Here is a 121896-nt window from a genome sequence, read left to right as displayed (position 1 = left end):
TTGTATTTTTAGCTACCCATCGGTACAGTGACATCAGTTTCGGGTGAGATTTCCATTAGTCGTAACCGCAACGGATGCGATCCTGGAATGCTATGCCTATGCGGCCGGTTAGCATAAGTGGTTTGTCATGTTTGACGGTTGGACAGGGAGTTGACAGGTCGGGCCGTACACAAATATATTTGCACAATGATTAAGTACATTAATCGATTTGTGGCCTCACTTGAAAATAGAAATATTCAAAAATTAATGTAAGAAAATGGAATATTACCTTAACTATTTTAATACATATTAAAATAAAAATCCAATTATTTGTTTTACGTTCAGGAAGTTGCATTTATTTCTCTTCATGGTGCTAAACATATACATCGATATCGAAAAACTGGGATGATGGTTTGATTTTTTTCGCTTCTCACATAACTAACACCCGTCCGCGGAACCGGGGGAAAAATCCTTCACCTCGACTCGGTACGTCCCGGCCGGATTGCGGCGTGGTTTCTTAACAATGTAAAAAAAAACAAAACTAGTAACAAAGACGGCCAGCGGACGAAAAATACGTTGCTTATTACGCGCGTCTACCTCACCTATAAAATATCGCTCAGGCGGAAAGAATTAATGACTTTCTACACTAACTGTTCTCACTGTCCTAAAGTCGCGATCTCTGTTCCATTATTTTCTTTAATTGGAGAGAGGAAAAACTCGTTTTTTGATTTCCGTTTCATTGAGCACTGTCTGCTGTTTTGTTTTTTTTTGTTTTATTTTTGTTATATTTTTGCACACTCAGGTTTTTTAAACTTATCCTTTTGTTTACCTCTAACATTCCGTCCAGTTAGTGGTGGTAATAGTGGTATTTGGGTTTGCTGTAGCATTAATCGTCGTAAAAGCGAGAAGAGTATATGTATATGAATCCTTCTAGGATAGTAACGTGTTTAGTTTCAATATGTGAATCTTTCTTAACCACTATACACTAACAAAGTAGTGACACAATACCGGGTCGGACAACATCATCTTAATGGGGTAATGGTGTCAGCGCGTCTTGACTTAACTCGCAGTATGTTTCTAACCTAGCGAATGGTGCAATATAAGAACCGATCAGCTACAGCCATGTTTACACTGTTTCCTCAGGAAGATCAACGATTTATGTACACAAGTAAACGACAAAAAAAACATTCTTCGGCTGGCATCCACGAAAGGACGAACAATAGCAGCCAAAACAAAAAGAACTGGAATAAGCTCCAACAGGTATTGCGGCAAACAGCCACCTTAGGGATCAACAGCTGGGTATGAGTATCGATCTACGAACGATAAGATATATAGTTGTACAAACGCTTGTCTATTAATCTCTGTAAATAAAAACCACAAACATTTCTGGATACGTCGAACAGTAACGTACGATGTCCTGTGATAGGATCTTTCAAACTCACTAATTCAATTCCATATACGCAACGATTGACATCCATTTTTCTTTTCTTCTTTTACCGTCTTTAATTAACATACACTTGTATTCTATCACAATTTCGAACCATCTGCAATTAGCCTTGTCCGAACTCCAATTCCCTCAATACGCGCGTTCTACTTTAATCACTAGCGGAAATTGGAACTGTGGTCTTCAACTCTTTTCCTGCGAATCCTCACAAATTCAACGGCATCACATAAACATAATGTCCAAACAAATTCAACAGAATAAGGCGTCCTATGTAATATGCGTGTTTTGTCACAATGACTCAGGTCCTAACGATGTGTACGGTGGTGGTGTTTTATTTTTGTTACGTTGGTTATGCAAAGTGAAGTATGCGAAGCGAAATTGTAATCACTGGACAAGCAGATCCCGCACATTCCGAATATCCGGGCGTCCCTATCCTATACAGCAGAGCTAGGTAATCTGAGCGGCCTCTATCTATTGGCTAGAAGCTTTGGTCCTAAACACACACACACAGTTCTTACATTGCTTGTTTTTACTTTTTTGTTCTAGTTTGCTATGGAACCGTTCCTTCCGTTGGGGTTTTTGGCTCGGTGGGGTGGAGAGGATACACAAGAGACCAGGTAAATGTGTGCAATACCTACAAACCTTTACTTGAATCCTTCCTTCGCTCGCTTTTCCCACTCCGCCCGACGCTGCAGTATGCCCTTGAACTCGTTCATCTCACCATTGCCACCGTCCGTCTCGATGATGGTGGCGTTTGGTGCATTGTTGTTGATCGCACCCCCAACACCGTTCGTACTGTTGAGCTGATTTAACGACGCGATCGTATGGCGGTTGGTGTTGATGGTGTTGTTATTGCTAACGGTGGACTGGTTTTCGCAAGCTTCCGGCCCTGCTGGGGTCGTTGTGGCTGATTTGACAAAATTGTTGTTCACCGGTGATACGGTGACCGTTGCACTGGGCAGAAGCGTTTTGCGCACCTCCACAAAGGAGGTTGCATTGCGTGGTTGTCCACCATTGGTACCATTGGTGAAACGGTTCGGCACACCGAACGGTTTGCTGGTGACGCTTTTCCGTAGGATCGGTTCCCCGGATGTGGGTGGCTGTCCATTCTCATTGGTGCCATTCTTTAGCGCAGTTCCATCCGTACCGGTACATCCATTCTTGAGCGATCCATTTGTGACGGGAGCTTGCAGAGGAGTTACCGATACCGACTGCACAAGGGTGGTAGAGATGAGTTCCGGTTGCTGCAGCTGCTGCTGTTGCTGTTGCTGATGAGATTGCTTTGACTGCTGCAAGCCCACCTTATCTAACTTTTCCTCGCTCGATTGGTTCTCCTTGTCACTGTCGATGCTGGACAGTGGTTTGCCACTATCCGTCACCTTGTAGTCATCGTCCGAGCGCAACTTTAGTGACCGCCGAGCAAACACCTTCATCAACTCCGGTGTGCCATCCTTATCTTTGCCCTCCTTCTCACCTACGACGAACTTCTTGCGTAGTACTACCAGCTCGTCGCCACTGCTCGAGCCACTGTTGTAGTTGGAATTACCATTACCACTTCCAGTGCTGCCACGCTTCTCCAGCAACTCCTCCGAGGTGGATTTTTTCTTCTCGAACTTGATGTCCTCCGAGGAGGATGATATCCGCCGTTCGTACTTGATCTTTTCCTCCGTTACCGAGGTACGGCGCTGCAGGATCACCTTCCGATCGTCGCTCAGGTCTTGTGAGAGATTCATCGAGTTGCGCTTTGTTCCGGCCAGGTCTCCCGTTCCACCGACACTGCCCTGCTTTCGGAAGGCTGGTGGGCTTTTGGGAATACCTGCCTCCAGTACCATACTGGAGCGTACCACCACCGATGGTGGAAGCGGTGGTTTCGACTCGGTGATTTCAATGTTCTCGTTGCTGAACCGTCGCTGCAGCTTTATGGCATCCTCTGGCGGTTGGTACTGCCCAGCACTGGCAGTGGGACTAGCAATGGCGGGGGAAGTTGGCGGAGCTGGTGTGGGCGAAGTTGTCAGCACAATGCTGCTCGTCTTGGCTGGTCGACCCGTACCCTCGACACGATTCAACTGGATCTTCATGAACTCCGGTACGTTCGCACTGACTTGGCCGGAGATATCATCTAACCGTTCATTGCTACTACCCTCATCCGAGCTCTTGATAATGCTGACAAACTGCGACGATACAAGCTTGTCAATGTTTTCCTCAATCTGTGAAATGTTCTGATTCGATTTGTTCAAGATGCTGGTCGGTTCGGGTGGTGTCAAGGTGTTTGTCGTCAGTACAATACTCTTCGGCTGATGATCCACATACTCTTCGCGCGGGTTCAACAGATTGTTATCGTTTATCTCAAACTTCTGCAACGAAGCACTCGACGTGAGTAGTCGGGAATCTGCATCATCATCAGCATTGCTGATGTAGTCCTTAAACACCCGCTGCTTCCCAGTGTTCATATTCTCCGTCATGCTGAAGAATTTGTGCTCGGTTTCGAGGAAATTGTTGCTGAAGTTACCCACCGATAGCGATGCGCTCAGGTTTGGTAAACTCGGCACCTGATGACCACCCGCCTGCAGCTGGTTCGACACACTGTCCGTGTACGTGCGGAAGCTTTTCGACTTCTCAACCGATTTCGCTCGTTTGCTGGGACTTTCCTTGCTTGTTTCGGTGGCTGGTTGCGTTGAGATAGAAATTTTCGCCAGTTTCTGCTGATACGAACTCAACCCGTACACCTTCGGGCTTTTGAGCCGTTCCCCGTGACTAACGTACTTACGGCCATCACTTTCTTCGTCGTCACCTTCGCCACCGTCCACACTGCGCTCGGAGAACTTGCGTGTCTTGGAAACAAGATACTCCTCGCTCTTGTGCAACGGCACCTTTCCTTCACCAATTGTAAGCGAATGGCCACTGCCGGACGATGCGACAGACTGTCGATTAACTTCCACGTTTGAAGAGTATCGTTGTGTGTGCTGTTGCTGCTGCTCCCTAGCATTCGCTTCACGCTCTTCAGCTGAGAAGATGTCCTTCGGAAAGACACGTTGTCGTGCCGCTGGACCGGATTTGATTTTTTTGTATCCACTCAGCTCACCCAGTTCCGGCTCACCGACTACCAGCGACAGTTTCATTATCTGCTCCGTAGGCATGCAGTCGGTGATGGCTGGATCACCCGAGCTAATGTATACACTGCTCGTGTTATCTTCCTTCCGAGGAGAAGCGGTTACCGACGGTGGCTCCTCCTTACCCGATTCGTGCTTCTTCTTCTTGAAGCTGTAGTTCAGAATACGCTTGAAGAATCCATCGTCTTCCTTTCGCGAGGTGACGGTTCCCGTTCCCTCCACCGTAAGGTGATGCTCGGACGTACGCTCAAACTCGTGGCTCTTGGAAATGTTCCTGTTGACGTATATTGAGGAACTCGTTGGTGCGTCACCGACCGATAGTTTCGATGTGCTGATTTCTTTGGAGGGCGATCTTGGCATCGGGTGTGATGATAGCGGTGTTGATGTGCTGGGTGGCATAATTCCGTACGGCAGCGAATGGGCCTTCTCGCTTGCTTCTTTTGCTGGTGAAAAGTTGGAAGCAATATTTGTGGAGGATAGTTTCAACGATTCCTCGTTCACTTCAGGCGTCGCTGGCAACAGGGTTGACTATAACGGTAGGAAAGCAGTAAAACGGAACAGTTAATGTTGTTATCAGTTAACACAACCCAGCATGACATACCTCTCTTGGGCGAGTTCGAGCTCTGGTCGGGCCCTTTTTCTTTGGTCGTACGGCAAGCTTATGTTTTGCAGCGGAATGGCTCAGTTTCGATGAATCACCTAATGAGAAATTGATAATGTAAGCGCTAGATCTCTTACTTCCGTTCCGTTGCAATGCTTACCACTTTCATCCATATTGTCCGATCGATTCATACTGATCGAACCGGAGGTGGACGAATCTAGATGCAACAGGTTGTGTCCGCTTGCGTTCGATGCGGATCGATCATCATCCATGTCCGAGCTCGTCATGCTCAGAATGCTAAGCGATCCTTCACTTTTGTTCATACCGCGATCTTTGCGCTGCGGTGTGATGGGACTCATAGGCAGTCCGAGATCTTCGTCCGACACTTCTCCCTGTCGATCTTTCCTTCGCTTGCGCAACACGTCTGCTAGTTCGTTCTGTAATGAAACGTACAGAGGTGCATTGAATATCTCGCGTTGTCGAATGCCGAGACACTAGCTAATATTTACCTTTAGCGTAATCGATAGACTGCTAGCTGTGCCGGCAGATTCGGAGAAAACACTATCGTGTGATTGTGAAAGTCCATCACGGCTGATGTCACTGCAAATGGAAACAGCAAGAATTGATTACTAACTGAGATTAGAGGAACTGCGGCAAGTACATTTAATCTACTCAAGCGCAAAACACGACATCCAACTGTATGAACTAGCTGTTGACATCCATCTTCACTAGGAAACACTACATCGAAAACTCACTTTATTACACCACTTATCAGTGTCCGATACCGTAGTGCTACGGTTGGTGCTCTATCGATTTGGATCATAATTTCGTTCGATTGCCGATACAAATAAATCTCCTCGTAGTTTTGATTGTTTTGCGATAAGAACTGCTAGCGGAACCGTCAAATGGTGCTATCAACTAAATGTCTCTATAGACTAAAACACACTAGCTTAGCCGAGGCGCAACATTCGGGAATGGAGTCCTCTTGAACATCAATTGCCATTCAACTGAGCGACCGATAAGATATAGATATGCCACCCCGGCATGATAGCGTACAGGGTACGTCAGCGCATTTTTTGGATCACCTTGAGTCCCTTATTCCGAGGGTAAACCCCACCATTCTTATCGCAGGAAGGAATCCACCCACTGAACTTACCTATCCACCAGTCGACCTTCGCTTAGACTGCGCTGGTAATCGGACATCTCCTTGTCTAGATCATCGGAGTTCCGTAGCCGGTAGGTTTCGCGCTTGAAATACGCACCCGTCCCGGCCTGGGAAGTGCCCGGTGCCGTACTGGAGACGGACTCGTTGCGAATAGTGATCGGGACGCCGAAACCGGTCCGCGGCAGCGTTGCATCGGTCGTCGAACAGCCGGGCGTGGCAAAGTGTATGTGGGTGGGCCCTTTCGCACCGAGCTGGCCCGGAGCACGGTCGGCTGACGATACGGTACGGCGACGAAAGATCCGGCGTAGGTTACGTAGCGGATGGAACCGTTTCCGTTTGGTAGTATCGCTGGCGTTGGTTGGTGCTGGAGTGGAGAAAGAAACGCAAAAACAAATCAAACACAATCAGTTGATGGACTGGAAGACTAGAACAGGGATACAGGGTTAGGTAGAGTAAACATAGCGCAACCAAGTGTGAGATAAGACTCGTCATTTCTATAAGTACTTCGGCTGTTGCCTTTTAAGGCAATTGTTTCGCTCTTCGATTCGGTCGCGATTGGTTGGCGTTAACCGTTCGCTAAATTCAATACATCATTTATCGATGTCGACTGCTTGCGACCTCTCAACGCCACGGGCACGTGTGTTACAACGCAAAGCATTGTAAATGTGCGGCTCGTGTGAGATTTCGCTTTTGCTGTTCAACATGAGTCTGTGGCGTAGATAATGCATCTTCTCCCTATTGTTCCCTTATCATCGCGATGCATTAATATCTGACAACTGTTGGTTGCGTTCTTGGAGATAATTTAATCTTTACAAACGGCTTCTCTATCGCTAATACCATTTTATCTCTATGGTGGCGAGAGTATTGGACGTTTGTACTGCAAAGGTTACAAAGGTCCAATTACATGCAACCATGCCGACCCAACACATTGCTGTGGATTCGTGAGTGTGTGTACATAGCAAATGACGCCAAGCAGCTTGTGAGACTTTGCTGATATTTACTGACAATGTTTGCTGCGGCTTCCGTCGACTAACACACTATGTAGCCATGACTAAATATGAATTTAATCGCTCATAATGTTTGTTAAGAAAGTATATACGCTTCGTACTACATTATTGGTGCAAGCAGAGTTTTATGTATAAAAATAAATTAAATCGTCTAGGTAAATATTATTTCTTTGTAGTGACTCAAAGTGATATTGTTGTCAGCACAAGAAGACGACACTCTACTGCTAGACATAAACATTCCGAGGTAGTAAAGACATGAGTAATTACTTTAATGGTACCCCTTACGCAATGCTATAAATATTTATCCGTAAATACAAAACATACTCTCGCGGTAAAAATAAACCCCTTTCATTGGTAGGGCTCTTCTGCAAAAGCTATTCCATCAACAATATTGCCGTACATCTCGCACGCTAATGTGTTGGTGTTTGGTTTGGTAGCAGCCCGTTCAAACAATCGCATCATCAGCACGTTCCTTCCATCGGGCAACGGTTGTAATATGGTTGTTCTACTACACCGCAATAACCTCTACACAAAAAGCCCTCACACTACCTTTCACGATTGGTGACATCAGCTGTCAAACCGTGCATGTCATCGGTGGTGATCGCGGGCGGTAAACTTGAGACACACCGCACCGATGGAATCGAAACCGGATACTGCAATAATAAACATTCCTATTACTACTGACCACCGTCAGGTGTAGGTGTCAAAACTATGGTCAATATAAATCAACCCCCCACTCTTTGGATCGGTGGGTCATAATGCACACGAAACAAGGCGCATTAAGTCGCTTTGTCGGCGTTACAGTGATCTACTCGGTGGCCGTCACACGTCAGTGGATCGGCTTAGACGTACTGACACTTCCTCCAGTTCGGGAGTACCACGCGGCAAATTGATCGTCAAGTGAGAAGTTCATTCATATTTCACATTTTACGATGGAAGGTGATGGAGGAGACCGGCCAACTTTGTAACGCCTTACTGTAAGACCTTACTGAAGTATGGAGCTATCTCTTTTTCCAATCAAAAAATGAAAAAACGGCTCATTATTGTGTCGTACATCTGGGTAAGTACTTCTCTAAAGCTATCTCTATGCACACATCGTTGAAGTAGAGGATGTAAAAAAAAAACTTTGTAATTATGCAAAGGCAACCCACTGTGAGCTGTGCTCACCGCCTGTACCACGGTAATGTCGTTACCATTACTGTAAGCTTTTCGATTTAATGTACGAATCTTCAAAAGCCACACAAAACCATCATGGCGAAACTACCCCTCAAACTTGGAACTTGAAGTTCCCCTCCTGGAGCTACCAACAAAAGACTGAGCGAGAAAGAGCTACAGCAAACGAAAAGGTTATGATGGCGGAAGTTAATTATTTACATTATTGTGATTAAGATTATTACCTTCGCTGAAGCAATGACCGATAACTCTACCCGGCCGAGCGTCTTTTATGTATGGCTTTTTATATGAGTGTTTCCTTTTTTTTACCTTTTACAACTACTGTAGTACTTGTGTGATATGCTGCTGCCTCCCAAAAAGGCAGCACGAGCCAACCAGATGGATAATGATGCTTGATTCGGGAAAAACAAAATTAATTCACCATTTGTTGCCCTGCCCTGCCGGTGAAATTATGCCTTCGTACAAAATTGTCCAATTTTCCAACGACGTGCGTTTTGTTTTCTCTGTTTTTTTGGTTGTTTTTTTTTCTTGCCTTCTCTCAACAAAAAAATATTACCCATTATCCAGTGCCTAGCCGCAGATTCAAATGATTTCGGTTTTTATAAGAGAGGGTGCATAAAAAAACGATCACTTTGTGCCCTAGACCGGTAAATAAAATTGAAGCAAAATTCATCATAAAAGGATTCACTCGCGTACTCGCGGTTTTTGATTGCAGCCGCACGATTAAGCAGGAATCGCTTTTGCGAAACGGTTTCGCAATCGGGGCGAAATTATATAAAAGCACAATTAACGTATTTAAGAAAGGTAAACTTATCATAGATCACATTTTGGCGGAATGCAAGTGTTATATGAACTTTGTTTTTTTTGGCGAGCTTATCATTATTATCTTATAGTCGATCAAAAACATCTATTCATGAGATGTCATCTTTTGTTAAAAAAAGAGCACAAAATGTTGGAGACAAAATGTTGATATTAAATTTTTGATATAATAAAATACAACGGTCACGGATGACAGTTGACACCTTTCAGCGGTTGGCTTTTTGTAAGTTAAAAAAAAATACACTCATATGAAATCACAGCTTCGACCGCTTCACAATCACACATATTGTTGATAAACGTTTGCTCAGGTGTGCGGAAATGTTTTATTCAAAAATTGTCATTTGCCAATTTCGTAAAATACTTTTATCGCTTTACTTTCTCTGAAAAACAAAATCGTAAATGTCAGCTTTTTCAAATGATTAAAAAATGTTGCAGCATGAAAATGCATTTGATACCTATCACAAAAAAAATATTGCATTTTATGGATGACAGTTAATACCCTTCAAAAAGAAAAAAGCCAAACCTCCATAACGTCATGCGTTGATACTTAAGCTCGCGAATTGCGTCAACAATCAGAAGAATGAAACTCAGATTAGATGTCGTTATCTGATCCAGGATCAACCATCACGTGCACGTGCCAATCGTGAAGGGCACGAGGCCACCAGTCAGTGGGAGCAAATGGTCCCTCCTTCCACCATTCATTTCGTGGTCAATTCATCTTCGCCCATGCCCTTGTCACATGGCGCCTCTTTCATTGACCATGAGGCCCGAGAGTTATAAATTCGAAAGTATTACCTTCCAACTTACGCAGGGCTTTAAAGGTTTCTTTTGTTTTAACGTTTGCCGAGTGCTTACAAGTGCAATCGACACCTGGAAGGATGTGGGTTGGTGTGTATTTTCATTTTAATCGTTATTGGTTTGAAGTCTGAATATGGTGAGAAGGTAACTTTCATGTTTTTGAAGATTGAATTGTTTTGAAATTGAATGGTAAATTTCTTTAAATAATTAAAAACAATAAGAATAACAAAAGAGTAAATGTTTGGCTACTAATGTCACCTGTCAAATATGGCATGCAGCTGTCAAAAAATACCAAGCTCTGGAAAAGCTCTTAAAAGCTTCAATTTTGATTTTAGCGCGACCATTTTAAAACTGTCGCCATTATTAAATTATTTAACTTTGAATAAACATTTTCTTCCCTCCAGCGTGTTATTTTAATCTTATCACTCAAGGGAAAAAAAAACAAAGCCCTTCAATTTAAAAGTACTTAATTTTCCAATCAAAATTTCTCAAACGCACTCATCCGTCAATTCATCAATCAACCGAATTTCGGTAGTACCACCGTTGAAATCCATTCGACCTTGACTTGCTGTTACACATCGCGATCACCATTATCGCCATACCAAAAAAAACCGGCCGCCGAAAAAGCAGTGAGAATGTTGATACAAAAAATAACAAATAATGCACAAAAGGCGCCATTATCAACACGCCGCCACAGGAAAGTGGGCTATTGATTTTTTTAAACTTTTTTTTCCATTTAGTTCCATCCTGCTTCTACTACCATATGGCAAAGAAAAAAACATAGAAGATAGGGAAAAGGAAACGGTGTAACAAAACCAAACGTCCCGGTACCGAGATCGACCAGACCGAAACAGACAGGTGATCGTGTTCCGATCGTTGGATGTGCACTTCACATTGTTTATGTGTTTATATGTTGCTTCTTTACACTGATGGGAATGATGTGTGCTCTGCTTTTGCCCGGAAAAAAAGAAGATAAATCAACCCGCAGAGGCTGTTCCACGCCCAAACGAAAAATTCAAAGAAAATGAAGCAAAAGTTCATCTTCATAAAGCAAAAATTAATAATAAAAAAAGCTCCAATTTGGTACGGTGTATGTGTGTGCGAAAAGTTGTGCAAATACAGCAACAACTACACCACGGAGAGGAAATTAAACGAGACGCAAGAAGGAAACCTTAACCTTACAAATCTTTGAGAGGAAGCAGCAGTAGTTCACCGTCCGGGGCATTCGGGGTACGCTACCGTACACTCTTATTTGAAATTATCTTTTCCACCACCGCCTCTGGGCAGATGCCTGGAAAAAGGGGGATTAACCATCTCTTAACTATTTCACCCAAATCTGCTTGCATCCAAATGTCTGTGTGTTTTTTTTTGGTTGTGTTCCTTCTTTTTGTTCGCGGTTAAATATGCGGGAAAAAAGCGAGCAGTAGAAGTAGGTGCATTAATCATTTTGCTAAATCGTTCCGGGGCGGTTTTTCTCGCTGCCTACTTCCAGTTAAGCTTTTTTTTTGGTCTCCCCCGTGTATTCCTCCCCTTTACCATTCGGGGAGGAATTTGGGTGCAAATAAGGGGTGAAGGTGGCTTAAAGGTGTGCTATTTTTTTAGGCTATCGTTATCTGTTTGCTTTGTAACTATTTTTCGAGTACGATTGGAGCACCTTTCCTTCGCGCGGGTTGCTTGCAGCATCCCCCAGCATCATCGAGAAAAGAAAAACCTTGTGCCGAAAACATAAAGATTTGATACATTTTTCGTTTCTATTTTTACTGTTCTCCTCCTTTGTGTTTAACTACCCTCTTGTGTTCGCTTTCCAGATTGAGGAATGATAATAGCGAGGCAGGCGACTTTCTTATCAGCTTCTTTATGTCTGTTTGTCTACTGCGCGAGCAGCAGCACTAAGTAGCCCTCGACGACCTCTCGGCGTATCATAATCTACACAATTTTAATTTAATTTCCTTCCAAAGCTTAAGCTTACGGGACACAGCTGTGGGTAATTAGCGTCGGGTGTAATGTTCCCGCCAGCCACCCACCACCCTATTCGAACACACGCACACAAATTCACTCACACACACACGCACACACTGTAGGCCCTTTGCAAATCAGATTCTGCTCACTCGCACTTTTCTTTCCGCATACCGTCGTCGAACGTTCCGCAACGTGAGAAAGGAAGGCACCGATCGACCGACAGACGGCAGACGGGTTTGAAGCATTTTGGGAACTTTTCACATCATTATCATTAAATGATGGCCGGATGGCACACTTTCCCACACCCCGCTTTAGTACAACGCAAGCCTAGGAGTCAGGGAAGTTTTGTTCATTTTCTTCGCACATTTCACGCTGCTTTGTATGGAAGGGTGTTTTCTTCTATTCCGGGGGCATTTTTTTTGTTACACACTGGAAAAAAAGGAATGACGGAATTTATTTCCCTAAAGGAAAGGTCACAAACACTCACGGCTTCCTAACAAAAGGTAGTTCTGTTGAAATGAAGGAAAAACTCATTTTTGTACTAAAAGTTTAACCGCTAATGAACGCTATAAATGCTATAAATGAACACGTTGATGAACAGTACTAAGTACTTCTAAAAGCAACTGCTTTTTGCCATAAAAATTGCATTCATTTTTTTAACTCATTTGTGCAAAGGTAAATCAATATTTGATAGAACTTCCATGCGTTTTAACATCAAGGACACATTCAAAATAGAAACTTCGCGCACACACACACACGCACACTTCGGTTTCGAGCTTATTTTTTTCTACCTTTCCCTATATGTCTCACACTCTATTTGAGGGCTTGGGAAAATCACCTTGACACGAAACCACCCGCGTTACCCACAGACACCAAAACACACTGACGTTGAAGAAAACCCCAGTGCTGGAAAAGGGAAGTTGTTATGCTCTTCAGCGATGGGGAAAAAACACGCGACCAGCTTTAAAACCGCATAAAGCTAATAAGAAAAGCCACACACTAACCACGAATTGAATTCCGTCAACCAAAACTAATCGGGAAAATTTCCTTCGTAACAAAACACTAACCCATCTATCACTACAATTTGACAGCTGTCAAATAAGGAATGAGATGTACTATCGCAGTCTTGTGGAGATTTCTTTACACTAAAAACCAAGCTTTCGCATCACTTTAATAATGGTAGATAAAAAAAGACAACAATCACACACCTTTTAACAAACCATATATACCGATACCGAACGATCGATAGATACCTTCACTAGGACACACCGTGGATGGAGCTTTCGAGGTTAGATTTACCCTTGATCGCGATCACGATCACTTTTTTTGGAGCACAAAAAACCCACGCGCCTTACACGGCGGGTGAACGGGCAGCAACACACGTCCGCTGTAAGCAACCGGTCGTACACCAATGAATCGGTTGTCTGCGAACGGCCAAACACGCGCACCGCGAACCGTAACACGGAGATACACAGTGACGCGCACCGTGAAACCTTCGCCGCGAGTTCACTCCATTCCCAAAGCCGCTACCAGTGTGGTTGTGCTGCTTTGGGTAAAGATCGGCCCGGCCACGCGCACATTCCACCACTATCGTACGCCGTGTACCGTCGAAGTTCGTAGGTGGAAGTTCGTTAGTGGCTTTTTTTGCGTTTCGTGAGCTTCCCATACACATCACGAGGCACCCACACCGCGTGTGAGATCATCTTCGCCTTTAAAGGCGGCATGTATGCTTAGTATTTACAAGTGCGCACAGGGTGGCTTTTAGTTGTTGCCGTTTGTTTTCCCCGTTTTTTGCTTTATTACGAGCACTTTCGGATGCAAATCGCTAATGCAAACAAATTGATTTGCGCAAGCTCATGCACGCATATCAAGGTTCGTATCTAAAAAAAAAGCGTTCTTGATATTTGTTGCCGAACTGGTTTTATTTTTTGTTGGAGTAGTTATGAATCGTTGAACGGGTGGTTTGTTCGCATATTATGGAGTTCAGAAGGATTAATCCAAAATTACTCATGCATTAACGTTAAGGTGCAGGTGACATATTTCTACTAATGGAAAGTATTGATTCATTTATAGTACATTTATAACAGTTTATTCATGTATAGTGTTCATTGCTAGTTCATTTGCTATAACTAAAATCAAAGTAATTTATAGCACAAATTAAGTTTTCAATGTTGTCAAATATCACTATAAAGCTAAGCTATAATTTGCTATAATTCAAAATAGTGTCTAATACTAAGTATTTTATAAAACAATCATTCTTACTCGATTCTGATATTTTCAACAAATATAATTTTGTTGTTTTTTTATTGTACTAAATTCAATAGAAAATAGTAGTGAAAGCTGAAGCTTTAAGTAGAACATATTTATTATGCTTTGTTATTTACTACGTTTTTAGTACAACTAGTTTTGCGCTAAATTATACTAATTAAAACAATTATAGGAAAAATAAAAAAACCACATACATGAAAAATTCTAAATTGAACAACCTCGTCAGTATAAAGTCTTTTTGCATATTTCAGTTGTTCCGTTCAGCAAGTCAAAACATAGCATTAACCTTCGCTTCGGAAGCTTAAAATACGCATGTCAATTTCTACAACCCTATCAACACATCCAAATACACTTTCACCCTCATCATAGAAATAAAAGCCACACACAAATAAACAAATGTACGTTCGAAAGTGCATCCTCGCGTACGTCAATTGCGTTTGCGAATTAAAACCCAATCTATTGCCAATTGCACACGCTAGTACGTTCAATTGGAAACGAGAGCCTTCACCTCAATTGACCTTTTCCGGAGCGAAATGCGAGATTGGTAAAAATGCATTGCACACACATCTTTGGTGTGCATTTCTTCTTTCGCATCACAAATTTTTGACGTCCATCACAAACAAACAAAAAAATGCTACATAGTCGATTTGTGGAAAATTCGAAGCCGAAAATTGGACAACCGTACCGCAGCTTGGCATGCAAAAAAATGAAGGCTTTCACGGGCCTTTGTTTGGGTGCGATAGGGTTTGATTGGGTGCTGCCTGTTTGATAGGATCTCACAATAAGGTTGATAACAAAGTTAGAAAACGAAAGAGGGCAAATATGGCTGCCTGTACAATGAGCTTTAGACGAAGGTGAACTGTTTAGACGTCAAAACAAATTTAATCAAAAGAAAGAAAAAAGCTGCAGCTACGTTTTCAATAGTTACATCGGTGCGAAGAAGAAAGCTAGACACATATGGCCCATTAAGATCAAAATAATTGCACCTCATTTAAGGAGGCCATCTTAAGGCACCCCGGAACGTGATCGTATGGCGAAGAGGATTTTTCACACATAATAAAAACTCTTATTTTTCATCATCTCTTCCTGGACAACCTTCTCTCATTGCGCGCCAAGATGTGTGAGCCGCTTCTCACTTTTCTTTTTGGACGGACGTTCACAGCGAAGTTGTGATTCTTGGCTATCGTTTGGGAGGGAGGTTTCTTCAAAATTGAAGCGCAGGGAAAGCGTTGACCGTGTGGGTTACTGGCTGGGAAAGTCTTATCATACGCACGCACACGCATCGCAGGTTCGTTTCCGTGTTCGGCTGAGGCGCTTACGGTGCGCGATTATGCTCTTTGTACTGACGTAACAACCGTTGAGATCAAATGCGTGCATGACATGAGTGATCATTATGTTGTGATTGTATGCATCCCGCCCGAAACCGGATGTTGCCGTGTTGGAAGAGCTATAAACCTCTTGGTTTTCTACCATGTTCGACTGACCAACTGTCAACTGAGACTGCGAACTTGTCAAGCGACTTAACCATCTTGGTTAGCACCTTTTGCCCCACATTTGCTAAATAGCTCTTGAATGATTTACGTTTAAAGTCCAATGTTTTTTGTTTGTTTCCTTTTCCTTATCTATCCCTGAGAGTATTCAATAAAAGAAGGAAGCTTTGGTCTAGTTTTATATTTTTGTTTTGTGTTTTGGTTTCCTGCTTTTCACCCATCGCTTAATTTTTTTTCGTGTTGCCGGTTTTGTGATTTAACACATCTCGTTCTTTCGCTGTGCTTGAAATTCCTTTCGACCGGAGACTTGAACGACTCCCAAAACACGAACTCGTCCCGAAGCTATACATAACCTAACCCAGATGTAAAAAGGCAAAAGAAACGAACAAAAAACAACATCAAAAACATTGCTCAGTTTTAAAACTATCGTAAAGCTTCTTCGTAAACGTAGCAGAACCGTTAGACGAATTGCGTCGGTTTTTTGTGCGGCAGGCGCGCGTCAGTGCTCAAAATCGGCCGTTTAACATCGATGCGTACTCCACCATCACACGTTGTGTACTCCTTCTTCCCCCCAAGAAAAGGCGTCTTTTTGTGGCTCATTTTGGTAGGCTGTGTTTTACCATCCCTATGCTCCTGCCCCATCCAGCACTTTGAAAATCTGCTTAGGTCGTTCGAGTTTTACCTAGGACGGAGCTTTTTTTTTGTTTAGGATTTGTTCAATTGAAAACTGCTCCACTTGGTACGTACGCTTGTGTGCACGCGCTGATTAATTTAACTGCACGTTTTTTTTGACTTCTTCTTACTGCACCCCCCCAAAACACCCCTATTTTGTTTTTGTTTAGTGCGCTTTGGCTCTTTGTATGCTTCATGTTCGGGGCGCCATAAAGGTGTACTTAAAGGTTACTGTAAAGTTGCCGTTTTCGATCGAAACGCGCGTTGCAGCACGGCTCCGGCACTGTTTACGTATGACGAAAGCAACACATCCATGTAAAACCAGTGTGCGAAATAGAAGACAAACCAACGTTAGTACGGCTTCGTGCAATGGGATGTTTTGAAGGCCGTAAGGACATGATAGAGCAAATTTGATAAATCGCTTGTGAAGTTGGAACGCGAAGCAAGTGTGGCCGGCCGGTGCACTTAAAAACCCAGAGGTGTTGAAAATATGTTACGGTTGAGTGACGCAAATATGTGATTTGTAACGCAGCACAGTTAGGATTAGTGAAAAACTCAATTTATGGGATTGCATTGGAATGTTGACCACAACTAACTCTGATTCATGATCACTAATTTTTAGTAATTTTAAGTTTTTTTTGTGTACGATAATAATAAAATAAACGCATTGAAAATGGTTTTCATTAAAGGCGGTCCAGTGGATTATCTAATAGCCATAATCTAACAGGATCGGCACAAATTCCCATCCGGATCGTTCCCCCGCATCAAGGACTATCCGGTTCTATTCCAAAAATAAGTGCTATAAATAGCAGTTATTATTTATAATATAATAAATAAGTAAATAAATAAATACTACCCTTAACTGTCTCTCATTTAATCAATTTCATTAGGAAAACCTCAATGTTACGCTACCAGTTGTTCAACATCTATCAACCAATGCTCGAAAACATCACAAATTCGAGCAGCAGCTTATACCCCGCAAGGTATGCATTCCGCAATACACCACTGCAAATGCAGCTTTACTTTCCAAAAGCATCAAAACGTGATGCATTGCACACGCTGGGACAAGCTTTTCAACCGATAAGATATTTTTTTGTACATTTTAATTTTTCTACATTAAATTCATACTAATGAATGATTGTTTATAAATCTTAAATTCCTTACAAAATGAAAATGAATTTAAAAAATAAATACATAAATTAATTAGGCAGTTTAATATCATGATAAACCTTTAAGCATAAAAAAGGGTTTACTAAACCATCAAATAAACAACTTTGCACATAATTATTAGAATAAATTTTGGTGAGAATATACTAACAAAAAAAAAATCTCTTTTTTATTTTCTATATTAAAAATATATAACCATAAATAAAACTTACCCGCTGTTTCCGGTGTTGTGATCGTGATCGGTATGTCTTGCACTTGGGCGGGAACGTTATCCAATGGTGGCGAGTTTTCGCGCACACACGACATCAAACCCGCTGACATCTGCGAAAGAAAGTTGGCGAATATGAGTCGCTAAAAATATTCTCTGAAAAGTGGCGACTTTTGGCCTTCAACGGAACAAAAGTAAGAAACAAATGTGTGCTGTCTGGTGGAATCATGCATAATAAAGCGGCAAGTTAAAGGAAGTGCAACGCCATGCAGTCGGGCTGATTGATAAGGTCAACTTAGAACAAGAATCCGTTTAGGGTGATGCATCGACCGCAGTCTGATTTGCAACGCAAGGGTTCTTAACCGAGCAGTGGGTAAAACAATTCCAAGTCAGCCACATCCAGGACGCAATGCACTGTTGATTGATATGAGTGAATGCTTCTGGGAGCTGTGGTGGTCACATTATTGTCACGAGCAGCAACGCACGCGAAAGGAAACCTAGAAGCGGAAAAAAAACCTTGCGTTGCATTGAAGCGCGTATCATGACGGCACGGGGATGTAATGCGCAGTGTCACTAAAACGGAACAAGGAAATGCAAACTGTGATAGCGCTTGTGCGTGTGTGAGATGTATTCCTTTGTTTGTTGTACACATAAGCCAATCATATCTGACAGCATTAGCGAAGCAAAACAAAAAACGAAACGTAAAACATACAGATAAGTAATGGCATAATGGACTATGAGCTGATAAAATAGCTTGTAAAGATATTTAACCAGCTGCTGGTATTTAGTCCCATAATAAGTAAAATTATTTTTAATAAGTTATTCCCCAAAAGTTTGGTTGGGAAGAAAAAAAAACGGAAATATAAACATGAAAGTCATAAACCAACATTAAGAAGCCAATAGTAAAGCGTTTACAATAAATTAGAAAAAATGTTTGAAACAAATTTAAGTAACAAAATTTAGAGAATATAAAACAGTTTTAACAAAACAATCCAATTTGACTAAAACGTTTGATTGTTAAAGTACTCACGCATCGAGTTTAGAACACAGAAGCATGTAAAGAGAGTGTTAGAGAAAGAGAAATAGAAAATACACAACACACAATATTCAGGTTTTCTCGATCATACGCGCCAGAAAAGGTGCGAAAAGTGGGGGGAAAAAAGGTGGGAAGGAAAGAAAATGTTAACAAAACAAACATGTGAAAATTGGGAAAATTGTGATTAAATGTTTGTTCTCTGTTTGCAACCATTTTGTCCAGACTCTTTGTATTTGGTTGATTGTTTACGTTCCTCTTAAGTACACAATTTTGCTGATGGCGCTGAATGTTACCTATAAAGAAAAAAGAAAACAAAACAATATTAATCAATATGCAATCTTGAAATGTTTGTATTAATAAATGTAAAACACGTGATAAGCTTGTACCAGTTTTATCTAATAGTTTCGCGATCGGGTTTTTGATATGAAAAATGAGATAATACATGCAATCCCGTGCAGCGACAGCGTGCGGAAACAATGGAGATCAGGTGAGAAAGCAGCACAATTGACAGTGAAATGAGCCACCAATCAGACCAAGGTGGTAGATCAGTAGGTAACGATGGTTTTCCGCTCCAGTTTGCACCTTCCTCCACCATAACATCGAGTGGGTGGAGAGTGGAAACCAAAAAGGGGTGCTTAACGCATATCTTTTTTTTTGCACTAAACTCACTTCCACTAGCAACACACGATGCGTTTTGATGGCTGTGGAGTAGATCATCTTTTTTTTGTGTGTGTGCCGCTAAAAGAGTGAAACCGACACCATTTGCCAGCTCGTTGGACTGTTTTCCAAGGCTAACAAGGCTGGTGGCATGGTGTGGAATCAGGCGAGAGGATGGTAGTGAGAAAGGGTGGCCAAATGCTCGCATCAGTTTTCATTTCCAAGCGCGATTCGCGTGTACCGATCGTGATGTGCCAATCTGGTGTGATGATTTAAATTAATCCGATTGTTAACTGAGCCTTAACAACGCTATCGCCATTACATTTAATTGTTAGAAAATGGCAATGCCCGATCGATTTGATGCGCGGATGCCGATTGCAGTGATGATTCGATAAAAAAAAGCATTATCGAAATGCAGCGTTGAGCAGAAACATGTTTGGAAGTATAAAACAGCAATGGTATTGTAAGTGGAGGAAGGAGCAATGGGTACATTAAAATTCATAACATATTTAAAAGACCTTCGAAACAATGCAAAATGTATGTTATTATTATGTGCTGTTGAATGCGGTTCGGTGTAATTTGCAAAACAAAATTAAATTAAAAGAGCACATGTTTGAGTGTGTAATTATAAATAGCAATTTTATTTGAAATTTACTTGTGGAGCGTCGATTATCCGTGCTCATCGACTGTCAATCCTAGCCGAATACGTGAATAACACGGATAATAGGCTCATTTAATTTTATTTATAAGTATTCGTATATAACGTTTTTTAAGTACACGTTGTGTCATTTTAAAAGAAATCTGTAGATTTTCCTCGCATTTGAGCGATTTTTTCATTTATAATTGAGGCCTTTATTAATCGCCGGAATCAATTTTATAGTTAATATGACAAATCGCTTTTGGAACTGTTATTTTCTAGCTGTACGGAAAATTGAATACCCCGTTAAATGTCATCCGGATAATCGGTTTTTCACTATTCTTGTTCATATCATTCATTCCTTGAAAATCGATTAACTGGCATGTGTATTTAATTATCTGATAATCGAAATTTTGCAACTAAGTTTTATTGAGTGATAGAATGAGTGTGTTTGTTTTTTCCAAGAAAATACTCGGGTTTATTGAACTTTTATATTATTAACTCATTGCTTGAAACTTTTAATTCGTATTTTTAAAGGATTTTTTTAAATTTTTGCTTGAATTTAAGCATTCTTTATTTTTCCTTATTGAAGCTTTTATTGACTTCTGTCATTTGCTTTTGAAATTACTATGCCAATATCATCCTTAGATCTGTCATTTATGAATAGCACGGATAATCCGATTGCCAGTTAAAAAACACACGGATAAATGGCGGAAGTAAGCGCTTTGCTTAAAAGTAAGCAATCGTAGTGTAAATTGAACAGGAATGTCTACTTTCTTTAACTGAAATGATATCTATTAACACAACAAAAATATCAAAAAATATTCCTGGAATACCAGCTTCGTTCGATTGCTTTCAGCAAAAGAAAACAATTCCGTTACTCTATCCTTAGCCCGATTAGCAGCGCCCATTTACGCCGATGCGGAATTAGCTGCAAATCAATTTGCGAAAGACAACTATTACATCTCCACGATGGCTGACCTTTCACCAATATGGCGCCAGCTGTTAGCTGGAGCCTCGCGTAATAGGAATTGAAGTCCTCGCCCAACGCTCGGTACTATTTCTACTCCAGGCTTGCTTACCGGTTATGCGCTCTATTGCACTATCCCCCTTTGCAGGCAAGCAATAGGAAATATTACCAAGCCGCCATTTCGCTTTGGCCATGCACTACTTAGTGCAAGGGTAATTTATCATTCCACGCGAAGCGAAGAAGCAACGGGGGATCGAAGGAAGGGAAGAGTAGCGCACAACCGAGTACCAAGACTGTGGTGGTTCGAGAAATCTTTCCAATACCGTACAGCGCCGGGTTTCATTCGAGTAATGAAATTAACCTTTACATCCACGATGCCGATAGAAGCAAAACACACACCTTCGATCGCTCGATCTCGACGAATCTCCAACCACCTGGCGTAGGGTAGGTTGCGGTAATGCAACTACTCCATTTCGCGGATCCCATCTACAAGGGCTGCTCGGGCACCGGTAGTGTATTGTGTAATGCACATCACTGACGGTCCCGCCGCACCAATGCAGTTTTCTCTTTCGTTTAACCTTTTTTTTGTCTCTTTATTTTCGCGTTCAAAAATAGATAAACAAACCTTTCTGCACCCTGGGTGGAACATCGAAATGGTTGGTGGATGGAGTTCCATACTGCTACAGGCGCCATTTGACGCTCTCGGTAAGGAGACAAAACACCATTTACTGTCTCGTGCGAAGGTGTGGGAACGAACGGGAATGATATTTCAAATAAGGAAGCACCATTTTATTGATCTTTCGTGCTTTTGTTGAATGTTGAATAATAACGCTTGTTTCTGATGTTTGGGAAGGAACGTGTTTTCTTTTCTCTGTTGTTTGTTATTTCCAATCGGATAAACACTGTTTTTTAACATCTTTTCTTTACACATGTTTATTATTGATTAGTTTTCAAAAATTTATAAATTATTTTAGGCCATTGTTAGCATGTCTTATAAAAATAACTAAAATTGTGAAGTAGAAAGATAACACTAAAAATAAAACAAGAAAGGAAGCAGACAACTATAAAACTATATTACTAATATAGGAATTTATCTTGTATTACACAAGAGGAACAAAATTTGAAGAAAAAACAAACAAACTAAACTAAACTAAAGAAAAACTTACCCATAACATAAGAGAAGAAAGTAGGATAGAGTTACCAAAGACATAAATCAACCATGTATCTTTATAATACTTCACAATAAACACTAATAAGCACAGTCAACGTGATAATAAATCATTAAACTAAAAAAAAGGGTTTTCTCTATCGCCATTTTAAAAAAAAAACCTTTCGTCGAACAAACGGTTATTTTTATCGCTCACAAATATTAAAATCGAAAGTGCACTGGAAACTAGTTTCCATCCCCACTCACGCCCATCGAAACAGGAAGATGTAATAAAAACATGCTAATCCCGTTCCAATATTTTTGCCCCGTTCCTTTGGGCTACACCAGGTTGCGGACGGATGATGAACGGGTCTCCCGTTATCTTGTGCACCATGCAGAGCAGATTTAAGCAAAAAAAACCGCTCCAGGGAAATATGCACCGAGGTACGTGTACCCAACATACGGAAGAACGGTGATTCGGGAGATGTAAATGCAATATCCAAAGTAACCTGCCAGTGAGCATAGATAGTTGTTACGCAAAAGTACTGCAAAGACCCACCTCTAAACATGTCCCACGAGACGGGAAGTTGCAAAAAAAAAATGTGAAAATCGCGTAGCGATGAGGACTTTAGTGCTATTACCCGAAGTCACCAACGACGGTTGGAGCGAATTGCACCGTACACCGCTTGTGAGGTGTGTTATACCCTGGCCAGATGATTCACAATTCTTTACTTCTACGATCAGGTTGTAGAAGCGAGTGAGCTCCTCAAGTTTGGAGAGTGCCGTTTCACCTTATTTATTGCTGACGCCCCGCAGACATGTGTGGCCGGGTGTGGATGGAAGGGTACGACACAGGGAGGAGAACAGCTTGATCTAACCGGGAAGCCGAACAAACTACCCTTGGGGGAGGGATTGACGTTTGGCTTAGCGCAGTAAATGCTAAACTACCGTCAACTGTACGCGATGTGGAGTTGGGCCTAATAACATGTCAACTTCGCGAAGTGGTTTCATAAACCACTTCATATAAATCATATAATCCATAAATCATATAATCATATAAACCATAAACCACTTCATATAAATCATATAAAAATCATTTAAAGTACGAATGAACACTCCTTCTCTATGGAGCAAGAAGCATTCACAAATTATCTTCTCAACAAGGAAATCTCGAACTCGCTCCATTACTCACCCCCTTTTTCAAACCCTTAAATTCCAAACGAAACATAAACACTTAACATGCTCACAATCCACAGCTGTTTAATTAAAGACAACGAGCCCGTTAACGATCAAAAACCGTCCGATTCCTAAATTGAAATTTGACCACCACCGTGTAGATTGCTCTCCCGGTTTTCGCGGGGTCTCTAGTGTAAAACCCATTCGAAAAGTGAACTGATTGCGATCCGTTTGTTTAGCTGATTGCACTCAACCGTGCGCTGTGTGCGATTATGAATTCCATCGCCCTCGACCAGGGCCCATTAGTAACCGGGCGAACGTTTTGTCGTTACGCCGAATGTGTGCCAAATGATGAACGAATGGGAGAGTTTTGATTTCAATTTTCATTTGAGCACAAAATGCACGAAATCGAAATCGGTTGTGCAGCAGCTTGCACCGTTGTTAGATGGATGGAATTCGTAGCGATGTCGATGAATTTTACACCCTCTCACAGACTCTTAAAGATCGTGCAATGTTGTGTGAACGTGTGCGAAATCTCCACACGCAAAGAGGCACCGCGTTTTGATGCAACGTTTGATGGGTGCAACCTCACATTACTAGCCTCACTGAGTGGGAGTTTAAAGAGGAAAAACAAAAGCTATGGGGCAAATTATTTTACAAAACGTTAAGAAATATTGATTGGGACACATGGTGGTTTTACCAATCAAAACGTATGCTAATTAATAAATGCTTTTGAATCATTATGTTTGCAAATGAGTTTAAGATAAAACAGGGTTGTCAAGTTTGTTTCGTTTAAACTTTGTTAAAACATTGAAGATTGCAAAATGAAACAAAGTGATCTAAATAAATAAAATCATCACTCAGAAAAAAATGTAAATAAAAGTCGCACAAAAAATATTAATTCCTTTAGAGATAGAGAGAGAAAGAAAATCCCTAACTATTATGCAGCAGCGTAATTTATATAAAATCGCTAACTCATTCACTTCCCTTAAAAGGCTTCAAGCTAACCCGCTTTCCGCTAGTTGCAAAATGATGTCATACAGCATTTATTTATTTTTGTTATTCCTCTTCCTACCAACCAAATGACCCACAAAACTGATCTGTAAGCGACATCCAAATTACACTCACTTTAGTGACCACTCCAAAGAAGCAGCATAAAAAACCAAGTCCAGGACGAACCGGTTCTCAAAGTAGAAATAAAAACATTCACTCCACTTCCATCCCCGTTTGCCGGATGGCTGTTCCCATGCACGCCCGGTGCGTATTAATGTTCGATTCATTTCACTCAATAGAGTTCTTTCGTCCAATTTACGCCGTCCAGATACACCACATCATCCAGTTCGCCAACAATGATCAACCTCCCGCCTGTGGTGGTGAAGTTTTTTGATTAAATTAGGTCAATTAATAAAGCTCGCAAATAGAAGAGCTCGCTAAGTAACACGAGTTTTGTGGTCAGTTCCGTGGCCTCCAGGCCACCGAGTGCCTTGGGTTGTGTGTTGTGCCGTGGTGCCTTTCTTCTTCGACAGTTGCACGATCAATCGATTCGTTTGTGTTCGCCTTCCAAAGCAACCAGCAGTTCGAACGGAGTTCGTACGGGGTGAAGCAGCAGTACATCCCTGGCGGGCGGCTTTCACTTTGGAGCCTGCTTCTCCTTCGTCAGACCGTACCAAGCAGCTGAACTTTGATACAGATCATACACCATCAACGGCTAGTGCTTTCCCCCAAAAAAAAAGACCCCATCAGCTGTCCAAGGAACTCATCAGACCCTAGGCAAAGTTGAACTAGATACGAGGGTCGTCGGTCGGATTATGAACGTGACTGATTCGCATTTTGATGAACCTCCTTTATGCCTTTGTGTGCCGATTTTTTGTCTTATGCCTGCACGAACTTCTCTAACCTAAACCAAGTTTCTTCCTTTTCCCTTTTCAATGCAGCTCCATTCGTGTCCGGCTTTGGAAAACGCGTTCCAACGCAGCACAACACACGCCAGTCTAGCCGGCAGATGGCGCCAATTAAGCGGTCTAGACCTTACCGAGCACGGCACACAACGTCCACTCCTCTTTAGGTCCCTCTTAAAACTCCACACACGGCGGGATCTCCGTAACGAAGGGAAAACTACTATAAGGCTATCGAACGAATGCATCTTGTGCACGCACTGCAGGCCACGACAGGGTGAGGGCTTTTCCTTCCGAAGCCTACCAATCAGCTGCTGCACCGGCAAACCACATCGCTTGACCTACGGCTGGCTCGGATGCGTTACGGCTCGGTTCGTCCATTTTGTGCCACAAACGGTGAAAGCGGCGATTAACGGTGATGTACACCACCGCGAGGAAAGAAATTGTAACCGGTTTTGCGACATGGAATAGAATATGTTTCTAGTTGGACAATTGCTATTCTTGCATTAGCTTTAGTATTTATCAAAAATTATTTTATTAATTTTTCGTTCTTCGTTCTCAAGTGAAACGATTGAGATCAATTCTGCATTCTGTGCAAATTGAACTAGAATGTGTTGAAGAAGATCTGGAATTCTTCCAAACTTTCTGGAACTCCACATGCATGTGGCTATATTCAAAGATTTCTCCAAATACATGATGAGAGCATTTTGCGAATTCTCAATTCTTTGAGTAGAATCTATTCAGTAGCCTAACAAAAATTCTTGGAAATTGCGCGGGATTTCAGATCTATCGGGACTCTTTCCAGTTCAACTTGAACAGTGTCCAGAAAATGATTTCAATTTTGTCACTAGAACTCCGAAATACCTGTATGAACCTGAATCTGGTCCAGTCTATGTTAAATTTTAGCCAAGACCGTCGGTGTATTAGATAGGAACTTAGACGCAAGACCAATCTGTCCCTTACATAGGAAGAGATATAGGAGACCCTTACATAGGAATCAAAAATTTGGCAAAATGATACTCAGAATTGTCACATTGCAGCGAAACATTTTCTTTTTTATAATTCAAAATAAACCATCACAATTTTATCTGGTATCGAAAATGTAAAAAAGGAGTGTCTAATTAGTGCTCTAGACTCTAGAGTATCGTTTTTATCTCAATACCCCAGGGAAACTTTCATCGCTGCTTGTTCACTTTGCATTCGTATCAATTTTATATGCCCAACGTACATAAAACGTTAAGGTAGATGTTTCTTATCTTGATGATTTCACATAACAAATCGTAACAAAATTATGATGAAGAAAAGAAAACATAAAAGGTACAAAGCCCACCGGAACATCTATGGAGCTTTGATTTGATTTGATTAGCCGGTGGCCCCAAAAAGGCGGAAACCTCCAAAGCGGCACGCTCCATCACTTTCATTCACTACAACATAATTTTACTCCCGTAATTGCGAAATGAGTAATTTTATTGATGTCCGCGTATGCGTTTCCTTTCCTAGTGTGGCGCGTAGTGTATGTTTTAAATAATCAACACCGCACCGATAAAGCTAACGAAATTGAAGAAAGTAAAACATGTCTTAGGAGGTTTTTCGCACCAGAGAAACACATTTCAAGCAGCATTGTATATTTGTACTCTAAACCATTCGGTGAAACACATACTGGACAATGGAAAATGCACAAAAAAAGGTGAGTTCGTAACTTCAAGCCTCGCAAAACAGTTTTGCTGTGCGTTGATTAGCGAAGCTCGAGGGAGAAAGGTTCGTCGGACAATCGAAACCGGGCTTCGGGTAGAAAGCCGCGAAATTTCGTTTAACCGCCCAAAAGCCTTCCAAAAACTGGCAGAAGAAACCAACGCGAGACGAGGAAAGAAAAACACACACTCAACACCCATCCATAATGATCATCTTCATCATGCACACCGAAGTGCTCAGCTATCGCCGATCTTGGATTAAGATAGTTACAACAAATGAGGCTCGCACGTCATTGCAAAACTCGAACGGTACCGGTGTACCCCCTACTAGGGGGGCAGTAATGTTCGGGTGGTGCGGAAAATGTGATGATAGTTTCGTGACGAAAAACGGCAGACCCGGACCCGGACAGAACAGTATGCGTAAAAGGGTGATGAGGATCGATTTAAGTTGATTGAGTGTTTGACTGCCGAAATTCGTCACAGGCTACTGGTTCAGCGAGGTGTGAAGAGTGTGTCCAGCTTTATTGGCATCAATCTCTGGTTTTTGTATTTTTTTATGATTATTTTGGCACGAAATAGAGCGTAAAGCGACACATTTGGCGATGAGTAAGGAAGATGGATAGAGTTGATGAATTACGTGCAATTGGAAAATGTAACATCATGCGTATCAAAACAAAATTGTTTTCAGTCAGTTTTTTTTATTTCAATATTTGTTTTTAGTATTAGGTCATTTCTACAAAAGCACAAAGAATCCCCTAAATACCTCCAAAACCGTAAAAAAAACTGAAATACATGACGAACAGAGAAGAAAGTTGATAACTGTCAATTTGAAACGAAATTCCTTCGAGATTCGACACACAGGTACACAGATACACAGATTCGATACACAGAAATTCAAGATGCGGATATTTGAGAATTTCCGCGGTCTGCTATAATAGTGTATCTATCTATATTAAGTGTTAAGCGTATTTAGCCCTTTTTTGTAAAGGCTTTAAGAAATCCTGTTTATTAAAATAAATATTTTAGTCTGTAGCCTCCATTATCAAACATTATGAGCACTATGTATTTAACTTAAATGCTATTCATAATTACAAAATAAAATAATGGATGATCCACTGCTATAATAAGTAACAACTTAAAACAAATGAATCATCAAAACCCTTAAACGGCCATAAAACAAAGCCGCCTTTTCTGTCTATGCTGGTACCTGTTGCCTTTTTCTTGGGCGAAACCAAATTTTCCTGTAACACACGAAATCGAAAGTCATTGCTATTTCTGCTGTGCTTTGATCTCGCATCTTCCATTTTTGACAATTTCATTTCGTTCCTGTCATGTACCATTCAGATACGTTTCAAATAGCTGAATGAGCACTTCTAGCTCCACACGAAACACATCCGGCTATGTTGTACAGTACTCCTTCCACGTCTCGAAAAATTCTCGCGACTCACTTCCGTTCACGAGAGCCACCATTTAACCAACCACCAGGGAACAAGATTCGGTAGGAAATCTCTAAAATCGAAAAATTATATTCTACCTATTGGCCGCTTCCTAACCGTTGCTGAACGATTTTCCATAGCTTTTTTTTGCTTCTTTTCATTTAATCGCACCACAGAGCAATTGCACAGATTGCTGTTTGGTTTGAATGGAGGAAGCAAAATAAAAAAGAAACACATCAGCCCAGAACGCCATGTATGCTGCGAAGCCGAACAATGCTCCAGCACGAAACAGCGGGAAACAGAATCAGTTCCAACCGTACAAACCCGACACAATAAAACTGAAGCGGAAAAACATTTCAACTCACCAGATTAGAGCGCGTTTTGAGTGAGTTGATTTCAGTTTTTCCTCCCAACCTTTTTTTTTTGTTGGTTTGGTGCTATTAGTTGGGATGGAATTTGGGATTTTTTTTCCTGTGCACGTGTATCTGTTTCTTGTTTTAATGGTTGGTTGTTCTTTTCCGCACACATACCCGTGCATTCTTGTACGTGTGGCTTTATAGCGTCGAGTACAACGTACCCATTTCCCGCACACGGCCAAAAACGAACCCCATCAAGGCGGAACGACCTTGAAGTTTTCTGCCCTTCTGCCTTTTTGGAGACGGAACGACGAACCACACTCGAATGGGAATGGAAAAGAGGTTTCCAGTTCTCTTTCGAAAAAGGCATACACAGACATCCACACCTTGTGCGTAAGAACACGAACACACGTATGTTCGACCATGACGAAATAAATCGACCACTGACCGCATAGCATAAGCGCCCAGTCCAGTCCTCCACGTTTGCGCTAAATTGCCAACCCAGGAAATAATGATCGAATAATTGCTCTGTCACTACGCCATTCGTTTCAAGGTACCATTTCGAGACAGTTGTGTTGTTCTTTCTCACCCGTCGAACCCAACCCCCAAGACACTCTATTGCACAACCGAGCATGGAACCCCTGGGGCAGGGCTCTGTAGATATGCTTTGGATGCTTTTGTCTTGGAAAGCTCACATTCCACATTGACCAACAATAGTACGTATCCCACACGCATACGCACAACGGGAGCCGATACTATGTGCCTTGCCTTACCAATTCTATGAGATGTCGTGTGTGAGGGCGTTCGCTGCTGCGATAATCGACAAAGAAAATGTGTTCCGTGAGAAAATGCAAAGAAGGTCCCCAGACGCACCGTTCGGTATGCTGAAGCCTGAGAGGTTAACTGGCCCACTGTGCTACAATTTATCAAGCTAGAACTGTGTGTTTTTTTTTATTCCTTTAGAGCCTCCTCTGAGTCTCGGACGGTGATCGTGTAATCTATTGTTGATTGCTATTGACTTCTCGATGTAGTGGGTTCGGACGAGGTGGAGGCTGTGAAGCAAAGTAAACGTCAAGTGATTGCGTTCATTACGCACATAGTAATTTGCATCTCATGAGCCATGTGCTGCATCTCTAATGTGGTGTTCTGCTTTGCAAACGATTCAATCAATTGTATGGCTTCATAAGCTTAACGTTTCGATTGCTCTAACGGAGTTTTTCTCTTCTTTGTGATTATAACTTTATGTCTTCATAATGCATTTACTCTTTATTCTTTATTTACCTAAGATATTGAGATTTATTTAGCTATTAAAAAAGATCTATTTTGTAATACAGGTAGTCCCCAAGATACACGAAACCTCTTACGAATACGCTTGTATTAAAATTTGAGAGCTCAATGATTTTATAGCACAATACTAATGTGCTATAAAATTTTAATTACTTTGATGTCTTTTATGTCTTATAATTCAATCCAATATATTTTTAAATTAATGTTTATGCGTTCCTTCTAGAGATGTGCAAAGTGAGTAAGAGTGAGCTAGTGAGTTGAAACGTTGTATTGAACGAGTTTCATTCACTCACAACGAGGAGTTTTAGCGACTCTTTTTTCACTTACTCACTCATGAGTGTAAGCATGTAGCCGTGGTAAGTCGAGTTGCAAAAATAATAAAAACGTGAGTTGAAACGAAAATGTGCAGAAAATATGCTATGGATATAGCCTTAGGAAATTTTCAAATTTAGAGAATTTTTTTTATTTTTTTTTATTATTTTTATATGTTTCTTTTAATTTAAAGTATTATTTGAGTGAAAATAACTTATCGTAACAATTTCGCATTATAATACAACACATTTTTAAATTTTGCTAAATTGCTCAAAAAATGATAAGGGGTAAGCCTTACGAAATTTTCGAGTTGAAATTTTTTTTTTAATTTTTTTATTATTTTTTATTCTTTTCTTCTTTTAAAGCATTATTTGAGTGAAAAGAAACTCATTGCAATCAATTGGCATTAAAATATATCACATTTATAAATTTGGCTAAATTGTTCAAAAATGAGGAAAATTTTACATTTTCTCAAACAGGGTATGGAACTTGGTTCCTCGAATAATTTCTGGCACAGACATCTGAGAGCATGGCCGTCCAAGAAGAAAATGTAGCCATTGGTGCCATCTATCGACCACAGGTTAAAGATTGGCGATCTGTTGGATACCGACCGAGTTATAGGCAAAAATTGGTGCAAAAATGAGGAAAATTTTACATTTTCACAAACAAGGTGTGAAACTTGCTTCCTCGAATAACTTCTGGCAGAGACATCTGAGGGCATGGCCGTCCAACAAGAAAATGTAGCCATTGTTGCCATCTATCGACCACAGGTTAAAGATTGGTGATCCGTTGGATACCGACCGAGTTATAGGCAAAACTTGGTGAAAAAATGAGCCTTATGAAATTTTTAAATTTTTATATTTTTTTATTTTTTCTAATTTTTTATTCTTTTTTTAATTTAAAACATTATTTGAGTAAAAAGAAACTTATTGTGACAATTTTGCATTAAAATAATACAATTTTTTAAATTTTGATAAGATGCTCAAAAAATCATAAGGGGTAAGCCTTATGAAATTTGCGAGTTTTTTTTTAATTTTTTTGTTATTTTTATGTTTTTTTAAATTTAAAGCATTATTTGAGTGAAAAGAAACTTATTGTAACAAATTCGCATTAAAATAAATCAATTTTTAAATTTTTGCTAAATTACTCAAAAAATATAAGTAAGGCTATAGCCTTAGGAGATTTATGCCTGGTTTTTTTATTACTCCGAAATGAGTCGTTAAACGAACTGACTCCTAATAACGACTCATTCACTCTGAGTTGACTCACTAGAAAGATTTGTTAATCTCATCGCTAGTATCCGCTTTGCACCACCTGTACAATATCTCATTATGGCAGGAGAATTATAGCATAGTTCATTATTTTTTTAAAATTGATATAAAACATTATTAAATACTTTTATAGCCTATAATTATGCATTTATTACAGATTTGGCGATATCATCTGCCACAGTCACTGTGTTATCTGTGTATTTTGTCCATAATGAATTTGCTTTATCATGAGACAATCTATATTTATATAGGCTAAACATAACTACCATCAACTTACTTTCTTTACCCTAAGTCTAAGACTTCCAACTTGCATTCCAGCACATTAGTAACATTTTCGCTATCTAAAATCATCAGGTTGTTCTACATTAGACATGCAACGCGGACTGTGGAGATAATTTGAACCCTTGCTCATTGCGAGAACTACTTCTGCCATCCTTAATGAGCATCCGTCACGTTATTTCACAATTGCAAACAAAAACACAAAACACCGAGGGAAGAACACAGTGCTTCCACAACTTGACCTACTGGCTACAGCTATCCCAGGGTGTAATCGTGAAATTAACAAACTCCACCCTATATCACACTCCTACGTGCATTTAGAATAAAAAGGGCAAACTGTTCATTCAAGCCGGCACAGGACTTTCGTGCAATAACGTGTAATGGGATGCAGATTTTGTATGGCAGTCGAGCGTCCCGGCTGCACCGTTTTGCACCCACTCGCTACAAAACCGACGTGCAGAGTGCTCAAAATTCAAGGCAAGTGAGAAACATTTTAATGATCACCCCTGCTTGACCCAACGACATGGGGAGCAAGCGTACAATTGCAATTTGCATCTGCGGAGATTAGTTTGGTGAACTTCTGTTCGTAATATTCTGTTCATTACGCTGAATTTTCTTTTGCTAGTTTTCTTTATTTACGAGATTTTATATTAAAAAATATTATGTTTAACTGTAAATTAATTAATTTTTAATTCCATAAAGCTTGTAAACCAATTGCCACGTTTTCGTTGGGATTTGTTCAATTGTTTACCTCACCTTCAAGTTGCTCACACCATATTACGCAAATAATTACAGCCAAAAGCGGGTCTCACCGGCACCACCCGCAAGCAGACCGCATTTGACGAAAGCGGAGAAAAATTATGCACCGAACAAGCCGGAAAGTGAACCGGTTGAAGCGGAAAGTGGCTAAAAACAGAACCCCAAAAAAACTCACCACCTTCGAATGGAAACGATGCGAAGTGACCGAACGGTGACCGGTCGGTTTGACCTCGAGCCAATTCGAGTACCGTACCTGGGTGTCGAAAGCCAGACCAATTCCAAATGCAGACAAACCAAGATGATCGCCAATTTGTGGCTTTCGTAAGCATCTCTGTGGCCGGTTCGCATCCATGGTTGCGCACATCTTCGGGCGGTACTGGCACATCATTGTGGACGGGCCGGATGGCCCTGAAGGTGCAAACAAGACCGTTCGGTGGTTGGTTTTCCAACCGAGTGCTTCGGTCCGTTGGCGATGCATTTGGCGATGGTTGGTACCAGTGTCACCGGGGCGAGCAAGTGGCTGCATGGTTCTCACACTTGTTTGGGGATGACCTTCACGGAGCCCTACCCATCCGGCTGACACAATGCAGCATAGACTGCAGGATGCAATTTGCATAAGCATGCAGTTTCTTGTTTCACGCTCTATAAAATGTTTTTCATACCTTCACACTATAGAGGGTTTTGCTTTAAAGATTCGGAACATTGGAAAAAAAACCATTCGGAGTGTTCATTTATTGCTTTTATCTGTAATCTAACATAAATAAATGATTCTTGTTTTAAAATAGTTGTGTAAAGATGATGGATTGTGAAAGTAGAAGGAAATCTCTTGTATAAGAACACTTTTTGAAAATGCTTGTTTCTAGTTAAACTTTCTGTTTGCCATGGTTAAGTCGTTCTATTTTATGCCTAAGTTCATCTGCTATAATTCCGATTTAATCAACCAAATTTTTACTTATTTCCTTGAATTTCGTGCTATAAAATCACTAAGCTCTCAAACGTCAAAATCCGCGTACCAGTGAATCCATATTTCGGGGAGTTGAACTAATTGTGTGCTATAAACTTACTGAGCTGTCAAATTTCTAACTTCTCGTATGTCAGGTAGCGCTTTTCACGGGGACTAAATATAATTCTATTATTTTTTTTATTTCCACAATGAATCTCACACAGGAAATTACTTATTGCACATTACTTAAGAAAACCATTTGTAATTAAATAATTTTAATAAAGCAAAGTTGTGTAACATTTCCGTAAAATAATCTAAATTATAAAAAACAGGTCATGCAAGTAGCTTAAATGACTATCGTTTCTTTTCTAAAAAGCAATAGCGAATCACGATAGTACGATCTACTACAATGATTGATATCACCACATGTAGCCAAACACCAGTCAACTACCACTTGTGTCATATTGACCGACTCCGACCTTCAGACCACGATGTTGACCAGATACACAGCATACCGGCAAATTGATGCTGATCAACTTCAATCACTACTTCTACCTCACCGTCATCTCCTTCACCAGTGTTACCTCATGATTATTGTTATCATGCCCGATGCAACCGTCATTCTTTTGCCGCGAATTCCACCCGGCGGCCATGTCTGAGAGTTCACTTTAATTTGGTGTATCAAGTATATACACCATCTCCCTTCGCCGTACAATCAATCAGCGTTCAGAACATTGTGCCGCACCTCAATGAAACCGTCCCTTCCCCGGGCGAACTGTCTGCAGCAAGAGTACGTTCCGGGACAGTTGTTTTGGGTTGCATTTTCGCAACAGGGTGATGTTATGCATCCCTCGTGACATGAGACTCTCCCAGCCATGTTCGATGGGAGGAAATTATCGGTACACAATGCCGAACAACTAGCGTTTAACCGCACACACACACGCACACGCACGTACACCATTCAAACACAACTGTCAATTGTCAACCTGGGTACTGGGACCAACATGTTACAACGACAGGGGAACAACTTGATGGGCTTGTTAGGCATCGTACAAAGAATGTGCGATTGCTCATCGAACCTTCTAACTTCGGAGAGCCACTCCCTTACCAAAAAGCCATTCACAACGGCTAAACAAGGGAACAATAAAAACTTTTTCATTGCATTCAGTTTTGGGGTTAGGTCTGAAAGGCCAGAACATGGCGCAGCTAAAATTCCAATCGCAAGAAGTCCAAACATTATTATACAATAAAACAATTTTAATTATTATCTATGTGCAAGCAAATATCTCAAAATCTTCGGAATTACCCACAAATCTAATGAGGTAAAAAAAAAGATTAATTAAACTAATTGCATAAGTTCTTCTGCATTTAAAAAGCGAACATAGCTAACCGAAAAATTTTCCTTCTCCTTTTGTTCGATTGATGTAACTAATGAAAAGTTTTAATCATTTTCCCTACCATGATATGAGGTAACATGGGGCGGACAAAGTTTTTTTTCATCTTCTGTTTTTTTTTCTCCATCTGCTCGTTCGATAACCATCAAAGCAAATCGAACAGTTAATTATGAAAAGTAAAAAAAACATAAAAATATATACGTGCAGTCGTTACGGTGCGTTACGTTGTTTTATAAACCCATCCTAATGCGCCCACCTTAATGGTTCATTAGTACGAAGAAATTATATGCGTTTTAGTTTGTTGGGATTAAAATATTTCCTATGAACATTACCTTCCCATTTAAAAAAAATCAATTTATCAACAATATTAAATAAGCCCGAAGGGTGTTTTTTTATCTTCCATTCTTACCTTGGCGGTTTGATGATGTTTCCGTTCCGCTTGAAAATGTTGCAGCTGCACCAGGTTTGGGGCTACACAGAATAGCTTCACTGTTCTTAACCCGTTGTAACACCACCTCGTATGGGGTGGTAAATTTGTAGAAAATTATACCAAATAGTAAACAAAAAAAACTTGTTTCTCACTTCAACAATCTAACACATAAAGAACAGATCGAGAAATAAAAATTACACACAACCGAACATGAAAAAAAAAATCAAACACACGCTCGCGCTGATTAACACTATTCTGGGCGGCTTTTCATTTGGTGTTTTTCCACCACGCCTAGAACCGAGGAGGGAAATACGGCGTACGGCGACGGAACCTGCGCCACTGCTTGAGCCTACATTTATCAATTACACTTTGTATTTTCCACAACACACAATCACCATATACGTACACTTCTTTTCTTCGCCAAACCACACCTAGCACCCTCAAACCCCGCACACGTTTATGGATGGAAAAACCTCGGGAAAAGCGCACGTAACACTCTCTTATGCACACAAACACTCACACACACACGGACAGGCAAGTACGCGGGTGCACGGAGGCTCTTAAAACTCCCGTTGGCCTCGATAGGAGCACTGGTTGGCACCACCGTCCACCTGAGCTGTTGGTGGTGCGTTTTCCATTCGTTGGGAGGGGAAGGTTTCCGATATTTCACACTTCACCGCTATTGATCGGCCCACGGTACGATCGTCTATATATTTTTTTCTCTCGTCTTGCTGCCAGGTGGCGCATACACTACTCTTTGCACTGATAGTTTTTTTTTCTGTTTTACTATTTTGTCTCTCTCACTTGCTATAATAAAAGACCCCCCAAAAAAACGCGAACAAGGGGTAGAATAAAAAAAACGGAAAAGATGTAGCGTTAAGTGTGAACGAAGAAAAAAAACCGCAAACCGCAGCACCGTAAAGATGCTACACGGAATTCTACGAGAATGAAACGCACGTTGCTCGAGCGCAGCTAAAGAGAATCAATTCGTGTTTTCCTTCCAATAAAAAACGGTAAGTGCAGAAGGGTTACACCTTTGGGGGGAGGATGTATCTCCGTGAGTACCTAAATGAAGACGTCACCGGCGAACCGGAACCGGCCGGCTTCAATGGTGGTGCTGGAAATCGTATCTTAGAAGAAGAACGACCGAACTGCTACTGAGAAGGATGAAAAAGGAAAAACCGAAACACCGAACAACAAACACACACATAAGTAGGGGGAGAATTATCTAGGTTAAGCCCTCCTCGGAATGGCAAACTGATTCACTTTTCAAAATAACAGTGATTTTGACGAATTAAATGTTACCCCCTCACGACCGAGGCACAACCAACGCCACCCGCCCAGGTGTTGTTTGAAGTGGGCGAGGGGAACTTTTGATTAGTGTGCACCCTCGCACCCTAAAATGAGGGGATGATATTTATTTTCCTGCAGCTTTGTGTTTTTTTTTTGTTTAGCGCACCACAATCTTCGTAGAAATGTTCACCCACACTCACGTCACTCGTCACTTCTTGGAGAAAAAGGTTTGCAGATGGACAAATAGGCACAGTGTGTAGCAGTAGTAGCAGCAGCAGTAAACAGCCCAGTACCATCATCGACGCACCACCAAGTTTCCTTTATTATTATTTTGATTTCGCTTGTGCGAACAGAAAGCCGTGTATCGCAAAAAAAATGATGCGAATTGAAATTTAATTACCAAAACATATAACGCGCGATACGTAGCGGTTACGCTCAGGCCCGATAATGTGAATGATGGGATTGGCTGCTTCGGTATAAATGAAAATATCTATTTTTTTTTTGCCTATCAGTATGCAAATTTAGAGGGGTGTGTTTTTCATGCTAAGTGTATTATCGATGGATAAGCTGATGAAATTAAACAAGGCGCGTTGCGGAGCTGTTTTGCTTTCTATTTGTGTTGTTCTAATCGGATGTGATTATTTGATCATCTGGTCGAAGTAGAATCTGGAAAGAGATATAATAAAAAAAGTTAGTATTGCTGCCTAGAAAAATTACGTGTTTCTATTATTTATAAATTAAAAATTTAATTATTAATAATTTAATTTTTGCAACCCCTGTAGAGCTTATTTTAATCGTACCGTTAAAATAAGAGAATGAACTAAAATGAACTCATGAATGAATTTGTAAGCTTATCCTACTCGTTACTCGTTACCTATTCTCCTTCGATAAGCTTATCACGTAAAGAGAATGATACCGGACAACATTACGAAGATGGAAACAACCAAGATTGATGTGCTATAATGAATCGTTTGCTATAATAACTCTTTAATAACAATTTTGTACGTACTCTTATCCTCCATGGATACATAATTTTAATATTCCCAACTATATTAACTCACTAATGTACGATTAATTAATCATCTTCACGGTTTGCCCCACGAGTGTGTGTGTGTGCCTTTAGCAGGTAATTTAATTTTTTGTAATTATGAACATCCATCTGCCCGTTTTTGGATCGAAAAACCGTGTTATGCAAGCATCCAGTTTTGCCACTGGCTACCGGATTTTAACACTCGAAATACCACATTTCCACACAAGTATCATCCCATGCGCGTACATTAGAAAGCCCGAGCGTTCCGGGACGAACCCCGATAATAACGCTACCGGGCGTTCCATCGTGGACTGAAAACTCATTGCCCAAAAAAAAAGCCCCCCGTTCGTGCTCATCTAAAACCGATTTCAGTTCGGTTCGCATACTTAATAATGCTCAAACACAACTTACCAGACGTAAACTTTTCGTTCCGTCAGGCAAACCGAAAATGTTTAACATTTTATTATGTTTTTCCTGCCACCGGTTTCCCCCCTTCCGATGCTTCTTTCGGCACCATCGTTGGCACACAAAAAAGCACAATCGAAGCGGGTTTGAAGCAGGTTGAAGCTAAGTTTTTAAACATACACCTTCAGTTTGTTGCTTTGCTTCCATTTTTATTTTTTTTTGCTTTTGTTACTAAAAATGAAACACCCTACAACCAAAAGGCAATGATCACGATGAAAACAAGCTACGTCAGGAGAAATTTTCCAGCTGACTTTTTTTAGTCAGCGTCGCTGGTCCACGTGCGTCCGTCCCACTGCTGTGGGCTGGTAATAACTGCTCGTTTTAACTCATTGACCTACCGAACACACACACCTCTTACCTCCCTCCCATTTCCATCCCTTAATCGCGATCGCCAACCCTCGATCGGCTATGAAACCGCGCAAATAAACACAACATACACCGGCCGGTTGGTTAGAGTAAAGAGCGAAAAAAAGGCAACAGCAACATCATAAACACAATTGTCCCTTCGCAGTGTTCGCTTTTTTCCGCGCTTCGGTTGTGGTCGCATCGGTGTTCCGAACAGTGTTCAAGTGGTTTTTTTTTAGTGCCAGGATAGCTTACTGTGCCACTGAACGCAGCACGCTCCAAACACGATTCCGACAACCATTTTTGCTTCGTCGCGACCGCGAACGAAATATCCACGACCATGAAAATGTATGTGCGTTGATTCATATTTCACCTCGCCTCGAACTGTCGTTGTAGGCATTCCATCATAATAGCGATGTAGCTTTTATTTGTAGCACCGAAAAATCCCCAGCAAAAAAAAGCCGGCTTTACTCATCAGCAATGTTGTGAGCATGGGCGGAAGAGAAAAGTGGTGCAGAAAAAAAAAATTCAAACCGATACACTTTTCGCCATAAACCAACAAACCGTTCGTTTATATAAGTAAACGCAAAAGCTGTTGCTTGAAGTGTCTATAAAACCCAATAAACAAGGTTCGTTTTACTGCTACCAATACAGAAAGATGAGTGACAATTTACATCTATCTGCAGCATAAATCAGCGTCCCGCAAGTATCATGCCCGCAAACGATTTGTTATCCACTTTTGATAAAAACAAAACCGAAAAATAGATAGGCCTCTAATCTTAAACACTACACACCCGATGCGACACAAAGTCTCGTCTTGATGGTAGTACTTTGCGTGACGGTGAACCACCGTCGTTTGATCGATAGACGACCGAGGGTGAGGCATTCCGTCGCTGTTTTCGTGGTACGTTTTTATTTATTTAGTGCGCATTCTCGCGATTAGCAGTTTATATTAGGCGAAAATTAGAAGTCCTCTGCTAAAAAGGCACACGACGAGACGGAAAGAAACGATTGTACTAGGTTAAGTTGTGTATAGGCATCAGCATTAACAAATGGATCGATTCTGCATCTGTGTAAATAAAATGCGATAGGAAGAATGTTACATGAAAACATTTGATTGTTTCTCAATTGTGTTGCTTCAATGTGGCTTGTAGTGTAGTAGAGTTGTTTACAATGTTATCCATGTTATGTTATGTGTCTTGCCTTTCAGTGTAATACATTCAAGGTCGAGAAACGATTCTTATTTCGTGATTAAAAGAAACTCGTTATGCGACAAAGAGGAAGAAAACTATACACTGACATTTGTTTGACAGCTGTGACATACCACTGACAGATTAATATTAGTTTGTTTACTAATGTCATCAGTCATCAGTAAACCCATACACAAAAATCGATAATTCCCAAAAAATATACTTTAAAGTTCCTTTAAACACTTCATCATCTTTTCCATCATGATTGTAATTTTCCTCCACAAATGTAACTCCATTGATGACAAAGTATCGTTCAAAAACCCAAAGTCCGAAGACGTACGCTCATCAACACGACTTTCATGAGATCAGCTCATGCAATCCTCTCATTTTACGATCCAATGCACCGTGACCATCCATGATTATGTGTCTTTTCTTTATTCTGTTCACGATCACGATCAAGCTGAATGGTTTTAAAATGGTTGCCAAACAGCAATCCGTTCCCATTTCGTGTCTACTCCGAATGATAGGCTTTATTACGAGCAAAACAGAGATCGTGTGCGATCGTGAACCTACGATCACTAATCAGCTTTCAGGTTTCACTAGAACAGCAAAGAACCAAATCTTGACTCATTACTGCGGTTGGATGTTTGAGACCGTACCAACCAAATCGAAACAGAGCTTTAACGAAAAGCTTGAGAAATGTGATTAAAATCTTCATTCTTCCGTTCGCTCGCACGCAAGAACGTTGCCAACAAAATGGCGATCGTAATGGGAGCATGCGGGAAGAGAAAAGGTCTGTCTTAGCTCATTTCCCTTCCAGACAGGTTTCTGCTCAAACAACCACAAAGGCTTACAACAACAACAAAAAACCCGAGTACTTGAAGTACGATTGCTAAGCAAAAGAAAACACAAAAAATAACAACATCACTGACATCTCTTTGTAGAGACTTCTTATTTCTGTGGAGGTGCTGCTCTTCTTGAACGCCTCATCAAAGCCATTCTTTTCGGTGGTTTCGCTCGAACAGCGTTTCAGTGCGGTGCATCTTCACGGTTTGCGGACCCACAAGTGCTCCCCTTTTAGTAATGTGCTTTGATCTTGGAGGTACCTTTTGCTGGTGTACATAGTAACGATATCTTTGCTGCAAGCATTCACCAGTCAGGCAGTCTGCTGGAAACGATATCACTTTGTTAATGACCGCAAATACTTGTTTGAGTTGATGAGTCAAATCAAAGACCTTGGTCTCGCTGTAGGTTTACAAGCAGTTAGTCATGGGCGACTCATGGACTTTGCGAACTAAAGCTTTTGAAACCAATCATTTCATTCATGTTTGTTTAAAAGGGTTGTTACAGATTTGCATTGTTTATCGATTTTGGTGACAGCCGCTTAGAAATGTAACCGAACAATATATGAACACGATAACTGGGAAAGTAACTCCACTAACCCCAAGGAGATGTAAATAAACAATGAAAATGGATACAATCTAATCAAATGAGGTTATGTAAACAGATAAATACGTTCAATAACACCAACGACTTTATTTCAAGACTTCCTCCAGCAAAGCCTCATTCAGGTACCGCTAGTTAACATCCTACTTCTGGCAGTATCTTCGTGACATTTACGATGACAGCACATTAACACGTCGTAGTGGTCCTTTCCTGTCATCTCTTCGCAGAGACCACCGAGTTATCGATGCCGCGAAGCATTCCCTACAACCTCCTTCCATTCTCAATCGTACAAATCGACAGCAAACGTTTCGAATTGAATGTACTCCATTCACCGGAGAAACTTCTGAGCGCGAAAGTGGGTCACCGACCAGAACGTGGGCGTTGTGGTACCAGTCCAACAACACTCCGAAAGTGTGTGCGTGTTGCTTGGTGTGATTCCGACTCCATCGTGGCAGAAGTTCCCGGCGGCAGAATAACACTAACTGTAGTTCTCCCTTCAAAAGTAATCCCTGCTCCGGTGAGCATTCCCAAAGCACAGGTCAACCGTAATGGCAGTAAAGCGGCATCAAAACGTAAGCAAGACCTCCAGAACCCTCGTCTCTTGTGGCTGGTGGGTTCCCTTTAGACCCCGTAGCCAAGGTTCGCATTCGCGTTGCAAATGGAACAGTAAACCTGGAGGCGACTTCTTGCCACAACCGGTTTTTGGTGTGCTGCTCTGGACGCAAGTTTTCACCGGCGAGACCCCAAGAAAGTCTCCCGCATATTATATATTTTCTTTTTCATCCCTTTTAGTTGTTGTTCACGAGACCACCACCGATCGGAGGCCCGGTGCAGGTTATTGAACTGGATTTATAAGCGTATTAAAAGCACTAAAGTTGATATGCTGCAGAGCATCTGCCGCTTTGCACACCCGGTTTCGCACACCGGGCCCGTCATCACCGTGGGCTTAGTGTCAAAGAGTGCCAAACAAGTTCCTGCCAGCCTGAAGCAAACCGGAGACAGTTTCAAGCCTTTAACCCAGGAAACCGTACGTCTATAGGCATTTTCTCTAATGCTTTTTCGCTTCACCTGAACGGATTAGCTACCTTCCATTGAAAAAAAAAATGGTTCATTAGAATAGTGGCTACAATGTTCTGCACCATCCAACCCGCTTTCCGTTCGAGCACTAGAAAGCCTAGCAGAAATTCCTCGTTGGGCTTGAGTTACGATACATATAGCTCACTGAGCAATGCGGCGTTGCCTAGGTGAAGGGCAAAGTGTAAACAAACCCAAGCCCGAAACACAGGAAGCACAAGGTAGGAACCAAAAAGGGGTCCGATGGATAGGTTTGGAAATGAAGCGGGACCATGGTCACTACCTGCCGATGGAATTATGCTGGGAAACATGAATGAGAACGACAGGCTGGTTCCGAGAGTTTGAAAAGAGCCATGGTACCGAGGAATATCGATAAATGCCGGCACAGCAGGTTGAGGGTGCGATGGAGTTTTGGCCCAAGCATTTATGGCGAACGGCAAGAGCTAGAACAGAGCAGTGAGCGAAGTTCCGTTTGCTGCCTGATTTATGAGATTAATAATGTTGAACCCCTTTCCGACAGGTGCTTGTACCAATATCATTAAAAGCTTGTTTCATGCAGGCACAATGTCACCGGGAAACATCAATGTAGAATGTTTTAAGAACGAGAATGTCATGATTTCTGATTTTTATCATATAGCTGAATGAACACTTTCAAAACTTAACGACTTAACTATTTACTTCAGAACCAATGCCTAAGAGTGACGTTAAACCAACTTGATTGCAATATAACACGGATTCACCAATGTTTCTTAAAATGCTTCAAACCAATGTTCATTGTATTTACTTTTTTAACAATGTACTAGAATGTTGCATTTGTTTACTCAATGAGAATCTAAGGAAAAGGAAACACAGCAGAATTCTTTATAAGCCAAATATTTTTCTTACTCCACCGTAAACTAAAAAAAATACTTCCATTCGTTGATTCAGCCAATTTAACGTTCAATGACTCTCGACTGCAACTGCTCGAGTTGCAAAATGCTCTCATGCCCGTACTCCTCCAAGGCAAATATCGATAAGTGTGATCGGGAATGTAAATTTTCTTACCGAGCAACAAAGTCTCGAACGAAAAGAGTTCTTCGACCGTGTTCGCGTCTACGATGCCAATTAACATGACAATCACTTCCGCCATAGGGTCTTCTTCAGGCGAGTGCCAAGCCTTTAGTGTGTTCAACGCAAATGGCCCCTTTTCGGTAGTGAAGCACCAAGCCAGCATCTCTCAATGCTCTCTTCCCACCGTGTGTGATGGACGTTTCCAAAAGAAGCATCTTCCATGATGCGCTAAAGCCCATAGAGAAAAGGAAGTTTTATATTTATACAGTTGAGGTAACATAACAGACCTTTCATTGTCCGTAAAAGTTAAAAATTATGATGAAATTTGGTGCTCTTGTTGATAAAGAATAGACATATATTAACAGATAGCGTTTGCACACATGATTAGCTATTTTCATTTCATTTTTACTTATCCCGTTACCGAAACGTTAAATAAAACGAATCAGGAAAGGAAATTGCTAATTGCAGATACGTGTACAGGAGCTGCCAATCTTGCCAATTTGATAGGGCAATCGGCTGAAATGGGAATGACGCACATTTGGACACAGATAAGACATACACCGTTTGAAACTTGTATCGATTAATATCTTGCAGCTAGAAAACGAAACATTTCCTCGCGAATAAGTGGTCAAACTTGTTTTGGACACTAAGAGTGTTGATAGACGCTAATAGCAACACTCTTTCAAATATCATAAGACGTATGGTATTTATAGTTTGCGTCGTAATATCAAGTATAAACGAAAAGCCAACAAAGCTAAACAAAATAAATGCATCGATTGGTGTTATTTTGATAGTAAATACCGTGTTGTGGCTTATCAAACCAAACATCTGATCTGTCAACATCTTAGTATATGTTTACACATGCGAGTTCAACACTCACTGGTAGAAAAATTTAAGCCATAAACTTTCTGTCAGATCTGTCATCTGTTATGTTTGTATCAAATACTGATTATATTGTCAAGATATAATTATATATCCTGAATCTTATACTAATACTGGAAATACTTAAAAACTTGTCGTTTACCGAAAGTGTGAATGAATGTTGAGGATTGCTAATAAAATAGTCGTTCTCACTGCTGGGGTCGTCTTTAGTTGAGTTATTCTTTAGTTGGAACCGCAATAGTTTGCCGTATACCAGCTAACGAGAATGATATTTTTATTAACATATTGAAACACACTTGTTGATAGGCTATATCCTATCCCTACTGTATAGGATATATGTATGTCTAAAGAAACTCATCAATTTATCAACTTCGTCCTTCGAAGAACGGCACCGTGCCTTATTCAGAATGGAAGCAATAACACACTCTTGGAAAACAATAACGTGCTTCGAGTGGTTACTTAAAACGAAGAGATCTTCAGGCAAACCAAAACACTTCATCACACATAATGCACGGTAAAAAGAGCTGTTACTCTTCCCAGAAATATAAGCATAAAAGCTTCCACACTTTTGGGCGAGGAAAATATGGGCCTCCCATCAGCCATGCAATCTTAGCACATAATGAACTGACTCTACCCTCCCAACCATGGCGCACTATCGCACAGCAAAAATCGCACACACGAGAGAGAAAGAGGCAAAAAAAATCCAACACCCGAAGATAGCACATGTTGCACATTAACCGTTCGATAATGTTCAAGTGAGCTGTACCGGGTAAGGATGAGTGTGCAGGAAAGGTGGCAAATCCATCCAACGGATCCGGACAGTATGCATTCAACCGGATGGCAATCCCCCCCCCCCCCCCCCATTTTCCCGACTCCTTTCCATTGCGTTCTTTCCACACGCTATCACAAACGCACCGAGGTGGAAATGGTTCGTACCACGGATCCGCGTGTGTATACCCGCCGATAGACGGACTAGTGCCCGGGAGTGAAATCATAAACGTTTCCATTTGCCTGCACCATACGATAGGCACACAACAGTGGCGAACATGCAGCTGTTGCAGTTGTTGTAACTCACTCCTCCATTTTCAGGCAAGAGAAGGCCTACGTGATAAGACCGCGATGGCCGCTGAAACAATGCAATTCATTAAACAGTAAACGATTTAGTGGCTGGGCGCAAAGGTGTGGATCCATATTGGAAAAGATTATTTACACCACACTTGAGCCGACTCGCACGAGATGTTACTAAGCGAGATGAGGAAAACCCATATTCACGTACAAACACACAACGTTTCCATTCGCGAAAATGCAACAATCAGCTTCTCTTTAAGGCATGAAGAATGAACTGGATAGGGAAGGCAGGTGTGGTGTGGTGGAAAATTTTCACAAAAAAACCTCTCTTACCCGTTCGCCTACATCGACGGTGTGGCTTCTTGGCATCGCGTAAAAAATGTAACAGCTTGTACAAAACCTACACGATGAAACGGCGAAAAATGGACCCCAAACCGTATGTGTGTGTGTGGATCAATTTCACTTTAAAGATCCAACAGCACATCTTAACCAGCCGCCCCCGGGGGCCTGATCGGTGTCTAAGTGGAAACGGTTTAACAGTGCGATAATTGAAAGTTTGGCCATGGATTTCTGCACCGAACATGCGAAATGATGTTGCATAAACGCGAAACAAGCCGTGCGAGGTATGTGTGTTGGATTTTCGTTGTTGTTCTTTTTTTTCTGTTTGCAATTCCAGCCGGAAAAGTCCGATGTCCGAGCGAAACGACGCTTTCGCGCCAGAGTTGTGAAAATGGTGTTCAAGTGGAGCACCTTGAGTTTGGAATGGGTTGGAATCGATTTGATCATCTCTACGAAACTAATGCATCTAATGCAATGATCATCGATCTGCTTTTAAGTAAGATGTGCAAGATATGGAAGAAATAGCTGGTAGATGAGTGGAATGAGTCCGGCATGAGAAGTCACTCGCTAATAGCATTTTCATGGTGGCAAATATTGGAGAAAATGGTCACAATTATTGCATCATTTTTTCATGCTCTAGCCAAAACTCGACAGCTTTTTAAGAATTGCTATGAATAAATCGTAACATTAAATGTAAAGTTCGCCCCAGAACTCTAGTAACACTTCGCTTCAACCAAGAATGACCACCCAGACACAGAAGGATCTTCTGATATTCTGAGTATTTCATCAAATTAAAAAAAATCTTGAGAATACACATTTCAAATATCTACTCCCCAATTAAAGAATATTTCTAGATCTTTCAAACAGTATCCACAAAACAATAATCCCTTGGAGCGTAACATAGACGTGTTGGTTAATCACGCCATGTGAATGACACCGCACGACTCAACTCATAAAGCTGCTAGAAGTCTTTCAGGCTGTTCACCATGTAATGCAAGCAGATGATGGAGCTCATTGCTCAGACACCAAAGAAACCATTTTGCAAGTTTATCGGAACTCAAGTAATTACTTCTTATAAAGACACCTTCAACAAAGTTTTTTTTGTCTGAAGACATAAAAAATACACTTCCATTATCGTGTGAAGTGTAAAATCAACATTTAGAAATGAAGAACTCCTCTACGAGTTTCTCGTGAGTTCTTTCTTCCTCTGGATAATAGTACCACTGCTAATTGCTATTCTTTCACAGGCCCCGTTTAGGACAAACTGCAGGTACGTGACAAAATGGTTAAACAGTAGCAAAGTGCTCTAACTACATGCTCCGTTGTTCGTCTGTCCACAAATAGATTCTACTCTGGACATTTGACAAGACAAAAAAAACGTAACAAAACAATACATTTGAGAAAAAAAATGTACCACCGGTTTTGCACTATCTTGCCTACAAACTCGTATCTCCGTGGAGGAGATCTCGTGCAGTTCATCCCTCCACACGTTATCTTTGCATATTATCATGCATATGAACACAGCACCATGCCACCATTTCCAGGGCTCTACTATATTTCGGTCCATCCACCATCACCATCATATATCAACGCTATCGTATCTACTATCACCGTACAGTTTGTGCAGGCGTACTCTGCTCGGTGCGATAAAATGCAGGCCTTGCTGCCGTTTTTCGTAGCTACATGTGAGTATGTTTGCGCTACTCATCTCGTGTGCACAATTTCCTTCCTCGACCTCCCGCCAATTGCTTTCCTCTATCCTCAGGTAAATAAGTGACTACAATATGCCCGTTTAGCACACTAAACCCGGTCAACTGTCTAACCTAGAAAAAAAATGGCGCCCGTAGCACACTCTTCCCACACTCACGATACAATTGGGCACCGAAAGCTTCAATACCTTCAACGTCACACTGTCCAGTAGTAGCACGCTATCACACTTCCATTCCAGAGCGACGGAAGCGCATGAAAAATGCATATCGTTTACTTCCAGGTTCTTTCGTTTGCTTCACTGTTATTCGCTCTTCTCTTATCATTTGCTTTTATTTGCGTCCTCGCTACAAAAAAACGAGGTGCTTTTGCTCTAATGGTTTCACGTTCCCTTATCACGCCGAGTGTATGCAATGTTGGGCACAGCATAAGTTACCATGCACAGGGCATTGTGCTCCAAAACGAGGATGAATCTCGTTACGATCCAAACGGACCCTTCCGGGCAATATAGAACCTTGCACACCCTCCGATAGATCTATCTTCCTTCAGTCAGTCAGGCAGAATAACTACCTCAGTTCGCTTTTCTTCGGCTAATTCCTTCGTATCACTTCAGTTAATCGTTGGCAGACGAAGCAACGTACGGAAAGCATATGAATGGAGGTAAATTTATGAAGAGTGCACACGGGAAAAGGCAACACGGCTAACGCTCGAGTTGATTGTTTATGTTTTGCTTTAGCCATTGCTGTTTGCTTTGCAAAGCACTCGATAATGTTATTACGAACGATTCATGCTCTATAAAGAGGTATGGCCAAAAGGGTTCATTGCACGGTAAGTTTGTTTCATTGTAGCAGCGAATTGGAATCCAATTATTTATGGAATTCTTGGTAAAAGTACAGTAATCTTCGTTTGAGAAGAGCCATTCATATGAATCTTCAGTGAAGTGTCTTTCGAGTCATGAGTCCTCTTTGAAAAGATTTGTACAATTCTGATGATAACAGAAGTTTTGTTTCAGCTTCTGCTATAAATTTTTATATTCATATGAAATATTTCAAGTTCAATAGTAGTTTTCAATTGCAAAGTCTCTTTTATAGAAAAATGTCATTTTTTGACAAATATTTTCATTTATATCACGCAGATATTGCTATAAAAATTTGACGAGTTGCTCTGGAGTCTAGACAAGAACAATTTTATATGCTTTAATTTTCTAAATCAAACACTAGTTGAAAATCTTGTTTTCGGCTTAATACGACTATAAATTCGCTAAACTTTAGCTAACCTTATCTGGTTGTCCTATTATTGGCCAAAAAATGACCCCTAATACGATACATAATATTCATTTAAGCACTATAAAATCAATTTAACGATCGTTTTGCATTGAAACGCATCTGAAATATTCCCAATTACAATTATACTAACTAACCAGACCTCTTATGAGTAATCGGAATGCTGCACACATCATTTTATGTGTTAGTTTTTGCTTATGCTACCACTTTTCGGGGAAAGTTTACATTAACAACATAAAGATCGACTTAATTAAACTCCAACTGGACGGAACAGGCCTGAAGTAGTAATTGTTTTTTATTCATTTGGTTGCTAAAATTAATTTATTGCGGAATCGAGAGAAACGTACTTTACTTGAAAAGTGAAACAAAAAAACAGCTTTTATTACAACACAACAGTTTGCGCAACTCTGCAACCCTTTGCCAGCGGAACCTCAATCTTACCGAATTTTGTGTGCGAATATGTGTTTCGGTGTGTGGGAAATTATGGTACGCGTCACAGACACTCAGAAAAACCCCGTCCAACGCTGGCGCAAAACCAATTCGATCTTGATCGATCTTGAAGCGATTGACGTTGGAAAATGTATGATCGCCCCTTAAAACTGGAAAGCAAACAAGCGAATCAATCTCACCCAGTGGACGAGCCACTTCCAGACGATTAATTTTCGCACCATTCAGCTAGCGTTACAGTTGGTTCATTATTAGTTTTCGCTTTTTTTTCCAACACACGCGCACTCATCCTTCTCGTAACCTCGTCACACACCATTTTCCGTGTTTCCCTATCGTTCGATTACGATTTCGATCGGCTTGGTTTCGATCGCCAATGGTTTTGCTGGATCGTACCAACAGCATCGAGAGGATCACGATTTGTGTGATTTTATGTAACGCGCTAAAATTGAAAGTCTTACTGCTGCACCGCCGGTGGTTGGAAAAATCTTGGAATAATCGAGTAAAAAATTGCCCAAAACGTGTCCCACGGAAAGGGAATATAAAGGGGCGCGGTGGGAAGGATTCGTAAGGCGTGAGGGAGTTAAATTGAAGCATGATTGATTCGTGAAGGGTTCTGTTTTGCCCTACAACACAATCCTACACCCGGAATGTTGGTTTGTGTTGATGTATTTTTTCTTTTTATTACTCATTTCAGCATAAATTCACGAGTATTTTTTTGCTTACATAAAAGCGCAAACAAAAAATGTGGGCACATTGAAAATGGAAAATATGCCATAAAATACAGAGTCGGTAAAATACAAATAAAGAAAAATTACAGTGCTCAGTATAAGTTTTGGGGAGTTTGGTAATGAGATTAGTTTGCGCTTTTTCGTGAATGATTATGGTGATCGTTCAAAAGGAGTCATTTGAAGTCATCCGAAAAGGGTAATTACTTAGTGTTGTTATGGAAGATGGAATTAAACGATGCCATAATGACAATACTATACAGGTAGTCATCGAGTAGCACTATTATAGCAGACCTCAGAGTTCCACAAAAACCCACGTAACTTGACAGTTATAGAATCAACTTTTAGGTTTTTCAGACGACTTTTTAAAAGAGAACTTTAACTAAAATAATAAATAAAATTATTTGACTGCAATAGATGGCGTTATCAATCAAATTTTTCCTGATTTGCTTAAATTTTGTGCTATAAAATTATTAAACGGTTTATCTTCAAAATCAACATATTTGAGAATCTGCATCAACGTTGCATGATATGTTGCACTTTTTATCAAATAAATCGATTTTGTTCGAATCGAATTTTTCATAAAAAGTCAGATAAAACATCCTGCCATTAGGGCATTAAAAAAATCTTACTTATTAAATGGAAACCATCCCACCGTCCCATTTTCACCAATATTGCACCGATATTCCTTCGATTTCGTTTACGATCACTTTCTAACCGTGGTTAAGCGGCTCGTTACCTGCCTGTCACCAAGGCTTTTCTGCTGCCTCAATACCAGCTGGGACCATGCATTTAGTGTGCCCTTTTTTCATTCGAAAGTACACTGCACCAGACAGCCTCATCTCGTCAAACACAGACATTCGCCACGGCCGCAATAGTCGCCATCGATTGATCGATTTTGTTTTCTTTTCGTTCACTTTTCCCACCAAGCAGAAGCCTACTGTTAATTTTATTGGTAAGCTTTATTGAACCGTTGGTATAGGGGGAGTTTGATACTGATTGTACAATAGAAACAGACTCACACACATACATGGGTACAATCACGGCTGACAAAGTTTGGACCCACAAAAATTTCCATTTCGTGCCCTTTTTGTCGAGCGGCTTTTACTTTCTATCAGCCAAAAGTCCCAGTATGCCGATCAACCTAAGTCGCTAATCAGTAGGGAAAACTCAAACCACAGCCAGTCAACTCTTTCGCTACCAAAGTCTGGCGGCTTTGCTTTTCACTTCACGGCGGGATACCGCACTCCGGTTTGTTGTGCGAGACAACCGCAAAATTTGCCGCGATTGGAAAAATTGGACCACAAAAACCCACATCGTCATCGTCATCACCCCGCATCGGTAAGTAACGCGCGGTGCAGTAAAAATTAATAGCACCACCATCAACGCCACCCGTAAGCAAACACACAACAAACGGCCTCCTTCCTTTCCGAACACATAACGGAACTGTCCGGGGGTTGTCGGAGAGATCTTACCCGGTCACGTACCATTTTTCCGTGTTTCCAATCTTACCGACATCGATGACGAACCCGGGGGGAGGCTGTAAATCATCGACGACACGGTTCCAAATTGACAGTGTACAAGTAGAAGCTGCCGGAAGCTTGAACGAAGTCCGTGAGGTAGATTACCTTTCTACCGGCGGGGTTCGGTTTAATCGAAAACACACAACCTTTTCACGTTCGCATATGATTATTTTTGAGTTGCACATTAATTATAACCGTGTATCTTTAATTCCAGTGATTTGAAACTTAAGTTGTCTAATTGTTGCTGGGTTTTTAAATGGTGCATATAATTAAATACGAAAATAACAGGCAAGATTATTTTACAGACGTTTTCTATTGATTTCACAAAGATCTTCTGCGATCACTCAGCCACATGATATCACAATTGTTTCAACCAATATCGCAAAGCAGGTTTTGCGGTTAAGGCAAAGTACGTCACTCAACTCGGCAAAGTGTCAACCATCAAACATTAAAGCCAATAAGAAACAAATTTAATACTTCTAGACATACTTTAGTGAAGTATATTCAACAATCAATAGGCATATTCAGTTTCGCTTAGTGATTTACATCCAACAAATCCAATTTTTCAAGACTCTGGCGTCGGATCGGATTTGAGGACATCGGTACTTTACGGCTTCTTGACACAGACTTGCGATTTGAAGTAACAGTTTAATCATACGATTCAGCTGGTGAGTAGTTGACATCACCTCCACAGGAAATAACCTTGCCCGGAAATTGCTAAACAAGAATATTGTTTTGTGCGTTGGAATTGGAAACTCATAGCTATCGGTCATGTCCACATCGTCCAGATCATACCAGAAAAAAGTTGATAATCATTGACCTGTTGCGCTCTACTTTTGTTGGTGACAGTCTCGTCGACTTCTTTTTCGAATAAGTGCAGGCTGATGATGCCTCCGGTTCAAAATGATTAGCAAACAGTGACTTTCTGGCGACTTGATAAACCTCGTCTAGAAGGGCCTTGATCCAAATTCCAGAAACTCTGTCTATTCACATGCTCGTTCATCCAGAATTGTGTCTCGTCATTCAAGAACAGTTATTGGGCAAAAAAAAGAGATAATTAGACCTCTTAGATCAAATACTGAACTTTATACCAACTAACCATTTGATACATAGTGCAATCTAGTTTGATCCAATAAATTTGGTTTGACCATTGTTAGCTTTTGTCAAATCTTCGTCTAAATTAATTATCACAAGCAGAAAAGCGAAGGTGACTCTCCGTTACTTGTAAGTAAAAACGATATGTCTCCCAGTTTTGGCATACGTCACTTTCGAATAGTTTATCTTGGGGACTACCTGTATACAGAATATGATCTTCGATCTACAAACTATTAAAAATCATTTCATTTATTTGTTTAATTTAATTAGATTACAATTTAACGTTCGTTCACATTCAATTACCTCAATTCAACTTATTATAAACACAAAATTCCGAATAATCAAATTATAGAAAAATACTCGCATAAGCAGACAAAAGGTACACAATCGAAACCTTCCCCAAAAAAAACCAATTATTAACAAAATGCATTACCATAATTACAGTGTTGTGATCGTTGTAAGATCCCGATAAGACGCGTTTGTCAACAAGCGAATGTGTTACTTCCCAACGATTTTGTCACAATTTCTCACCGATGGTATGTTGCTTCCTTCGCCGAATATTAATCAACATTTTCAAGCTTACAATAATAAACAAGCCCTGCTTACCACCCTTCAAACCCCGCGATGAATCATCGTCCAATAGAAACAAAAAGGGCCGCCCCGAAAAAAAAATCAAACAGCCTACACGCTTGTTCACTGTGGCGCATTTGTTTCAAAGCCGGGTGTTATAGCGCCCGCAAAGGAAAGGAAAACCCGCACCTCGGCGAGTTTTTCTTTTGCATGACTTTGCCGTAAAGACACCAAAACATAGAAAATTCCCCGTCTTGTAATAGATTTCACACGAAACCGTTCCAACAAGATGAGAAGATGTGGTGACAAACTCGACCAAAAAAAAAAACAACTCATCTTTGCGTTTGGCATGGTTGCACTTGGACGAGCAAAACCTCACGAACCGCTTTTCGGTGGATTTTCTTTCGCATCTCCAAAAAAAAAGTGTCGACGACAGGCCCACCAGCTAACGAGGGCTTGCCGCTTACTCACATTCCAGGAATGTGTTTTTGTCACTTTTTCCTTCCATTCTCCGAAAGCGAAACAGTGCCAGTGCTTCATCTGATTTGATCGAACAACAGTTTTTCCTGACCATTGCGAAAGGAAATACCGGTCGAAGGGGGAAAAAAAACCATCTCACCAAAAACCCACGCAGAGTTCGCACTCTATCGCAAACGTGTGAGGAAAATTCAATTAAAGCAAGTTGTGAAAAACGTCCAAAGTGTCGACCAACGCACAACTCTGTCATCCACAAACTGGCACGTCGAACCAATGGGTGTGTTACCGTTGTGATGCTTCCAATTAGACCAACCCCTGCACGGTCCCGGCAGCAGGGCCGAAACAATAAAAAGTAAATAAATTGTACTATAAGGACGCCAAGAGGATTGCCTCGGAGGTAGCCCGGGACACTGTGTAACCGATCAGGCACATATCAGGTTACGGACAACATCCTGCTGTAACTGGGATCCCAGCTCAAGCCATCCATAGCTTCGGCAAAACCGGAACCGGCTTAGCTTACAACCGGGGCAACCACTCCGCCGGGTGTTATTTACACATAAGTTCTAGGGGAAGGTATTACAGCAAATCCCATCGAAAGTACGCATTATGTTTTTTGGCAAATGAGGCTTATCTGTTACACCGGCACTACGCACCAAATGAATGGTTTATTGTCTGGAACCAGGGTGCTACAGTAAGTTGCCTAATACACAGAAATGTGTCATATTTGAAGAGTTTTGCAACACCTTTTAGACGAGTTTTAACAAAAGAACTCAATATTGGAGAATACTCAGATATTTTGTTGTCTTCCAAATGCATCTCTTGAACTTCAGAAATTCTCAAATCTCAAACTCTTCGAAGAAGTGACTGACACACACGACAAAAACCAGACTCACACTCACATGACTCACCACGATCTTTCGAATAACTCTATCTTCCCAAAAACCATGACCAAAAACTGGCGGTAAAGATACAACCCCTCGATACGCGATGTTTTCGCTCCATCTTTGGAGGAAGCAGCAGCTGCCGATGCTTAAACATAAGACCGTCAAGAACACGACGCCCCTAGCCTCGAACCAACGGCGCACGTAAATTGCAACTAATAAGTGGACTTACTGCCCAACACAAAGAACGTTGAGTGAGTCACAGATGAGGAGGTTCGAGGATTTCCTTGGAATCGAACACTTCTACGGACGTTCGTCGTTTGATGATCGTATCAATCAAATGGATGAATGCTACTTCTAGCAAGCATTTTGTTTGTGTTTTAAACCCATACAATACCCAGTGCCGGGTGTGGGGATGGATGTGAGTAGCAAAGAAGGCAATTTAATAACATGTGAGCGTAATAATATCGTCTTGCAGATGAAGCGTGAAGTCGCCATTTGCATCAATAATGAGCAAATTTACATGTGGAGCGATTCTGATGGAAGAGCAGTATGGTTTTACGCCAAAAGAGACGTAAAACGTCTATCAAACTCGTAAGTCGTAATAATATAATCCCATTAAAGATCAATATCGTTTATTTGTTTATATTAGCGTCTCAATATTTTGCGGTGGCGATTAATTAAGATAGCTATATTGTTTTGCAATTTATCAAAGTGCTTTAAATATTTTATTCTTTCTTAGTTTAACTGATAGAAAAGCTGAGGTTTTGGATAAAATATAATGACGCTTTAGAGCAGTTGGACAAAGATTTAAACGCTGCTCACAAGGCGTGCTATCAGCCGATGAATTTTCAAAGTATATTATTATTTTTTTTAATTTAATTAAATATTAATTGCTCATTTTCATCAATTTACAGATTTTTTCAATTTGTATCTCCCAAACCAAACTTCATCATTTCTCACCAACTCGTCGCAAAAGTTTTGCCAATCTACTCTGCGTAGTCTTGAAAAAATGACGCCACTGTCGTCAGTCGGGGCCTGCCCTATTCCTTTTTGGGGTTTGGTTTTGTTTTTTTTCCTTTCCCACACCCCAAGAAACCCTAAAAGTGCGTCGCATTCCAGAATCAGGGCCAACAACATTTCGGTGCTTCTCTCACCGTAACCTTATCTCTCGCTCTCTCCATCGTGCTCCCCATAGCGTGAAGTCCTTACTGTGAGCACTTTTGAACATCGAGAAGGACGCACTAATGAACCGCTGGTGGAAAAGCGATGGACGTATTGATTTCGTGCCACCAAAAAAAAACTTCACCGAGAAATGGCGATTTGTTGTCGTAAGTGAAAAGTTTTTTGAAATTTTGAATCACAAAGATTTCCACACACAAAAAACCACCAAACAGAACAATTCTTGTTCACATTCTTCCGGACAACTTGTGAAGTTCAATTTGCTAAAGTTTTGTCAAACTCTCTCTGCTTCTTCGCCATCCGTTTTGGTGTTCATTTTTTCTCCCCATATCGATGACACGTAGCAAAACAAATTTGCATTGATCCGAAGAAAAAAAAGGTAGCCCAGGTGATTGATTCCAATTTTCCAATCTATAGATCACACTTATCCCTCATATTCAACCTCTTGCTGATTGGATCGCATAACAAGATTTTGCCGATAATTGAGTTTTCCACCCCAGGGCACTACCGTTTTGCGTAATTCTGGACCATTTTCCCACGGAACCTTGGGATAGATACAGTAAGTCAGGAAGTCAAGAAGTAGAGTCCAAGGGGGGAGGAGGGCGACATTCTAAAAACATCCCCTAACCTATGCTACGCATTTTCCACTTACTCTGGTTTGCTCTCGTGCAATCTCACTCTCTCTCTCTCGCGCGCTCTCGTTTTTGCGTTATCTCTTGCTCTCCAGCAGGGTGTCTCGCAGTGGCTGACCTTGAACTTTGCAGAGATGAAACGCAGCTTCGCACAGTGTTCGCTCCTGGAGCATTCGCTGGAGCAAACTGAACAACAACAACAACAGAAAAACACAACATCCCCCATGGGCACACCGTTTTGTTTGTGCGTGCTACAAGCACAAAGAAATTCCACGGGCTGCACAACCGAGCAAATGAGAGAAGATTAAGCCTACGAATAAGCAAGAGATAATACCGAAATTCCCTCAGATGCTGTGCTTGGTTTGCAAGTGTGTGTGTGTTTTTTTTGCCCATACACGCTTAATTTTCCCAACAAACAAGCGAAACACCAGAGCGTACATTATGCGTATTATTTTCTTTATTTTTCCCCTTCACGATTGTGGTTTTTTATTTACTCTAAAAATTCAATGGCAAAATGGGAGAATTTATTTTTCCACCACGGCCCAACGCTTATCCCGATCATTCTGCGAAGATCAAAAGCCCACGGAGGGAGGAAAATTAAGTGAAAAACAAATAAACTACCCCCCCATTTTGCAGGAATCGTGCGTTTTGGGTCGTTAGAAGAGCGTATTACGTACAAAAACACAAAAAAACGGCTTTTGCGGGATAAAAATAATAACCAGATGATGAAGAGATTTAGTTATTTTCTTTTCCACCCCTCTTCAAGACGTCATTTTGCGTAAATTGCAACTCAAAATTCACGCTGGAAACACATTTTTCCGACGTTGCTAATTGTCAAATCAAGTACGCTACGTGTTGTTAAGCACCGCACACAACCAGAACCAGAAACCAAACACACACTTTGTGCAAACATGCAATTTGGCAACTTATTATCAACAAATGGTACACCGAACAAAATAATGTGCTCGCTCGTTTAACATCGTTTTGCAATAAGTGTTAATTAGAACCGAGGGAAGACTAAAGAAGAAAACAAAAGTGGAAACTCTTTTACTTTAATTATCAACTCCAACAGCCCGAAATTGTCAAACCGTATCGCACACGCATCGAACAACTATCGCACACTTTGATTAAAAGCCGCTCTCGATTCGTTGACGCATTGCACTCACATTACAGAGACGTTGTTGGGGGTCTTTTGTTAAACACTTTGACCACCACTTTCGTATGTTTCGTTTTTGGAACAAACTTCTTCCAGTTTTCGTTCCTTTTATCCTAGCTGATAAAGAAGAACATACAACACCCAGCAAGAAAAAAAAGAAACTCCGGATGTCATATGATTCTTTACTTCGCTGCATCCAAGCAGCAATGGATGCGCAAGCATCCGTGTGTTTGATGCATCTTGCTTTGCCTTCAATTTCTTAACCGTTCTCTATATGCACACATATGCTTCAACCACACACATACACACTTTTGCCCACGCACACAAACGCAACGCACGCTTTTCCATCCTCTTCCTTCATTGCCCTTTTATTTTCAAGTGCAACAAAATGCACTTAGCGAAACGAAGCGCAACAAAACGCAGCCTCCGTTTTCCCGGGAACACCCTTTCTTCCCGCTCCACACACACACACACACACACGCACACCAGGGAAAGGTGATACGATAACTACAACAAAAAAAACAGCAAACAAAACCAACAACAAATAACTGCAAACGCATAACGTTTTAGTTGAACGGTGATGCAGGTTGCATTTCCGGGTGAGCGATACCGGGCGTGGACGGAAGGTGGAAGGAAAGTTGCGAAAATGGGAACGAAACGATGCCTGGCTGGTGGAAAATGTATGCAATTGGATTAATACACTGTACCAACCTACTAAATATGGTCGATTGCTTCTGCTGCTGCTGCTGTTACTACTGCACCATCTGTACATGATGATATTTGCCTAATACGCATTCGCTTCGTTCTGTATGCACTTTATTGGTAATGCACCTTGCACCTGCACAAAACTCCACATGCTTATTCACTGATTTCGTGATTCAATCAATTTGTTTTTTTTTAACCATTACTATCAAACACTATTAAAATTTAAAGCTCCACTATAAAACACCCATCAACAGAACACAAGCACAGTTTCGCTTCTATCACAGTGTACAAATGGAATTCCGAAACTTTCTCACAAAAGAATTCCGATGCATCACGATGCAATTACATGCCGTGAAAGAAGAACTTTACTTGTTACTAGGTTTGCCGCTGCACACGATACACACGATCCGAACGCGTACGCTGGGAGAGCAATAATAAGGCAAACCGTGGAATGGTTTTCATGCTTAGCCCTCTCTCTTGTTTTGGCCGGTTTGAATGGGCTAATTTCCACTGTGCGGAAGTACAATTCGAGAGAGACCGAGAGTATGAATGGACGTAATGCAAGCGAGATGCATCATGTTTGTGAGTTTTCTTTCTCCCTCTGTCTGCTTTTGCAATGGAGGCTCGAATGGTTACAAAATGTGCGGGTGTGCACACGGATTGTATTAATTTTCTATTTGGAATAATAACGTTTTTTCTAATGAAATAAATTGCATTTTGAGGTTCTATACATATTGTATGCAACACTAGGTGACAAACACATTTTATCCTGCAATAAGTTTGTTATTTTCATTGAAAACAACGACAAAACAGTTAAAATTCTAAAATGATTTTTTCTTCAAGGTACAATCATATCTTTTTCTATAAACCTCAACTACAACAATCTGACATAATCACCTTGGTAAAGAGTGACGTTCAAGCTTTGTTTACTTTTACAACCGACGCGAATCAATGAGTACGGTGGGAAATAAAGTTTTCGCTCGTGTTCGATTGGAATTTAATTAATTCAGGCTACTACTTATACCGGCACAACATTTACATGGCTACTAAAAGGATAAGACCTAAAATTAGAGTAAGTACAACCACATGTCCCAGCTCCAAGGCATGAAAATCTACCGCCCCTCTGGATGGTGCTGCGATTGTGATGTTTTGCTAATGATATTTTGTTCGTTTGCCTTCGTTTTAGTGTGTTGAAATGAGCATGCAGGAAACGCTGCATTTCATATCGGAGGTGAAACTGCACAACTGCCTGTGGGATCATACACATGAAGATTATAAAAACAAACTTGCCCGCGATAAAGCATGGGAAGCGCTTTCCATCAGTTTTGGACACCATGCAGATGATCTGGTTGCTAAATGGAATTCGCTCCGATCCTCACTAAGACAGTACAGATGCGCTGTTAGAAGAAGAGCTAAAGATGGAGGTAAGTGAGAGTAAGAGTTAGATGCCTGGAGGTCACGATAGTAATGTTTTTCGATTTGCTTCAGATCCCGATGCACTGCAGGTCGTGAAGTGGCCGTATTATTCTGCCCTGAGTTTTGCAAATGGACCCCGCGAAGAACCGCCAGCAATATCCGTAAGTAGCTGATGTAATGTAGTCCCAATCGGTTGTAGCTAAGGCTTTGCTGTTTTGTTTATTACAGCTGCCAACAAAACTCGTACCAGAACATTCAAAGCAAGCAGGGTTGCTAAGGAGAACAACTACTCATGGATATGATCCACAGCGATCGGTAGCCAATTTTGAAAGACAGGCAACACACGTAAGTAATCGGGCATTGCTGGACTAATTCTCGTTGCTATAAATCACTTCTCGGTACCATGTATTGCAGATATCGCCAAAAGTGGAAATAAACCATTCGCATCCTATAAGGCTGATAAAGAGAAGGAGACTTGATGACCAATCCAGTCAATCGGGCTTTAAACCGATAGCAAGTGCTTCAACAAATGCAAGTCCGTCGAGAAACTCGCTTGACCGGTCATCTCCAAACCTAAGCAGCTCAACAAACGAACCAGAATTCATTGCTATAAAAGTGGAAGCAGTTTCAAACTCGCCCTCACCGGTTGAGCATGCTTTTCGCGACAATGGACACAACCGTAGCGTACGGAACGCGAAAGACGAAGATGTAGTCTTCGGACATAGTATTGCGCTGCAGATGAAACAATTTTCGCCGAGAACGAAGCGAAAACTACAGATCCAAATTCAGGAACTGATTGCCGAAACACAAAAGCAAGCGTTTGAAAAAGATTTCGGTATCGCTTATGACAGTTAATGGTAAAGGAAGTTGAAGGACAAATGCCCAAATGCATGTATATTTCTATACAGTACAACAGCACGTATGTTTCAAAAGATTAGTTCTATTAAATATTTTGCTTTTTCAATCAAAAACCCAACCCAATTCTTTTGTTCATAAAGAACGTTTATTTATGCTTAGGAAGATTTACCTTCGTTCCAACAAATAGAGTAACAACAAGAACATTATCTAAACCACACCGATAATTGGCTACGTCACACACACACATAGATTTGATCTAAAGCGACCCTAGTGGTCGTCTGTCATTTTGCACGCTACACCGTTTACCTTTGGTATCAACAAATTGAATGATATATCCCTGTGCCCACCATCCCGAGAGTAAGGTTAAATTAGCTAATTCCACACACCAAAAAAGCCCCTTTTCTAGTATGGAATTTGATTCTGGTAATACTGAATCATGTCGTACGTGCGGGTGCGGAAGTTTTGGTACGAGTTCCGGATCACACCGAGCATGTGTGCGGCCGCCTCCTTGCTGTTCTTCGTCGGTACGAATCGTTGCTTCAGCAGCGTAATTGTTTGACCCCGGAAACATGGCAAACCGGTATCGAGCATTAGCGATACCAGCGTCACAATTGCATCCTGGTACGGACGAATGGCCAGGAACGATTGGACGCACAGATCGCAGAACCACTTGAACGGTGCCGCCTCCATTTTGCCACCCATCACCATTACCATCTCGTCCGTTAGTTTGAGATCGGGTTCGAATCCAATGTTACCACCAGGCGAAGATTCAAACATGAAACCAAAATCTTAAAAAAAGGATTAAAGGAGAAAATTAGAGCTCAAACGTTCCCTTCAACTGTTACCTATTTCTCTACCTTACCAATGTGTATAATATGGCCATCCTTATCAATCATAATGTTACCATTATGGCGATCTTTTATCTGCAACAGGTAACCGATCACCGAATACGCAGCCATCGATTTAACAAAGTTGCTGCGAGCCGATTGGAACTCTTTCGATGTTTCATCACCGTACTGATGCAGGAAGTACTCGTACAGCCCGAAATCTGTCTGCCGTCCTAGCTGATCGCGTGATTTTGCATTCGGTACACACTCGATGACGCCACACTACCGTTGAAATTGCGAGAAAAAAAAACGTCGCTCATTAGTAATTTAAGAGGGAAAAAACGAATTCATTCTCTCACTTACCCCTGGTGCAGTGGCAACAACACGGTACGGAAATAGATACAGCTCCAGACCAACCTGCTGGAACACGTTCTTAAAGATGGAGATCACCTGCAGCGCCAGCATATCCTGGCGTACATCATCGCCCACCTTGAAAATGGCCGCCTGCCACGCTTCCGGACCGAGAGAATTTAACCGCGGACCATCGATCTGCGAGTCGGGATTGTTCGACACTTCCATTGCCATCGTTTCCAGCTCGGTAATGCCACAGCGCTGTACGCGAAACCGGGCCAGATATGGTGCCTTTGCAGCACTTTGCATCGGTGTGCCACTGTTGTAGTCAATGTCGAGCACCATTGCTTCCGGGTTCGATGGAAGGTAACAGCCCGACTGTACCTTGATCCGGCTGAGCGCTTCCAGGCAAGCTTTCTTTCGTGCCTGCCCTTTCGGGAATGATCGAATTTCACCACTTACGGCAGTAATTTTACCGAAGAAATCAAACTCACGCTCGTAGAACCGTTTTGCCGGCCCGGACAGGGAGGAGATTATGTTTTGGGACAATGATTCCAGTGCATCGTAAAGAGCTACAAAAAAAGGGAGCGAAAGAAAATTGTTTTAAAGAAGTATTCTACAAGAAGAGAAAGGAAACAACGTCATTACAGTCTCGATGATGCATCTCTTCGTCGATGTACATGTTGGTTTGCATGTTCCAAACGAGCTGGTGAGCGACAATTTGCGATCGTTTCGAGATGTGCTTGATCAGCTCCGTCACGTAACCCATCTGGAAGAATAAAATTAAATGCATTTTAATAAATGAAATTTTAAAAACACAAACCAACTAACGTACCGTATCATGTCGTAACGCTTGTACAAGCTGCGGAATGTACGGCAAAACAGCTTCCGCCGGGTACGAGTTTAGTGTCTGCACCGCGTACTGAGCGGTAAGCGGATGGGTTGGATATTGACGGGAAAAGTATGATAACGCTTGAATTGGATTAACGCGTGCCCACGTCAACATGTACACCAGTTCGGGTGATTCGTTCAGCACGGTTTTGGTGGTGACGAGATACTTCAATGCTTCCGGAATGTGTACGGCCGCCATCGGATCGGAACAAACCAACCGTGTCACTTCGTCCTCGATCGTTTCTGCGTTCCGGATGCGCTGGGGTAAAAATACGGCCAGTGCCGGATTGTATGACCAGGCGAGGCGGGTAAAATCACGCCACACGTTTAGCTTCATCGGACGGGCCCGCCATTCGACAACGGACTCTTCGCCCGGTATTTGTAGCTCGGGCAGTGCGAGTGGATTGGCCCAAATAAGCATAAACTCAATCTCGACTGCGAGTAGCTCCAGAATAAGGTTACGCTTCTTCATGTAATCCTTATCGTACGCATCCTTCGGGTACGGTGGACGTTTAATGCGTGCCGAACGCTTGGAAAGTGTCGACGTCGAGTGTGGGATCGTATTGTACCAGCCGGCATTGCCGCTGCTTGTTGACCGTGCGACTTCACTTCCTGCGAGCGAAACCGTATCGAGTGAAACCTTCTGTACGGACAGATTCACCGAAGCCGTGTGCAGCTCGTAATCGCTCACTTCCGACGCAACTAGATGCTTCTTCTCGCTACGCATCGTTTGCCAGAACTTTAGCAGTATCGAGATGTCCTCAAGCAATGCTTCCCGGGACTGGCTCGGGCAGAGCTGTGGTCCGCAGAAGTAATCGAGCGCGTTCGCATAGATCCGTTCACGCAGAATGTTACGTGCGAGTGACTTCGGAATGGTGTTACCCTGCAGCAACGACAGCCCACACTGCAGCAGCTTAAACCGACACCCGACCGTAGAGATGTGTCGATTCTGCTTAAAGTCCCGGCTAAACGGTAAGCAACGATGCAACAGCATACAAAACATTTCCACCTTGTCCCGATTGCAGTACTTCGCCGTGTCGACCATTTCCGACAGCAGCTGCAACCAGATCAGGTGCGGTGCGACAACGATCGGTTTCGGCACCAATCGGCAACCTTCGTACGCTGCCAGCGGGCTCGTCACATCGTTCTCCTCGGAGAACAGGCCCATCCGTTTGTCGAACGTCGTCTGCCAGGCGGTAACCATCTCCTGTATGAAGCACAGCTCCAAATCCTGCCGTGCGGTCAGTATCCACTGCCAACACTCGACAGCCGTTTCCATGGCACTCTCGGTAAACAGCTGCACCTGGGAGGATGATATCGCATGCAGCAGCTTACGGTTGGCGCTCGAGCAAAGTATCAGATAGGCCGTGGCACGCCACAATGCACCGCGATGCTTCGGATCGCTCTTCTCCGCACAGGCGTCCCACACGTCCCGTACGAGCCGATCCGCCAGACCCTTTTTATCTTCATCCTCCAGCACGGACAATAGACCGGAAATTTCACCCGCGTACTTGCTACGCAAACACAGCACCGACACAAACTTCGATGTGTCACTGTTAACGCAGTGCGGACGCTTTGTCGTTGTCGGAATGGATGCATTCGTTACCCACGTGTGGAGGATGGAGTCAACGGCTAGCGCCAACCCGCTGTGATTCGAAAGCGTAGTCGAGGGAACCTGATTCGGGTACTCCTGCAGATGGCTGCGCGTTGATTTCGGTGCCCATTTCATCGCTTCGTTTACGATCCCTTGGCAACGGTCGGCGAAATCTTTTACGCGGCTTTCGCGCGCCGGCAAACTGTCCATCAGCTGGAGCGTGTAGGGTGTGGAAGCGACCCGCAGCGTCGGTGTTTCCTCGTTCGGATCGAGCGTTAGGGAAAAGGCGAGCAGCTGCAGTACGTCCAGCATGCACCACAGCACCTTACGGTTCCACAGCAAATGGGGGAACTTATCGACCAGCTGCGACAGATACTGATCGGCCACCAGCTGGATCTGTTTGTGGATGTGGTTGAAGTACACGAGCAGCAACATTGCCTGCGATTCCAGCACCTTTTCGCGCACCGAATCTTGCGCTAGCAGTACGCTGCGAAACTTTTCAAACACCTGATCACCGATGCAACGGACACATTGCCACATGCCGTACTTGTCCTTCAGCAGCGCATTGTCGCAAAGATAGCTCAGGATCGGTTCCAGGCTCGGTTCGGATGCGTTTTCCACGCGCAATATCTCCAGCCAGTACACGCTCAGCAGGTAAGCGCACTGAGCGAACGTTAGCTTATTAATGCAGGCCGTTATATCGGCCGGAGGATGGTCCAGCAGCAGCAGAATTTGGTTACGAAGTTCCATCAAGCTGACGCTACCGGATCGAATGGCGGATGTGTAGTTAAGCTCGCGCATCTCCGAACGGTGCGCGGTTTGGGAGATGAGTAGTGGCGATTTGGCCGCTATCTGCTGTACACCCTGGTACCAATCGGACGGCCATAGACGAGAGTTGGTGAATCCCATCACGACACAGTACAGCCAGAAGTCCTTGAAAAGCTTGTGAAGCCGCTGTTTGGGATTCTTGATTGGTGGAAGACGTCGTACGAGAACCTAAAAATGGGAGAAAACAATTCATTACTAAAAGCGCTCAAAAGGAGAGAGGACAGCGGTTACAATACTAACCGCAATTACGGGAATAAGCATTCCAAGATTGCCCGCACTCGAACTAGCTTTCTGTGCACCGGACGTACTGTCCGATGAGCGTTCCGCCTCGAGTCCAATCTGCACAAACAGCTCCAGCAGCTTCCCCAGCAAATCCAACATCTCCAGCTCACCCTGTATGTTGGCGGCAATGTTCGCAAGCGCGTTTACGACCGCATCCGACACGTGGTGGTACGATTTCCTGTAAACACTGTTCGTTTTTTTAACACCGACACAACGCAGACCGGGCACACCGCAGTGGGATGTTGTGGTGAAAGCAAAAATTTTGAAAAACAAATTTAGATGACTGATCCAGACGTCACACAGATGAGGGACAAAAAGCAAAGTAAGCAACAAACAAAAAACCAGCAAAAAGCAAAACTTTTTACTCGGACACTCGGTGTGAGTTGCCGATTTTTGTTTTGAATATACCATTATCCGGGTGAGTAACAAATGGGGTCAATTCACAAGGAAGATTCCGCACAGCAGAGTGACGGAGGTACACAGAAAGAGAAAGAATACACGGAGCATGCATCAGGAAAATCGGGATTGTATCTGAAATATCTTGAAAAACTGTAATATCATTTGAAAACAGAACGACGGCATTGTACGGAGAGGTTAACAAAAATGCGTTTAGGCGTTAAATTTAACTCGTGACTTGAAAAAGGCCATATTATTTTTCTAGACAAGAATAATGATAGATAAAATATTCTAAAATGGCACAAATTTAAATAAATCATTTTAGATAAGAACCCTTTAATAAGAAGGCTAGATATTATTCTCCGACACAAAAGGAAATTGATTTTAAATTAAACAAATAAATGATAAAATGAAATGCACAACAGTCATGAAGTTATCCAATTAGATTCACACAAATGTACACCGAACACAGAACCCCCGGAATGGAATGGTGATCGAAAGCAAACTACCTTCCAGCACGTGAAACATTACCTTTGCTCCGGATTGGTCGAGTAAGCGAGCGATGCCGCCTGTACGGTGACGCGTGAAAACATTTTCATTATCTCCTCAAACACCTGCGGTTCACACTTGGAGATGATCATGCAACCGAGCTGATCGACGATCAGTACGTTCTGCTCGGACGGTACCTTGCAGAAGCGCTGGATGAAAAACTGTAGAATGTTGTTGGTCGTCTTCGGTGTGTCCTTCAGGGCGACCGCCACGTGACCCAACATTACGATAATGTTTAACGAGACGAGGCTCGATTCGCTTTCCTGCTTTTCGGCGGTAAATAGCCGGTTGGAAACATTCGCCACCAGGGCCGGCACACAGTACTGATCGAGTGCGTGTGCCGCTCGCAGTGCAATGCTGAGATTTTCAATCGCCGCATCACGCAACGCTTCGAACGCTTCCTGGGCAGATTTTGTCAATCCTTTCGGGTGTGTTGCGTGATCGAACGCTTTAAAATCGGATCCTTGAACTAGAAGCGAAATTGTCGTGTGCGTTACTAAGAGCGTTACTAAAGGCGTTACTAAAAGTCATGCACAACTTACCCACGATGCGGAAAGGCGCATTTTCTTTATCCTTCTTTGTTTGCGCTTGTGATTGAACGTGAAGCTTTGTCAGGATAGGGCTCGGATCCACCAGAAAGTCGCGCAAGTACGATATTGATGTTCCCGCAATGTTGGGGAATTTTTGCGCTAATTTACCCAATCCCTAAGGAAGAGATGTGTCGCTGTTATTGAAAAATTTAAGCAATTTTGATTACAAATTATAATAATTACCTCCAAGCACACCATTAATAGTGGCATATGATCCATCACCACCTTGTGTCCAAGTACCGAGTTTAGCTTCTGGTAAAGCCGACTGCACAGCTTATCCGCCTCTGTAAGGAATTTTTCGGAAGAATTGATCAGTGTTTGTCTCCTTTAAAACGTTTCCTCATAGAGCAAGAGCCTGCGAGCAATCAATGGACAGAAGCAATGAGGATCACTTCCACACTAGCAGCAAAGATGTAAAACAGAACCCGCATTGCTTTGCGTGTTTGGACTTTTTTTCATTTTTTTTTACAAATCATACCCATACACCTTTCCAAAAGCGAAACCTGATCCCCGTAAGGAAAAAAAAAAAAACACAAAAGCTATCGAACGGCACGAAAACATAAGATAGCAAGTAACGGAAAAAAAGGTAAAACAAGAACGTAACATAACTCATAACAATCAAACCAAAACCAAGAAAACCTTCAAACGTGTTAAACCATCACCTAAACCCATCGTGAACGATAAACTTTCTTGCAGATACGTTAGCAGATCGCTCAAGTTGTGGACTGGAACCGATAAAAATGACGTCAGAATAGAAGAAATGCCGATTGGAACGCGTGTAGATCGGTGTGTAGTGAAATCAATTTACGAAAACCTTACTAAACGTACCAGTTTCATCACCGATCGCCCATACGAGCAAATCGACACACGCAGCATTGGCCATAACGTTTATCTTATACTTGTTCACGACGATGTTCGTAGGATCCCGTACACGATCGAGCGCATCGTGCTGCTTGTTCTGCAGCTCCGTCTGGCCGATCAGGAACAAACGCTTCACAAACTCTTGTACATCCTTGGTGAAAGGTGTTGGTAAATCTGGAATAGTAGTGGCGGAAAACATCAAATTACTATTCGATTTTGTAGCAGCAAAACAAAACATTTTACCTGTTTGGTTTTGTAATATTTCCCGCAGCAGCGTCACCATTACCAGATTGATTGTTTCGGAGAAACTTTTGTAACCGTACGGTTTAATCTGATTCAACGCATAAATATCGCCCGCCTGTTCGTCCAAATGTTCTAGCGTCTCTTTGGTGAGCAGCTTTTTCGCTAGCGCAAAAATGGTCTGCAAATGGTTGATTGGAAACTGTAGCCGATCGTTCTTCTCCAACGAGTCGCAGAAACGCATATTTGGGAACTGATTAAAGCTCGAACCGTACTTTGCGAAAAAGTACGTCGTCGGATCGTACGGTACGGAGTAGAACGAGCTGAGCTTTTTTCGGCTGCTGTTGATCGATTTTTCGGTTTCTCCCGCATCCATGGACAGGCTGCCCGACATCGATCGCGGTATGATCGAACGAAACTGGCTAACGCTCGTGCTATCTTTCGCATCACTCGAAAGAGGCGTTTCGGCCGATTTTACCACTAAAATTTCATCCTTGGGAAACAGCCGACATAGTAAGGGTGGATCACAGGCCGCATAACGGCCCATCGAACGGCTCAGCCCTAGGAGCAGTGGCACCGTTGCTTTGCACAGGATAATAGGGGGAAGAGTGCTGCTCTCTTTGCTACCCTTGATCATGTTTGTCAATACTGTCAACACTTCGACCTGGTTGAGGATGATTTCATCGCGATGCTCCGGACATCCGACCGCTATATCCGATAGTAGGCTATTGAGACAGAAGCTAAATTTTTCCGCCGTAGGTATTTCTGAAAGATAACGAATTTCCACCCGCCATTAAATTCGTATCATTGGGGAATTGTTTCTGCACAGGGGAATTATACTCACTATCGATTTTATTAGGCTTGACGTCATCGATCCAAACTGCCTTCGGAAGGGCTTTGGCGAGCCGTAGCAAGTAGGGGATGATTTCTTTCGAATACTGATAACCACTCTCGAGAAAGTATAAACCCAACGCAATGACTGCATCCTGTGCCCGGGCATCGAGACAGAACACTCCGGCCGCATTTTCCTGGGGGCAATACTTGAACAGCGTTTGCACCTACAGGAAAGAAAGGAGAGCAAAAAGACTTGAATGACTCAGGGTCATGTTACGAATAGTTTTTGCTCGTTGCAAAACCAGCACCCTTCGTACCTTTTCCCATGGTGTGGGTTTGATCATCGCCAGCACACGGGCTAAACATTGGACGGTTTTTTGAAACGAAAAACGCTCGTTCCCCACCATGATCAGTGGGTATTTTTAATCACTTATCACAATTTTCAGCTGTGCTCACTCAGGAGGAGCAAATTTTCTTCGATCCTTTTTTATTTACTTTTTTCGTATTATGACGTTTAGAGAAAAAACGGAGAAGGGAAGAATCGAACAGTGCGATTATCCGTTTGCTCGACTGTTACGAATTCGAGCAGTTCTTTTGGAAATATTCAAATGAAAAGGACATTTGAAGGCAAACAGGAAAAACCTTTTTGGAATTCTGCCACCGGGAAATAAAACAAATTGATATACGTCCAAAATAATTTGAAGAAACAATTAAATTTTATATTTAATTTCATTTCCAGATTGAAAATTATGACCACTAGCAGCTCGCCCACTATGCCCTGGCAAATGTCAAAGCTGTCAAAAAAAGAATTGCATTTTTCATTCATTTTTTTTTCTTCAGCGTGGTCGCAAGCGGAACTGGACTGGAGCGTTCTCGGAAAATATCGATTTTTCTTCCGGCTAGCACCGTGCAGCGATACTGTTGATCGGCTGTAAATTGCATCGTTTCATCGCATCACCTTCCGGCCTGCGGACAGCGCGTAAGACTAACAGCGGTTGCGAAACGATTCCTCTGCCGCGATACAGCACTTGCGCTCCCACTGCAGGCCTTGGCGCTCCGTTGTTGATTCTTTCGCACAAGGTAAGAACCGACGTGTAGGCCAGGCAAAGTAACATCTAAACCTGTGCTATAGTCCATTTTTTGGCCCCTAGTATATACCCGACAAAAGCAAAAGCAAACCGAAAAAAAACGAACCCAAATGCGGATCTATCCAACGCATTGAAACTAATTCTTCCAAGCAAAACAACGGGAGCGGTGTTCCGCGTACAAGTGTGGTGCACACGCACACAAAGGCGTCGCGTTCCGTCCGGCGGTTCCCGTTCCATCGTTTTGGAAAGGGTTACCACCCCGGAGGAACGGAAACGGCCAATGGAAGAGCGCAGAAAAAGTAAAACAACTCCCGCACCGTACGGAAAACAAGATGACCGCGAAGTGTGATTGTTGATATACAGTTTTCTTTTCTCCACCGCTTGCTCATCAACACGGTGACGCCGCAGCCAGCAGCGCCGAGAAACAAGATGGTGGTGTGACCTTTGCCTATGTACAATCAAGCAAAACGAATGCGAAGTTTGCAGTCGAGTGAAAACGTATAGCATTCACGGGTATTCCTCAACCCGGGAATGATTAGTTCGGGTACAGTTCGCGTGTAACATACAAAACGGGAAAATGTACAAAGTACGCGAAAAATCCATTGCGAAAAACTGCTGTGCGCTTGTTGTTAGTAGTCTGCCAAATTGGCATAGTTCGATCGGTGGTTGTTGCTGTAGTAGTAATATTTGCAACGAACGCAGTAGGACAATGTACGGAAGGTCCCGGCGCCGGAACCATCCAGAAAGTGGTGGTGTCACCTGAAGCCCCGCCGTGGGCGGTGTTTCGTTGGTTCGAAAAAGTGAAGTCAATCAGTATAAGTTAGCGGAATGTAATAAGTACGGTCTAACAGAACAACTAAAACAAGTAAACCATCTGTCCGGTATGGCGAGATGTGTTCCATGAGTAAAACAAACTGTCGAAAAGTAAAACAAGTTGTATTTTATCTTCTTAACCGGTGTGGGCGAAATAATTGTGAGCCCAAAATTGTTTCGTGTGTTTTAAAAAGCAAAAAAAACAAAACAAAAGTCTCTTGTGTTCAGTTTACACTTTCGAATCTTCTTCCCCTCCCGGTACATTAAGGTAAGAGAAAACAGCAACGAGCCATTCCGAGTGATGTGATTTTGTTACAGAGCCAGATCACAAATGATTGCATTCTTTCTCCAATGTGCGTGACAGAGTGTTTGTGTGCGTGCGTGTGTGTGAATGTGAAGTATGTGCGTATGTATGGATGTGTAAACAATTCTTGATCGAGTAACACCGATCTAAGATTGCGACGCGTGAATGAAGTTGTGAAGAGAAACAGAAAGATAAGAGGGAAACGAACGGAAATAGTTGAGACGGAACGAACGAATGCTTCTTCCGGTTCCGAATCAGGTTACCGGTGTTGTAAGTATGCCTTACTGCTCGTCAACCAAGATGGACAAGATGATGGTAACCTTAGGAACGGCAACAGGAAAGCTGATGCAAAAGCAATGCGCGTTTGTGCTGTTGTTTGTTTTCCTGACATTCATGGTAGAATGTTCCGTTTCGAAGAGCAATCGAAGAAAGAGTGGCAATGGGGTTTTTGGGAATGCGTCATCCCGTCTTTTTGGACGAAGAAAACAGTGTCTTTACCAATGAAGTTATGGGATGAAAAATAGTCGTCGTGTGCTTCATTATGACAAATGTATTAATTCACTTTTTTCACTTGCAGCTGTACCCAGAATACACGGCCAACGTTCGTTTTGGAAGTAAAAAAAACACACACGTCACACAAAGGACAATCCTAGGGAGCGGCAATGGATAGCGATGATTCGAGACCGGGTTCGTCGGCTTCGAACAGCTCGGACTCTGAGCAGGCCGCTAGTCCTGCCGGTAAGGAGCAGGAAGACGAGCAATCGGATGGGTCCGGTTCGCCTTCGCGTTCACCATCGCCCGCTTCGAACGGTGGCGATAGAATCGACGGTGACGGTGAGGATGGTGTGCGCGAAACCAGCCGTCAGTCACGGTCGCAATCGCGTTCCCAGTCACGTTCCAACACACCCTGCAGCCTGACGTACGATGCCGGAAAGCAGGATTCACTGTCCAGTCCACCGAAAACGTTCGATGCGGTTAACTCACCGCCGGGCCTTTCCCCGGGCAATGATCCGAACTCGCACCCTTCGTCGCCGGGGATGTACGCCCCCGCACGTAGCCCGAGCTGGCCCGTCGCTGATTCGCAGGGCGCAAAATCACTTTCGCCGGATGGTGGCAGCAGCCGTCATCATGCCGACCGGTACGATCGTTCACGATCGCTCTCGAAGGAATCGAACCATTCGGACAATAGCTCGAGCAAGGCGGGTAGCCATCATCGGCGCGGTAGCCTTAGCAGTTCGAATCGCCAACGTCGGTCACTTTCCCGCAATTCGTCCACTTCGAACTTGAGCGAAAAGCTAAAGGGTGAAGAAATATCCGACTGTGAAATGGAATCGGATCGTGAAGAAAAGACGCCCGCCTCACCGGATGCGTTGGAACATCGGGCGGAAGGTGCGGGGACGGGAGTCGGTGGTACCGGCCCTGTAGCGAAGAATAATGCCCTCAACATGAGCCACGAAGATTTGAGCGACGTTAGCCTCGAAAGTGACAACGAACCCGAACCGGAGGAAGAGGACGATCGCGACAGTGAGGTGGAGAGTGTGAAGCGGCACGGCCGTGACGGTGCGCACGAAGAGGAAGAGGATGAGGAGGATGACGATGAGCACAGTCGTGAACCGGCGACCTCGAACGTATCGGCGTTGGAGCGTGATGATAGCGAAACGGGTGAGCTAGAACGTCCGAAAATTACCGACCTGCGCCAAAAGCTCGAAGAACGAAAAACTCATCTGCGTAACATGGAGGCGGAAAAGCACACGATCAATGGTGGTAGCGGATCGAACGGCGGAAGCGGGTTGCGGAATCACGATAAACTACTCGACGGGAATCTGATGGACAGTAAGAACGATGAGGATGCGCTTGATTTTGAGGCGGAAGAGGGTGAATGTAACGAGGTGCCGAAGGAGCAGGAAAAAGTGGACGACGTGCAGGAGAAGGGTAAAAAGGATGACTTAAAGTCGGCCCGGGAAGGTTCTGCCGGTGGTGACGGTGAGCTGGAGGAAGGGGAAGAGCTAGAGGAAGGCGAGGTAACGGATGAGGATGAGAAACGGCCGGAAGAGTCGGAACCGAAACCGATCTGTCGGTTTTATACACGCGGCCAGTGTACCTGGGGCATGAGCTGTCGCTTTCTGCATCCGGGCGTTACCGACAAGGGTAATTACACGATGTTCGATATGGTACGTCCCGTATCGGTGACACACGCACCACCCGGCTACAGTGCACATCCGGCACCGCTGTACGCATCCGACTATCGACACGAACGGGCGGCGGCTTTGCATCATCTAGCGGCGGCACATCATCCGGTAGCGGTGGTTGCACCATACCCAGCGACAGTCGGTTTAGCACCACCGTCACGTCCCGTCGAACCGGTCGCCACGGAAAGCGCCTGGGAGCGTGGTTTGCGCACGGCAAAGGAAATGATGCGCAAAGCGAACAAACGCAAGGAACAGGACATTGATTTTGATGATAAAAAGATGAACCTTTCCCTGTCACAGGATGAGCTTGAGAAGGATAACTACTACACGCGCGATCGTGCATCTCCTCCGGTAGGTGGCTTTTGGCGTGCCCGATCGTTTCCTCTTTACATATTTCATTGGTTTTTGTTTTCTTTTTTTCCCCTCAATAGCTATCACCATCATACGTTGGACGGCCACCGGCAGCCGTTCCACCAGGGTATGATTATCCTGCACCAGCTTCAAAGTTCCCGCGCGGTGGTGGTATTCCTCCCTTCGAAGAGGATGCCTTCGGACGTACCCATCGCTATCGGGAGCTACCGTCGCACCGTATGCCACAGTACGAGGATGAGGATCTGTCCAAGCGGCGCCATCCGCGAGCAACGAGGGAAGTGATCTTGCAGCGAGCGGACGATTGGAACGATCCCTGGATGCGTTCGAAATCTCCCGGTCGGGAGAAGCGTGGTGCCCGGCGTGGTGGTGAACGGCGCAGCTATAGCCACAGCTCGTCCTACAGCAGCTCCAGCAGTAGCTCCCGGTCCGGGTCGAGTTCGGATTCGAGCCGTTCGCCCAGCCCAACCACGACCAGGCGCAATCGCTACGATAGCCATCGGTCGAAGGATAGCGAACGTCATGCGGGCACCACACATGTGCGTAAAGTGATTCGCACACGTTCACCGAGCGTTAGTCCGCGACGTGGTAGGTAGCCGATAAACACCAGTAACGAAATGGATTTAATTAATATTTCTCTTATCCTCCCGGCAGCTCGCAAAGGATCTCCCATACCGGTAAAGCGTATGGACAAACATGTTCCATCACCAGCAGTGGAGAAGCGTATGGTAGAGAAAGTTGTGGTAACAAAGCGAAAAATGGTAACTATACGCTAAACATCGCATAGGGAAGGGCCTGGCACAACTAACGTTACACGTTTCGAATGTTTTTAGTCTCCCCCGATGCACAAAGCAGCCGCCAGCAAACATCGACGACCGTCCAGCTCATCCGGGTCGGGTTCGTCCGATTCGAGTGATTCCGGTTCGGAAAGTTCGTACTCCTCCAGCTCGTCGAGTTCGTCCCGAGGCAAGGGTAGACCGGCCAAGGTCCGGGCGTCCGAAAAGTCCAGCAAATCCTCAAACATGGGAAAGAAGGGTAAGAAGGGGAACATTGAAAAAGAAATGTTGGACAGTTTGTTGAAGGCAAACTAATTTCTAACCGTACTAAATGCTTGCTTGCAGATTCGAAAAAGATCAGCGATGGTAAAGGTGGAGCGCAGGTTATTCCACCGTCGAGTGCCGCCATGGAGAAGGCGAATGCGGCCGCGTCGAAGAAATCATCACGCCGGGAAGAGCTACTGAAGCAGCTGCGTGCCGTAGAGGAAGCGATCGCCCGAAAGCGCACCAAGATATCTTAAATCCCCCCGCTGTTCCCCATGGCGCACACACAGCACCCAACTATTACTACTCCCGTTCATCACCACAATCATCCACTTTCCGTGTATCAACGCTGGGCATAATGTACTGATGCTAAATGACAAACGAACGCTTTTTGGGTAATGCAGAGACACAGTCGTAACGAATCACAAACACACACAAAACCCCAAACCCATTCCAGTATATGACGACGATTGACGCGGGGATACTCTTGGACGCTCCGGATCGATGAACCGGAAGATCGCAAAATCCTGGTACACACTACCGCAAATCCCCAGCAAACTGAAGGAAAGGATTTAGTTTTATTAAGAATGGAGAGACACAGGAACTTTTGTTTTTGCCCTTCAAAACAATTCATTTACTTTTGTTTCGTTGGACAACTACTGCGAGAAGGAGGATTGCTAAATGGGAAGGATAGGACTGTCAGCATGTAAGCAAAATGTGTGGCAACAAACATCCGTAGGATGCGGATATAGTTTGTATCGATTTAAGTGTATTAAAAATAAATGATAAATGAAATTATTTGACTAATTTTTCTTTTTCTTTTTTGATGCTCGAAGAGCGTTCGGGCGTAATCGGCAGCAGAGAATTAATTTTCTCTTTCCAACTTCCATCACTAATTTCCTCCTATATTGATCTTTTTCGCATTGCAAATTGGTCTAAGGTCAGCATTTGCGAGTCGGTTGAAACTCAAATCGAGAGCTTCTAATGGCATTGGAAGATTGACCTTCGGTTAGTATTATACTAGATAGCAGATTTCTTCACCATCATCAGATCGATTGTGTTTGGCATACTGGCGAACTAAGAAAGATTTAACACCTTCATATGGTCACCCTTGAGATCCATTGTGATTAATCTCGCGATTTTTTTATGATTTTTATTCTTTCTTTTGTTTAAAGCATTATTTGAGTGAAAAGAAACTCATTGCAACCAATTGGCATTAAAATAAATCAATTTGAATTTTTTTGCAAAATTTCTCAAAAAAATGGCAAGGGGTAAGCCTTATGAAATTTTCGAGTTGAAAATTTTTGTAAAATTTTTTTCTGATTTTTAATTCTTTTTTTGATGTAAAGCACTATTGAAGTGAAAAGAAACTTATTGCAACAAATTCCCATTAAAATATATCACATTTTTCAATTTTGCTACATTGGTGAAAAATGAGGAAAATTTTACATTTTCTCAAACAGGGTATGGAACTTGCTTCCTCGAATAACTTCTGGCACAGACATCTTAGGGCATGGCCGTCCAAGAAGAAAATGTAGCCATTGTTGCCATCTATCGACCACAGGTTAAAGATTGGAGATCCGTTGGATATACATATATCGAGTTATAGGCAAAAGTTGATGCAAAAATGAGCCGTATTAATTTTTCAAATTTTTTTTAATTTTTAATTTGTTATTATTTTTTACTCTTTTTTTTGTTTAAAGCATTATTTGAGTGAAAAGAAACTCATTGCAACCAATTGGCATTAAAATAAATCAATTTGAATTTTTTTGCAAAATTTCTCCAAAAAATGGCAAGGGGTAAGCCTTATGAAATTTTCGAGTTGAAAATTTTTGTAAAATTTTTTTGTGATTTTTTATTTTTTTTTTTATTTAAAGCACTATTTAAGTGAAAAGAAACTTATTGCAACAAATTCCCATTAAAATATATCACATTTTTCAATTTTGCTACATTGGTGAAAAATGAGGAAAATTTTACGTTTTTTCAAACAGGCTATGGAACTTGTTTCCTCGAATAACTTCTGGCACAGAGATCTGAGGGCATGGCTGTCCAAGAAAAAAATGTAGCCATTGTTGCCATCTATCGACCACAGGTTAAAGATTGGAGATCCGTTGGATATAGATCGAGTTATACACATACATAAATTGATGCAAAAATGAGGAAAATTTTACATTTTCTCAAACAGGGTATGGAACTTGCTTCCTCGAATAACTTCTGGCACAGAGATCTGAGGGCATAGCCGTCGAAAAAGAAAATGTACCCATTGTTGCCATCTATCGACCACAGGTTGAAGATTGGAGATCCGTTGGATATAGATCGAGTTATAGGCAAAAGTTGATGCAAAAATGAGGAAAATTTTACATTTTCTCAAACAGGGTATGGAACTTGTTTCCTCGAATAACTTCTGGCACAGAGATCTGAGGGCATAGCCGTCCAAGAAGAAAATGTAGCCATTGTTGCCATCTATCGACCACAGGTTGAAGATTGGAGATCCGTTGGACATAGATCGAGTTATAGGCAAAACTTGGTGCAAAAATGAGGAAAATTTTACATTTTCTCAAACAGGATGTGGAACTTGCTTCCTCGAATAACTTCTGGCACAGAGATCTGAGGGCATGGCCGTCCAAGAAGAAAATGTAGCCATTGTTGCCATCTATCGACCACAGGTTAAAGATTGGAGATCCGTTGGACATAGATCGAGTTATAGGCAAAAGTTGATGCAAAAATGAGGAAAATTTTACATTTTCTCAAACAGGGTATGGAACTTGCTTCCTCGAATAACTTCTGGCACAGAGATCTGAGGGCATAGCCGTCGAAAAAGAAAATGTACCCATTGTTGCCATCTATCGACCACAGGTTGAAGATTGGAGATCCGTTGGATATAGATCGAGTTATAGGCAAAAGTTGATGCAAAAATGAGGAAAATTTTACATTTTCTCAAACAGGGTATGGAACTTGTTTCCTCGAATAACTTCTGGCACAGAGATCTGAGGGCATAGCCGTCCAAGAAGAAAATGTAGCCATTGTTGCCATCTATCGACCACAGGTTGAAGATTGGAGATCCGTTGGATATAGATCGAGTTATAGGCAAAAGTTGGTGCAAAAATGAGGAAAATTTTACATTTTCTCAAACAGGGTATGGAACTTGTTTCCTCGAATAACTTCTGGCACAGAGATCTGAGGGCATAGCCGTCCAAGAAGAAAATGTAGCCATTGTTGCCATCTATCGACCACAGGTTGAAGATTGGAGATCCGTTGGATATAGATCGAGTTATAGGCAAAAGTTGATGCAAAAATGAGCCGTATGAAATTTTCAAATTTTTTTAAAATTTTTTAATTTTTCATCATTTTTTACTTTTTTTTTTGTTTAAAGCATTATTTGAGTGAAAAGAAACTCATTGCAACCAATTGGCATTAAAATAAATCAATTTGATTTTTTTTGCTAAATTTCTCAAAAAAATGGCAAGGGGTAAGCCTTATGAAATTTTCGAGTTGAAATTTTTTTAAAAAATTTTTTCTGATTTTTAATTCTTTTTTTGATTTAAAGCACTATTTAAGTGAAAAGAAACTTGTTGCAACAAATTCCCATTAAAATATATCACATTTTTCAATTTTGCTGCATTGGTGAAAAATGAGGAAAATTTTACATTTTCTCAAACAGGGTATGGAACTTGCTTCCTCGAATAACTTCTGGCACAGAGATCTGAGGGCATGGCCGTCCAAGAAGAAAATGTAGCCATTGTTGCCATCTATCGACCACAGGTTAAAGGTTGGAGATCCTTTGGATATAGATCGAGTTATAGGCAAAAGTTATTGCAAAAATGAGGAAAATTTTACATTTTCTCAAACAGGGTATGGAACTTGTTTCCTTGAATAACTTCTGGCACAGAGATCTGAGGGCATAGCCGTCGAAGAAGAAAATGTAGCCATTGTTGCCATCTATCGACCACAGCTTAAAGATTGGAGATCCGTTGGATACCGACCGAGTTATAGGCAAAACTTGGTGCAAAAATGAGGAAAATTTTACATTTTCTCAAACAGGGTATGGAACTTGTTTCCTCGAATAACTTCTGGCGCAGAGATCTGAGGGCTTAGCCGTCGAAGAAGAAAATGTAGTCATTGTTGTCATCTATCGACCACAGGTTAAAGATTGGAGATCCGTTGGATACCGACCGAGTTATAGGCAAAACTTGGTGCAAAAATGAGGAAAATTTTACATTTTCTCAAACAGAGTATGGAACTTGCTTCCTCGAATAACTTCTGGCACAGAGATCTGAGGGCATAGCCGTCGAAAAAGAAAATGTACCCATTGTTGCCATCTATCGACCACAGGTTGAAGATTGGAGATCCGTTGGATATAGATCGAGTTATAGGCAAAAGTTGATGCAAAAATGAGGAAAATTTTACATTTTCTCAAACAGGGTATGGAACTTGTTTCCTCGAATAACTTCTGGCACAGAGATCTGAGGGCATAGCCGTCCAAGAAGAATATGTAGCCATTGTTGCCATCTATCGACCACAGGTTGAAGATTGGAGATCCGTTGGATATAGATCGAGTTATAGGCAAAAGTTGATGCAAAAATGAGCCGTATGAAATTTTCAAATTTTTTTAAAATTTTTTAATTTTTCATCATTTTTTACTCTTTTTTTTGTTTAAAGCATTATTTGAGTGAAAAGAAACTCATTGCAACCAATTGGCATTAAAATAAATCAATTTGATTTTTTTTGCTAAATTTCTCAAAAAAATGGCAAGGGGTAAGCCTTATGAAATTTTCGAGTTGAAATTTTTTTAAAAAATTTTTTCTGATTTTTAATTCTTTTTTTGATGTAAAGCACTATTGAAGTGAAAAGAAACTTATTGCAACAAATTCCCATTAAAATATATCACATTTTTCAATTTTGCTACATTGGTGAAAAATGAGGAAAATTTTACATTTTCTCAAACAGGGTATGGAACTTGCTTCCTCGAATAACTTCTGGCACAGACATCTTAGGGCATGGCCGTCCAAGAAGAAAATGTAGCCATTGTTGCCATCTATCGACCACAGGTTGAAGGTTGGAGATCCGTTGGATATAGATCGAGTTATAGGCAAAAGTTGATGCAAAAATGAGCCGTATGAAATTTTCAAATTTTTTTAAAATTTTTTAATTTTTCATCATTTTTTACTCTTTTTTTTGTTTAAAGCAATATTTGAGTGAAAAGAAACTCATTGCAACCAATTGGCATTAAAATAAATCAATTTGATTTTTTTTGCAAAATTTCTCAAAAAAATGGCAAGGGGTAAGCCTTATGAAATTTTCGAGTTGAAATTTTTTTAAAAATTTTTTTCTGATTTTTAATTCTTTTTTTGATTTAAAGCACTATTTAAGTGAAAAGAAACTTGTTGCAACAAATTCCCATTAAAATATATCACATTTTTCAATTTTGCTGCATTGGTGAAAAATGAGGAAAATTTTACATTTTCTCAAACAGGGTATGGAACTTGCTTCCTCGAATAACTTCTGGCACAGAGATCTGAGGGCATGGCCGTCCAAGAAGAAAATGTAGCCATTGTTGCCATCTATCGACCACAGTTTGAAGATTGGCGATCCGTTAGATACCGACCGAGTTATAGGCAAAAGTTGGTGCAAAAATGAGGAAAATTTTACATTTTCTAAAACAGGGTATGGAACTTGGTTCCTCGAATAACTTCTGGCACAGACATTTGAGGGCATGGCCGTTCAAGAAGAAAATGTAGCCATTGTTGCCATCTATCGACCACAGGTTAAAGATTGGAGATCCGTTGGATACCGACCGAGTTATACACAAAACTTGGTGCAAAAATGAGGAAAATTTTACATTTTCTCAAACAGGATGTGGAACTTGCTTCCTCGAATAACTTCTGGCACAGAGATCTGAGGGCATGGCCGTCCAAGAAGAAAATGTAGCCATTGTTGCCATCTATCGACCACAGGTTAAAGATTGGAGATCCGTTGGATATAGATCGAGTTATAGGCAAAAGTTGATGCAAAAATGAGCCGTATGAAATTTTCAAATTTTTTTATTTTTTTAATTTTTTATTATTTTTTACTTTTTTTTTTGTTTAAAGCATTATTGGAGTGAAAAGAAACTCATTGCAACCAATTGGCATTAAAATAAATCAATTTGAATTTTTTTGCAAAATTTCTCAAAAAAATGGCAAGGGGTAAGCCTTATGAAATTTTCGAGTTGAAAATTTTTGTAAAATTTGTAAATTTTGTAATTTTGTAAATTGATTTAAAGCACTATTTAAGTGAAAAGAAACTTATTGCAACAAATTCCCATTAAAATATATCACATTTTTCAATTTTGCTACATTGGTGAAAAATGAGGAAAATTTTACATTTTCTCAAACAGGGTATGGAACTTGCTTCTTCGAATAACTTCTGGCACAGAGATCTAAGGGCATAGCCGTCCAAGAAGAATATGTAGCCATTGTTGCCATCTATCGACCACAGGTTAAAGATTGGAGATCCGTTGGATATAGATCGAGTTATAGGCAAAAGTTGGTGCAAAAATGAGGACAATTTTACATTTTCTCAAACAGGGTATGGAACTTGCTTCCTCGAATAACTTCTGGCACAGAGATCTGAGGGCATGGCCGTCCAAGAAGAAAATATAGCCATTGTTGCCATCTATCGACCACAGGTTGAAGATTGGAGATCCGTTGGATATAGATCGAGTTATAGGCAAAAGTTGATGCAAAAATGAGCCGTATGAAATTTTCAAATTTTTTTAATTTTTTTAATTTTTTATTATTTTTTACTCTTTATTTTGTTTAAAGCATTATTTGAGTGAAAAGAAACTCATTGCAACCAATTGGCATTAAAATAAATCAATTTGATTTTTTTTGCAAAATTTCTCAAAAAAATGGCAAGGGGTAAGCCTTATGAAATTTTCGAGTGGAAAATTTTTTTGAAATTTTTTTCTGATTTTTTATTCTTTTTTTAATTTAAAGCACTATTTAAGTGAAAAGAAACTTATTGCAACAAATTCGCAATAAAATATATCACATTTTTCAATTTTGCTACATTGGTGAAAAATGAGGAAAATTTTACATTTTCTCAAAGAGGGTATGGAACTTTCTGCCTCGAATAACTTCTGGCACAGAGATCTGAGGGCATGGCAGTCCAAGAAGAAAATGTAGCCATTGTTGCCATCTATCGACCACAGGTTAAAGATTGGAGATCCGTTGGATACCGACCGAGTTATACACAAAACTTGGTGCAAAAATGAGGAAAATTTTACATTTTCTCAAACAGGATGTGGAACTTGCTTCCTCGAATAACTTCTGGCACAGAGATCTGAGGGCATGGCCGTCCAAGAAGAAAATGTAGCCATTGTTGCCATCTATCGACCACAGGTCGAAGATTGGCGATCCGTTGGATACCGACCGAGTTATAGGCAAAAGTTGGTGCAAAAATGAGGACAATTTTACATTTTCTCAAACAGGGTATGGAACTTGGTTGCTCGAATAACTTTTGGCACAGAGATCTAAGGGCATAGCCGTCCAAGAAGAATATGTAGCCATTGTCATTGCCATTGCATTGCCATCTATCGACCACAGGTTAAAGATTGGAGATCCGTTGGATATAGATCGAGTTATAGGCAAAAGTTGATGCAAAAATGAGCCGTATGAAATTTTCAAATTTTTTTATTTTTTTAATTTTTTATTATTTTTTACTTTTTTTTTTGTTTAAAGCATTATTGGAGTGAAAAGAAACTCATTGCAACCAATTGGCATTAAAATAAATCAATTTGAATTTTTTTGCAAAATTTCTCAAAAAAATGGCAAGGGGTAAGCCTTATGAAATTTTCGAGTTGAAAATTTTTGTAAAATTTGTAAATTTTGTAATTTTGTAAATTGATTTAAAGCACTATTTAAGTGAAAAGAAACTTATTGCAACAAATTCCCATTAAAATATATCACATTTTTCAATTTTGCTACATTGGTGAAAAATGAGGAAAATTTTACATTTTCTCAAACAGGGTATGGAACTTGCTTCTTCGAATAACTTCTGGCACAGAGATCTAAGGGCATAGCCGTCCAAGAAGAATATGTAGCCATTGTTGCCATCTATCGACCACAGGTTAAAGATTGGAGATCCGTTGGATATAGATCGAGTTATAGGCAAAAGTTGATGCAAAAATGAGGACAATTTTACATTTTCTCAAACAGGGTATGGAACTTGCTTCCTCGAATAACTTCTGGCACAGAGATCTGAGGGCATGGCCGTCCAAGAAGAAAATATAGCCATTGTTGCCATCTATCGACCACAGGTTGAAGATTGGAGATCCGTTGGATATAGATCGAGTTATAGGCAAAAGTTGATGCAAAAATGAGCCGTATGAAATTTTCAAATTTTTTTATTTTTTTTATTTTTTATTATTTTTTACTTTTTTTTTTGTTTAAAGCATTATTGGAGTGAAAAGAAACTCATTGCAACCAATTGGCAATAAAATAAATCAATTTGAATTTTTTTGCAAAATTTCTCAAAAAAATGGCAAGGGGTAAGCCTTATGAAATTTTCGAGTGGAAAATTTTTTTGAAATTTTTTTCTGATTTTTTATTCTTTTTTTAATTTAAAGCACTATTTAAGTGAAAAGAAACTTATTGCAACAAATTCGCAATAAAATATATCACATTTTTCAATTTTGCTACATTGGTGAAAAATGAGGAAAATTTTACATTTTCTCAAAGAGGGTATGGAACTTTCTGCCTCGAATAACTTCTAGCACAGAGATCTGAGGGCATGGCAGTCCAAGAAGAAAATGTAGCCATTGTTGCCATCTATCGACCACAGGTTAAAGATTGGCGATTTGTAAGATACCGACCGAGTTATAGACAAAACTTGGTGCAAAAATGAGCCTTAGTAGATTGACAAATTTTTAGATTTTTTAATTTTTTTTCTGATTTTTAATTCTTTTTTTAATTTAAAGCATTGTTCGAGTGAAAAGAAATTTATTGCTACAATTTCGCATTAAAATAAATCAAAATTATTTTTTTTTTGCAAAATTTCGCAAAAAAAACTAAGGCTATAGCCTTATGAAATTTTCAAATTTTTAGATTTTTTAAAAATTTTTATTTCTTTTTATTTTTTTATTCCTATTCCTATTCCTTTTTTATGTTTGTTTATATTATATTTTTTTATTAAAAGAGTCACTAAAACTCATTGTGGTGAGTGAACGAAACTCGTTAAATACAACGTTTCAACTATCTTTGCACATCTCTAATTTGGTGCGATATTCTTAACCACACGATTCGTCCTATAGATCGAGTGTGATCAATCTGCGACAGCACGTGGATTTGGTATGAATATGTACTTTATGTATCTTGTTAAGGCTAAACAACTCGAAATCAATGACAATAAGCAACGAATGGGTGATGAACAGCGTTTCCAATAACTCCTGCGCGTAAAGCGTTTCTGTCATCAGTAGTCATCAGTAGTGTCTTCTCCAGATTGCGGCTTTCGTGAAATATAATCGTTTTCAGGGACGTATTCGTAACACTGGCGGAAGATCTTTCTGCCGTTAGTCTTACAATTATAACGTATACGTGTATGCGAGAGCAAGATTTTCCAGCACACATTTTATATTGGTTCACCGAAACTTTAGAAAGAGAAGAAGGAATTTAACTCTGTAATAAAAGGTAAGAGAAGCTTAGAATGTAAGACCTCAATTGGAATGGAGGAGAATTATACAACAACTTAACTTAATCGATTAAACCAAAAATTAAACCAATCCATAATGATCCGTCTGCAACTACCAACTACCAACAACTGCTCGAACAGATGTGCTTAATAAAACCATATCCTGGATCGTCACGTACGCATGGTTAAGGTTATTGTACGCAAAATCTAGTTTAATGTGATTTTAATGAGCTTCAAGCTTTTTTAGAGTCGTTGGCTTATTGTTCGATTCATATATCGACACGTTCGGATGATTTTTGAAAATAGGTAAAACCCGTCTAAGGTATATTAATGCATACTTAGCTATTTGGAAGAATACAGATGAACGAGGGATGTCTCAATGTGTGCCGGTAAAAGCATCCACTATTTTAAGCCTTCCCTTAAATGATGTCAGATCGAGAGCACGATGAATTCTGAACTAGTTCTGAAATGCTGTTGAAGGTTTGAACATGCCCGATTTATTGTACTTGGCTAGCTGTAACGTAGAGTCTTCTCTTTAGAGATCTTCTGAATGCGGGTCTTAATTTAACCAAGATTTCAATCAAGAACTACGAATGGGCTTGTATTCCTTCGCCACCGAAGTCACCATTACTCTATGTTTAGATAGAAAGTGTTCAAATATTGCATACCTTCAGGCGTGCACATCCATGCCGAACTATCCAAAATGCTTGCAGAATTAATGATCTTTACAAATGTTATAAACATTAACGATTTTTTACGATGCCGGTAATAGGCTAAAATAATAAATAACTCTTCTAAAATAAATCCCTCAACAGGTTCGCATCTACGAACGTAGAATTGTGATATAACACCAGCCTAATCCGTTAATGATGACGTCTGCTACCAAAAGCACCACCTGTCCATTAAAGCTCAGCATGCTATCGGCATGAAAAAGAGTGTTAAAAAAACACGTAAAAGATCGATCGCGCCGAGACACAACCAACAATAAAATTGGTATCGGTGGGAACAACCTTTTTCTATCAATCAACAAGATTTTGTCGGTAAAAGAGAATGCGGAATCACCGGTCCAGGCAGAATTTTGCTTTTGTGTAAATAACAATTATACCATTTTCTTCTCCAGCGCCATCCACGGCAGAGGTACGGCGAAAGCGGTATACGAGGAACTTTCCTCTAATAACAGGTATCATTTACAGTCTGGTGAGAGGTGTCCAAAATCCTTCACATAACTATGCCACGGACAGATGGATGCTTTCGTTTGCACTGGAACTGTCTAGCAGGACCCAAAATATTAACAACAACAAAAAAACGGACAAAACCGCAACTGACCCGAGAAGTCAAGTTCAATCGAATCGTAACGCTTGATATTGAATGCCGCAAACTGGTTTTGCCAAAAACGAATTCATTATCTTGTGACCGCGACTCAGTTTTTGGGTGCAAACATTTAAATTTTCTCTTGATGGAAATGCACAAATTATGCCCTAACCGGGTGAAAAGAAGGCGGGCGAAAGAGCCGGAACATAACCTCGAACATCGCTGGAGATGATCGCGGATCGCGAAATAGATCGTGATCGTTACGGGGACAGTTGATAATAGCACACACTCACTCGACTGTATCACAATAGCGTTGGGTCACCATGATATAGGGGGAAAGATCACACAACAGCACAATGAATGAGTTTTAATCTTGTACATCATTATATTTCCAGTAACTGTCTAGCAAGTTGTGTGCATCTGGAATCGGTGCGCAACGTGACCATGATTGCGACATTATGAAACATTGCACTGAATATTTTGAGGAACGTTCCAGCTAATAGACGACCCCCTTCCCTAACTTACAGGTGACTTACAGACGAAAACATGAGTTTGCAGAAACTGAACCATCCGGGGGTTTGGAAAATGGAAATGATTCTTTTGAAGGTGATTTTCACGCTTCAACATACACACTTACACGCACACACAGACACACACATACAGATTCGTACATTCACACTAACGCACTCGCCGTGTTTTTTTTTTTTTTGTTTGGGAATGGAAGGATGGTCTGACACTACAGGAGGTATAATGAATTGCTTAGAAATAAAGATCGGTTGCTGTTTTTGGTACGCACACAAAAAAAAACGCGAGCACTTGGTTAATTATTTTCTGCCGCAGGTTTTGTGTAATAGTCCAACCGCTCAGATGGTTTGATAGGTTAGGGGTCGCTGCTGTGTGACGCTAGATCGTGCCGTTACAGTGCTGGCCGCCTTCCGCTGGTTCGGCTCGTTCGTGAAGCAGGTACAGAAGATCATGTACAGCATCTTGCAGCAGAAATCGGGTGATACGGAACGTTTGCCGGTGAGCACATCGACCAGATAGTCACACTCCTCGTGTACCTTTGAACGTGGATTAGATGGGAAGATGCGTTCATTATTCATTGAATAGCTTAGCAGGCGGACGAGCGATCCGGTCACGAACTAGTAAAATAAATGCACAACAGGCCGGTTAAACTGTTTGCAACGTATGTACGTACCTTCACTTCCCGCACCTCCTCGACACCACTCTCGATGCTGATGACGAAGCTTGGATCAGCCTTTTTCCTTTTCAGAAGCTGCATCTTTGGTCGGTACCAGTGTCAAATTCCGGAGCCTTCCAATCGCCCAAAAAAAATGCCCACCGAAACGCTCCGTGCACTAAGACGTTGTGTGCCCACGGTGGCATAGATCATGATCGCGAACCAAACGATCGTTGGGTTTGTTGAGGCATCTCCCCACCAAGTGCTGGTTTACACCTCGCTGAGCGCAGGTCCAGATGCAGCCGGTTACCTCGGATCACTCTCGCTCCGTTTGCTTCGCTTCTCTCGTTCGCTCGTTTCGTGCTTACTAGTACTTTACAAAGCAAAGCAAGAGAAGTTCCATTTCAGCTCATCGTCACAACCATGTAAGCCCATAATGGTGATGGATAGTCGACATAACAGTGGGACTTGTGAGCTTTCGTACCAATTGCAAAGGCAAAACAGCACGTGGAGTGGAGGAAACATCGACCAAAAAAAAAAATACCACCTAATAAGTCTTGATAGCTAACCCCAAAATAAGAAACAACAACACGCCATCTTGGGCGAAGATCACGCGCATCTGCTGTGAAAATTATTCATCTCCAGCTCACAGTGCTCCACCACGCTTGACTTGTAATGTTTTCACCAAAAAATGTTATTATTAACATGTTCAAGGTGTGCTTTCACTTTCACTACCGCATGCGATCGCGTGCTAATATTGGGGGATTTGATTTTTGTGGACATTCGTGATCTTGCAAACTCACGCCGGGAGTGTCTTTGAGGAGGAATTTCGCTAACAACAAAAAACTAGGGTGCTAAATAAAGTGATCTTGTAGTTGCTTCTGTTGTGGTTTGAAACTGTTGCGGTGCTCGGTGAGCGCTCTCTCAGGTTCTTTTGTGTGTGTGTGGGGTCTCTTGTAGGGTGTACTTCATAGTAAAGCAGAGCAATGGGTTGTATTGCGTTTCGGAGGCTTACAACCCCTAAGAGAACATTGCGCAAATCCGACCACTCCAAAGCGTGTAATGTGAGATCGTTACGATGGGATGAAGGCTGGTCAAAAAGGTATAGTCGGAATAAAATAATCTACTGCAGAAGATGCTCATTACCTGTAGAAATTTGTTCCATCAGTGATTTAATGAATTTTATGACAAAGTTGCTATAATGAAGCTGTATGATTTTACAATATTTAAAAATACAAAATAAAAACCACAAAATAATTTCAAATATAATAAACAAGTTTAAATTACCTTCATATACTATAAAAAGCATTGAAAAGCAAATAAATTATATAAAAATAAGAAAACGATACGATACCAATTCATAAAGATAGATGTAGAAGAGTAAAAAAATGTAGCTATTCTTGCATTTTTACAGTTATGCCATCATCCGTGTAACATTTAAAAAACATTTTAAAGTCCGCTTCTTTTTGGTCTCTAAATTTATAATATCTGTCAAATATTAGAATATCTTTAAAAAAAGGTGTGGATTAAAATTCATTATGGATATATATGCAGACATCAATCAACCAGAAAGCCCATGGTGCGCGTGTTCTCTCACTGCGCAACGCGATTCTTTTGCCGTACACGGTGGACTTCTTGTGCAAAGTGAATATTTCCCAACGGTTGTTCAATGTTGATGGTGGTGGAAAAATGCAGTAACTGCAACTAGCCGAACGGCCATACCCCCGCCAGTAACGGTTTTGCTAGCACGAGGCGGTTTGACTACAACAGAGTCCAACGGCCCTGAATGAAGCGTTCGCGCATTGGACCAAACCAAACAGGCTGGAAAGCCGGTTCGTATGCCGAACGAGACGTTCACCTCGAACTGAGCCCAATCTTGAGGTCACCACAATTGCTGGATGATGGTGCCAAGCGGAATGGGTGGGACAGACAGTTTGGACTACACGATTCGATCACTGTCTGCCGTACGATCAAAGTAACGCTGCGTCACGGCACGATGGGATCAACAACAATGATTCAAGGTCCCAGTCGAGCAGCCAGCAGCGCCGAAGCGGTTGTTGTTTCTGATGGTAAAGTTTCGTGCGCCTGAGATGAGGTCTCCGTGATGAATGAAGTTAGTGGGTAAATAAAGTCCTGAAGTAATTATTTGCGCAAGTGCCGCCGACCCATTCGTACCATTCGTACCCGATCCGGACCTCGGGGTATTGAGCAATAAAACCGAAGATGTTGACCATGGCGTACGCCAGGTAAATACAGTTTCATCATACCCATAATGTGGTGTGCACGGTGACATTTTCGTCGCACGTGGCGTAGGATGGAGAATTAACGCGAAACCATAAAGAATTTTACTTCTTTGTTGGTGTTTCAATTCGATTATCTTCTACAAATACGGATCTTTAAAAGGCATTTCTGTGCGAAATTCTTAGGAAATGCTACAAACAAACGCGAAGCGAATGAGAATTCCCGTCTCAGCTCACGGAAATCATCTCAACCGTATGGGACACTTTGAACGAGAGCATAACTCGAAGGGCGTAAAACAAGTTTTTTTAAAAGAGAGAGAGAGAGAGAGAGAGGAGGGGAGTAGAGCAAACAAAGCAAATGCATCTGAGACCTGCAGTTGCATAATTCAAATGTGACAATCACGCAAGTGGAAACGGCCAAGATAACGTTTGGGGGTCCAAAAATGTTGGGCAACACGAAACCTAAACCGGAATCGACTACGACCCGTGTATGCATTCCACGATAGATTTTAAGGGTGGATTTGGTTCAACGATGTAACAATGCACACGGTGCTTTAGCATAGGGCGTTCGATTGTGCAATGCGAGCGTGAAGAGGTTGGGATATTTATTTTTTTAGGGGAAAAGATTCATATATTTCACCATCATTTGAGTTCATTGATCTAGGAGTGATTTTCTAGTTAAACAAATAAGTTTAAGAACATCGAATAAATGCGTAGTACAAAGAACGAACACAACACCCAACTTTGCAGTCATTGTTAAATTTGAAGGTGTGAATTTATAAGCAAACCAGACATGTCAAAGACAAACCAACCGTATGCAAATAATTTGCTTCAAATGTACGCAATTAAAGAAGGAGAAATTCAACAGTTTGCTTGAATAATTTGAATGCTATTTTGTCAATTTTGGTATGCCACCTTGTTGTAAAGAATCCGGTTTCTAATGTTGTTTGTACTGAAATGTTGACAACGAACGAAAATTGACGAAGACGCCAATAAACAATCTTAAGTAACGAAGGTTAATGGTAAAGTTTTGAAAGTTATTTTTAAAGCCATGACTAATATTTAATTTTCACGTAAAAACATTCTTAAATTTTGAGATAAAGAGTAAAAAAGACTGAAACATTAAACATGTACAACGTACGCAAGCTTTTCCTTTGGTTCTGCCATTTCCGCTTTAGTGGTTGATCCTTGGCTTTGTTTGGTATAAGGCGCTGTACTGCTGGTTGCAGCACTTTCAGGCGCAAATCGCGTTACTAATTGGTTCAGTTGTGTGATCCGTTCCTGCTGCTGCTTTTGGGCATATTTACGCAACGATAGCCCAGTCGGAATTAGGTCCTGCACTTTACGCATGGTAGTCTCATGGTTGCACGAAATGCACCGTAAAGGTACGGTACCGAGCGAGATCTTTGTACCGGCAGCTTCGGATGTTTTGCGTAGCGCAGTTCGAATGTTATCAATCAGCAGGTGCATAAAATTAAATCGATTGCGTAGCTTCACTTCCAACCGTTCCAGTTTGATGCTGTCCGTTTTTGTCTCCATGTCCGTGTTGAGCTTTTTGAGCCTATTTTCGATGCATTGCATTAGGGTGGAGAAATGATCGATCTGTGTGTTGATGTGAGTTTCAAGCTGTTCGATCGTTTTGGTAAATTGTTCCTTCGATAGGCGCGTTTGGAAGTGTTTATATTCGACACGATCCTCCATTTGTTGATCCAGCAGATCTAGATGGGTTACCATTTCCATCTGCTCCACATCGACACGCTCTACGAGGGTTGTTAATTTGCTGTTCAAATCCAACTCCAAAGCCTTCATCTCAGCTGTAACGGTTTGGTGGACACTTTCTAATCTGAATTCCAGTTCACCAGTAGTTTCGGGAAATTTATTACATTTGCTTGCAAGACTTTCGGACAGTTGGCTCTGCACTTCAACGCTCTTCTCGAGGGCTTCGATGCGCTCCTCATATTCCCGAAGCCATATCGCCTGGATGGTGCCTGGCGTAAGTTCAAGCGAAGCAATCGAAGCTTCCGCTGAGATCTCGGAAGCTGAATCTTGCTCCGGCAGTGGTAGTCGCGCAATCAAACTCACCAACGCACTCCGAATCGTGTCCAGCTCTTTCTCCAGATCTGGCTCTGCTTGGTGTTTTATCGTACTGCGCCTTGGTACAAGCGATTTGACCGTACTCGGGACCGGATGTTGATAAAAGTCAATTGGAACGGTACCATCCATGCTGAAGTGTTTCGATGTCTTGAGCACGCTTACCGAGCTGCAGTGTGCACGAAAATCAGGAAAGTGTGCCTTCAGCAGTTGATTAACGTTATCCAGCTGGGCACGCATGATGGTTACCTCACCACCACCGAGAAAGGGCAAAATGGATTTCTCCAGCCGAGAATATTCCAACACCGTGTCGTTCGCCATCGTCGTCAGCTTACCGATCGATTCATCAATCTTGTCCAGCCGGGCCGCTAACGAAAGGTAATCGAGCGGTGTATCTACCGTTGATTGTAACGATGAGGTTCGGCTGCGACTAAATTGATCCAGCTCCTCAACAGTCGGTAGAATGGCTTTATTTATTTCGCTTTGTTTACCACATTCGGACTGCAAACCTTCGACAATGTTTTGCAATTTGTTTATTTTAGCTATCAATTCTTGATAAGCTTCGGTATCTTCAAAACGCATTACGGGTACTGGGGTATTGCTGGGCTCCTCCTGCACAACAAATGACTCATCGTAATCCGTTGGAGATTTTGTTATTTCTTGAATTGAAGATGTTTTCGACTCCACTGAGGATGTTTTCGCAGGCAGTGAGCAACTTTGAACCTGATCAACCGGAACATCTTCAAGGTTTAACTTGGCTAGTATTGCTTGCAGTAATTGCTGGAGGGGTGTAAATTTCAAGTCTCCTTGTACGGGAGTGCCAAAGGCTTCGGCCAGCAATTCGGAACAGGTTGGAGACAGATTTAGCGTATTTTCCATTTCCTGTACAATAGATAACTGGGAGATCAAACAAACGTCAAAATCACAAAACCTAGACTACTGAGATCGTTTATAAATGGGAATTACTACGTCTTAGTTGTCTTTTTTGTAACACTCCTCAATAAAATCAATTCGCAGTTAGTTCCCCATATAACAATATAAACTATTATATGAGTTGTATTTTATTTGTAGCACTAATTTGCTTTACTGCGTGATGATCATTTCAACAAATTGTTATATACAATGGCAGGCTACAATAAAGCACTTCATTCAACCCGCCACAGGTGGTGGATGAAGTTCGGACAAGCGTGAAATATAACCTTCTGGTGTACAAGGAAACCACGCCGTTCGCAATGAAGTCCGTCTGGTGGAGATTGATGGTGGCACAAATGCTGGGCAAGCAAAAACCGAAACCGGTGATCCATCATAGTTCGGACGCTTCTAAACGGTACAAACAATCTTCGCCAATTAATTCGCAGGATTAGCTATGAGCCACCGGTCGAATGGGTCGTCGTACCGTATCGTGAATGGAACCATCGCGATCATAAGCGATTATCCGTTTCTGGTGTCAGTTCAACGCTGGAACCAGGACACAAAAACCCACATCTGTGGTGGAACATTCATCAGCGATCAGTGGATACTGACGGCCGGTCATTGCGTTGAGTAAGTAGCGAATGCCGTCTAAAGTTGGGGCATAACTTCAAATTTTGATTGTTGCAGTGACTACGAATTTGGCTTGGGTGGAATTGTACGGGTGGAATCATCATTTCACGCATCGGGTGGTATCTTTCTTACGATCGAGCGCACGGTACTGCACGACCGTATATCTTATGGAACTGCTGGAATTGATTATGATTTCGGTTTAATTAAGCTGGCGGCTAAATTTGAACGTGCAGTTCCGATACGTTTAGTGATGGCAAAAAGACACTTCTTGCCCGGGGAACTCTGCACTATTGTTGGTTGGGGTATGACGAAAAATACGGGCGATCGTGAACAGCTCCGTATGGTGAAGCTCCCATTAGTAGCACGATCCGAATGCAACAGTAGCTACTTCGAACGGGAAACAATCACCCAACGTATGCTGTGTGCTGGATATCCTGGAGGTGGTCAGGATGCGTGCGAGGTACGTTTTGTGGGAAATAATTTTATCGAAATACTAATGACAAAATACAAACTGCACTCAAAAAGGGAGACTCTGGAGGACCTTTACTGTGCCGTGGCATACAGGTTGGCATCACTTCTTGGGGTGTTGGATGCGCCAAACCGAACCGCTACGGTGTGTACAGTAATATAGCAAATCAGCGCGATTGGATACGAAAGCATACCGGTGTGTAGGACACCGGACAACTGTCGGACAACTTTCCCCATTAACCTACAAAAGTGATCGAAAAAGCATTAGCATGCAGATTGCGACCATCACGTGCACCAAATATAATGGCGAAAATAAGAATATTAAAATCAAATTCAATTATTGTGTATCATATTGCCGGAGGCTTTTCCCCCTTAATGTCGACTAGTGTTTGGCACATCCGTTTAGTATGGTTTCATATAGCACACCCATCATGCGGTTAGTGTTCGTGGTTATCAACTGTTTTGGAGCGCTAATCTGTTATGGTAATAACCTTCGGTATTCAAAATCAAGCGTTCTTTTGTGTTTATTATAAAAACTCCATATATCTCATCATCTGCAGTGGGTGATGCCGATGCTAAACGACAATTGAGTTTCCGAATCGTTAATGGAACGGAAGCAACGATTATCACCTACCCGTTTGTTGTTTCCGTGCAAAAGTGGACACCGAGGCTAAAGCAACACATTTGCGGTGGAACGCTTATTAGCGACAGCTGGATCTTAACGGCGGCCCATTGCGTAGAGTATGGAAGGCAGCGCAACAGCAAACGATCGTGATTAAAACATTTTTCTTCGCTATCTCTAGTAAGATCACTTCCGGCACGGTGATGGTCCGTGCCAACTCATCCTTCTTCAACCGTGGTGGAAAGTTGCATCGTGTGGAACGAGTCATAAAGCATGAGCTTTTCTCCTACGAAACGGGTGATTACGATTTTGGTCTGTTGCGGCTAAAGCAACGATTTAAGCGTGGATCGTACGTGAAGCTAGCATCGGGAAGGAAACGTTTTCCACCTGCAGAAAGATGCACGGCAATGGGTTGGGGTTATACACTGGGCCCGGCATCGAGAGAACAACTGCGACAGGTTGTGCTACCGATTGTGTCCCAGAAGGTATGCCAGAAGTCGTACGAAAAAACGGACAAGATTACGGCCCGTATGCTTTGTGCGGGATATACGGAAGGAATGCAAGATGCATGTGATGTAAGTCGACCATGTTGAGTCTTAAGCCAAACATTGTTTTGTAATGCCTTTTTTTCTACTCTGCCAGGGTGATTCTGGTGGACCACTGATCTGTCGCGGGCTTCAAGCGGGTGTCATTTCATGGGCAATTGGTTGCGCCCAACCAAACAAATACGGTGTCTACAGCAGTATTGCGGAGGGTCGCGAATGGATCCGTAACCAGACGGGTGTGTAGTGGACTTGTGTATTGCTTTGATAAGTAAAGAAATCTTAAATGCAATTAATTCAACCCTAATTCTACACGATTTTAACGAACAGTTGCACCGTTTGCCTATTAATTCGAAATTTAAAAAAAAACCGCCTAAAGGTATGCAAACTGCAGCACATTTCGAATTAAATAAAAGTGAAAACATTGGGGCGGCGCAAACATTAGCCAATGTTTAACGGTCACACAATTAACTTAAATCTTTTTTTTCCTTGTTTTGCTTCACAGCAGAAATGCAAATTGTACTTGTAAATGTAAGAGAAAAAAAATAGTACGGTAAACTTTGCTGGTAATTGGTTAGGGTAACTTTCTGCAAATCCCATAAGCGTTGTTGGGGCGCTTTTCAAACACGCGTAAACGAAAAGAATTTTCCAAAGAAAACAAAATCTCAAAACTGCCCCTCCTTTCACCCAAAAGCAATGGAAGGCGGTGTGAAGGGGAAAGGTAGCTACAAAATTACAACTTTTGCTTCAAATGTTTACCCGTGTTGTTAAGCTGGCCCGAGGGTAGAAACACAAAACCTTGACGTCGGTGCCGGGGTGTTTTTTTTTTTCGAAAACGGTGGTAGGAAGCTAATTTTATTAATTAATTTCGCACCGTGCTTTGCCCGTGTGTTTCACACGATTTGCTGCAACGATTCGTGGTGTAATTTTTATTAATTGAGTGGCGTTTTTTTTTCTTTTGGTGATGGTGGTTCTAGGTAATGTTTTGCTGCTCATACTTTTATGGGAATGTTCCCGCTAATAGGTTGGTTACTACGGAATGTTTCTCGTTTAAGTGTCCTAATTGAGGAGTTTCTAGCAATAAGAACTTAAAAGCTCTGCAGCTATTTTGAATGCAGTTCCGGTTCCAAAAAACAAAATGGTTCGATTGTATTGATGTGATTGTGTGTATGTGTTTTATTCTCCAGAATATACTGAAACGAAAATAGCTGTTGTTTTGAAAACAGTACAATTTGATACTTTACTCCGAAACAGATAGGCCAAACGTTGGTACGTGCGCACGATAGCTTTCGATTTTGCCGGGAGACAGAATTGTTCAGTGAATATTTAAAGACAACCGGCATACTTTCCCAAGAGCCGTTTCGATAGGACGACCGATATATGTACTGCTTTGGAAAAAGCCCAAAGGGATTTTATAAATGCATATACAAACGGATTGTACAACCCCGTCCCGAGTGTGGTCATGGAATGGTGAACACCGTACGTGATATCGAAACAAGCGGTTTCTGGTGGTATGTGAAGAATTCGGAAAACGGTTGTGCAGCATTATCGATGTTCTGCAAACCGATCGAAACCGGGTGGGGTTTTTGCAATCGTTTCAAGCATCAAACGGAACCCATCGAGAAAGCGGAGCAAAAATTAATCTCTTCCGAATGCATCTAACATAACGTACAATACTACTAAAGTACCAACAAAAAACTGTGTACGATTTTAACTCTCCATGTTTGTTTAGTTTGCTTTATGTTGGATTTGTTTGGTTTGTTTGTGAATTTAAATTTAAAGCAACTTAAAACAATTCGCATCACACCATCAACCGAAATTAGTGAGAAAGTTTTGCATCTTTCGTACGGAAAGGCCCAAAACGCTCCTTTCGACAAATGAAGGGGCTTATCGAAAGGGGGGCAATAAACTGATAATGGGTACATTCTATCGTTTCGTCACGTACCGGTAATTTGAAAATTCTGCTAAAGTTTTAATGGCTGTATTACTTTACCAAGAATCACCGTTTACTGACGTTCGGCTCGCAGCGCTTGTGGTAGCTTAATATTCATGATTTAATGGATGAAAGTTATAAATTGTGATACATGATCGAAATGAGCAAACGAACCATTAGAAAGAAGGAAATTGCCCACATTGTCACAAAGTATTGGTTGGGAAATGTGTTTTGTTGAATGTTAAACGATCGTTTCGCTAGAATTTTAAACAAAATAGATTTGTATCGCAAAGAGCTTTTTCGATATATACAATAACAGTTAAATGAAAAGCTTTAAAACATATTTAAATTGTGATATCAATCGAAAGACGTTTAAATTTAAAAAATTGTTTAAAACAACTTACAACCCTGTAAACAGCTTTAAAGGGCAACTATTGATACTTTAAAAGCACAGACCCGTTTCTGTGTCGTTGAAAGTATGATGGAAGCACTTTTCACCTCATTAACCTCGAAAGTGTGAACAATGGCGATAAAGGAACCGATGAAGTATCCGTGTAGGTAATCGAATATCGTATGTGTGTGCTGATACAAAAGGTTCGCTTAGACAAGATGACAGAGCAATTAGAACGGAAACTGTTATGTCAAAGAGCTGGTCAACGAGGTCGATGGACGATAAAAATTGAAAAGAGAATATAATGAGCGTTACACGAACATTGTGTGATATGATTTTTCCCCATTATTTTTTTTTATTTGTGTACTACTTGAAGTTAGTTAGTAAGAAATCAAGTATTTTAGTTAAAAAAGGTTTTTATTTATTTATTTTTTGCTCGGTTAGAACGGACTGGCCGTATCAAGACTTATTTTGCCACGTAGCAGGACAATCAGTCCATGCTACTGGGAGACGATCCGGATGGGATTTGAACCCGGTCCTGCCGTGTGGACGGGTGCCGTTTATCACATGTACCACCGGACCGCCCCAGAAAAAAGTTTTCTTTATTATTTATTGTATTTTTTTTAAAGAACAAATTCAAATATATTTAAAGCTTTTAAAACGTACCAGCAACCACAAGTAAGTCGCCTGTTTTGCTACATTTCCATAAAAGCCATGAAAATCAATCATCTGCCATTCGGAGTCTGTCACACGCCCAAAACTCTACAGACAATCGTGGCGGAAAAAAGGGAAACCACTCACAGCAATACTTAAAAGATGGATTCTGGCTTGCCGAAGGAAAACACACTGGCCTACATTTTTGGGGCGCATTTTCCCACTCAGTGTCTGATACTGAAAACTGAAATGGTTCGAAAAGGATCGTCGTATGATGGCAGGAAAAGAAAATGGCAGAGCGTGGTGCAAAACAACAACAACGGTAACGCGAAAAGCTTTCGGTGGCATACCGGTCTGGCATGATTTCCTGCTCGTCAATCAAATAAAAAATGCTAATTTCAGTGTTTTTTCCCCCGAAAAACCCCTATCGTTCCCTCCACTGAAAACCCTCGCCCCCGTTGATGGGTAATGGACGAACGGCAAACACTAGATGATGCAGATGGCAGAAAAGTGCGATTACTTTGCCCCCTTAGTAGTGGTTGGGAAAGAACAAAGCAATGGCAAGCGTTTAGTTGCTATTTACTTACCCTTGGCACTCACCCGCACACCGACAGCCATGGATGGAGCCAATTTTCACGCTTTTCACCACGGTATAACCGGCCCGTGGTGACCGGTTCCGTGACGTGAAAAACAAACTTCTTGTGTGTGTGTCTGTGTTTGTAGAGTGAAGGAAAAGCGCGCTTTTCTTTTTTTGTGCGTGCTTTTTTCCCCTTGAATCAGCTCGTTTTGTAACGGACGGCCAGTAAGAGCGGCAGAAGTGAAAAGATCGATTCGTTACAGCGGAAAGAAAATTTATCGCTTAGAAGCGTTGGGAGAAAAAGCTTTTCCGTTTTTTTTAATTAAAGAGTCGAAGGAACGGCTGTTCGATGTCAAATTAAGGAAGTTAAAGTTTTAATATAACAATGGCTAACAGTATGGTGGAAAAGTTTATTATTAAATAAATAAGTAATTGAGGTTAATGTTATTCAATTACATTCAATTGCATTAAAGGCCACTTTAACAAAGAAGTAGAAATTGAAATATTTTTGAAATCCTTTTTATTAACAAACTGAAACATAAAACATCAAAATAATAATAATTATAGTGTGCTATTTAAACAGAACATCTGTAATTGATCGTTAAATTAATGTTTAAAAGGACAATGTCCCTCCCATCAACAAACCCATTCAAAGGTCATGCCTGACAAAAAAGGGGGGTTTGGAGAACGCAAACATTAACATAGTGCGGTGGTTAGTTGAGTCAGTGTTGATTGAGTTTTCCACTCCACCTACCAGTTACAGATGGAATCGGTTCGAGTTAGAACTCCCTGAACGTAAATAAAACGGTCTGTTGAATGTTAAACAATAATTCCAAAACCCACAACCATTTTGGTTTTGTTTGGTAAAACACATCACGAAAAACGTTTATCCCTTTTTAGCCATTGTGTGAAGTTAGATTGGATGTAACATTTACTCAAAATCACTTTTTTACTATCAAAAACAAATTTAATTTTCAGAGTCCAATATTCAAACAATTTTGATAAATATACATAAAACGATAAACAAAAAGTTTTGAAACAAAATGGCAAATAATGCTTATTTACAAATGAAACTTTTCGCCTACGGTGGACCGACCAAAACCGAAAGGGGCGTTGACTTTCCCGAATACTAAAACAATCAAACACTCCTGAGTTTGGGAACTTTCCAGCAGCTTTCCACGAAAAATTGCTACCGAAACAGTTGATTTAGGATTCACTGCCGATTTCACTTCTGCCAAACAGTTGAACTTATTTTTTCTGCAAATTCAATCCCCGCAAGTCGAACGTGCATTAAAATTTAACTTCACTAGCTTCACGAGCAAAAAAGGGGTGAAGGATGATACGATGAAGCAGGAAAGGTTTTGTGGCAGTAGCTTTGGAGCTTTCTATTTTTCTACAAGCTGTCAGTTGAATTATTCCTATCGAGTTCCAACATGTCTTTACTGCTTACCGTGACGTAGCTAAGGCGCACGGGGGTTCTCACACAACAACAAAAAAAAAACAGAAAAAAAGTTAGCCCCTCGTGTGGGTTTTTCACTTTCCCTTTTGTGCTGTTAGGGAACGTAATGAATTATTTAATTTTATTTCTTTGTCTGTGGCGTTTGACTTCTGGTACTTGTAGTTGACTTTTTCCTTTCGCCATTGCCTTCGACGAATGGCTGTTTTGATGGATTAGTTTTGCTGCTGTTTTGTAAGTTTTTCTTTGTGTGGTAAACTAAGTACAGGTTTCAGTGTGTGTAGAACAATATTCCTGAATACATGAAAAGAAATTAAATTTTAATTTTTTTTTAATAAAAATGAAAAATAATAAAATTAAATCAATTTTAACAATATTGCAAATTTAAAATATTGATAACAACATGATCAGAGTTGAAATAAAAAATAAATAATTTAACTTTTCATTATATTTCATGGAACTACTTCTCTATCTAGTGCCGTGGCCACTTTGTAGGCTTGTCAGAAACCTTTAAACCGCTGTAAGAGCCTTTTAAATCGTTAAAGGTTAAGTGTCGTTGTCTATTAATCCAATATCTCCTATCTGGTGGATGCATCAAAGCCACGTCTTCCTATGCGGGCGACTAAAACGACTTTAGGGGTTCGTTCGTCCGGTGTCATTTTAAAGACGTGACCAGCAGAAGGGAATGTAACGGAGCGTAACGGTCTAATACGTTACGTGTAAGTGAACTGAAATCTGCTTTAGGCTCTACTTCTCGAACAAGGTTATCTGAGTAGTCTAACTCCTTTAGCCTTTCACTCAAGGTCACAGGAAATATTGGACGACTTCAGAGTTATGATCATCTATTGATACATCGTATGGATGATCGTTAGATTCTTCATATAGAGAGAGATCGTATAGATTCTCAATTATATTTCCAATGGTGCTACACAATATTTGGGTTTTTGTCTTGTTAATCTTCATCCATGAGATATCCGTCACCTGTTTATTCCTGTGATAAGCATCCGCTACATAGGAGAGCCGAAAAACCAATTATGTCTATATCATCAGGCGGCATATAACTAGGCATATCATCATATGCCGGAGTCTTAGTTGACTTATGGAAGATCATCCTCGAAGTTTCCGCTTCGGAATCGCGGTTGGTCTATGAATAAATGACAAAATAAATGTTAGTTGTAATAATAATAGTAATGTAATAAATGTCTCCATGTTAGGGGTGGCTGGATGTCCCTTCTGTCCTGGCATCCTACGGGACTTAAAACAGCTAAGATGTGTAGGCCCTCCGACGAGACAGTGGGCTGGGGGAGAGGCCTTGCAAGCCACCCCCAATACAAATGCAACGACATGTGTTGAAAATAGATTAGGAGTTACATGAATTAATTTACTTAGGAATCATACTAGATAAGTTAATTGGACTATTCATCTAGGACAGTAAGTGAACTTTGCATGTAAAAATGAATTCGGACAAATGAATATACAGTTGCAAACAGAACGGCGCCAAGACTGCACGGGTTTTCTATTACACTTGTTTACCGCGAAACTCTAACAGTTTCGAGAGTTTTTCTCACAGAAGTACATATACCTTCGATGACATGCATCGACAAAAAAATGAATGTTGAGATTTTGACATTTACAAACAACCATGAATCCCGATGAAAAGCTTCCAGAAACATTCAGTAATGTATGGACCTTCTTCTGCCTTTCCTCTGAGCGCACCATCAACCCTTTGGTATAGAACAGCGCGATTTCGAGCCAATCTGCTATTAAGACCACAAAGCCGTAGTGTAGGAAAAATAAAAGTTTTACGACCCATATCCGGCTTCGTGGAAGAGGCCGGGGCCCTAAGCGGCCCTAAGCGGTAGTAGTAGTTGCGGGCCCAAAACTACAGATGGTCGCATCGTCTACTTACTTAAATCAGGGAGGTTTATTTTGTATTGGTCCACTCTGGCCGATTGCGGGAAAACCGTTGGAACGGTATCAGTTGCTAATAGTGTGTAAGTAAACTTTGTCAACAAATAGGTTTTACATTTAGTTTATTTCACTAAGCACTAAGCATGTAATTAGGCTAAACCGAATTAACACAAGTTCAAGCTGCCCATATCGTACTTTATCTTGGGAGATGCATTTTATTGCTCGTTTGTATTTTAAAAATGGCAAATCAACTTTTCTTGCATTCCTTGGGACAATCACCTTCATCGCATATTTCGCAAACTTCTTGATTATCCACTTCGTACAACTTAATGGCATTGAAATCTAAAAAACAGTAATGAAAAGAGAAAATAAAATCTCGTCATTGCAAATTTTCCAACCATTTGCATCGTATATACTCACTGGGATCGTAGTAATCGTACACGATCACATATGCTGGACGCTTCATCGCCACCTTAAACCGTCTGTAACACACAACCGCTCGATGCCCATGTTGTTGTAATACACAACAACGGTTCTGCCGCCGTACCTAATTTCGGTGTTCTGTAAATGGTTGCATTGGTTAGAGGTCTTGCTTATTTTTTTTCATTTTCAAAGAACATCTCACCCATATTGGATTGAAGGAAGTCTGCTCGCTGATCGGATTCTGATCGACAACGTATCCACTAGGGAAAGCAACTTTAATATGCGCCAAGTTCGAACGCTGAGCCGTCAATTGTGGAATGAAGCTTGTACATACCGTCAGCCGCAGCTCGTAGTCAGAACTCAGTTTCGTTACATTCAGGTGAAATCGGTGCTCGAAGTCCACGAGATTTAAACTGTACTGATAGATCACCTGCAACAATCCAGTTCCGATTCCTCCAACAGTGGTCTCCACAGACTTTGTGTCCTCAGGTATGTCCTCGAAGTCGGTAATATTGATGTCTTGCGAGCTTATGCGAAAATGTTTGGTTGGCAATTTTGTTGACATACGATGTATAAAATTCAGTTGTATGGTGTAGTCGTTCCGCGAGGGAGAGATTTTTTCCGCCAACTTTGTCAGTGCCTTTAGTCCTACGAAGGTGTCCTGAGTGCCTGGGAACCTTCCGGTAACGTATCGTTGATTCACTAGCCATCGCATCACCTGAATACCTTCCACATACTCCTCCGCTAGTACAAATGACAACAACGCGTAAGCGGTCGCTTCTATGCTGTTCATCGTGTTCCAGTACCGTTCCATATCGTTACCGTCATTTCTGAGAGTAGAAAGACCGATGAGCTTGTTTAATGTTGTAGTCTTCTTTTCATGTCCGTACAACATCAACGCGTAGGTCGCAATGGACAGATCGTAAGGATTTTGGATGTCTTCCACCTTACTGCTAAGGTAATTCATTGCCTTTTGGATCACTGCCGCGTGCTTCACTTTGGCGTTCTCGTTCTCAAGAAGTGCAGTTACCACGAAAGATGTCAGTGAAATGCCATTACGTAGACCGCCTTGCATTGTTTGGTACATCACGTAACCAACCTCATCGAATCTTCCCGAGCTGTGTTGCTTTGAAGCAAGCCAATCATAAGCCTTTTCGACCATAGCCACATCAACCTCGCTTATATATTTCGACGCAGTTTGCATCGATTTCGCGACGAAAGCGGTTAGGAAGACGTTGCCACCATATTTTTGCCACAAACCAAATGAACCATCTGTCTGACGATAACGCATCTGATTTTGGTACCCTTGGCGCAACAAACTGGTAGCTTTATCGATGAGATTCTGTTCCTTCGAACCAATAGCATGCAAGTAATCGAGCACAACAATGTTTGGTACAAAGGTAACCATCTTTTCCTCTCCATTACCATACGAGACAGTAAGCAAATCATCCAAGTTTGTTATAGTAAGTGTTTGAAGCAGATTGGCTAGATGTACAGAAAGATATATCAATATCAACAACATTTAAAACGATTTCTTTACACTTTTTGATACTCACGATTCACTCGGAACATAATCTTTACCGAACCTTTGTCTACCTTCCTCCATGGTATATCTAAATTAATAAGGAAGGTAGGATTGGTCTTTGTATCGAAGAAAAACAATCGAGATTCCTGTTTTAGCTGTAGCAAACTTTCTGGCGTAACTCGGATCACTTTCTCCAGTCCTTCCCTTTCTTGTATAGACTTGATCGTAGCTTCAATCCGTACAGTGATCTCTCCAAGTGATCGTGCCTTTACCAGAAAAGAGATTGGAACACCAATTTTGGGGGGAACGCTCACGGATTTCGTGTAACTTTCATCTGCAAACATAAGATTGTAATGCATCCATTGAAAGCTTCTAAAGCACAATGACACTCACCTTCCAGAGGTCGTCCAACAAATTCCATCTGATTGAACACGTTGTACAGAGTCACTTCTACGTTGTACTCTTCTCCAAGTTTGTTAAACAGTGTAAAATGCAATTCGACGACTTCACCTCGTTTGATGGAGTACGGAAGATTCTCAACGATGTAGAACGGTAGAATCGTTGTGAACTGAATGGGGTTTTTGATAATACCCAAACCATACTCCGGATCAATTGAGAATCCCGTCAAGTACCAAGATGTGATTGTGTCCGGCACTACCTGGATCATCTTGTTCGTTCCAGACCCTCCAATGGTCACATTCTTCCATAACCACGATTCTGCAAAGTTTGTCCGGTACAAGGCTAATTTAGTTATGGGATTGTCTGTATACAGTCCTTCTCGTGCCAACATATCGTGGGCTTCATTGAATTTGATGTCATCCAACGTCGTTACGAACACTCCCATACTCTGTGAAGTGAACATATCGTTCCTTTAAAGTATCGTTCAACTACCTCTATTGCCCAACATACACTAAACTTGTCAAACTCATTCTCGACGTTCAGGCCGAATCCGTTATACACTCGCATGATGTCCTTCCAGAACAAATCATGGTTCTGGTTAAAGTCCAACACATCTTTGTCGTACGCAGCTAATCCAATATACGATCCTGGTCGTCCAGACATGAGAATCTCAATTTCCTGTCCTGGTTTAACTTCCTGCTTGTTAATGCTCATTTTAATCTGTTTTGAAAAAGATACATAATTTAGAGCCTTTGTACAGTGTAAGAAGGAAAAATAAATCGAATGCAGGTTTACTAACCTTGTTAAGAAGCTCATCAAAATCAATGTCCCAAACGTCGTGCAGCAGCGTTTTGTTTACTACAGTCATTACGATAACTTTCGCCTTCGGTATCATCTTCTCCGTGGCAAAAAAGCGAAGTGGATATTTATTCTGCTTATTCGGACTGATAAAACCGGCATCAATGATGTTGCCCTTCGATATCACGTAGTACACAAAGAATGTCATTTGTTCGTTAGACGTTACCCAAAATTGCAATAACTTGTTCTTCTTAATCCTGGAAGTAGAGCACGAGAAAAAAATTTCAATCAAAAATAAATTCTTACATTCTTTTCTACTACTCACAGTGAGTTTAATTCCAGTTTTAAAAACGCATTCGTAACGCCACTCACTTTGTCAACTCGCTCGTAAAAAGAGAATCCGTCTTGGTTAGAAAACTTAAAGAAAAATTAATCAAGATCATTAAAAACATATACTAAACAGCACGATAGTTCACTTACGGTTATATACATCTCTTCTATATTGTCGGTCGGATTCAGGTCTAATTTGATCGAACCTTCATCGTCACTTGTGGCATTGGTTTGGTATTCGATGTCCATCACTTCTACCTTACCGGTGATACCTTTAGCAGGTGTTCCATCGTGGTATCGGAACTGAAGCGCACACTTGAAGGGAAGTCCCGGACGGAAGTAAGGTATATCTTTTATCAACTCCACACTGTACATATATTTGTAGACTGTGATTTGAGATTCTTTCACCACGGTGTGATCTGAATGTTAGAATGATGATAGTCATTAGTTATGAATCGTTGTTCAACACTTTCCTTACTTGAACTCTGCTCGATGAAAGTCGTCTTTACACGTACATCTTGTTGGTCGTCCTGCATCTCCAAGAGTCGAAAGAATCGGATCTCTACATGTCGAATGCCGTGTATTTCGAACTCTTTTTGCTGGTACAAATTATCGTCTTCCAAATACAACTCCACTATGGCCAAACCCTTCACCGGTTTTCGAACATGGTAGTTAGCTGTTATCGTCAGATTCAGTCCTTGGTGCTCCTCCAGAGGAATAACGGTTGGCACAACTTCTACGTCAAACGAAGACAACACATACTCTTTCACCTCGAATGTCTTGGACACGAGTACTTCTCCGTCCAACTGTACCGAGATGTTCCATATACCGAGCATTGGAGTTGGCGCGATTTGAAGATTTTTCTCAAACACTCCGGCGTACAATTCAGCCGAGGGCCACGTTCGGACCACTTTGTTTTGAGGATCACGGATCGTCACTTGAACTGTTTTTACACGCGATGGAGGCTTCAGCTCGGTATCCAACACAATCACACGAAATTGAACTGTATCGCCCGGTTTGAACGCTGGTTTATTGATCTGTATTAAGCCAGATTCGGATTTTCCAAGGTACACCAAAGTAGCTTCCTTGTAAAAGGCAAAGCCTCGCTGTCCTTCGATCATAATTTTGTAGAATCCAGATGATAAGTCCTTAGGCATCTGTAAGTGAGTAAGTGTTTAACATTCACACACTAGTGTTTTCGAACGCCCTCGTCTTACCTTAAAGAAGATTCTTTTATTCACATTGTTCGGCATATTAACCATCTTCGTTACGTTAAGAACGTTTCTTCCATCGTCCGTATGGCCTTCGATACGTAATATTAAGTTAACATTGGTCAGATTCGATTTAAAGTTGCTGATGGCAACCGTATAGTCTTGGTTAGCCCGAATAAATTTAGGACCCACGACCAGTATACTGAAATAGAATAATCGAGGGCAAATTATTTTTACACTAATGTTTATCACTGAACACAGAAAGCACCAGAGCTCAGAAGTTCCTACCCATGAGCAGCACCTATGAAGATTACTACCATTAATAGCCTTACGCACGGCCACATGTTGTTCTAGCGTTGTTCGATTACGCGTCTGTTTCAGATGGTGTCTACGATGGAACTGAATCATAAGCTACTTACAACGACCCTATCAGGGAAGCTGTTACGATGATGGAACTTGGTACGTACTTTTTAGAACACGAGCCATAGGCCATAAGTTACATATATTTTGCGTTGAGATGGAATCCAAATTTGTGATACGAGGAACACTAAATTGCCGCACACGACCACAAAGTGGCTGGTGCTGTCTTGTCAAAAGGGGCAACGTGCTATCAAAAAATTAATTTAATAAAAAAACAAACAAACATTGCGAACCAAACGGAGTCGGCTTGATAATAATAATATGACTTTGATTACGCGTTTGTTGATACTAAAATTAAAAAAAAATGAAATAAATGTTGTTTAGATGTATTTTGGGAGTTTCAATGGATTAATCACATTTCAATCATTTTCATTTCCTTTATTTCAGAACAAATTAAAATCCTTTGAGAAGGTATCACTGTATTGTATATTGGCAACACCTACAACACCTCCATCAATTTCTAGCATTCCTTAAGTACAAATCAACTTTAGCATAGTAGTTTGTAGTAGTTTACATCGATTACAGCGTAGTTCTGTATGCAAGTGTCCCTGTGGCCTTGGTTTGATGTCGACTCATACCCTTGTAAACCATAAATAACATTCTGTTAAAGAGAATATCTGCTGTTCTTGATCATACAGCCATGGTGGCATGGTAAGTCATGTTCGGGACATAATTGGTAGATGCAACATCCAAGATGATGGCAATGTTTGCTTTCTCCTCTGTCAGATCCTGAACTCAGAGCCACAGCAGCTGGCAATGTGTTGTTTCCCTGGTCAAGACCCTCATACTTTAATCTCTGTTATGGGAAATTCTAGGCGGTATGTTAATGAAGGCCATCAGCATCTCATTGAATGACGACTTCATCCTTATCTTTAAATTTGCCTAGGTCAAGTACTGCCATTCATGTAAAACGAAGGCGGGGCATCAATGCTGTACAGAATGTTTTGTTGCGTCAATGTGGGGAATTTTCGTGATTATTTTCAATTCTGTCTTACAATCGTGTTTATTTATTAACTCCGAAAGGAGAAAGGAGGACAGCAATATTCGTTACGTTCGTAAGTGTAAGAGAAATTTGGTGATTCTTCCATTAGGTCCGCTTAAATCCACCGAATGCCACCTCTGGATCGGCAGTCTGGTTTTGGGCAGCATCTCAATGATGGGGTCGTCAACGTTATTATTCATTACGTTATTTCTTTTAGCTACATTAGCGCAGTGTAAGTGACATTCGGTGAACAAATGCTCTAGAAATGGTGTACCTTGATTTTCTTTCAATTTCCCAGCTATCAATTATGATGCAAAATTATTTATTAATTAAAGAAAGTGTTAACAAAACAAAGTGAATTGATGCTAAAATCAAGGTTTTGAAAAAGTTTCCAATTTATCAATGTCATTGTCAGGTTTCAAAACCCGTTACAAAAGAGAGGATTCAGAAGAAGACGTCGAAGCAGAACCGCCGCTGGTGTTTGTAAGAAGTGTGAGAGGGGAATGTGCAGGAATCCTTATCACGGAGAATATCATTATTCTTATTCGAGCTTCTGCTCGCTGAGCGTATAACAAGTAATGAATAGTTGAAGTATACTTCAAGTTGAAGTTGTTTATTTTGTCATTTAAAATCATTTCTTATATTTCCATCATATATGTAATCTGATAGCAATTCAACAGTGGCTATCATTCCGAAGCAAAACATTCACCACGTTACGTTTGACGGTTATAATAGGCAGAATGAGCTACAATTAAGTCATGTGATTACACATCCAAGTTATAATGAAACCCTCGGAACGCATGACATTGCTTTATTGAAGCTTGAGAAACCCATTCAGTAAGTTAAAATGCACCTTGGAATGTTCTATCTTATACTTATAAAATGCTGCTTTTTTATTTTCGAAGTGTCCAAAACAACGTTATACCTTCCTGTTTATGGCTCGAAGATGAAACAATTCCTCCAAAGCCAATGATTGCTGAGTGGCGAAATTGGAAAGGTGAGTAGTAATTGGCCTTGAAGCATAACAAACATTTTTTTATTTTATTTTTTTCCGTTTCCATACTTCTTATGTTCCTAAATGGATATGTGATTTGTAGCGAGGAGGTTGACCAGAAAAGAGCTGAAGAAGATAGCGGATAGTTCTAATTGCATTCGATACCTTCAACCGATGCCACCTACCTATAGAAAATATGATATAGCAGATTATCATTTATGCGTCCTAGCGAAAGTAAACCACCTACACGTAAGTAAACTTAGTAAGGAAGTATCAATAGGGCGATTGACAATTTGAGAAGTAAAAAAGTTTTCTATTATTATTCCGTTATGTCCTATTTCGATATAAGCTTCGATAACATTTTATTGTCGATGTTTGGACATATTGAGAGAGGTTGCTAAGTTTGTTATTTTTAGCACAAGAAGTAAGGTCAAAAGCTAAAGTAATACTAGGGGCTTTCTTATTTGAGTTCGAACATTATTGACGCCTCGATATAGACATTAATCTCTATACATACTATACTAAGCCGCCTCTAGAAAGAATACCACCACTCCTTTTAATTTGACGAATACTTTATCAAATATATAATAGTTCTGTTGTCAGTGTTTGTAGCAATACCGCACTGATATGGGAATGGATCCAACGCCTCTAGAAGGATAATATAGGCACTCCATACCCTACTCCGACTCAATACGTCACCGTCGTACAGAATGGTAACATATCCCTCCAAATATCTGTGCTTGGGTATACGGGGAAACCCAACAAAACCCAATGTAAAATTAAAATTGCTCACAATTTGAAGAACGCTTCAAAACTTAATTCTCTTGTGTTTCAATAGTGTTACTCATTCATAATGGAGTATTATCACAAAAAGGCTTGATTATTGGAATTAAAAAATCCTTTTCATGAAATGAAACAGCTCTCATAAAAGCTTTTATAGCTAATAGTTGATAGTAATCAACATTCAATAATCGTCAATTGAATTACCCATCTATTTGAAGTTAAACTATCCCGACTGATTACGGGTTATTGCTGTTCTTTAATCTTTCGCCCATTTGAAATTTATCAATTTAAAGCACCGTTTTTGTCCAACGTTTTTAAACCCATCACGTCACATTCTGTTGTAGGGGTTGGTGGCTACATTTTTTCTATATATACATTTTTTATTTCAATCAGTTCCTCCCGATCGGTAAGTTTAGTCACGTTCCGGCGAGATGTGTGAAAACATCTGCAAAGCTCTCGCAACAAACAGCAATCTCACAACGCTAGAAACGTTATCCTTGAGGAAAGCATTATATTGCAAGCCCGGCGTTGACACGGCTAGCCATTTTCCTTCCAACCTTTAGCGGGTTGTGCGCGAAAATGGGGTCGTCGTGTTTTGCCATTTCCACCGATTCCGTCTCCTTTCCACTCCCCCCTTTCAACACCGCTTTAAGGCGGTTGGGTTTTGGGCCGGATTTTTCTCACTCCACACCGGGTCGATCGCAAGGAAAGAGGGGAAACAAATGGAAAGTGTAAAGAATCTATTTGTTGCGCTGCATGCGGCATGCGAGTAGCGGCGGGGACATTAGAAAAAAAATCTTTGTTGGCTTTTTCTTCGTTTCTGGTGCTGTTGATACTGTCGGTTCCGTGTAGTGTTAGGAAATAACGCACCGAACGCCATCCGGTGGAAATGCTTGTTCGCTTGCACGCGATGATTGTGTATGGGAAAGGTAACACCATCGTTGAGTCATCCAGTCAGTTCAAACAATTGATACTCGATGGCTTCGAGCGATGGTTGGCGATTGTAATGGTTTCTTAGCCGTTTAGACGGTAAGCTGCTGGGTGTTTTGTAAAGTACCGGGCGCCTCCATGTGGCCGTGATATTGGAGACGTGACTGTGCGTAGAGGATGTTTTTTTTCCCTGTTTCCATATTGAACATTTTGAGAGCGGGTTTCACATACTTTTGAAACGATCTTAACAATCAAATGTGATTTTGTTGTTGTTTACTTTAAAATATTTAGTTCCCTTTTAAAGGAAGGTAGAATTGCTGAAAAAAGTGACATAAAAAGAATTTATTTCAGTTCAGAAGTTCTCACAACATTTGATTTTTTTTGTTGAATAAAATGTCGTACAATCTCGTATCTTGTAAGTTTTGAGACCAATCCATCATTGCTTATCTATTGTTTTCTCGTCCATCCCTCCCCGTTCAAAAGATTAACTTTAAAAATTCAGACATATTTGCAAAAGCGTACGAAGTACGAAAATAAAATCCAATGCCTCGTGGCAGATCACCCACGTACCCGATATCGCATTACAACCAGTAGCAACCGTACGCGTGCCGAACGACATGTGGCCAAATTCCCATAGCCGAAGGCTTATCACAATGCAGCCGAGGTTTGTGCCGGTGTATATGTTAAAAATAATTTAAATGCTTTTCAAAATGAAGATGGCACACGCATCAACCCAAAATGGCTCCGGGGGACCTTTTAGCGAATCATGTATTGCTTCAATTGTGTGTGCGTTGGTAACAATGTTCGATAGGATTTATTGTGTTGCGTTTCTGCTGGATAAATAAGAGTGCTTCCAGGGAAATGTGTAAGTGCGTAGCAAAATCAAATACCATTTGCTAACAACAGCAAGAAAGCTCTAGGTGTTGACGGGAAAATATAAATAAAACAATACCTAACCGGCATTGTTGCAATTAATTTCAAATCTTTTTCCGTGTTTAATATTAGAATGGAACAACTTTAATCGCTGATCATTGGGGCTTTATCCCAGGTATGATAAACGTAAAACTCAGATAATAAATTCATTTTTTTATTGATAATTATTTGCTTGCAATTTGTATATGAGTAAGTTCATGTTATTTATTTATTTATTTTCTATTTATTTATTTATTTCTTTCAATCTATTACTGCACAGATAAGGTCTGTGGTTAGTTTAGTAATTGGTAGAGCCACTTCATCATATAAAAAATTGGTTACATTATCCGACTAAAGCATGAATGAAGAATACAGTCTTTAATAACTGAACGTAACAAAACAATAACTGATTAGAATTAAAATCTTCCAGCTAGCTCTTTTTTTTACATCTCTTGGTGTAAATAATGCAAATTAAATCCTACACAACTCTGTCAGCAAAAAAAAACGAACTCTACTAATCCGTTTTAGGGGTTGAATAAGAGAAACAATCTTCAATTTTGATGTGTCTTGGTATCTTCTCTCGTCTGTACATTGGTCGGGCAAATACTTTCATTTGACAAATTTCTTACCATGACACCGTTGGTGTGGTACTTGTGCATGTTTTTATTCGTGAAAAAGGAAGATACAAAATCCCGAATGGGGTGAGAGTTTCATAATTTTATTATCCTCCTTCGAAGACTGGTTTTTGTTGCTGAAGCTGTAATGTTGTGTCTTTTTATTACGAAGATGAGTGTCTCGGTCTCAGTAACAAGCGAGTAACAAGCGCGTGGTAGGAGTGTGTTAGGTGTTTTTTTTAATGATCCTCTCCCTACATCTTAACACAAAGAACGCGTGTTGTGTGAAGCGAGTGAGTCGTAAATGAGACCAAATTAAATTACCTTCTTTTTTACATTTTCTGTTGCACGCCAAAAGTGTGAAAGTTTTTTGCTAATCATGACACGATAGCGATCATTCGTCGTTGGTTTATTGAGTGCACATTGGTGTCGTAAATATGGGGACTCAGTGTTACGAGCGCATAAGAAACCTCCACAGTAACGCAGTCGTCGTTCACTAATAAGCATTTTTTCACGTAGCTGATTTGTTCCGCTCCCGAACAATAATGGTAATGTAATTTCCTAACGATATCTAATCAAATTCAGCACCAAATTAGCTTTCTATATGTTTTTGTTTGCGATAACACAATGCATATGAAACACCGATTCGTGTACGTGTCAAACAGCTCATTATCATAATTTCATCGATATATTTCTAAATGAGAAAATACCGTTTGCAGATTAAACACTGTCAAAAGATCCATTCAACACACGTGTGTGTGTTTGTGTGTGTGTGTCTGCAATGCAACACAAAACATGGGCTAATGTCATTTGCAAAATTAACTTGAACCCCGGCAAAAACCACCACCAGCAAGCCATTCGTGCACCACAAAACACACAAAAGGGATTATATGCTAACCATCGTCGTTGCCATCATCGACCCTACCCAACCGGTGCCGTTTGCCGATAAAACATACCGACAATTGGTGCTGATACTGCGTAAAATATTATGCTATCGTAAACGGAAGTTCCGATCAATACCGTTACCACGTTTGCTTAGTAAGCGGCAAATGTTTTTTTTGTCGTTTGGAGATGCACCAGTTTAGTCTGCCATTATGGGAAAGATCAAAACGTGTATCCGGACTAATGCTGACAGCTTACAACAGCCCATTGGTTCGGTGTGCAGTGTTTGTTTGGCGCAATTTTGTACAAAATGTTTAATGATTTTGAAATTTCTTCTTCACTGTTTGCTGTCCCGAGCAACGGAAAATTCATTTCATTTATTTCCACGGAAGTGCATCAGATATTTATTAATTTCAAACGCAGTTCCGTAGTTTATTTTCATGGAAATATCGAAAATAGTTTTCCAGGAAATATGCGTCGATGCATTAGTTTCGCTAAATCGTAGCTAAATTTTCACTGTAAATGCACTTCAGATGAGCTCTATTCAATTACATTGACCAAAACTCCCAGCACACAATATTCGTCTGTGATTAATTTTGTTCACTTCATCACGCCTGTAATGGAAGTTGTTTAAAATACGTAAAACTATTAAAAGATGTATTCGTTATAATTATATTCAATTTAATTTTAATTAAAATTTTAAAGTTTTAATTTAATATTCCATTTAATAGTCATATCCTTATATACTATAAACTATTACTTACTACAACTCACTATTCTCTCAAATTGCATGGCTTTCGGCATTAATCCTTAAGTCTATATGAACTAAGGAAGTACTAATGTCGTCCACCTAAACTTGTACAACTAAAATTGAACAATTTGAAATCATTTGTTAACATAACTAAAAAAACAAACTTATATTTATCTACACAATTTAAATTTATTAAACCAGAAGATTGTACGTATGTGCTTGTTGTGCGGATTGCATACCACGCTGGGCGTTTTGAAACAAATAGACTAAATGTATGTTAAATGCAGATTCTATTTATAGATGCTTTATTTATTATTAGAAATATGTTTAAAATGCATTTTCGAGGAAAAAACAAACTAAAGACAGGTAACCCCTGTCAGGTAAGCAACTGTGTCATACTGAATTAAATTGTTACCTATCAACCCTGTCTGCAAGGACTAAAAGCAGCTAAAAGGTTTCGTTACTTGTTTGTGGAAAAGCAACAGATAAGAGAAAAAAAAGCACAAAAACCAATCGATGTTACGCTTCAGTGCAACCGTACACGAACAGTACTCTGATCCTCTGCTATTTGCATAGCGTTTTGCATTTTAAAACGTTTGTCAGGTGAACTGATGCTTGGTGTACGAGAAGAAAGAAAGAAAAAAGCAAAAAAAAAACACTGGCAACACTAGCAGATGAGTAAACATAAATAAAACGTGTAGCATAGAAAATGGGACATAAAATTAATATTCCACAACGAAGGGAAAATAGAAACAACAACAGCCACTGATCCCCCGGCGCGTTGGTGTGGCGGTGGCAATAGTTAGATTTCGGGAGCGAAACACAAACAAAATGACAATCTCAAGCACGTTATTCACGGAAGAGGATCATGAGTTGATGCTTTCCTATATAGCGTTCGGTTTTCGCGGTTTTTTCAATGCTCACTGAATGGTGTGCGAAGCAGGAAAAATCAACAAAGTGTTAATATTTTTTGTACCTCGTTGAGTGGAGTGTGAATAAAAATTAATGCTGCAAATGTGTGCTTGTTTGGTGCTGTGTATTTATAAGCTTAGGTAAACGAAGATGGAAATGCATTAAATTTATTTTTTTTTCTCTCCCTACAATAACTAGCTTCGGAATCAAACAATGAGCGGTTGGTGGTCGCTGTCATTTATTTATTGTTTCACGCCGGGCAAGCTTTGCTTTAACATGCGCTTTTATCGAATCGAACCGCACTAAAATCATGTCCAGCATTTGTAAAGCTGATTAAAGCTTTTTATCTCTCTTAAACGATTATTTATTCAACCGACCACACAGGTTGGAAACGGAGCTATAAGTTTAACACACCGGTGACTTACCCTGACCGCAGCGGCAGTGTAAACGAACCCGGCTGCTCGCAGCAGAAAAGCAGGTCTGATGATAATAAGATCAAAGCGAAACACTATGAATACGGGAGCAGCCGAACGGGGCCGGTTCGAAAACCCTTTCGATTATCTTTCTAATCAACCGAAAGCTAAGATGAAACGGTCCTGTCGCACCTGTCGGAAAAGCGGCTCCAAAACAGGTCATCGATGCCGTTTTTATGCTCGGTTCCTTCGGGGGGTTTTTTTGAAAAACCCCGCCAATCCACCTCCCTACCGTACATTGGTGCATCGATTATTTAACCACCGAGCAGGGAGCTCGGTTCGGTGGGCCGTGTTTCGGCTCTGTGTTGGTGGTAAACTTTGCGTCATTCAGGTGTACAATACATGTATTGGTAGCAGCTTCGGCGGTATCCTTTTTTCTCTATTTTGCTCAAACTCCATTCTCGGTAAAGAAGGAAAGCGAGGAAATTGACTCGATCGATATTTAATCTCCGATTCCAATTTGATAAGGGCGGTGCGTTCGGATTGCAGCAAAGTTAAACAAAATTTTATATCTCAAAAGTATTGAACGTGCATGTTGCGTGCCCAACGCGCGCATAAACGGTTCGTTGCAAAAAAGCTCAAACGTAGCGTTTTTTTTTGGTAACACACGACGTGCGCATGAACGGCGTAAGCCACCTTTCATGTAGGTTGCTTACAAAACATTCGTAACGCCACAGAAGCGCTGACGCTTTCCAAAACATTCTGCACCGCGGAAGCGCTAGCCGTCGGCGTACGCGAGGCATGGCCGTTCTAGTTACGTCGTCGTAAGTAGGTTAGGGTTCCTACGTTCAGGTGCAGGTTCAGTTACAAATAGGAAGTAAGTAACAAATAGGAAGTAAGTAAGCAAAATAATAATAAGTTAAGTTAAGCTTGTAAACCAATTCTTGAGTATATAAGGAGTGCTCGCACTCGAAATAAATTAATTGCAAACCAGAACTAGAGAGTCTTCCTTCAGCTTTCAAGCTTCCAGGTTTCAGTTCACCCGGGACGGCTCGAAGTGTTGGCAACCCAACTCCCCCCTCTTGCGGCATAGGTTCTCGATCGCGAAGAACAACTAGCGGAGAGGTTTGTCATTTCGACTTGGGAGACGGGATCATCAACAGCGTTCGAGTTCGCTCCCCATCGGTTGACGGTTGGGGCTAAGGTTCAGAGTGGCCATTTCCTTCGCTTGGTCGAACCTGTAGTCCGCCGCGCAACATTGGTGGCTCCAGAGAGGAGACTTACCCCATCTCTCACATAGAGAGAAACAAGCTCACAGGAAGCTTACCCCATCTCTCACATAGAGAGAAACCAATGTTGCGCGGCGGACTACAGGTTCGACCAAGCGAAGGAAATGGCCACTCTGAACCTTAGCCCCAACCGTCAACCGATGGGGAGCGAACTCGAACGCTGTTGATGATCCCGTCTCCCAAGTCGAAATGACAAACCTCTCCGCTAGTTGTTCTTCGCGATCGAGAACCTATGCCGCAAGAGGGGGGAGTTGGGTTGCCAACACTTCGAGCCGTCCCGGGTGAACTGAAACCTGGAAGCTTGAAAGCTGAAGGAAGACTCTCTAGTTCTGGTTTGCAATTAATTTATTTCGAGTGCGAGCACTCCTTATATACTCAAGAATTGGTTTACAAGCTTAACTTAACTTATTATTATTTTGCTTACTTACTTCCTATTTGTTACTTACTTCCTATTTGTAACTGAACCTGCACCTGAACGTAGGAACCCTAACCTACTTACGACGACGTAACTAGAACGGCCATGCCTCGCGTACGCCGACGGCTAGCGCTTCCGCGGTGCAGAATGTTTTGGAAAGCGTCAGCGCTTCTGTGGCGTTACGAATGTTTTGTAAGCAACCTACATGAAAGGTGGCTTACGCCGTTCATGCGCACGTCGTGTGTTACCAAAAAAAAACGCTACGTTTGAGCTTTTTTGCAACGAACCGTTTATGCGCGCGTTGGGCACGCAACATTCTCCCCCTCGTAATTCGATCCTAGGATTACCTTATTTCGCTGCTTAAACGGTGGTTTGAACTTGGGTTTGGGTTGTTCCGTTGGGTTAGGTAATGTTCCGCGATTTTTATTTCTAATTTTTCGATAGGCACGTCTTGTTTGTTTCTTCTCCTGTAGAACGTTACCCCGACGGTAACTCCTACTAAGATCAACAAAACATTAAATGAAATCGCAATAGCGAGAGCGTAGTGTTCAGTTGGAATTAGCGTTTGACCTAATGGCTCTTGGATTTGATTATTTTGGAAGAAGAGTTTTTTCTTTCTTCCTCTTATAATCGTAGCTCTTACTTCCTTGCTGTCCGTTTTAATCGCACAATCATTTCCTAAGTTCACTATGCCGGCCGTGTTTGATAATTTTACCTTTTGTCCCTTGCATGTAAGAACAACCTTGGCCAGATCGTCTACGTAGTACAACACGGAATTGGATTCGTGCATGCGTATGAGTTCAGAGTAAGGCTTCGATATCTTCGTAGTCTCGCATTTGACCCCATTCGACATGAAAAGTTTCCCAGATACGCATGTCTCCTGACTGTCCAAAACTGGCTGAGAAGTCAGGTAATGTGTCTGGTTTATTTTCTCAAGAGTTTGAGGAACAAAATGCTGCTTTGATTCACTAGCAGCGATCAAAGCGTTTTCAAAAAACGGCAATTGTTCTATCTCTTTCATCCGGCACTGCGTATGCCCGAAATACTTCGTACACTGTTTTTTCGACAACGGTTAGTGTGGTGGAAATGATTATACGATTTTCCATTTCCTCAATTTCAATTGATGTTAAATTTTTGAGAATCATAACATCTGTAGAAAGTTCTTCTTCGATATGGGAATAGATTTTAGCAAGATCACCAGGAGCTATAGGTTCCGTTCTCAGTAGGTCGTACTTTCGAATGATACTGTCAACCAACTGATGGGCCAATAGGGTGTGCTGGATGATACCTATCCTAACATGAGCACGTTTGATCTCGTCATTAGCTAGCGCGATTTCCCTATCTAGTGTGGCGGTGCGATTGGCAAAATCTCCAGCGATCCTAACCGTTTTTTCGCTGATCGCATCGAGGGTACCGAACAGTTTCTTATTTTTAAGCTCTTCGACTGTTTGCATGCGATGCAATTCATCTTCTACGTCGTCTCCACCGAATATCATTCCTTTTATCATCCCTAACAATCCGCCGCTCCGTTTGACCCTACGCGATCCACGTGCTACGTACCAGATCTCACGTTCAGCAGCTATCGTCTGTTGGCGTATCATGGCCACCGAATCGTGTAGGGCATGATCGACGGAAGGTTGACTTCGTACATTGTCGCGGAGCCTCTCCAATTCGAATCGTACCTTGTGCAGCCTGCTGATGTCCTGCCGTGGTTGAACGTCCGTCTCGAAAGTTCTCAGTACTTCTCCACGCTGCACCAGACAGGTTCCAAGATGAGTAAACACGAGTCCTCCTTGGGTGATTGGCTGTACATCGTATGCAAGGGATGAACATAAGACGCTGAGGATTGTTGTGGTTAATAACAATTTCGTGGCCCATGAGCATGGGGCGATGCGTCGTTTCGGCGGGGGGTGGTGTTGAATAGAATTGTTATCGCTGACGTCTTCATTTTCATCCAAGAATGGAGCTAGTTTGTTCAGCGAACTTTTACGGCTGACGGGCTCCCCCTTCGTAAGGGACGTCATTTCCTCGGGAAACCCTTCCCATTGGGCTTTTCTGTACAGGGCATTTCTGGTCGAGATCACATCTTGGAGATTTATACTTTTCGTGAAGTTCTTCTTATCTCGCAGATAATCGATGTATTTTTTCATATAGATCGAATGAGACAATAACTTTTCCCATGATGAATAATGCTCCTCTGGTATTACCGAATTAATTACTCGATGGATAGCTACTACTCGTTTCTCTTCATCAGTAGTAGATATGGGTATCTTTTGCGGCCAATCATCCTCATTGTTCTTCAGAAAGTTTGGTCCGTTGAACCACATAACTTCATCGTTCGAAAGCTTGGTTGCAAGGTCGGCTGGGTTCTGTTTGGAAGGAACCCATCGCCACTGATTTACCGAAGAGGAATCTAAAATTTCACTGATGCGGTGGGCAACAAATTGGTGATACTTCCGATGATTGCTGTTGATCCATGCCAGAACTGTACTAGAGTCGCTCCAATATACCGTTCGTTCTACGCCGATTCGAAGCTCCTTCTTAACTGCTTCAGTTAGACGCGTGCCCAGCACTGCAGCTTGCAGTTCCAGACGTGGAATGGAGAGAGTTTTGATTGGAGCAACACGTGATTTACCTGCTACCAGCCTGACGACATATGACGAGCCTGACCACGATCTGGCATACACACATGCAGCAAATGCTTCCTCTGATGCATCGACGAATGTATGAAGTTCCGTTACGTTACAACTGGGAGCCACAATTTGCCGAGGGATACTAACTTGCTCTGCACTGCACACTAGTTTCAACCACTCTTTCCATTTAGCTTCCAGTTTGTTGGGAATGGGCTCGTCCCACGAGTCCGACGCAGTAGTTATAGCTTGCATGAGGATCCTGCCCTGGATAGTTAGGTGACTTATTAAACCAAGGGGATCGTACATTCTCATGACACAACTTAAAGCCTCACGTCTTGTAGGATTCTTGTGTACGTCAATATTAGTAAAGTTTACTTTGTACATGAAACGATCCGTAGATGTGTGCCATTGAACACCTAATATTTTCTCGAATTCAGCGTTCTTTTCCTCGAAATTCACCACTTCATTTCTTTTCTGCACTCTTTCAATTGGGATCTTGTTCAGTAGTTCGCACTTGTTTGAGGTGAAATTCCGAATGTGGAAACCTCCATTCTGATGCACTTCAATTACTTCACGCACGGTGGTGATAGCTTCATCCAAGGTGTGGAAGCTGTCCAAGTAATCGTCCACGTAATGTTGCCGTATTATGGGGTTAAATGCATAAGGATGTGTCTCCTTATGCTCTTCCGCGTTTGTATTTTTCACTATTTGCGCACAAGCCGGAGAACAAGTCGCTCCGAACGTCATCACCTGCATCACATACGTGTCGGGTTCTCTTTCCTCACAATTACGCCACAGAACGCGTTGAGCGTCTTGATCTTCGCGACGAACCTTGATCTGGTGAAACATTTCTTGTATATCGCCAGTAACACACACATTTCCTTCACGAAAACGCACTAGAACTCCGAATAGTGAAGCCATTTCGTCTGGACCGGTTAGGAGTAGCGAGTTAAGAGAGACACCGTTTACCTTTGCTGCCGCGTCGAATACTAAACGCGGCTTGGGCGTAGGTTTGTTGCGATTTACTACTATAAAGTGGGGCAGGTAGAATGTTTTCGATGTTTTTGCTGCTTCTTCATGAGCGGTCAGTTTACGGATATAACCCTTTTCTACATATTCTTCGAAGGTTTTTTGTGCCCAGTTTTTGAGGTCTGGGTTCTTTGTCAGCTGTTTTTCCAAGCTACGTAAACGATTTACTGCATTGTTACGTCCATTCGGGAGCTTCGGTTCGTCATGTTTCCATAACAAACCTACTTCATATCGACCGTTTTCCTTTCTTATAGTCCGTTGAATAATGGCTCTGGCGCGTTCTTCATCATTGGACCTTACCGGTTCGACACATTTTACTCCGAAGTTTTCTATGGAAAAGTACTGTCGAATCATCTGGTTCATGATTTCCTCGTTTTGATGGATCATGAGGTGTTCGGTGTCACCTAGATCCTGGTCTTCTTCTGTGCCGAAGATTACCCATCCAAGTTTGGTTCGAATTGCCATGGGTTCGTTCGGGCCCCCCATTTTACGCTCGTAGGGAATCATAAGATGACTATGCCTCAGTCCTATAAGAACGGTTGGATATGCGTCTGTAAAGGATGTAACAAGTTTACGTTTCTGAAGCAAGGCGAGATGGGGATAGGCCTTTGCCATTCTTTTGGCATCGATGGTCTGACGTGGAAGTTGTAGATTATGGATGGTTCGGATTCCATCTAGGAGGAATTCAGCCTTTTCCGAATTGCCCTTTATTTGGCAACGGACTATTCGACTTTCGTCTTCTTGCACATGCAAGTCCCGGGTCCAAGTCATTATGAATGGATTTTTGGGCCCCTGTAGGTTAAGCTTCTCCGCCATGGTCTCTTCAATCAGAGTTAGCGATGATCCACCATCTAGGAAGGCGAAGGTTTTCACGGTGATATTTCCGTTTCGTAAGGTAACAGGAACTATTTGATAGTACACTTGCTGGCTCGATTGAGTAGATTCAAAGGTGTCCGCCTCATTCTTGAGTTCGAATTTATCGATGCAGTTTTCTTTGTCATTCTTCGATTGGAACTTTTCTTGCTGAGTTGACATAGTGGATGGTTGTTCAGTGCGCATTTTTTGTTTCGTTGCAGTGGGGTTGCTTGAAGATGGGTTTGGCCAGACAGAAGCATGTTGTTGTTGTTTTTCAAACTTTGCTGACACGGCCGGGTGTTTGGAAGAGCGTTTTGCTGTAGCTGGTGGTTTCTGCTTGGAGAATGCACGGTCGTTCGTTGATTCATGACGATTATTGATGACCGATTTCGATTGACCTTGCAGAGTTTTGTTGTTATCCGCCGTGTAGTCACGTGAGTTACGAACTGTCTTGCTTGCAACTTCTATGTTTTCTACTATAGGAGCGGCGGTTCTAACATTTCCTTTTCTTTGATTTTTAAAGTCTCTATGAAAATTAATCGGGTTACGTGTACGGTCGCTTTTGTTTACTAACTGTCGTAAGTTTCTTGCCCAAGGAACCAACCAGTCGCTCAAATCTTCTAACGTTACAACCCTATTGCCCTTTTCCACTTCAGTTTTATGTTCCAGCCAGCGAATTTGCTTGTCAGTAGAAAATTTACTGACAAGCTCATTGATCAAACGTTGATCACGAAAATATTCGCTTTTATTTAAAACCTTCATGTTGGTTATTAAATTTTCTAAGGCGTCTGAAAGTTCAGGAATTTTAAATTGGTTATCAATCTTGATCCTTAACACATCTTTCAGCATTTCCTGGTACACTTGGTCTGGCCGACCAAATTGCTCCTCTAATCGCTTCAATATTTTCGGAATATTGTCGGGATCGAGGAAAAGAGATCGTACGGCTCTTTCTGCATCGCCCTTCAAGAAGCGCTGCAGCCGATTGAGATTTTCCAAGGAACTAAATTGAGCTTCCCTGGTCGTCTCGTCGAACGCTTGTTTAAACTTGGGCCAGTCCCTCGACTTTCCGTCGAAGTACGGTAAGTTTAACAGCGTAGACCGCTTCAATTGCGTTTGCCCTTGAAGGGTTGTCTGCTGTAAAGCTTTGACCAATTCCAACATGGTCACATTTTCAGCTGATTTTGATGCATATTTTATGCGATCAGTTGTGCATTTAATGCAAATCCAAGGAGTGTCAACGCCTGGCTTAATCTTCAACTTGGTGCATTTAATATGGAACCAGCGATCACATTCGTCGCAGGCGATCATGTCATCCTCGTCGTCTGGCATAACGCAGAGACGGCAATGGCCATTCTTGTTATCCACGAAAGGAGTTGTCATGATGCAAG

At 41.4% G+C, this 121896-nt stretch overlaps 7 protein-coding genes and 1 long non-coding RNA gene across 19 annotated transcripts; 5 read left to right on the top strand and 3 right to left on the bottom strand.

Moving 5' to 3' along the window:
* Positions 1-305: 305 nt before the first annotated feature.
* On the bottom strand, positions 306-58549 carry LOC125770758 (serine-rich adhesin for platelets). Of its 6 annotated transcripts, none has more exons than XM_049440711.1 (8): positions 58471-58549; positions 35516-36343; positions 17865-17973; positions 6291-6663; positions 5644-5734; positions 5295-5571; positions 5135-5232; positions 306-5061 (listed from the first exon to the last, which is right to left on the bottom strand). In XM_049440711.1, exons 3-8 carry the CDS (start codon positions 17971-17973, stop codon positions 2068-2070), a joined length of 3942 nt encoding a protein of 1313 aa, XP_049296668.1. In that variant the 5' UTR covers positions 35516-36343; positions 58471-58549; the 3' UTR covers positions 306-2067. The 6 variants fall into 6 exon arrangements, with proteins under 6 accessions (XP_049296668.1, XP_049296673.1, XP_049296670.1 ...); XM_049440716.1 differs by having other exon boundaries at positions 17865-17966; XM_049440713.1 differs by lacking the exon at positions 58471-58549 and adding an exon at positions 58367-58469.
* A 451-nt stretch (positions 58550-59000) lies between these two features.
* LOC125771664 (uncharacterized) lies at positions 59001-60488 on the top strand. The gene is made up of 5 exons (XM_049442496.1): positions 59001-59173; positions 59288-59525; positions 59590-59678; positions 59746-59862; positions 59932-60488. Exons 1-5 carry the CDS (start codon positions 59141-59143, stop codon positions 60370-60372), a joined length of 918 nt encoding a protein of 305 aa, XP_049298453.1. The 5' UTR covers positions 59001-59140; the 3' UTR covers positions 60373-60488.
* Positions 60489-60498: 10 nt separating this feature from the next.
* Positions 60499-69135, bottom strand: LOC125771663 (phosphatidylinositol 4-kinase alpha). 2 transcript variants are annotated; one of them, XM_049442493.1, is made up of 13 exons: positions 68936-69135; positions 68629-68842; positions 67788-68549; positions 67512-67718; positions 66867-66967; positions 66636-66798; positions 66076-66562; positions 65107-65335; positions 62389-65034; positions 62202-62322; positions 61566-62125; positions 61238-61484; positions 60499-61163 (listed from the first exon to the last, which is right to left on the bottom strand). In XM_049442493.1, the coding sequence occupies exons 1-13, from the start codon at positions 69023-69025 to the stop codon at positions 60778-60780; spliced, it is 6213 nt and encodes a 2070-aa protein (XP_049298450.1). In that variant the 5' UTR covers positions 69026-69135; the 3' UTR covers positions 60499-60777. The 2 variants fall into 2 exon arrangements, with proteins under 2 accessions (XP_049298450.1, XP_049298452.1); XM_049442495.1 differs by having other exon boundaries at positions 65107-65326.
* Positions 69136-69422: 287 nt separating this feature from the next.
* Positions 69423-75228, top strand: LOC125771739 (zinc finger CCCH domain-containing protein 18-like). 2 transcript variants are annotated; one of them, XM_049442685.1, is made up of 6 exons: positions 69423-69698; positions 71401-73363; positions 73444-73969; positions 74036-74142; positions 74215-74416; positions 74503-75228. In XM_049442685.1, exons 2-6 carry the CDS (start codon positions 71486-71488, stop codon positions 74676-74678), a joined length of 2889 nt encoding a protein of 962 aa, XP_049298642.1. In that variant the 5' UTR covers positions 69423-69698; positions 71401-71485; the 3' UTR covers positions 74679-75228. The 2 variants fall into 2 exon arrangements, with proteins under 2 accessions (XP_049298642.1, XP_049298643.1); XM_049442686.1 differs by having other exon boundaries at positions 69423-70787.
* Positions 75229-76443: 1215 nt separating this feature from the next.
* On the top strand, positions 76444-82741 carry LOC125771740 (uncharacterized). 5 transcript variants are annotated; one of them, XR_007419352.1, is made up of 6 exons: positions 76444-76513; positions 76708-76897; positions 77278-77657; positions 80186-81088; positions 81614-81803; positions 82531-82741. It is a non-coding gene; the product is annotated as an uncharacterized LOC125771740 (long non-coding RNA). The 5 variants fall into 5 exon arrangements; XR_007419355.1 differs by lacking the exons at positions 76444-76513; positions 76708-76897 and adding an exon at positions 76904-77087 and having other exon boundaries at positions 77468-77657; XR_007419356.1 differs by lacking the exons at positions 76444-76513; positions 76708-76897; positions 77278-77657 and adding an exon at positions 76904-77087.
* Positions 82742-92480: 9739 nt separating this feature from the next.
* On the top strand, positions 92481-93415 carry LOC125766913 (trypsin-2-like). The gene is made up of 2 exons (XM_049433010.1): positions 92481-92914; positions 92980-93415. The coding sequence occupies exons 1-2, from the start codon at positions 92705-92707 to the stop codon at positions 93124-93126; spliced, it is 357 nt and encodes a 118-aa protein (XP_049288967.1). The 5' UTR covers positions 92481-92704; the 3' UTR covers positions 93127-93415.
* Positions 93298-94224, top strand: LOC125769539 (trypsin 5G1-like). The gene is made up of 2 exons (XM_049438272.1): positions 93298-93327; positions 93628-94224. Exons 1-2 carry the CDS (start codon positions 93298-93300, stop codon positions 94135-94137), a joined length of 540 nt encoding a protein of 179 aa, XP_049294229.1. The 3' UTR covers positions 94138-94224.
* A 7314-nt stretch (positions 94225-101538) lies between these two features.
* LOC125769538 (CD109 antigen-like) lies at positions 101539-106102 on the bottom strand. Its single transcript, XM_049438271.1, has 9 exons — positions 105701-106102; positions 104962-105640; positions 104634-104902; positions 104479-104570; positions 104155-104410; positions 103866-104075; positions 103350-103803; positions 102988-103290; positions 101539-102916 (listed from the first exon to the last, which is right to left on the bottom strand). The coding sequence occupies exons 1-9, from the start codon at positions 106100-106102 to the stop codon at positions 101589-101591; spliced, it is 3993 nt and encodes a 1330-aa protein (XP_049294228.1). The 3' UTR covers positions 101539-101588.
* Between the last annotated feature and the right edge of the window lie 15794 nt (positions 106103-121896).

Source organism: Anopheles funestus, chromosome 3RL, assembly GCF_943734845.2.
Source record: "Anopheles funestus chromosome 3RL, idAnoFuneDA-416_04, whole genome shotgun sequence".
Classification (NCBI taxonomy): domain Eukaryota; kingdom Metazoa; phylum Arthropoda; class Insecta; order Diptera; family Culicidae; genus Anopheles; species Anopheles funestus.
Note: the sequence above shows the minus strand (reverse complement) of the source record. Positions and strands in the feature narration are given on the sequence as shown.

What these genes read in the sequence shown, in the direction of transcription:
- LOC125770758 (XM_049440711.1), bottom strand. Translation starts at nt 17,973, where the DNA reads ATGTCAGCGGGTTTGATGTCGTGTGTGCGCGAAAACTCGCCACCATTG. An exon ending in GAAGGTCGACTGGTGGATAG is followed by an intron (nt 5,735 to 6,290) that starts GTAAGTTCAGTG and finishes TTCCATTTGCAG; the next exon opens with TGACATCAGCCGTGATGGAC. An exon ending in GTCTATCGATTACGCTAAAG is followed by an intron (nt 5,572 to 5,643) that starts GTAAATATTAGC and finishes GTTTCATTACAG; the next exon opens with AACGAACTAGCAGACGTGTT.
- LOC125771664 (XM_049442496.1), top strand. Translation starts at nt 59,141, where the DNA reads ATGGCTACTAAAAGGATAAGACCTAAAATTAGA. An exon ending in AAGAAGAGCTAAAGATGGAG is followed by an intron (nt 59,526 to 59,589) that starts GTAAGTGAGAGT and finishes GATTTGCTTCAG; the next exon opens with ATCCCGATGCACTGCAGGTC. An exon ending in AAGAACCGCCAGCAATATCC is followed by an intron (nt 59,679 to 59,745) that starts GTAAGTAGCTGA and finishes TGTTTATTACAG; the next exon opens with CTGCCAACAAAACTCGTACC.
- LOC125771663 (XM_049442493.1), bottom strand. Translation starts at nt 69,025, where the DNA reads ATGGTGGGGAACGAGCGTTTTTCGTTTCAAAAAACCGTCCAATGTTTA. An exon ending in AATATTACAAAACCAAACAG is followed by an intron (nt 67,719 to 67,787) that starts GTAAAATGTTTT and finishes CTACTATTCCAG; the next exon opens with ATTTACCAACACCTTTCACC. An exon ending in AGAGATGCATCATCGAGACT is followed by an intron (nt 62,126 to 62,201) that starts GTAATGACGTTG and finishes CTTTTTTTGTAG; the next exon opens with CTCTTTACGATGCACTGGAA.
- LOC125771739 (XM_049442685.1), top strand. Translation starts at nt 71,486, where the DNA reads ATGGATAGCGATGATTCGAGACCGGGTTCGTCGGCTTCGAACAGCTCG. An exon ending in GCGATCGTGCATCTCCTCCG is followed by an intron (nt 73,364 to 73,443) that starts GTAGGTGGCTTT and finishes TCCCCTCAATAG; the next exon opens with CTATCACCATCATACGTTGG. An exon ending in GAGCGTTAGTCCGCGACGTG is followed by an intron (nt 73,970 to 74,035) that starts GTAGGTAGCCGA and finishes TCCTCCCGGCAG; the next exon opens with CTCGCAAAGGATCTCCCATA.
- LOC125766913 (XM_049433010.1), top strand. Translation starts at nt 92,705, where the DNA reads ATGGCAAAAAGACACTTCTTGCCCGGGGAACTCTGCACTATTGTTGGT. An exon ending in GTGGTCAGGATGCGTGCGAG is followed by an intron (nt 92,915 to 92,979) that starts GTACGTTTTGTG and finishes GCACTCAAAAAG; the next exon opens with GGAGACTCTGGAGGACCTTT.
- LOC125769539 (XM_049438272.1), top strand. Translation starts at nt 93,298, where the DNA reads ATGTCGACTAGTGTTTGGCACATCCGTTTA. An exon ending in GTGTTTGGCACATCCGTTTA is followed by an intron (nt 93,328 to 93,627) that starts GTATGGTTTCAT and finishes AACGCTTATTAG; the next exon opens with CGACAGCTGGATCTTAACGG.
- LOC125769538 (XM_049438271.1), bottom strand. Translation starts at nt 106,102, where the DNA reads ATGATTCAGTTCCATCGTAGACACCATCTGAAACAGACGCGTAATCGA. An exon ending in AAACTGGAATTAAACTCACT is followed by an intron (nt 104,411 to 104,478) that starts GTGAGTAGTAGA and finishes CTCTACTTCCAG; the next exon opens with GATTAAGAAGAACAAGTTAT. An exon ending in GATTATGTTCCGAGTGAATC is followed by an intron (nt 102,917 to 102,987) that starts GTGAGTATCAAA and finishes CTGTACATCTAG; the next exon opens with CCAATCTGCTTCAAACACTT.